At 49.5% G+C, this 112,873-nt stretch overlaps 2 protein-coding genes and 1 long non-coding RNA gene across 17 annotated transcripts in view; 1 reads left to right on the forward strand and 2 right to left on the reverse strand.

Moving 5' to 3' along the window:
* PCARE (photoreceptor cilium actin regulator) overlaps positions 1–3,206 on the forward strand; it is a 9,743-nt gene extending 6,537 nt beyond the window's left edge. The window contains exon 2 of one of the 2 annotated variants that reach the window (XM_078349605.1): positions 2,588–3,206. In XM_078349605.1, the coding sequence (XP_078205731.1) occupies positions 2,588–2,747 (160 nt within the window). In that variant the 3' untranslated portion in view covers positions 2,748–3,206. The remainder of the gene's footprint in view (positions 1–2,587) is intronic. The other variant, XM_035272919.3, reaches the window with a different exon arrangement.
* LOC144579328 (uncharacterized) overlaps positions 1–5,356 on the reverse strand; it is a 7,173-nt gene extending 1,817 nt beyond the window's left edge. The window contains exons 1-2 of the long non-coding RNA XR_013526700.1: positions 5,282–5,356; positions 1–3,856 (exon numbers count right to left, since the gene is read on the reverse strand). The exon at positions 1–3,856 is cut by the window's left edge and continues 1,817 nt beyond it. This is a non-coding gene — a long non-coding RNA (uncharacterized LOC144579328). The remainder of the gene's footprint in view (positions 3,857–5,281) is intronic.
* Positions 5,357–15,849: 10,493 nt separating this feature from the next.
* Positions 15,850–91,469, reverse strand: TOGARAM2 (TOG array regulator of axonemal microtubules 2). Of its 14 annotated transcripts, none has more exons than XR_013526702.1 (21): positions 80,616–80,856; positions 68,042–68,167; positions 64,392–64,502; positions 63,179–63,466; positions 61,902–62,113; positions 60,996–61,177; positions 57,324–57,370; positions 54,684–54,733; positions 51,941–52,091; positions 50,989–51,153; positions 47,172–47,322; positions 46,336–46,441; positions 45,183–45,418; positions 42,228–42,386; positions 37,449–37,566; positions 36,937–37,031; positions 34,839–35,025; positions 33,714–33,930; positions 24,876–24,994; positions 23,307–23,393; positions 15,850–16,329 (listed from the first exon to the last, which is right to left on the reverse strand). XR_013526702.1 is itself a non-coding variant. In XM_035272927.3 (21 exons), the coding sequence occupies exons 2-21, from the start codon at positions 68,067–68,069 to the stop codon at positions 15,995–15,997; spliced, it is 3,093 nt and encodes a 1,030-aa protein (XP_035128818.3). In that variant the 5' UTR covers positions 68,070–68,167; positions 91,405–91,469; the 3' UTR covers positions 15,850–15,994. The 14 variants fall into 14 exon arrangements, 11 of the variants coding, with proteins under 11 accessions (XP_035128818.3, XP_054101062.2, XP_054101061.2 ...); XR_013526701.1 differs by having other exon boundaries at positions 54,684–54,850; XM_035272927.3 differs by lacking the exons at positions 24,876–24,994; positions 80,616–80,856 and adding exons at positions 20,123–20,173; positions 91,405–91,469 and having other exon boundaries at positions 54,684–54,850.
* Positions 91,470–112,873: the final 21,404 nt, after the last annotated feature.

Raw genomic sequence — 112,873 nt, forward strand, 5'->3', positions numbered from 1 at the left:
TCAATAATTGGGGCAGAGGCGGTGGGGAGGAGACAGTGGCTTGAAAGACAAAGGACAGTTAGGCACAGTGGCTCACACCTGTAATCCCAGCACTTTAGGAGGCCAAGGAGGGTTGATTACCTGAGGTCAGGAGTTCAAGAGGAGCCTGGCCAATATGCTGAAACCCCATCTCTACTAAAAATACAAAAATTAGCCTGGCATGGTGGTGCACGCCTATAGTCCCAGCTACTCAGGAGGCTGAGGCACAAGAATCACTTTAACCTGGGAGGTGGTGGTTACAGTGAGCCAAGATTGTACCATTGCACTCCAGCCTGAGTGGGAGAATGAGGCTCCATCTCAAGAAAAAAAAAAAAAAGAAAGAAAGAAAGAGAGGAGAGTTCATAAACAGAGGCTCCCCAAAGTCATGTGGAAGTTTATATAGTAACTCACAACCATTCCCCTGCCTCTTACAACACCACACAGCTCTAAGCCTTTCCACACTGTGAGCATATGATGGGAAAGTGCTCATTCCCCAGCAACCCTGCTTCCAGGCATAAAGCTGGCATCTGGGAGCAGAAACGCACCTGCTGTAAACACACCAAGCCTTTGCCACCCTGTGGATGGCAAGCATTTTGTTCTGCCACCCTGTGGATGGCAAGCATTTTGTTCTGCCACCCTGTGGATGGCAAGCATTTTGTTCTGCCATCCTGTGGATGGCAAGCATTTTGTTCTGCCATCCTGCATCTGGGGAAACAACACCAGGAACTGAGCACATGATTCCCCCCAAGATCATGCAACAAGCCAGTGCCAGAGAGCCAGAGACTGAGAACGGGCTGTTTCCCCAGGCAGGGACATGCACCTGCAGGGACACAAGCCCAGCCACGATGCCTTGCAGCAGAGGCAGGCTGCAGATTGAACCAGCCTGCCCTTCCAGACACCCCATGCCAGGTAGGAGCCCTCTTTGTAGAAAAATGGATGATGTTTCTATCTCCTGATCTCGGGGCCCTGGGAATTGGGAACAGGCCTTGGAGGCTTACTCAGGAAGCTCAATTACTGAGCTAGCAGGGGTGCCAGCCTCTAGGTCTCAGGATGTTGGGGCACTGTGTGCATTGGAGAAGGCTCCAGACTTTCTCCCCTCAATGTGATGCTTTCAGTCCTTGCCTGACCCAGACTGCCCAGGCACATGCACTCTGCCGCCTTTACTCAGCCTCCTGGATTGCACTGCCCAGTGGGCCCTGGGCCCTGAACACCTGTAGGGACCTGTGATGGGGCCCGAGGCCAACTCTGGTGCGACTGCCTCCATGGCACAGTGAGTTGGGTTCCTTCCTGTGTGACAATCAGAGCTGTGTGCTGGTCTTGGCGTCCATCTCACTTAACCTGCAACTCCCACCACCCGCCTCGATTTTGTTCAGATCCAAATGCAAACGTATTCTCCACTGGTTTGGCATCCCACATAAGTCTAACCTCACAGAGCTGAGCACACTGCACCACAAAGCTCACAGATAAGGCAAGAATGTGCGGTCATGGGCAGAGAGAAGGGCCTTCTTGCCTGTGCACGTGGGGAACCACAGTCCTGTCCTGGCCCTGAGGCAACAGATTGAGAGCTCTGACCAAGGCCCCATAGTCTCTGTAGGACAATAGTGTGGTCCCTAGAGCCCCTTCCTAGTGTGACTCCCCATTCATTCAACAATGTGGCACCACAGAATCGCCACCCCTCAATGGAGTACTTACGCTATTAATATAATAGTACGCCAAAGGTCATCCGTGCTTCACCCAGTATTGATACCTATGAATGCCTGATGAGATGGGCACTATTATTACTTCCATTTTATAAGGAAGGAATCTAACACTCAGAGGGATGAACTAACACGCCACAGGGGACACAGCTAGTAAGCCAGAGAGTCAGGACATGAACCCAGGCAGCTAGCCTCTAATCTCCCCCGGGGAGCCTCAGGCTGTCTTGCCAGCAGACGGCCAGGGTGGCTTCCTGGGCTGGTCCTCTGCTAGCCACAGCTTGCTCCCTGCTGGGGGCCACCCCCCATTCTGCACTTCCATGCATGCCAAATTCCATGGAGGCTCCTGTGGGGGTCCCCTCCCCATGCAAAGCCCCCTCTAGCTGTGTCGCTCCGCAGCTGGGAAGCTCTGTTCTAGCCAGATTCGGGGCCTGGGCTGGGTCGAGCTGCTTGCATTTTTCTCCATTCAGGGAGAGGGTGGCAGCTGCGAGAAGCTGTTTTTTTCCTTGTTGTTGTTGTGTCGTCTTTAATTCAACTGGTTAAGCTTAGCCCTTATTAAACAAAGTGCTTTAAAAACAAAACAACACAAAGGCCCAGCTCCCAGAGCTTCTGAGAGAGTGGCTTTGTTCAGAGCAGCAGGATCCAGGGCTTCAGGGGAAAGAACAGGACTCAGCCTGTCACCCCAGCGCCCGCAGCCCCCGCCCTGCAGACACAGCCAAGCAAGCCTGGTACAGACGTCAGAGGCCCTGCTCCAGGGTGAACAGGCCTGTGGGAGAGATCTGGGGAGGGACAGAAAGGGAGAATGGAGGAAGGGGATGGGGTGGGAAAGAGCAGCAGAGGAGGAGTGTCTGACCTGCCCTTGTCCTTTCTCTCAGCAGCAGCAGCAGCAGCAGCAGCAGCAGCAGCAGCGAGGAGAGCCCTAAGAAGGATGCAGAGCCAGGGAGCAGCCCCTGTGCCCCTGAATTACAGGGCAGCGGCAGGCATGCATCTCCCCCAGAGTTCTGTGTGCTGGGCCACGGGCTGCAACCGGGCTGACAAGGGGGCCACACTTATGCCGTCAGCCCAGGCCACGTGTGACAGTCAAGTGTCCAGCCTGACCCAGAGGCATAGCCCCAACAGGAGGAGGTGTCCTGACAGGCTGACAAGGGGGCCACACTCATGCCGTCAGCCCAGAAGGCCAAGTGTGACAGCCAAGTGTCCAGCCTGACCCAGAGGTGGTGGGCAAACCAAACTCCTACTGAGGCGTCCTGGAAAGGCTTGGAAGATCCACTGCCCAGTGGGTCTGCTGAATTTTAAACAGTCACCGGTTTCAGTCCCAGATCCTGCTCTGCCTTGGAGTTCAAAGGTTCACCAGAACTTTAGACCCCACAATGACAGTATTTAATCCTTCAAATGCTGGCCTTAATTTGTTGCATGCTTGATGGGGTTTTACCTGGGTTCGTTCCATGAAATCACTTAAGCCTCACAACAGGGAATAAAGCAGACAGCATTCTCTAGTTTTGTGCATATGAAAACCGAAGGTGTGGAGAGGAGGCCCCTCTCAAGTGTCCTGCTGAAGGTCATAGAGCTAAGAAGAGAATAGAGTGAAATTTTGCACAGATGAGTCTGGTGCTAGAATCTCTCTGCTCTTTTTATTACGTTCCACTGCCCATAGGTAGCGTGTCACTCCACCTGCCTAAAGCAGACGTAGGTGCACAAATGATTGGAAAGCTTCTTTGTTGTAAGGTTAAGCAGTGGCACAGCATTGAAGCCTCCACTGAGAGCTTTGTTTGGACGTTCATGGTTCCCAAAATGAGAAGGCTGAGTGAGCTGGGATTAAAACACACAGCCCCACCCACCCTCTGTCCTCTCCTCCTTCCCAAGCTGAGTTTCAATGTTGTAAACTTAAAGCTGGCAGCTCACAATACCAGCCACACTGACTCTCGGCCTAAGCGCGTTGCAGATGTTCTCACTGCCCGACGTATTACGTGCTTCTCGACTGAGTAGGGTGAACCAAGCCTCCCAAACAGGTACCCCATTCTCCACATGCCTTGCGTGCTGGAGCTCAGAAGACAGCGTAGGTAAGGCATATACACTCACACGCCAATCCCCTCTCGGAGGCTTCTTGGCCAACTGTCTTCCCAGGTCATCTTGCAGAACTTCTGCTGGAGTCAAAATCAAAGTGAAAATAGTTGTTCATGCCAAAAACCTGCTTCTGCCAATGAGCTAGATATTTGCGGCAGATCTTGGAATGTTTCCACTGGAGGCTGTGGTATGCGTTCTATTTAGAAAAGATTTTGCAGTAATTGAGTGATTCAGTGCCCGCTCAGTGGGTTGGCAAAACACAATGATTCTTACCCACCGGGGTACAGCTAAAGGATGATCCTCCAGATCTGCCGCAAAGCTCATTTTTTTAAGTTTGGGGAAATTATAGACCTCAAACCCATTCTTGCTGAAATAGATTGTGGGCTCAAAAACTTGTTAAACTGAGTCCCTAGGGACTACAGCGACCTCCCCCAGAGCGAGGCTATGACTCTGAGTAAATGAATCCCACCTCAACTTGTCCAGTTATTATTCAAAGGCACTCAAAGAACAGCTGATTAAACTACCAAGAGCGGCCACAGCCCATCCTTCTGCTGGAAACGCACATACCCAGCTATCTGCTCACGTGTGTTCCTGTTGCCACCCTCATCTCAGAGCAGTGCTCAGGCAGTGCCCAGGCTGGCCGATGCTAGAGCCAAGCCACACCCACCTCTGGGTGGACACTTGAGAGCTGCCTGGGCTGCAGGCAATGCTGGGAAGTCCAGCCACCCCAGCAGGGCAGGGGCTGAGATAAGCATGTGAGAATGAACCAGGTTCAGGTATCTTGCCCAATAGAGATCTGGGCATTCTCCCTAAATGATTGGGCAGGCCAACCATTGGGTTACCATGGGGTGAGCCTTAGGTTGGCTGGGCACTGAGCTGAGTAAGCAGGAGACACACAATGTGGGCAGCCTTTGAGGTCTAGCTCACAGGTAAGTGGCTTCAGGTGGGACCGCTCAGAAATCAGGCCCTGCCTGGACTAGGATTTAGGGGCAGGATTCCTGGAGCTCCGAGGAAACCAAGCTGTTCCCCAGCTGCAGGAAGACTGGAGTGAGATACAGTGGGTGAACCTGGGGTATCATAAGGCGGTGTAACCACAGGAATCATAAAAATTTTAGTTACTGGAACCAAGATATGAAGTAGAGCGAGACCAGCAGTGAGGGGAAGCAAGGCTGAGTCTCCAGCCCAGGCCTCCTTCTCTAAAGGGCCTCATCTTAGAAGTCCAGGGCTGTGTAGAAAGTGGAAAGGGGGGCCGAGTGCCCCCCGCTGTGGCCATGCAGGCTAGCAGGGAAAGCAGGGAGCCAGGCAGAGGATTCCACCACAGAAGGGGGCAGTGTCATGGAGATGATGCAGGAAGGTCCAGAATGAGTGCTGCTTTCCATGGGCGTGCATGACAGGAAGCTGAGACTGGAAGTTGCCCCTTGCCAGGCTAGGCTGGTAAGCAGCAGTAAGTGCCCCCCTCATGTTGCAGGTGGCAGATGAGGGGTATAGGGCACCTAGGTTCCTACCATCAGCTGTGGAGATGCCCGTGATGCCTCCTTGTCCCTCTGGAAGACCTCCACATTTGCTTGGTGCCAACATGTGCCAGGACAGGGCAAAGTTCCTGCCATATGCCCCCACATGTGATGTCATAAGAGCCCCCAGCTGCCAGGATACCCAGGCAGCAGGGACAGTGAGCTGGTGACACCATTGTGTTGCCCAGTGACCCAAGACTACTGAAATTCCAAGTCAGCTTCCCCCACTTCAGGGAAGACAGGGAGGGGTTACCAAGGGGCTGGGGGCTGGGGGTCAATGAGGTCAAAGGCAAAGCAGTACCAAGCCCAACACAGGAGTAGGTGGGTCAAAGATATGTTTTTGGCTACCATACCAACTACCAGACTTAGCTCAAATTACAGGTGAGTTAGACTTTGTACAAAAGCAATTAAATCCACAACGGAACAGTTTTGTGGCATCTGCTCAGTTTTGCCCCTCCTAGAGACCAAGCCTTCCACAAACTTGAGTCTTCCTTAGAGCACACATTTCTGGTGGCAGAAGGGGGCAAACCCAGCTGCACAGTCTCAGATGGGCTGCTCATGCCCACCCTCTCCCTGCCACCCGAGAATGGTATCCTTGCTAGGCCAAGTCCACTTCCTTTGCCCAAGGGAGAAGGGAGGACAGTTTTTCTTTGTTCTGCCTTTTGTTTTGGGGTTTAAAAAAAAAATTCTTATGAAGCCAGTGGATCCAACTCATTGAAGACCCATGAGTCTGCATTTTTTCTTCATAGAGTTAGAAACCAAGGACTGTCGGGGATACACACAAGGAGGAATCCACCACAGATCAAGCTAAGGGGCACATACCACACCCATCTTTTTCCTCAGCCAGCTCCACTCTGGAGGAGCGCAGCCTTCATCCTCCCGACCATGGAGGCCCCAGAGTTATGGAGAGGGAGGTACTGAGCCCAGCCCTTTACACAACACTTTAGGGACACTGTAAACAGTTCCACTTCAGGGAAAAAAAACACAATTTTCTGCTTCTATCAAAAGGATTCATGGAGAAAAAAAAAAGAAAACATCATATTCTGGCAGAGCAGTGATAGCTTTTTGCAAGTATAACTACAATCTTCAAGATGAAATATAACCTCCCTCCACGGCTGGGGTCTGGGCTGTTGTTTACTCTAAGGAGCATCTATTTTCCTTCTTCATGTCGTATGCCCAGTTCAGAGGCTGAAATAATCCATGTTGATAAGAAAGGCGGGGCAGGCAAACCAAAGAGACTCTTCTTTTTTTGTGAAGGGCCTAGGCTTGACAAGACTTGCCTCATAAATCGTGCAATGTGAATGAAAGGGATTTTGAGAAATATATTCTATTTCTGAAATAAACCCGTGTTTTGCATGTATCAGGGGAGCGGAGTGCAGTGAATTATAAGTGCTGACGTGTTTGTCAATTGATCATCGGCTTGACGGCTTACAGGCTGCTAAAGCACCCACTCTATCTTTCAAAGGAAATCTTTTCAAAGTAATATATTTTTAAGTAGCCCCACATCAAAGATTCAGTGGAACTGCCATAATGTACACATGTTCTGAGCCTGTACTAACAGAACATGTTATACTGCACTATCGTCTACTCCCCGTGCCGACCTGAAGTTTAAACAAAGTTCCATCAATCCAGCCAGACATTTTTATGAAATGTAATTAAAAATGCATCACACAAGAAGAGGAGCAAACAGTTAATCCACTGAGCACTCTAATTCAATTTTATGGAGGACCCTGGACGCCACAGGCTTGACTGCACTCCCGGACTTCAGAAAGTAACTTCAAGAATAGTCTGTGGGGCCCGCATCAGGTGGCTCTAGAATTCCACTGACCTGGTCACCTGCTTCTGAATGCTGTCATTCCAGACTCCCTTAAAGTCTAGCACATGAGGCGGCAATCGGTTTTGGCTGGAGTGATAGCACTGGCACGGCTCAGCTAAGGCCCATAGATAAAGCTGACCGACCTAAATTGGAGGAAGAAGAAAAAGAGGAGGAAGAGAGCAGGACGGGAAAGAAACAAGGACTATAGTAAATGGAACACTCACCCTCGGGAGCCAGAGGATATCACGCTCCTGAGGGTTGGAATTAGAACACCAGAGCCTGAGTCCTGACACCTCCCTTCCCTGGCTCTATGACCTGGCATCTCTGGACCTGTGTCTTCATCTGCAAAGCGGTGATAATAACATCAGCCTACTTATCCCACCATCTGCACAACAGGGGCAAACCTGTCTTTTCTGAGCCATCTTTTTGAGCCATCTCGGGGAACAGAACTCATAATCCTAGCCATTTTGGTCTCTAATGTTCATCTCTGCTGCCTCCGCACTGTAAGATCCCGATTAAGAGAAGAAGCCAATATCATTTCCCCCTCATTCCTGAGCTGCACTTTGATCTTTGGAGAAAGTTAAAAACAGCTGTCAAACTCTGCAAGAACTGACTTCCTTCTTTGAAGGTTTTCATGTCTTTCAAAGTGAAGAGAATAGACTTGACAACATTTGCTTGCAATCGCAAGTACGTATGTCAAATATGCCACATGGAAAAAAACAAATTAAGCTTCTGAATCTCCCGTCTTTCCCACATTGAGTCATGAGGCTGTCAGTCAGGACAGGAGGCCTGCAATTACTCTGAATGCTCCTAAACAGCAGGCTTTGCGCACAGTGTGGGCTGAGGCTCCCGTTAATAATAATTCTACCTTTCTTTGTATGCAACGCTCTACTTTTTCACAATGCGGTTATCTACAATGTTTCATTAAATCTTTGGGAGAAAAAAAGACTCTATGAGATGGACAAAGCAAGTGTCTTTTCAATACCTTTTACACATGAAAAAAAGATCTCACTCCAAAGATACATTGCCAGTGAGGGCAGAGCAGGCCCCTTACCCACCCTGGACAGTCTTCCTCCTGATACTGCTTTCAGCAGGATCTAGATTATTCCAGAGAAGCAGTACTGGAAGGAGACAGTATACCTTTCTATGGAAGAAATTCTCCGTTTTCTCCAACATTTACAAATAGGAAATTATTTTTCTGTTTAAAGATATAGAGTCTCACTCTGTTGCCCAGGCTGGAGTGAAGTGACATGATCATAGCTCACTGTAGCTCATTGCAGCCTCAAACTACTAAGCTCAAGTGATCCTCCCACCTCAGTCTCTGGATTAAGTGGGACTATAGGCATGTACCACCTATGCCCAGCTATGATTTTTTATTTTTTGTAGAGATGGGGTCTTGCTATGTTGCCCAGGCTGGTCTCAAACTCTTAGATTCAAGCAATCCTCCCACCTCAACCTCCCAAAGTGCTGGGATTACAGGTGTGAGCTGCCACACTTAGCCCAGGAAATTATTTTTCATCAACCAAAGTTCAGCTGTAATTCTAGCCATTCCTCAAACTAGCTTGGATGAAAACTCAAAACAAGGTTTCCATTTTTTTTTTTTTTTTTTTGAGACAGAGTGTCGCTCTGTCACCCAGGCTGGAGTGCAATGGCGAATGGCGCGATCTCGGCTCACTGCAACCTCCGCATCCCAGGTTCAAGCAATTCTCCTCCTCAGCCTTCTGAGTAGCTGGGACTACAGGCGCACACCACCATGCCCGGCTAATTTTTGTACTTTTAGTACAGATGGGGTTTCACTATATTGGTCAGGCTGGTCTCGAACTCTTGACCTCAGGTGATTCACCCGCCTCAGCCTCCCAAAGTGCTGGGATTACAGGCGTGAGCCACCCCATCCAGCCAAGAATTTTAAAAAATAATAAATCCCTCTATGAACCTCATCCACTCCCATCCTTTTCCACCTCCACCCCCGACCCATACACACATACACAACTGCTGCTAACATTAAGAAAAAAAAGTCTTTTCCAAAAAATATTTGCTTCTCATTGCCTGAACCCTGAAGTGGGCTTCCAGATGAAAGCTGGCAGGAGCAGACGCGGCCTCATTCTGGAGACAGCTCTTTATTGCCAGTGCCTCACAGCAGTAAAAACTGGTAGATGAGACAGAAAGGAGTATAGACACTGGGAAACAAATTGCCTTCATGAAAATTATTTATCTAGCTATTTTTTTTTCCTCCTTTGGAAGGGGACTGGATTGGCTATGTTTACAAAACCTGGTGACTTTTTTAAACGATTGTTTAGTTAGCAGCTTCTGACATCAGCTGCAAAGGTGCTGTATCACTTTAAGCATGTAAAAATTCTCAAGGAGAACCCAAGGTGATGCTAATAACAGCTGTCAACCCGCAGAGAGGTAATTATACAGATGTGATTAAAACAAAGCAAAGCCTTCAAATGTTATAGCCGGCTTCACTGGACCCCAGGGGACAGGAATGGTGAAACCAGCACACCCCCTGAATAAACCCTAGTAAAGATAAGGACCAAAGAGAAGCCCCCAAGTGGTCCCTGACTCAGAAACACGCACCCACCAGGGAGCACCCGTGCACAGTGATGCTGCCGTGCTGTCTGAGCCCGGCAGGGAGCAAGCAGTTAGGACGCTGCTTCCCAGCCTGCCTGATCTTCAGAATCAGCTACTTGATAATTTGCAGATTTCCAGCCCTTCCCCCCAGAAACAGATCGACAGCCGAGACTAAGAGCCTGCATTTTTAAAGAGCACTTGTTCCTGTCTCTCCCTGTTTCCCCCATAAGCAATTCTTTTCATCAACCACATTTGGTAAAGACTGGTTTAGGGTAAAGACTCCCAAGTGTGGGCTAGCCTGGGAACCTAATAACCACTGAAAGCTTTGAGATTGTGACGGAGGTTCTCAACCTGGAGAGTGAGTGACTGAAGTTCTGAATCAGTAGCTCTGGAGTACAACCCAGGGATCTGTACTTTAACAAGCACTGTGGGTGAGATTGTAACAAGCAGGCTGCCGTCCACACTTGGTGCCTACATTGTCCCCAGGCCAACAGCCTCCAATCAAGGCATACCTGAAGGCTTCCCTATTCCACTATGAAGCTTCAGCATTCCTCTGCTTGCATATGAGTCTTTGCCAAAACTCGGGTCATCATGGCAGGCTCCCTTGCTATAGCAAGCTCTGAATAGATTACACTTTTCTCATGTCTTCATTTGTGTTCACAAATCCTAACCCCACCAGAGGTTCACAGCATATCCTAATGATCACAGCTGACCAAGCAGACCCTCTCTGCCCTGAAGCTTTTGGGGGCAAAACTCTGGGACCAGACTAACTCCAGAAATTCATGGGATTTCAATGGATCCTCTCAAAGGGCTCAAACTGACCCAAGGAAAGGTAAATGTCTCTGAGCCATCAAGCATTCTGGAACAGAAAGTCAGGGGCTTTGGAGTCAAACAGGACTGGACACATACCCAGGTTTCAACCACTTTCTCGCTGTCTTAGGGCCTGACCCTCCGAAGTGTGGCCCCTGCCAGACACAGGATTAACATCACCTGAAAATTGGACAATACAGAATCTCAGGTCCCACCCAAACCTGCCGAAGCAGAATCTGCACTTTACCAAGATTCCCAGGAGATTCCTGTGCACTGACTGAGGCTGTTCATTAAGCATCACTGAGGCCCAGTTTCCTCATCAGGAAATGGGAGAAATAATATCTTCCTCATAAGATGTCAAGAAAAATGGCAGCCCTGGAACACAGCAGACATTGAATGAGAAGTTTGGTTCTTTCTCTCGGCTTCCCTTTCTGGGCCCTGTCTTCCGCCCTCTGTTACAAGGAGAACAGAAGATTTATGGTCATTTCTCCTTTCCTTTTCCTAATGGCAGAACTAAGTTGTAATAAAAGGGAAATGCTTTAGTCAAGAAAGCACTCTGCTCCCCTGTAAATCATCCCCACTCCAGCCTCAAAGGTCAGAGGAGTAAAAGGGAGGGAACAACCACAAGGAGAGAAGAGCTTCTGGGTTTTCTTCTCTGTGTGTATTGCGGGGGGTGGGTGGTTGTCAGAGCACATGGAGAAAGGGGAAGGCAGCTGGAGAAATGACAGATCCCAAACAGAACAGCTCCCAGTTTTCACAGCCTCACGCTAAGTACTTCATATGAATGTTCTCATCTGGGCACGGTGACTCATGCCTATAATCCCAGCACTTTGGGAGGCCGAGGTGGGCAAATCACAAGGTCGAGAGATTGAGACCATCCTGGCCAACATGGCAAAACCCCATTTCTACTAAAAATACAAAAATTAGCCAGGCGTGGTGGTACCTGCCTGTAATCTCAGCTACTCAGGAGGCTGAGGCAGGAGAGTCGCTTGAACTGGGGAGGTAAAGTTTGCAGTGAGCCAAGATCACACCACTGCACTCCAGCCTGGCAAGGGAGTGAGACTCCAACTCAAAAAAGACGAATGTTCTCATTCATCTTCACCACAGCCAGGTGAAAGTGGGTACTGATGTCACCCACATGCAGGATTAATAAGGAAAGTGAAGATCAGAGAGGTTGACAAAGGGTCCCAAGCCCCACGCCAGCAGCCATAGGCCTGACTCCAGGGCATGGACTGAGTTTCTGCCGTTAATCCCAGGACACTCTAGGGCTGTGAGGTAAGCAGAGCTGGCAGGCCAGGAGCCCACAGGGACTAAGCCATGGGCAGTTTCCTTTTTTATCAGATTTTGTATTGTGTTTTTAAAATTTGTCCAGCCATTAGAATCACCTGGAGTTAAAAGCAGACAAATATACATCTACCTAGGCCTGACCTCAGAAAAATTGAATCAAAACCCTGTAGGGCAGGGGGTGGGGGCAGAGCTCAGTATTTTTTAAGTCTTGCCAGATGATTCTGAAGCACAGTGAGAGGGGAGAAACACTCATGATCTCAGAATGTAGGAGATAATAAAGAGAGAAGAAAACAAGAGATTTTGTTTCCAGACCAAGCTGAGGGTCAGGCTGCTATTTCTCGTGGCCCAATAACAAGATGCAGATGAACTGGAGAGGAAGACAGTTAATGTCTGTAACCAGTCACAGGGAGAAGGCCTGGAAAATATCACCAGACCAACTCAAAATTACAGTTTTCCAGAGCTTAGATACCTTCTAAGCTACATGTCCGTGTGTAAGTGTGCCTTCATCCAAAGACATAAGTGATTAACTTCTACTCTATAACTAAGGTCTGAGTCCTGAAGACCTTCCTCTGGAGCCTCAGTAAATTTAGTTAATCTAGATGGGTCCAGGTGCTGGGTTGATTACCCCTATCTTGTCTCCTGCTAAATCATGGAGGGTTGGGGAGTTCCTTCAGACCCCAATAAAACTTGTTTGTGGAGACCTGGGGAGTTTCTTCAGACCCCCAGTAAAACGTGTTTGATCCTAAAAGGATCCCACTAAGAATTCCTTCATTATCTTGTCATGCTTTAAGGCTCAGGAAAGGCCTAGGCAAAATTCTTGGGCTTTTATTACATTTCAGCCTTTGTATAAGGCTACTGGCTCTCTCAGCTTTTATTGTTTAACTTAACCACTCAGTATTGAAACAGTTGTTATGGAGGCCTGCATTAGTGAGACCTGACCTGCCACAATGGACCTAGAGGAAAAGTTTCCTAAAATCTCAAAAAATTCTACTTGTTGTAAAAGGAAGTCCTGGCACTTACAGTTCTCAGACAGGTCTCCAGTCTATGAGTCTCACTCTGAACTGAGTATACCCATTTTTCTAAGAAAGAAAAAGTTCTTAAAATTATTTGTCTGCTGGGTGCAGTGGCTCATGCCTGTAATCCCAACACTTTGGGAGACCAAGGCAGGTGGATCACGAGGTCAAAAGTTTGAGACCAGCCTGGCCGACATAGTGAAACCTTGTCTCTACTAAAAATACAAAAATTAGCCAGGCATGGTGGCACGTGCCTGTAGTTCCAGCTACTCGGGAGGCTGAGTCAGGAGAATCACTTGAACTTGGGAGGCAGAGGTTGTGAGCTGAGATTGTGCCACTTCACTCCAGCCTGGGCAACAGAGCAAGACTCGTGTGTGTGTGTGTGTGTGTGTGTGTGTGTGTGTGTGTGTGTGTTTCTCTTCTCTTTTTCCTATTTCTCCTTGTTCCCCACTTCCTACTTAGCTCTTTAGAAATTCAACTATAAACTTCTAACTCCCCTTCACCAGACACTCCTACAGGGCAAGTTCATCTCACTGTGTGCTTAGAAGCTCCAGAGCAGAACTTGCACCCACTAGGAAACTGTCTAGAGAGACAAGTCAATTAATTAATAACCCAAAGTGTGCCTGCTATGAAACTCTCCCTCACCTGGAGAGCTTCAGCCACCTTCACAACCTCAAGTTTTCCCACAAAGATGCCAGCTCAACCAGCCAGTAGATAAGTCATCAAAGCAAGTATGTGGACGCCCCCACCTGCCCGCTTCCTCTCCTGAAGGACATTCATGCCAGCACACACCCCCTCCAAACACACACTTTAAAAGTGCCCACTTTCTGGTCCATAAACGAAGCAGTACCCCTCAAGGCAACTTCTTCCCCTAAACCAGCTTTGGAATAAAGTCACTTTCCTTACTCCAGACCTCCCATTGGTTCATTGGAGTCTACAAGCGATGAGTGACTGAACCTGCATTTTTGTTACATGAAGAAAGAGACTGAGAGAGAATCTTCCATCATTAGAGGCTGCATTCCCACACCCAAGGGCATCTCATGTAAGTGGCATTCCTGGCCACACGGAGCCAAGCAAAGGATGTGTAGGCTCAGCCCCAGCCCCAGCCCCAGCTCTGAGGACAATCTTCATTTCCCATGACAGGCCTTCCCCTTAGATTCCCACAGGTATTCCCAACAGGCCCAGGGCCAGGTCGCCAACATGCAGTCTTCCCTTTGTTTTAAAAGTAATGACATGGGGAAATCTTTTGAGAAGGAAATTTCCCAAGGTACCCCAGAGCTACACAGGGCGCCCCAGCAGCTTCACACCACAGGTGTGATTAAAACATGAAATAATGAGGGAAAAGAGATCAGTGCAAAGATGTATTCGGCACTTTTCCCGTTTTCAGTCGGTTTTCGAAGACTCCACCCATGAGTGGGAGGGGGACCCATGGGATGAGAAGTTTCCTGTGTGACAACAGGCATGGAAGGCAGGAAGACCGGACAGTGCTGCTGAGCTTCACTTCTGCTTTCAGAATCCCTCCCAGACTCTACATCCCTGGGCTCCTAGGGATCTAAAAAAATCCTGAAATATTCTGATACATTCTAGGATAAAAGCAGAAAATGTGAGTCTCCTCACCAAACCAAAAACATTTGCTCTGATGACAGACAAACATAATTAATTACATTGTGTGACACTTTTAAAACACTGTCAGCCTCTTGGGCGTTTTTGGATGGCTGCCTGTCTCTCAGGCCTTTAACCTGGTTCAGTAGAATCAACAAAGAGCTGGATGGTCCCAGGGAAGCCCCTGCTGGGGTCACAATCAGGTGAGAAGCAGCTCACTGGGCCGGAATTACCCAAAGTGACTCTTAAGCCGCCTATGAAAAGCCCACAGCCCGGGATGACTTGCAGGCCCAACCCCACCCCAGCGCATAAGGAGGGACTGGCCTAGCTACAGCTGCCACAAGGCAAGATGGGAAAGTGGCTTCCTCAGCCCGGCGGGGTCTGGAAATTCATCAGTGAGTAGATTGGGGGCTTTCCAGAGCCAGACTCCCCGGGAGAGGCTCAGAATAGGGATGTGGAACAGATGCTATGCCTAGGGGGCAGGTGACAGTGGAAAGAGGTTCCACTGGGGAAGGTTTGGGGAAGGGGGTGTCTGCCAGAAAACTTGCTGGCCCTCAGGGCTAAGGTCGTCTGGATCTGCCCCAGCATGTGGCTGCAGGGTGGGCTCCCTGTGAGAGCTGGGATGCTGCCCCTTCAGCCTTCGCTTTACCAGCCCTGCCTGCCCGTGCATTTAAGATCGTGGCCTGAGCTCTCTTTATGGTCATACAGTTGTTAACCTGCCACTGGTCCCAGCCAAGGTAGAGCCACCTCTAGTGTGTCCAAATCCTGAGCCCCAGACTTCCCTCTCCAACTGCCAGGACCTCATTTCACTGGCTGCTCCCCTAGGGGGGCCAACACCTTCTCTGCTTGCACAAGTCCTGGCCTGTGCTGTGCCCACACACGTCTCCAGCCTGGTGATGCTGCCCACAATTGCAGCCCATGCAATTTCAGAGACTTGGCAGCAACTGCGTAGCGACAGAGCTTTATACTCTGCATGAATCTCCATCTCTGGTGCTTCAAGGGGAAAATATCATCTAGTCCTCTCCAGGACTAGCCAGAATGCCACCTTCTAGAGAAGGCTTTTAGTGATGCAAATGTCAAATTCCCCTTGTCTTTTGATAAGCTGGGCAGATCCCATCAGACAGCTCCCACAGGACCAACAGACGCGCTGCAGCTTTTGCAGGGGGAAGCACGACATCCCTGAACACATTTGTTACACTCACCTCCAGTCAGTCCCATAACAGATGGACTGGATTCGATGACCAACCCAGGAGCTGCGGGTTTCGGGAGGGCTTGCCCAGCAGCTCACAGAGGGGGAACTATCGTCTCAAACAGGCTGCAACTTACAGGTCCGTGCGACCCTTTTTCTTCTGTCTCAACATTGTCCCAAACTGGTTTTGCTGCTGTCACATTTTGTTTCATTCGTCACAAACCTAGTTACTAAAAAATTCTCTGCAATTAAAAAAGTGCAAGATAATAAAACCTTAGAAAAATAAGTAACTCTTTTATTTCTACTTCAAAATATACCATGTACATCTGGAACTCTAAGGGGTAAAGTAACCAAGAGAATATTCCACCATAAAAATGAAACAAGATAAAAAATAATAATTGCCCATTTCAGATCCATCTTTAATCCAGCTGGAAAGGGTGTGAGCTGCCAGTTGTCTTGCTGTCAGGGGCCACCCCTCTGTCAGTGGCCTTGTGGCTGCCTCCCAAGGACTCTGAGTCTAAGAGGTCCTGGAGCATCTTGAGGACATGCTTTGGCTGGCTGGCGGAGTCCAGCAGGCGGGAGCCCATGTGCTCCTGGAGGCTCCGGGACAGCCGGCACACCACCGCGCGGACGTTCCCGCTGGGCACGGGCAGGATGCTGTTCCAGGGGGTGGTGTTCAGGAAGTGCCAGAGGACGGGAAGGACATGCTGCTCTACAGCCTGAGGCTTCTGGGGGTAAACTGAGGCCACCAGCACTGTCAGGCAGAAAAAGAAAGTCACTTGAGCCAGTCACTCTCTCCCTCTTCCACTTCCCTCTCTTGGGACACCAACTTTGTCCCCCAAACGGCTAGCAGCCCAGCAGACACAGTGCCTAAGGATCATGACACATTTAGAGGCCCATGAAAATGTGTTAGCTTCTTTTAACATTAGTAGAAAATATATCCAACCTGGTTTATATCTATACTTATACCAACCATTCAAAAACTATAATTTTTGAAATTTTTTTATGGAGAAAGGGGCATACAAAGGCAGAGGTATGCAGAGTCTCTGACAATCATAATGGTTCCTCCAGCTCAGGGAACAGGAAAAAGGCAGGCATAGCTGGCTATAATCCTGCCCCCACCAGCTGTGTCAGCCTGAAGAAGCCACCCGACCTTTCTGAGCTTTTTCCAAATCCATAAAGTAAGGGAAAAAATGCTGAACTAAGGCAGGGCACAGTGGCTCACGCCTGTAATCCCAGCACTTTGGGAGGTCAAGGCAGGTGGATCACGAGGTCAGGAGTTCGAGACCAGCCTGACCAACATGGTGAAACCTCGTTTCTACTAAAAATACAAAAAATTAGCTGGGCATGGTGGTGCGTGCCTGTAATCACAGCTACTCAGGAGGCTGAGGCAGGAGAATGGCTTGAACCCAGGAGGCAGAGGTTGCAGTGAGCCGAGATCGTGCCACTGTACTCCAGCCTGGGTGACAGAGTGAGAATTTGTCTCAAAAAAAAAAAAAAAAATGCTTAACTAAGCTCTCAAGATTGTTAGAAATTCAGTAATAAATATACATAAGGTCCCTACCTATAGGCAGGCAGATGACAAACGGTAACTATATTAGTATTGCATTTATCCACATCACCACCTATGGAAGTCCACACAAATACAGAGAAAAACTATGGAGAGGGAAATCGAGACCCTCTCACATGAAGCATGCTGGCAGACAAGACAGCTGGCAGGGAAGACAGCTAGCACAGCCTCCCCTGCACCCGGATGCCAAACCTCAGGACGAGACCAGCTGCAGAGGCACGAACATGCTTGTGAACCACCAAGCTCTGCACAGACCATTCCATTGATGAATCCGTCAAATCTGGTTGCCCAAGGCCCCCAACCCTCTCTAAACCCCAGAGAACCCAGAAGCCAGCTGAATCTGCCAACCAGCCCTCCAACACCAGGGTAAATGCCAGAGCTGTGGCCACATCAAAACCACATCAAGAGCTCTCCTGGGTCCCCAGAGGGCCTGTTCAGGCCTTCAACTGTGGCTGCATTACCTAAATGCATTAGCACTAATGAAGCTGGCTTTGCCTGTCATCCTGCCAAAGGATAATCGCTGGGACAGGCAAACAACACTCATAGCAGTGCTTTATTGATTCTGGGGGCAAAGAAACTAGAAGATTCTGTGGGCCGGGAATTCTGTGGAAAACAGTTTCCATATCCTGGAAACTGCCTGAGCCCAGGACTCAGAGCTTCGTGGTATAACTCCATTTCATGCTCACAGCACCCCCAAGGCAGGATGTCTGTTCACTTTCCAGAGAAGGAAAGCAAGACTCAAATCAAGGCAAAGCACAAAGCAGAGGACGGAGGCCAAATCTACTTGGACTCCAAAGTCCAAGCTCTTTCTATCCCTAACTATCCCCAAATTTCTAGGGATTCCGTATTTCAGAGGCTGATCTGGAGTTTCATTCATTCATTCATTTACTGGGACAGGGTTTTGCTCTGTCACCCAGGCTAGAGTGGAGTGGCACAATCATGGCTCACTGCAATCTTGACCTCCTGGGCTCAAGTAATTCTCCTGCCTCAGCCTCCCCAGTAGTTGGGGACCACAGGCATGTGCCACCATGCTCAGTTAATTTTTTAAAAATTTTTTTGTAAAGATGGGGTCTCATTATGTTACCCAGACTGGTCTTGAACTCCTCAAGCAATCCGCCTGCCTCGGCCTCCCAAGATGCTAGGATTATAGGTGTGAGCTGCCATGTTTTATTTTGAATGAAACTGCAAATTGTCCTTCCTTCATCAGTTCCTCATCATCCAATCCCCAAGGATATCTTCCCCCAAGAGCCCCATGGGTCCCTCTGATTTCAAAGCCAGCCTTGAATAATGAGGAACCAGGAAAGATGACTTGGGCCACCTCTGGTCAGCGTGACACTCTCTCAGTAACATTTCTCAAGGATGTTGTCTTTGAGGCCACACCCTCGGGGCTCTTGCAGGGAACCTCAGAGGTGAAGGTGGTCCTGATAACTGGAAGGGCAGAACTGCACCCTGTGGGTTACCCCAGCATTCCCCAGGAAAGAATCCTGGAGGAAAGGGCTTGGAGGAGCTTTCTAAAGTGAAGTGAAGAGGTAACACTGGTTGAAAGAGTTGAGAGTTCTGTTCCCTGTGCTTGAAACAGGCTGAGTAGGAAGAGAACAGGTGACAGGAAAGCAGTCCCTGTCAGCCCCAGGGTGGGAGATGAGGGGAACTAAAAGGGGTTCAGTGAGAGGGAACCAAAAGAAAATGAATAACCCGCCGGGTGTGGTGGCTCGTGCCTGTAATCCCAGCACTTTGGGATGCCAAGGAGGGCAGATCACAAGGTCAGGAGTTCAAGTCCAGCCTGGCCAACATAGTGAAACCCCATATCTACTTAAAAACACACAAAAAAAAAACTAGCTGGGCATGGTGGCATGTGCCTGTAGTCCCAGCTACTCAGGAGACTGAGGCAGGAGAATTGCTTGAACCCAGGAGGTAGACATTGCAGTGAGCCGAGATGGTGCTACTCTACTCCAGCCTGAACAACAGAGTGAGTCTTTGTCTCAAAAAAGGAAAAAAGAAAAAGAAAAGAAAATGGATGACCCTGACCTACACTGAATAACGATAACTCAGAGGTGTCATGAATCCCCACAAGATCTCACCTGCAAAAATAGGTGAGAACGCAAAGAGATATCTGTATACCCATGTTTATACCAACCCTTTTCACAAGTGCCAAAAGGCAGAAGCAGCCCAGCGTCCACTGAGGAATGGATAAACAAAATGTAGAGTGTACATACAATGGAATGTTATTCAGCCTTCAAAAAGGAAGGGAATTCCGGCCAGGTGCTGTGGTTCACACCTGTAATCCAAGCACTTTGAGAGGCCTAGGCAGGTGAATCACTTGAGATCAGGAGTTCAAGACCAGCCTGGACAACATGGCAAAACCCTCCTGTCTCTACTGAAAATACAAAAACTAGCTGGGCGTTGTGGTGGGCGCCTGTAATCCCAGCTACTCAGGAGCCTGAAGCATGAGAATGATTTGAACCTGGGAGACAGAGGTTGCAGTGAGCTGAGATCTCGTCACTACACTCCAGCCTGGGTGACAGGATGAGAATCTCTTCCCCTAAAAAAAGTTGGGGGGACCAGGCGCAGTGGTTCACACCTGTAATCCCAGCACTTTGGGAGGCCAAAGTGGGTGGATCACTTGAGGTCAGGAGTTCAAGACTAGCCTGGTAAACATGGTGAAACCCCATCTCTAATAAAAATACAAAAAAAAAAAAAATTAGCCAGGCATGATTGCAGGCACCTGTAATCCCAGCAACTCGGGAGGCAGAGGCAGGAGAATACCTTGACCCAGGAGGCAGAGGTCGCAATGAGCCAAGATCATGCCTCTGCACTCTAGCCCGGGCAACTGAGACTCTGTCTCAAAAAAAAAAAAAGTAAGGAAATTCTGACACCTGCTACAACATGGATAATAGATAAATCTTAAGGATATTATGCTGTGTGAATTAATCCAGACACAAAATGACAAAAACTATATAATTCCATTTATATGACATACCGAGATAGCCAAAATCATGGAGACAGAAAGTAGAATGGTGGTTGCCAGGGTCTGGGAAAGGGAGGAATGGGGAGTTAGTGCCTAATGGACATGGTTTCTGTTTTCCAAGATGTGAAGAGTTCTGCAGATGACTGTAAAACTTCACGGACACTTAATACCCACCGAACTGCATTGTACACCTAAAAACGGTTAAGGTGGCAAATTTTATGTTGTACATTTTGACACAATATTTTTAACAGGGGGTGATGTGGTTTGACTGTGTCCCCACCCAAATCTCATCTTGCATTGCAGTTCCCACAATTCCCACGTGTCATGGGAGGGAGCCGGTGGGAAGTAATTGAATCATGGGGGCAGGTCTTTCCAGCATAGTTCTCATAATAGTAAGTCTCATGAGACCTGGTGGTTTTATAAGGTTATAAGGAGGAATTTCCCTGCACAAATTCTGTCTTCCTTGCCACCATGTAAGATGAGTGGCGTGATTGTGAGGCCTCCCCAGCCACATGGAACTGTTCGTCCATTAAACCTCTTTTTCTTTATAAATTCCTCAGTCTCAGGTATGTCTTTATCAGTAGTGTGGGAACAGACTAATACTGCAGGGAAAAGTGAGAACTATCTCAAGAACCAGGCCCAGGCACATACCCTCCACCCCCACACCCACCAAAGGCTGGGGGTCTCCACCTGTCCCCAAAAGAGTCCCCTTCCCCACCCTGCTACGTTTTCTCCACTCCTGCTCCTTGCATTCTCTTCGAGTGAGGTGCGTTTACACCTCAGCCCCCAGGAAGCTCAGTCCATAGGAAGAGTAGCAGTCCCCACCTGAACTCAGTTCCATAGCCAACTCCACCTTCTCCGTTCACATCTTGGCTAATAGAACTCAGACTACTTCAGAGCCATGTGCCCCAGGTGCAAGGATGTGGTAGGCTCCTAGGTGGCAGGGGTCGACTCTGAAGCTGGCAAAGATGGTGAGGCCCTTCTGGGGGCCAGCATGAGGGACTAAACCCCATTAAACTCAAGCTTAGAAGCAGCTGAAGTAATTAGCAGAAGATTTACTCCTATTAAGCTGTGCTATTATTAGATATCGCCTGTGTCAATAAAATTTTTCTTCTCTGTTCCTGGTGGACACGGAGTTAACAGAAGAGCTATGGAGAAGCTCTTGCTTTTGAGGTCTCTTGGAAATAAGAAAAAAATGACAGTAAGTGGATAAGGTGAAGATACTAGCCTACCTCTGGGCCCCATAAATTACCCAGACAAGGACAGGTAAACCTTTCATGCAGAAAATGCTGATTTTGAGCAATAGCAAAGGGTTCCTTGTCTGGTGTCTAGGGCTGTCTTAGTTACATACCCTGTTCTGCCCCAGTGCACCTGCAGCCAGCCCTGCCTCACTCACCCCATTTGCTCCAGGAAGGCCTCACACCTGCCTTCCCGTAAGGTAAGAGGCCACTCCAGGAATGCTACAAGGACAGAACCAGGCAGACGCAAGACCAGGAGCAAGAGATGGGGCAGGGGAAGAGCTAAAAGGGCAGCTGGTGTCAAGGTCCTCTGCCATACTGCAGGCACCAGGCCCCTCCGGGCTAGAAGGGGAGGGCAGCAGACAGACCAGTGATACCATGTGGGACGCAGCCTTGAGAAATATGTGGGGAGAAGGTAACGCCAGAGCCAAGCAGGCATCCCCCAGGTAGAGTAAGAAGAATGGAGAAGGCTTTCCAGGCAGGCAGCCATGTGTGGACAGAGCAAGAGGTTGAGAGACTGGCCACTGCATGGAGGGTGCATGCAGGCACCCAGCAGACAGGGTGTCAGGGGAAGCAGCGCAGCACAGGGTTAGGTGCTTGGCTCTGCAGCCAGCCTCCCAGGACATGTGCTGGATTCATCAAGCGACCTTGTGCATGTTACTTTTCTGAGCTCCATTCTCCTTTCTCCACCAAGTGGAATCTACATCCTGCTGTGGGCTAGTGATGAGGATTCAGCGATCCAGTGCCTAGAGCTGGGGGCAGGAGGAAGGGGGCACAGCCTAGAGCAGCAGTGACAGCTGTGGGCCACTCTAGGGGGCCTAGACACCATCCAGAAGACAGCCCAGGAGCCTCACGAAGATTGAAGCAGGGCTGGTGCATGATCTGTCTGCATTTCAGGGGGACCATCAGGAGTTGAGGGAACAGAGTCTCCCTACCCCCCTCCCTAGATGGGACCTTCCCAAGATAAGGGAGGAGGCTTTGTACAGCAAAAAATGATCATGAAACCAAGCTAAGTAACCTGCCCACGCTCAGGGCTGCTGGTGGCAGATGGGTCTGTGGACCCCAAAGCCTGTGTCCTTTCTGTGTTGCCACCTCAAGGGCCACAAGAACAGATTTCAGCCCTGGAATGAATTCACTTGGACTTTGCCTGTAGACTCAAAGCAGAAACAGGATTGGAGCAACCTTTCGTCAGCTGAAGCTTGAGCAAGGCTGAGCAGATTCAGGCTGAGGCCCCGTCTCCACATAACACAGTCCCAGCACTGGCCAAGGAGTCCTGTGGGGTTGAAACCCAGCCCACACCTGCATGCCAGGCTGCACACACCAAAGTTGCACACGGCAACCTTTTCTAATTCTCTTGATGGTGCTATCAACTGCAAGCCATATGCACCCACCAGGCAGTGTCCATCTGGAAAGGGAGGCTTTTTCTGACTCACACAAAGGTACTCTCTAGGCTAGAAGCATCCGTGTCTACAAGGAGCAAGAAAGGCACCCAGGTTGAGTGTCCCTTATCTAAAATGTTTGGTACCAGCAGTATTTCAGGTAGGTATCTAATTTTGGAATATTTCCATGATACTCATTGGTTCTGCCTCCCTAATCCCAAAATCTGAAATCAGAAATTCCCCAATGTGCATTTTCTTTGAATGTCATGTTGGCGCTCAAAAAGTTTCAGATTTTAGAGCATTTCCAATTTTCCAATTAGGGAGATTCAACCTGTAACAGTTTGTTAAAAACTCTTTTGCTTTTGTACAAACATACCTCATTTTGATCAAAAACAAAGACTGTCTTCTGGCAATGTGGAGATTGTCAGATACAAAAAAAAAAAGCAGATTATCAAAATTTTAAATGATTGATCAGGATTATTTCAGGTCTAAGATAACTGGGTGAATGGTTCAACCACAGGCCAGGAAAGAACAGAAATCAACCAGGAGGCTGGGTGGGGCAGGGCTGGGGGTGCTCACCTGCCAGGCGATCCGTGACATCCAGCACTGCACGGCCACTCAGGAAACGCACCCGCCCAGCAAACGCTGGAAGAAGGCAAATGTTGTCTGAAAGAGAAGGGGGATGTCAGTGGCCATGCCACTGGGGGCTGAGTGATGACAGCATGAGGAGTTCGCAGGGCCACATACCCACAATGCTTGCATGGGGGTGAGGCCTTCAGGGGAGCTGAATTAGTTTTTCCAGGTCACAAAGGGGCCACTTAAAGTGAATGTATGTAGCGTGTTTGGGAAAGAACAAGTGGCCTGAAATAGTTAAAGTGGCTCCCAAACAGGCCTCATTTATTCCCACAGATCTGGTTCATATTGTCTGTGCTTCTCAAAATGCCCATAGTTTTGGGGCAAAACAGAGTAGATATATGGATAGGTACATACATAGATAGATAGATGATTGATAGATAGATGATAAATAGAACATCAATGGATGGATGAATGAATGGATGAATAGATGATGGAGATAAGATGATGGAAGATGGATAGATAGAAGATAGATAATAGAGATGAATGGATGGATATACACATATACTTTTAGGGGAAACTGAGTTACATAGAGGTCAGTAAAGCATTAGGATCAGAATTCAGAAATTATAGCTCTTCTCAAAGCCTGAATTTGTGCTCTAACTACCAAGATGTACCCACAGCCAGTGGTGGTTTATTTCCACACTGAACACATACTGGTATCATCTATGTAATAGGCATGGGGCTAGGAGCCAAGTAAAACACAGTCCTCCCATCCCCCTCAAATGGCTCCTCTGACAAGCAGACAGAGGCTTAGACATGAACCCTGACACAGGATGGGAAGCACTGCGTTCTTGTAACTAATAGCCTGCAGGTCTAAAGCCAGGGTGACCTCTGGTCCCAGTGGGCCTGAGCTCTCCCCACTTCAACACTGTCAGTCCCGAGTCCCAGGAACCCAGGATGCTTGATCATTGTTGGAAATAGATGTCCGGTGCTGCAAAGAAAAATTAGCACTGAGACAAAGGATCTTTCAGTGGTGCAATTTTTTACTTCCTGGACTGCAGGAAGGGTACCCTCAATAACCACTGTGCCACAAGAGTACAATGAACAAAGGAAAACAGATAAATTTATCCCTTACACACTTGGATTGTCCTTACTGCTGTGGCAGATCTCCGTTGGCTGGAGCCAGACCTTACAATCTAAGCCAAAACCCGATTGGCTAATAACTTAAAACTTTTCTAAACAGGTAAAAGCAATGGAGAGCAGGGACATGCCTATGAGTTCATCCAGCAGAGACATCTTAGTGAAAGTATAAGGACATAAAATGTACTACATGCCTATAAGCACAGCATGTCTAACAGCTCCGTAGGATAGGGCTTAACAAAGTTATTAGCATACTTGTGACTTATTCTTTAACAAGAAAGAAAACTGTAAAAAGGAACTTTTCTACTTCCCACAGTCATTCTATGCAGAGGAGAAGCATGGCTCTGTGTGGGAGCCACCAGACTAAGCCCTGGCAGGGTCAGAGGAGGGGGGTTGTGGGTTGAGGAGCACGTATTATCATCAGTGGTTTACCTCACTGCCTGGGCCTGATTTTCTTCATCCTTGTAAACTCCAGGTGATCTGAGCCCCAGACCCAGCATGAATGTACTTGCAAAGATGGCTAAATTTATCGTCTCTATGCCCCAACACGCCTTTCAGGAGGTTTGGAGAAAGAGAGATTTTAAATCCTTTTTAAAAAATTGTCCCAGTGTCCCCGCCCCCAACCCCAATCCCAGCTCCACCAACCATCCAGCCACACCCAGCCGCTAGGCACAGCTCCCTGGCTGCCCAGCCACGCCCACAGGTAAAGCACTGGGGACTGAGCACCTCTCCATTTGTATGTTGTAAGAACTGAAATAGTATTAATGTTTATTACAGAGATGAGCCACTAATGGTGAAATCACAAGCAAATAGGGTAGGGAGTTTCCAGGATAAAGAGGCTCTGGCTCCTTCATATTCCTGAGGTCGACTGCAGCAAGACCCCATATCTACTGAATTTAGAAGCTGCTCATTTCTCCCCATTCTAGCTGACACCTCTGGTTTCTCCAACTATTACACTTGAAGAGCTGCATTTCTCACAAAGAGACACAAGGTGAGAAAAGTGGCCCTGTCCTAGATAGGTGGCTATGCTGACTATACATCCTCATCAGAATCTTCTCCCTGTGGATTGCAGAGGAACCAGCATGCCAAGCTCCCAGCATTTTGCAACCATAGTAGTCACAGCTTAATTCAGTAGGAGGTGGGGCAAGTAACACAATGCACTTTTCAGAGATGTGGCTCTGGGGCCTGCTGCACCTGTCAGGGAGGGGAGGGCAGGTGGCCTGTGTGGTGTTACCACAGCAGCCCCAGCTTGTGTGTCCTGAGTCCCAGGAGCTGACATCTCAAGGACAGACTTCTCTTTGCAGGGGACAGAGTTTTCTGTTTGTTTTTTTTTTGTTTGTTTGTTTTTTGAGACGGAGTTTCGCTCTTGTTACCCAGGCTGGAGTGCAATGGTGCGATCTCAGCTCACCGCAACCTCCACCTCCTGGGTTCAGGCAATTCTCCTGCCTCAGCCTCCTGAGTAGCTGGGATTACAGGCACGCGCCACCATGCCCAGCTAATTTTTTGTATTTTTAGTAGAGACGGGGTTTCACCATGTTGACCAGGATGGTCTTGATCTCTTGACCTCGTGATCCACCCGCCTCAGCCTCCCAAAGTACTGGGATTACAGGCGTGAGCTACCGCATCCAGCTAGAGTTTTTAGAACTCTGCACGAGGAAGTCTTTCCAGTCTGACCCTTCCCAAGTTCCTTCGAGACCTCAGCACAAAGCCCCTGCAGAGGTGAACTCAAAGCTTTGCTTTTCTCATCAGGCACAAGTTTAGCTCAGAGCTCATCCCTGCTTCCCTTACTCTCCTCCTGAGGGATACAGAGGAGAAAAGGTACCCAGTTACACCTCTGCTGTTTGCAGATGCTCCATCCACAAAGCAAGAGGCTTTAAAATAATTTGTCCTGGGAGATAAATGAGATGCCAGCTTCTAGAATATCGCAATTAGCAAGACAAGATCTCAGGGTGCATTGGTAAAGCTGTTAATTGCATAAGAATAGGTTTTTATATGAATGGTACCTGTTTTATTGCTTCTAGGTGTTTCTATTTGTCCCACCCCCATCATCTACCTGGGCTCAGATTTGAAGACAAGGACTTCTTCCTTCTTGGTCATCTCCCACAATACTCAGTCTAGATCATTCTCTAATGTAAGGAACATGGCTGTGCTTTGGTTAAGGATAGGTGGAGATAAACATCCAGAGTGACTCAGCAAGTTTAGAGCGCAGGCATATAATTCCACTTGTTATCACAGCCACGTAGCCGTAACATGGGAAGGCCATGCCTTGGCCCTGAGCCACTATTGTCTGTAAAAGGTATAATTGCCCTGCTGAGACCGTACAGGCTTGTGTGTGCCCAGAGAGTGAAGCTACTGCCCCTGTAAGAGAGAATGACCATCTGACAGATAGACATAGAGCCAGGAAACGGCTGTGCCCAGAGGAAAAAGGTTAAGATGCTGACCCTGAAGACAAGGGAAGACCAGGGCAGCTGCGTGTGGGAGCCGCCAGACTAAGCAGCCAAGACCAAGGAGATGGTGTGAGCAAGCTGCTGCTGAATAAAATCATCTTTCACCAGCCTACGGTTCCCCAAGTGTTCCTTCTGTTCATCCACCCACTCCCTTCATACCTCAGCATGAACTGGAACCTGACCCTGGAGGTTCGTGAACCTGACATCTAGACACAGTTGGGGGTCCCCACTTCTGGCCCCAAACATCCTCCCTCCCCAGAGCCAGAAAGAATTGAACTTGGGGAACACTTAAAAATGCATATCCAGGCCGGGCATGGTGGCACATACCTGTAATCCCAGCATCTTGGGAGGCCGAGGTGGGAGGATCACTTGAGGTCAGGAGTTTGCAACCACCCTGACTAACATGGTGAAACCCCACCTCTACACAAAATACAAAAAAAAAAAAAAAAAATAGCCAGGTGTGGTGGTGCATGCCTGTAATTCAAGCCATATGGGAGGCTGAGACAGGAGAATTGCTTGTACTTGGGGGGCAGAGGTTGCAGTGAGCCGAGATCACGCCATTGCACTCCAGCTTGAGCAACAAGAGGGAAACTTTGTCTCAAAAAAACAAAATGCATATCCAGCAGAGACCTGTGCCCGACCATGCTCCCACGGGGCACAGCACAGGGCAGGTGTTGAATGCATGCTTGTAGCATGCAGGGTAATGTCAAGACAGAACACCGTGTGCCTGAGCTGGTCTATGAGCCCCAGAGCACTATGCCCAGGCAGATGGCCTGTCTTTCCTCTGGCCACATTTAGAGTGAAGGCTTACCTTTCAGGCTACCTGCAGGTTCAGTAAGACACACTGAAGCATAGCAGTTATAAGAGCTCTGAATACAGACTGCCTGGGTTTGAATCCTGGCTCTTTCATGTTTTACTGTGGAACACTGGACAAGCCACTTAGCTGCTCTCTGCCTCAGTTTACCCATCTATAAAATAGGGATGATACTAATAGCTTTCTCATAAAGTTGCTGTAAGGGTTCAGTGAACAAACAATGCTGAGGCTAGTGCCTAGGGCATGTAATTACTATGCAAGTGTCAGCTACATTGTTACTATCCTGCCTTAAAACTCTGAGAGCCCAGCAACCATCATGGTAGACAGACCAATGAAGAGGCTAAAATCTGCTTTTTAAAAGCTGAAAATCTACACTCCACTAGCCTAGCCTAGGGCTTTCCTAGGCTCCTTTTGTGCATCACAAGGAAGCAAAGACTGGCCTTGCAATGGAGAGAAAACAGCCACTAGCCTCAGTCCAGAGAGGCTCTCCTTCCTAGGCTCAGACTCCCCTCTCTACAACGGGGTGGAGGTCTAAAGGGCCTTACACCTGTCCCATTCAGCCAAGCCCTGAGGCCACCAGGTCACATCATCCTCCAGCTACCGGGAAGCCAGATAAGAGCTTTTAAGAAAGTATAGAAAACAAGGACAGTGGCAGCAAGGAAACGAGTCAGACTGGGTCAGACTGGGGTCCCCCAAATAACCACAGTTGGTAAATTGTGACATGCCGGTTTTACCACACTCACTGTGGCTGCCAACACTAAGTATGCTCATCTAAAGAAAAAACTGAGACTGGGCTCACGCCTGTAATCCCAGCACTTTGGGAGGCTGAGGCAGGTAGATCACCTGAGGTCAGGAGTTTGAGACCAGTCTGGTCAACATGGTGAAACCCCATCTCTACTGAAAATACAAAAAAATTGCTGAGTGTGGTGGTGCATGCCTATAATTCCAGCTTCTGGGGAGGCTGAGATAGGAGAATCACTTGAACCTGGAAGGCAGAGGTTGCAGTGAGCTGAGATCACACCATTGCACTCCAGCCTGGGATACAAGAGTGAAACTCCATCTCAAAAAGAAAAAAAAAAGAAAGAAAAAACTGAGACTGATTAATTGCACAGAAACATGCAAGCTATTGTGCAGCCACGTGATGGAGCTATTCAAAGTGACTCAAGGCTGGGCACAGTGGCTCATGCCTGTAATCCCAGCACTTTGGGAGGCTGAGGTGGGCAGGTCACCTGAGGTCAGGAGTTCAAGACAAGCCTGGCCAACATGGTGACCCCCATCTCTACTGAAAGACAAAAATTAGCCAGGTGTGGTGGCACGCACCTGCAATCCCAGCTACTTGGGAGGCTGAGGCAGAAGAATTGCTTGAACCTAGGAGCTGGAGGTTCCAGTGAGCCCCAATTGTGCCACTGTACTCCAGCCTGGGTGACAGAGCCAGACTCCAACTCAAGGGGAAAAAAAGTGACTCAAGAATATAATCTTCTGCAAATGCGTACACTGATTTTTTAAAAGCAGAATGCAAATTCAAATGTATAACATCACAACTGTTGCACTGAGCCCTTATTAGCCCCTATTAACAAGAAGGGTATCAGGTTCAAGAGACCCAGAGCCAACAAATGAGACATGGGATTTTATTAGGGCCTTACCCACAGGGGAGAGAGTCCAGTGACTGCTGGCTAAACGGGAGAACCTCATGGCCCAGCGTGGGAGGGCTGGGCAGGAAAATCGCAATCATTTGCAAACAGCATGCAATTTATACAGTATATTCACCCTCACCTGGCAACCTTCATTTACCCCCAAAACTCAGGGCCTCAACCCCCTGTGTGGCTCATGTTCCAAGGGACAGTCGGGAGCACAGATGTGCCTCATAAACCAGGAATAAATCTCCGAGTTGGCCATTCCCAGGTTCCCTTGCTCAGAACACACGTTCCGGTGTGTCTAACGTTGAAAGTCATTCTAAGGGGATGCTTAAGTTATTGCTATCAGGTGTGTTTGCCCTCCAACACCCATGCACACAGTGCACAGAAAAAAACTCAAAAAATGCCAAATGTTAATCATGGTTTCTTTTAAAAGTTGGGACTATGAGTGAGGGATTTTCTTTCCCTTTCAAATGCTTCGTATTTTCATTTTCTCAATAATAAGTATGATTTCTTTACAGTAGTAGAAGTGAACTTTAGATTTTTTAATTAACTAGAGAGACTGCCTAATGGGAAACTGGGTAGTGTTAAAGGAAAGAAGCAAAATCAAAACTGTATTCACATCATGATTTTTAACCAGGGAAATTTGTATATAGAGATACAAAAATAGAAGATGGAGATCTTTTTAGCAGTTGGTATACTGGAGAAGCATCATGGATGCATTTTTAAATTCCATTAACAATACAATGTTCATAGGATATATAAGGTAATAAATTAAAAGTCAGAGAGCAAAATAGCAAAAGTAGACCTGAAGCCACCCCCATTCCAAGCTTATCTGCTCTCTCCAGTACTGACCAGGGGCTGGACTAAATTACGAGAGTTCCTTTTGGCACTGAGAAGGCTGAATGCTGAGGTCTGACCAGGAGGGGATGAGCTGTCAGCAGCCTGATGTTTTAATTAGTGGTGTTTCCTCTGTAACTAACTCAGTAACAGAGCCCAAAGACAGAGCCAACCAGTCCTACTCAGGAACTTCCTTGATCCCAGAATAATTCCCCTGAAATCAGAAGGTCTTAGTGCTAAGTAGAAAGAATGCCACTTGAGCCTCGATCCCAGAGAGGCCTCAAGGCTGGCAGTGACAGATGGCAGAGGTCAAGGAGCAAGCTGCCAACATGTCTCATTCCTTGTTACTTCCCAAGAAAAGGCATGGACAGAAATCGCCACCTGCTCCGCCAACCAATACTCCATTCAACCCCACCCACCTTGGGGAAAACAAGGGCTCACAAGAGATGATGTTGACTTCTTTATCACTGAATTCTAGAATTAGTGAGTTCTAGCAGGTCCCCTAAGAAGGCCATCCTCCCAACCTGGCTGTGCCATCTGGACTTTATGCCAGAAGACATCTTAGCTTGGCATTATTCTTGCTTGATCCTCTTGACCTCCAGGGCAGCATGAAATAAACAATAATCTGCTGAGCTGTTGCTCTGTTACCTTCCACATTTAAATATTTCACAGCATTAAACAATTCATCTCCAGCCTGGAGCCCAGAATCCCTTACGCAGCATGAAGAAGGCGGGTTGGGGGAACACTCCTCCCATCAAAGAAATTGGATCATATCCAATTCAAGCCACTTCCAGGAGGGGCCTCTGGTGGTAAGGGTCCCCCACGAAACCACTAGAACCACCAGGCTCAGCTTTGGTGATCTGGGAGGACTTTATACCCCTTCTCTTCCATCCAACTTGATGCACTCTCTGCTGCTGCCACTCAATTCCCCCGGGATACAGGGGAAACTTAGCTACTTCCATCTGTAGCCCAGGCTCAGACCATTATAGACAGATAAGAACTATTCCCAGAGATAGAGTCTACCCTAGGTACTCCCTGGCAATGATGAGTTCTCCTTGTGGATGACCTAACTCCCTCCAGTTCTGACCTACGTGGATGTGGAAATCAGCTTGGCACTTCAAAGTTAGGAACACTTTCAAAACCCATTTTACTGGCTGGGCTGAGAGGGTGTGGCTTACAGCAAAGCCACTGGGTCCAGATAGCCCATGCCTCACCTGCTCAAAAATTACTTGGATCTAAAACAGTATATTTGGCCGGGTGTGGTGACTCACACCTGTAATCCCAGCACTTTGAGAGGCCGAGGTGGGTGGATCGCCTGAGGTCCGGAGTTCAAGACCAGCCTGGCCAACATGGTGAAACCCCATCTCTACTAAAAATACAAAAGATTAGCCAGGTGTGGTGGCATGCACCTGTAATCCCAGTTACTCAAGAGGCTGGGGCAGGAGAATCAATTGAATCTGTGAGGTGGAGGTGGCAGTGAGCTGAGACTGTGCCGTTGCACTCCAGCCTGGGAAACAAGAGGGAAATTTCCATCTCAAAAAAACAAAAACACCGGGTGGGGTGGCTCACGCCTGTAATGCCAGCACTTTGGGAGGCCGAGGCGGGTGGATCACGAGGTCAAGAGATCGAGACCATCCTGGTCAACATGGTGAAACCCCGTCTCTACTCAAAATACAAAAAATTAGCTGGGCATGGTGGCACGTGCCTGTAATCCCAACTACTCAGGAGGCTGAGGCAGGAGAATTGCCTGAACCCAGGAGGCGGAGGTTGCGGTGAGCCGAGATCACACCATTGCACTCCAGCCTGGGTAACAAGAGCAAAACTCTGTCTCAAAAAAAAAAAACCAAAAAAATGGTATATTTTACCCTTTGGGCTCCACCAGAGCCTTTTGCCAGGGATTTACTGGACTCCATTCATCCCTTTGAGGCCCACAGCATTCCAATCCAGCCTGATACTGATCTATGGATTAGAGAGGAAGGCAGCAACGCTTCCCGTTGCACCAAAGCCTCTGGCTGATGAACCAAAGAGTACATTGTCAGCCATACCCAAAGAGGTCCTATCCTGGAAGGAAGGACTTGGGCATCTTCCTGGTAGCTACAATCCTGCCATCAGGTGAGTTCAGATCACAAAAGCAGGCCATCCCCAGGCTCTCCTTTCCAGGAGGTCCAGTCTAGTAGGGGTACAGCAGGGCCCCAAATAAGAGGGACCTGAGTCTTGTGACAACATGAGACATTAGATTCTGTTGCCCGAAGCGCCACAGTTCCAACAAGCTCAAGGAGGCTGGCCTGATGGCAACAAGTGGAAACTAAAACACCTGGTTGGGAAAGAGTTAAAAATTTCTCTCCCTAGACAAGGATGCTTATCCTCTTCAAAGAGCTAAAGCCCATTTTGCTTGGTACAGGTTTTCCCAATAAATCCAAGGCCCAGAGTGATTTACCAAGAGCCTTGGTTATTGGCAACAGCAATCTCACTTACCCAGAGCAGTGCTGAGAACAAGCCGTAATTTAGAGCTCGATTTATATTGTTTGTTCTACAGCAACAAACTCAGCAAATCATAAATTCCCTCTGAGATGAAGAGCAGAAATTGACAATATTTATGAACTCAAGAGGCAGAGAGGGACCTGACCAGGCCTTTGATTTGTAACTGAAACTTTTCCGGGAGCCTCCAGCCAAGGACACGGCAGCTGTCCCAGCCCCAGGGAGCTGGGCTCAGGCCAGGAAGCGGGTTGAGGGGCAGCAAGCATGTCAGTAGGTGTGTCCAGCCCCACTAAAGGATGGTCTTTGGATGCTAAAGGCAAGATGTTGCTCTATGCTCATTGGGACTCACAGCAACGAGGCAAACAGGCAGTTTTCAGAGCATGGCTTCCTTGCAATGAAGCAAGGCTTGTTTAGGAAAGCTTGTCCTTCTGCTGGGCTGGACATAAGTCTACTCAGGTGCTACTTTCTCCACACGCCCGAAGTTTGGAATTTGCACTTTGGTCCATGTACTGGGTACACCAAACATCACCTTATATCTTCCATGACAGGAATAAGAAAATATGAGCAGATGCACCAACATTCCCTGTAACGTCCCAGAAGCAAAATGTCATACCAAGAAGCTCTCACCTTCCCTGATGTCTCTTCCATAACTCCTACATTTTTCCTTTCTATCATCTAGCCCCTCCCTCCACTTCCCCTCCATGCCCATCACCACAACCCCCACCCCAAGCTTAAGCCTTCCCAGAACTCCTGACTCACACACTGTGGTGCCTTGTGGCCCTGGGGGGTCATTTCCCTCATGTGTCTATGAGCAGGCGGGACTGGATCATCTCCACGTCACCTCCACTTCCAACCGTCCAGAGGTGTGGGTGGACGTGACATGGGAAAGCCCACTGGCCAAGACCTTTAGAGGCCCTGGGCTCCACCTCTGCCCTACACAGCCTCTAGTGAAACATTTGGCCCGGGAACTAACCAAGGTCATATCCACCTTGCAGATTTTCAAGCAGGAAGGTGGGTATGGTGACCAGAGCCACGCAGGCCCAGGTGGGACACTCACCCAGGCTCTCAACCATTGTATCCAGAACATCCACGGCAGCCGCATAAATCCCTGAGTTCTTGGAGTTGAGGTTGTCTGCAACAGCAATGATGATGGAGAGCAGCATGGGGTGTAGGGTCTCTTTGAGGAGGGGGATCATCTTGGCGAGAGACTCCAGTGCCCACTGGTTCACTTTCTTATTGGAATCCTGAAGCCTTGGGGTGAAAGCATCAAAGACCTATTGAGGAAACAAAGCAAGAGCACATGGGAACCCAGGCTGGCAGGACTCCCACCGTGCAGGCAGCGTGGAGCTCCCCACAGCCCAACTGAGCGCCCTTGGCAGGGACTCCTCCTGCATCCCTGACCTATGCCAGAAAACTCCCAAAAACGAAGAGCTCACCTCCTCAAAAGGGTGGGCACAAGGGGAGGAACTCGCAGGTACTGAGCACGCATCGCATGACAAGTGTCCAGGACATCTTGCTAGTTGCTCTGCACTCTCCTTTTCACTGAATGATCTTAACCCAGGGAACACATGTTATCACCCTCACTTTCCCATAAACAACAGCAACAGCTGGGGCTCCAAGACGCTCAATGATTTGCCTGAGATCACACAGCTAGTAAGAAACTTGGATGGAAACCCAGGTCTGCTGACCCTGAGCCTGTGTCTTTGTTCAGCTATGTAACTGACTGACAGCAGCGTCACTCCACGAAGAAGCAGGCACCCACCGTGGTGTTCAAGCTGTGAAGGGCTTGTACCTACTCCTAACACACGTGTTTCAGCCACCATGGCCCAGTCACCTGTCCAGCCACATGCTCTGCCCCAAACATTACATACCTAGCTCCCCAGAAGCAACCCAAGGCCTCACCCCAGTACCCTCCACCTCTGCCTCCAACCCGCCTCACTGTAAATCTGCTAGAAAGACAAGAGACATCGCTGAGCATTTCCAAGGTGCCAGCAGGAGGCGGTGCCCTCACCCACTCAGCCACTCCCAGGTAGTCACCACGTTACAAAGGCCAACTGCACAGCAAGTGCTCCTTACACCCTGAGGGGTCTGACACAATGTCCAGCCCCATTCAGCGTTGTCCAAATTCAAGTTGCACCCACAGGGGAGAGACAGCTGGGAGGGAGAAGCTGGCAGTGCTCACCTGGACCAGGTGGGCAGCCACAAGCTCCGGCTTGGCCTCGCAGAGCTCCAGAAGCAGCCCCACGCCTTCCATCCGGGACCGGAAGTCCTTGGCCTCCAGCAGCCGCATCAGCTCCCGCAGCTGCTCCACCATCTCCCGGCCTCCCCGCATCGAGAAGCGCAGCCCCACCGGGCCATTGGAGCTGAGCCTAGGTAAGGAGCAGAGTGTCTGACCCCCAGGGAAGGACCCTGAAGAATGAACCCACTTCCGGTCCCATGCCACCTTCTACAGGCAGGTGGGGCAGAGACAAGAGTGCCACCTGCAGCTGAGACCACCCCCAGCTTCCCTTCCACCTACGACTTGTTGCTCAGGGCCCCAAGGGGTTGGGGTCAGGGGTCAGGGGTCAGGGTTCTCTCCCCCCACCATTTTTTTCTCTTCTCAGAAGATATGTAAGCAGTGGGGGAGTCAGAGTGAGGGAGTGGCTAACCATAAAAAAAAATGACAGGTACACATTTTTTTTTTTTTTTTTTTGAGACAGAGTCTCGCTCTTGTTGCCCAGGCTGGAGTGCAATGGCATGATCTCAGCTCACTTCAACCTTGACATCCCGGGTACAAGTGATTCTCCTGCCTTGGCCTCCCAAGTAGCTCAGATTACAGGCAGGTGCCATCACACCCAGCTAATTTTTGTGTGTTTAGTAGAGACAGGGTTTAGACAGAGCCAGCTTGTTGGCCTGGCTGGTATCAAACTTCTGACTGCATGATCCACTCACCTCAGCCTCCCAAAGTGCTGTGATTACAGGCATGAGCCACCACGACTGGCCAACTGGTGCACATTTAATATACGAGTGGAGAAAGACCTTGGAGGTCATCATGGCCAACCTTCTGCCTGGCTCCTGTACCTGAGCTCCGGCTGGCTAGGCTCTGCTCACATGCCCCAGCAACTTGGGAAATTGTAAAAAGCACCATTTTCTTACACTGGGATCACATGCCCATCACAGCCCCGTGGCCTGTTCCAGCCAGCATGAGAGCAGCTCCATACAGAACTGCTGTCTCCCTCCCTCAGCTGCAAGCCTGGGTCATTGAGCTCATGCCCTACACCCAGGTCCCATCCAGCAGGGCCCACTGTCCCTCATTCTGTGATTCACTCCTGCATTCCACACTCATTGTCTACTGAGAGCCAAGAGCTGTGCTGGGCACTGAGAAGTGTGAGATGAGAGCACAGCCTTTGCCTTTAGGAGCACACAGAGCAATGGGAGACTGAGACATCAACTGGGCTGACAGAGGTATAAAGAACAGGGCAGCCTGCCACCCTGAGGACGTGGGGACCAAGTGGTAGAGCTTCCTGGAAAAGGTGACAGGTGAGCTGAATCTTGCAGAACCAACAGGCATGTTCTAGGTGTGGATGACCTAGGATAAGCAAAGGCACAGCAGGGAGAGAGGACATGGAGGGGCCGTGAACAGGAGCTGCTGTCATGTTTTACTTATCCCAGGTGCTGCTCTGGTCTGGCTGAGAGAGGAAGAGTGGGAGAGGGGGCAGGAAGTTACCTTTGAAGAAGTGGGCAGGGGGCTTCCCTGGTGCCCTGCTAAGGAGTTCAGATGGGATCAGCCCAGGACATCGCAGAAAAGCTCAAGTTTGAAGCGCAGGAGTGACCATCGAACTCTGCTTGGTTTCTAACTGCTCCCAGCACCTCCACACCCCCACCTCCCAGCCTCTCATTCCATGCCTTCTCATCTGCCTTCCTTAAGCCTAGGCCTTTGAACTAGTCCCAGGTTGGCCACTCTGGTGGGTAAAGGATCTGCTGGTCTAAGCGAATGAGAAACACTGAGCTCTCCCAGAGAGCCTGACCACGGATACTAAAGTAATCCCACCCACTCAGCTGGGACTGCAGGAACCAACTCCTACTGGCTAATGCTCCCAAGCTCAGGATTTGGTCTTCCTGGGATTTGGGTTGGGGAACACATTCTGCATATTCATCTATTAGCATTGCAGACCCAACTAAGTCTCAGCAGTACCCCAGATCCATGGGTCCACCCCAGAGCCACCCTTGACCATGGGCAAGCAGGATGCTTCTGTCAGAAGTCTTAGATGAGAAGACCAGAGAGACAAGAGCAGCCGTACCCCTCCTCGATGGGCAGCCTATTCTCACACATCACCAGACTCCTTGACACCTTGCGGCCTTTAGCGGAGGGAAGTTCATCATGATCTTCTGTTCCCTTGAAAAATACACACAGAGCATGAGCCAGAAGGAGGGGTCCTCCAGGGAACTGCCAGACATTCTAGTGTAGACATAACAACAGCAATAATCCCCTTCTACCTAGAAGAGCTTCGGAGATCACAGTTGAGCCTTCCAGAGCCCTGAAAGTAGCTGGCGCAGGGATCAAGATCCCCAGTTAACAGATGAAGGTGTGGAGACCCAGGGAGGCTCAAGGAACAAAGGCAGTGTGGGGGCAGAACCAGGTGTGAGCACAGAGGACAGAAATCACATCTATCCCATCTGTCAGGAGCAGCGGATGAAATTAACGCCTCTGAAATCCACTCCCCACTCCCCTGACCCACTCAAAGGCTGCCAGGCTCAGCACTGACACCCCCACCCCCAAAAGGCCATGAGCCACTCATGCCCCACAATTCACCTGCTGTTTAATGGCTGCCATGACCTTTTGCAAGTCGTGAGATGGGAGGGACTGCTTCAGAAATGCGTCAAACTTAGTGTTCGCCATCAAGATATTCACCATCTTCCGGCCATAAAATCTGCCACAGGAGACAGAGCAAGATAAAAAAACAGCCTCCGAAATGCACAATAAATTTACTTTACAGCTTTACATAATCTTCCTAATTAAAGAGAGTTTTTAATACTTTTTCTAATTATAAAAGCAATCCCTACCCAGTTAAAAAATGGATTCATAAAAGAATAAACATCGCCCATAATCCCATTACCAAGAGAAAATCACTAGTAAATTTGTACATATTTTCCTATAGTCTTTTTTCTGTGCATTTACTTTCTAGTTGATATCAGAATGTATATACAAGTTGCATCCAGTTTTTTTCACTTTATCATTCATTAATCATCTTCCCAAGTCCATTAAAACTCTCCGTAAACATCCTTTTTAATGGCTACACAATATGCTATTGAATGGCTATACCTAAATATACTCAACTTTTTTCTAACAGGGAACATTTAGAAGTCCGAGAACGAGTAAAGCAGAACAGTATAGGAGGGCATAATCAATCTACCCGATGAACAGTGGTAGCAGGTGAGGGAATCAAGGAGGGCTTCATAGAAGAGGTGACCTTTGGGTTGGGACTCAACAGATAAGTAGGAGTTCACAAGTTGGGTGGGATCTGGGATACATCAGAGGAAAAGGGTTATTTAGGACTATAACACAGTCTGACGTGTCCGCAGGGGGATATTTTGGAGAATAGTAAGCAGGGGTTGGGCACAGAAAACAGACCAGAGGAGAACACAGGACCCTGTTTAGGGAGACATGAAGGAGCTGGGCTTCAGCTTGCAGGCAACAAGAAGCTGAAGAATGATTCATTTGTACATTAGTCAAAATGTCTCTAGCAGCAGTGCGGAGGATGGCTCGGTGGAGACAAGGCTAGGGGCCAGGAGACTTATTAGGGGGCCACTATAAGGGTCCAAGCGAGAGCTGGTGCAGGCCTGAAATAAGGCAGTACAGTGAGGATGAGAAATCACGGTCAATCCAAGAGCTGCTGAGAAGGTTGAAACCACGGGATTTGGTAGCTGGCAGGAAGTGAAGCAGGAAGCATCTAAAATCATAAATCATATTTCACTCGAACCTAAGACTCCATTCATTGTAAAAGGCACCCTTACTTTATTTTCCACTAAGGAAAATCAGAAAAATTAAAACTGGTGATTTTCACAGCCTCCAACGACACTGCCCACGTGTGAAGGCAATCTTGCTACATGCTATCTCAGAAACAGAAGATAGCATTACTCGTCGGTATTTTTCTTCCTCAGTTCAGGTAAAGTTCCTATTGACTGCTTTGCAAAAAAATGTGGGATTTGGCCTTTCCTTCCACAGTGTTCGCTTCATTGATATCTAATGGATGGTCTCTGCTATGTGGCCATGACTTTTCTCATATACAATGATTCATTTCTATTGCAAGTAATAGTGTAATATTTCTAAGAAACTTTAAAAAGATTAAACTCAATAATTCTCCAGAGAGTATTCAAAAATCACTTCTAAAAATAAAGTTTACAAAGAAAGGCTCATAGTATAGTTCCTACAATGCAAAATTTAATTCAGAAATTAATACTCAGTGACAATGACCAAGTTTGTGAAGGTGTGGATAGTATAAACACATCATAAGCTGGGCACAGTGGTGCACACCTGTTGTCCCAGCTACTTGGGAGGCTGACTCAGGAGGATTACATGAGCCCAGGAGTTCAAGGCTGTGTGCAACGATCACACCTGTGAATAGCTACTGCACTCCAACCTGGGCAACACAGCAAGACCCCATCTCTTAAAAACAACAAAAACACCTATGTCATAATCACCGCCTAGCCCAACTGAAACCCAACAGCAACTGTGAAATGCCTCTCCTTGTAAGATGCATGCCGATTTTAAAGATATTAAAATCAAGGGAGGATGTGTGTCTTGAAATCAATGAAGTATGAGAGTCTCCATTTTGCCTCTCGGGTGGCTTGGTAAATAATGGTCACTTTTAATGATAGAACACAGTCAAAGAAGCAGACTTGGAGGGGAGGCAATGAGTTCATTTAGCGATGCTCAGCACTGGCAATGGCTGTAGGACATTGGATGGTGGGTCCCATGGAGGCTTTAGAAATAGGGGACTGGTGCTCAAAGAAGGGTCTGGACTGGAGGGAAAGACTGGGAAACCTCCAACTTTGCTCTGTGGCAGGCAGGGGCAGAACGGCCACAGAGGGACAAGGAGAATCCCCAGAGTACAGTGTCATGGAAACCGGGAAGGACAGAGTTCCAGGAGAGAAAAGGAAATGTGGTCAACATCACCCAGTGTAAGGGAGAGGTCAGAATGTTGAGGAGCGTCAAATCTGGAGAGATTTTAGACTTGATGTCCATCCCTCCACCAACAATTTAAAACCAACAAACAAACCAAAACCTTTTACTTCTTTTTTTATTTTAATTGCATGGCAGAGTTACACGACACTTTACTACATAGTAGAAGCTACACAAAGAATGGCTGTTTACAGACATTTCATCCTGCTCCTCCAGTCCCCTAAAACTCACTCTTCAAAGAGTTTGCCCCAAGTTTAATGGCAATGTGATTTGTGTTGTTTGTTTGTTTGTTTTTGCTTCTGTTGAGACAGGGTCTCACTCTGTTGCCAGGCTGGAGTGCAGTGGCCCTATTTCAGCTCACTGTAACCTCTGCCTCCTGGCCTCAAGTGATTTTCTTACCTCAGCCTCTCAAGTAGCTGGGACCACAGGCACAGACCACCATGCCCAACTAATATTCCGGTATTTTTTTGTAGAGACAGGATTTTGCTTTGTTGCCCGGGCTGATCTCAAACTCCTGGGCTTAAGAGATCCACCTGCCTTGGCCTCCCAAAGTGCCGGGATTACAGGTGTGAGCCACTGCACCTGGCCAGGTAATGTTTTGTTTTAATTTTTTATATCCATAGGACATTGGGGAACAGGTGGCGGTTGTTTACATGAAAGTTCTTTAGTGCTGATTTGTGAGATTTTGGTGCACCCACCACTCAGGCAGTGTACACTGCAGCCAATCTGCAGTCTTTCATCCCTCACCCCCTTCCCACTAGTTTCCCCTGAGTCCCCAAAGTCCATTATGTCATTCTTAGGCCTTTGCAACCTTATAGCTTAACTCCCACTTATGAGTGACAACATATGATGTTTGGTTTTCCATTCCTGAGTTATTTCACTTAGAGTAATAGTCTCCACTCTTGTCCAGGTTGCTGCAAATGCCATTAATTCATTCCTTTTTATGGCCTAGTAGTATTTCATTTTATATTTATATTTATATATATATATATATACACACACACACACACACACACACACACATTATATTCCATTATGTGTATATATTCATTGTGTGTGTGTGTGTGTGTACCACAGTTTCTTTATCCACTCATTTATTGATGGGCATTTGGGCTGGTTCCACATTTTTGCAGTTGTGAATTGCACTTCTGTAAACATGCATGTGCAAGAATCTTTTTTGTATAATGACTTCTTTTCTTCTGGGTAGATACCCAGTAGTGGGATTGCTGGATCAAATGGTATTTCTACTTTTAGTTCTTTAAGGAATCTCCACACTATTTTCCACAGTGGTTGTACTAGTTTACATTCCCACCAGCAGTGTAAAAGTGTTCCTTTTCACCACATCCCCACCAATGTCTATTATTTCTTGATTTTTTGATTATGGCTATTCTTGCAGGAGTAAGCAAAACCTTCTACCTCTCCACTGATATTCCTCATTTCAGCAAATGGCACTATTATTCGCCATTGTTCAGGGTAACACTTTAAGAGCATCTTCAATTCATCTTTGAAACCCTTACCACCTGCATCCTGTTGGCTCTGCCTTCAAAATACACCCAAATCCACCCCCTACTCTCCAGTCCGAGCCTCCAGCCCCTCTTGCCTGGGCTGTGGGAAAGCCATCATCTGCTGTTCCTCCTGCATCCCTGCCTTTTTCTCTCACTACCAATCCTGCAGCAGCCAGAGAGGTTTGTTTGTTTGTTTTTAAATCATAAAGGCTAGCAAGCATGTAAAGAAACACTCAAACTCATTATGAATAAGCAGGGGGGAAAGGGACTCTAAAACAATGATGAGCTATCATTTTTTACCCCTTAGATAGATTAAAAAATAGAAATCCAGACATTGCCGCACTGAGAGGCTGGGCAGGACAGAGGCGGATGCGGACCTCAGGCAGGGTGGGGCTGCTGGAGCGCACATGTGCGCCTGACCGGTGGTCCTGCCCCTGAGCATGTCAGAGGAGGTGCCATGCAATACTGTTTGCAGCAGGGAAGAACTGGAGGAACAGCAGGCACAACATCCCCAGGAAGTAAGCTCCAAGACAACAGGGGCTTCATTTTTCTTTTTCACTGCTGTATCCATAATAACAAAAAGAGTGATCATCAAACATCTCCAGAAAAAAAGGCCTGAATGGTCTCACAGCAAACAGTGGTGGGGTGAGGTAGAAACAAGAGCAACAGTCTCTGGGTAGAGGGGAAATGGAAGGCGAGAAAGTGAGGACAGGAAGTATGGACCCCTCCCTGAATGGGCTTGGCCTGACGGAAGGGATGGAACAAGAGCTGAAAGGAAAAGACACAGCTTCCATCTACCTGCCTATCCCTCTGCAGGGACCCAGGGAAGCTGAGCTGCGTGCTCCAGGCCTCTCAGGGCCAGCTGATTCCCCTCCCTGCTCCCAGGCCCGTGGCCCTGCCCTACCTGGTGTCCTGGTTGGAGTCCTGGGCCAGCCTCACCAGGTTGTGCACCAGCATGTCTGTGCTGTCTCTGGTGCCTGAGAGAAGCTTCTCAGCGCCGATCTGCTCCAGCACGGCCCAGAGGTGCTCAGCTGTGCATTTCCGGACCAGGGGGTTCCGGTGGCTGAAAGGAAATCATGGCCAGGGGTCAGTCTCAGGATGGTGGTGTGGGAGTCCCCAGACTGCAGACCTGGGTCTACCAGTACAGACCCATGCTTCATGCCAGCCAGGGGCTCCAAAAATACCCGTCCCATGCGAGCTGAGGGAAATCTTTAGGGAAAGAGCACTCACTTTCTACTAATAGGGTGACAGTGACAACGGGAGAGGGAAGGAAAGCCACATGAAGCCACATGACATTCTCCAATACACCGTATGCCACCATTCTTGGGTGCTTCCTGAGCACAGATCCTTCCTTCTGTCTAAATACCCTTCTCCATCTTCCTTCCACTTAGAAAAGCCCTATCTAACCAATGCCTCCTCTTCCTTCCCCAGTCCCACAGGCAGACTTAGATGTCCCAGCCACGAGTAGTGCCGTCTTTGTCCCCCAGGGAAACACTGTTGCACCCTTAGGGCTCCCACCAGACTGCCAGCTCTCTGTAGCCACGGACCAGGTTATCTGTCTCCCTTGACTAGGAAGTAAGCTCCCAAACAGGGGCTTCATTTTTCTTTTTCAGTGCTGAACCCATAATAACAAAAAGAGTGATCATTAAATACCTCCAGAAAAAAAAGGCCTGAATGGTCTTACAGAGAGCGGTGCTGGGGTGAGGTAGAAACAAGAGCAATACTCAATGGGTAGAGCGGAAATGGAAGGTGAGGAGGTGGAGGCCGGGAGTATGGACCCTCAACGGACTTGGCTTGATGGAAGGGGTGGGACAAGAGCTGAAAGAAAAGGACACAGCTTTTTCCCACCTGCCTGTCCCACTGCAGGGTCCCGGGGAAGCTAGGCTGCACTCTCCAGGCCCCTCAGAGCTGGCTGATTGCCTTCTCTGCCCCTAGGCCCCTGACCCTGCCCTACTGGTGTCCTGGTTGGAGTCCTGGGTTCCCCCTCTGTTGCAACCCCACTGCCCCACTGGTGCCTGGCACATCCCTGGAGCTTAGCAGAAACTTATTGCACATTTGCTGAGCTGAACTGAGACAGGAGGGAGAAGAGGGATTACTGGGTGAGATGATGGCCATAACAAGTGGAACCCGAGCTCCATCAGAGAAACCTGTCAGAATGGCACCTCTTTCTTTATTTTATTTATTTATTTATTTATTTATTTATTTATTTATTTATTTATTTTTGGGATGGAGGCTTACTCTGTCACCAGGCTGAAGTGTAGTGGCATGATCTTGGCTCTCTGCAACTTCTACCTCCCAGGTTCAAGTGATTCTCCTGCCTCAGCCTCTGGAGTAGCTGGGACTACAGGTGCCTGCCACCAGGCCTGGCTAATTTTTGTATTTTTAGTAGAGACGAGGTTTCACCATGTTGGCCAGGATGCCCTCGATCTCTTGACCTTGTGATCTGCCCGCCTCGGCCTTCCAAAGTGCTGGGATTACAGGCATGTGACACCACGCCTGGCCCCCTCTTTCAAAGGACCTGTATGTCCCCACTCCATCAGGCAGCCCTGACCCTTTTGTCCGCTAGAGTCCTACCCCAGTGAAGAAACACAGTGAGCACATCGGAGCTCTCCCTACTCAGCGTGGTCTCTGGACCAGCAGCACTTGCGTCTGAACCAGAATCTGCATCTCAGCAAGATCGCAGGGGACTCAGATGCACAAGCCACGACCCCTGGTTCTTGTTGACAGTGAGCTGTTGCCTGTCCCTCCGTGCCAGTACCCGTTATCCTTTATCTCACATCCACCCCATGAGCTACTATTATCATCATCATTTTTCAGGTGAGGAAGCTGAGCCAAAGGGAGGCATCCAGAGAAAAACACAATTAATTTCTCCCAAGTGAATTACAGACACAGGAGGCATTCAATGAATGTCGGGTACAGGCAGGCACTGTTCTAAGTGCACTTTCATGAGTCAGTCCAATTACTTATCATAACAACTTCATGAGGTGGACACCACTATTGTTCCCATTTTACAGATGAGTCAGCTGAGACGCCAAGAAGTGAAGTGACAAGCAGGATGTGAACCCAGGCGAAGTGGCTGGGCAGGATGTTGCCCAGCAGGATCTCAATATGCTATGGTGCAACTACTAAAGATCTCCCAGCTGGTCCAACAGGCCCGGGGACTACTGAGAAACCTCATGCATAGTGTAATGGTCCACTTCTGGGGTGGAGAGGTGTTTTGCTCTGTGGGAGAAGGGGCTTGGGAAATGCTTTTGGTTTTGCTTTTAGTGTGGGTTTTTAATGACAGGAGAAACAAATCAGCAGAAAGGCTCTAACAGGAGCCCAACACCTTCCCCTCTGCAGGAGCAGGCCCAGCGGGGCAAGCTGAAGTATTCGATTCTGCACCTTTCTCTTCTCACTGGCCCACATTTCATCAGAAAGCAACATGGCTCCTGGGGATGGAGGAGCTCCAGGGCCCACCCTCAGGCTGCCTCTGCAGCCCTGTCTACCGGGGTGCTCCCACAGCCACAGTGTGCAATGGCACCCTCCTTTTCCAGCCAGAGCTCCCTGCATTACCCTAGCCTGGCCGATGAAAGGTGGGAGAGAGGCCCAGTGCCTGGCATAGGGAAGCCGGAGTCTTCTTCCTCCCCCAGCTAAATGGGAGGCACCTATTGTGAAGTCTGAGGCGGTCGCCTTCTTCACTCTGAACCTCTGACCTTGGCCTCTAGCATCCCAAGGGACCCCTTGCAGCCTCACTTGCCTGCCTCCCTCCCTCCCTGCACCCTTCCCTCCTCCTGTCACATCCCAGGGCCTCTCCCCTCGACTTACTCTCCCTGACCTCCCCCACCCCTCAGACAACAGGGAGCCTCAGACAACGTACTAGACACCCGCTGAGATGAGGGCCACCAGGGAGCGGGCAGGGGTCACATTCTCCACCATGGCCCCCAGGGACCGGCCAGCTGCTCTCTGGATGAACTCGCTGGTGTTCCCCATCTTCTGCAGCAAGCAGCGGGCGATCTCCTTGGCCTCCTGGTCCATATTCTTCTTCAAGGCCTGGAAGAGGTCTCCCAAGGTGCTGATGGCCAGGCGAGACACCTTGGAGCGCAGGTTGGTGACCTTGGAGAGAGGAGAGTGGCCCTCCAGGGTTCTGGACCCTGACAAGAGCTCTGGGATGCATGGAGAATGGGCCCTGCTCCACCCTCTTCCTCCTCCCCCACCCTTCCCCTGATCTAAGCCTTGCCATGCTGGAAACGAAAACCCTGCAGCTGCTCTGAGCAAAACTGTCCCATTTCATTATCATCTGTTATTAATCTATATTATCATGGCCATCGGAAATGTGTACTGTCTTCAAAGCACTGATTTGATCTTGGCCGCTACCGTGAGAGTAGATGCCATGAGAAGCACAGTAGGCTGACTTGGCTCTAATTAACCTGAGAGAAAGTAACTGTATTTTTTCTGGATGCCTCACTTTGCAAAGAAAACAGAGACCCCAGGCCACATGCAGGAAGGTGGATGCTCCCGACACCGCCCAGGCCCCTGCGTGTCAACAAAACAGCATCCTCGGTATTCATCCCCACCCACCCCCATTGGGGCAGTCCACTCCTGAGAGCGGGACAGCCTCCACATGAGACCAAATACAGCCTCCTGCCTCTCTGGACCCAGCCTAGACCAAGCCCCAGAGCTATGAGCAAAAGGTCTTGGGAAGCACCACAACTGCCCTGGCGCTGGGGATCTGGCCCAGAGCACTCCAGCCCTCGTTAGGCATTTGAGTACAGAGGACCATGCAGGCTGACACATGGACATGTGGGATTCTTGTTGTTTCCATTCCCAAAGATTACAAATAAGGAAACCCTTGGCCTCAGTTTTCCAGTCTGAGAAATGGGTGGCTACCTCCTACCTCGGTGGCTGAAGACTGAGAAATAAGCAGGGATGCCCATGTTCCTGGAGCCACGGCCCCTCTACAGCTGCTAGGGGACTGCATCTAGCAGCCGCGGCAGGGCCAGATGCACAGCACACAAGCTGGGGGGCCTCACCTCCCCAGTCACCGCCAAGCACACGTCGTGCAGCCTCCCGATGAGGACCTCTGAGTGATAGGCTGCCAGGCGCTGGATGCTCACCAGGCCCTTCTCCTTTATCTGCCTGAGAAGCAAGGCCAGGCCCTGTTGCAGGAGGGTGGGGAGGGAGGAGTCCCACCCCTCTGCAGACAAGGGGCCCCACATCACACACCATCATGGCCCACCCTCACAGTGCACAGTAGGGTGCCATTCTATGGCCTCTGACCAGGGTTTCCTGGGTAACACCCTGGCCTGAAATCCTAACCACTCAGTAAAAGCCAGTTTTATGTGGCCTCTGGCCAGCCCTCAGCTCTGACAGTGCTGCATGGAAGCCCACCCCATGACCTGCCTGCGTCCTTGACACAAAGCCAACACCTTCAACAGAAGGCACTTGAACAGGGAGGACTGCAGGCAAGGAGGGCATCACAAATGTTCTGGAGCCCGAGGCATCGCTTTGCTCACGACCATGGTCCTGTATCCCCACAGTGGGAGGAGCACTTGGAGCAGATTCAATTTCAATCAGAGAAATAAAGGGCTTTCTTGAGCCCGTGGTGTGGAATCAAATGTATCCTTGCCATGCGTGACTTTGGCATGCCCCGGAGCCATGCACAGGTGCATGGAGAGGAGTCTCAGGGCACATACATAAAGCCAGGAGCACCACACACTCAGGCACACATGCACGTGCACACACATGCAGTCCTCCCTCCATGGTGCTGGAACCCCAGAGTGGGAGAAGAGGAAAGTTGGGGGCAGAAGCTAGTGCAACAGCCCCGCTTCTGGCCAGACCACAGCACGTGGGGCAGGCATATCCTCACCAGTCACTGCTGTTGAGGCACTGGAGTGCATCCTTCAGCCCCAGCTCTGGGTTTGAGAAAGGCCTCAGCTCCTTAAAGCCTCTAAGATCCATCTCCTCCTCCTCTTCCCATTCAGGAGACCCCAGTGTGAGCACCGCAGGTAATGAGTTAGCTGCATTCACAAGAAAGAAACAGCAGGCTTCATGCAGCAGGACAGGTAAGAGCCCTGAGTGGCCGCTCCTGCCACTGCTCACACGGGAGGCCGTGCCACCGGCCTGAGCCCACCTAACAGGGAGGGTGTACAGGAGGAGGTGGCTGGCGAGGCTGAGAAACCAGCGCCTGGGCTTCCCTGCCTGGGAGCCATAAAGACCTTCTAGCTCTACCTCTGGTTGACTTTTTCCCTTCCTGCCCTTGCCAAAGAGATTCTTATAAACAGACTTGTGATAAGTCAAGTGATGTCATGGGACAAAGCCCCCCAGTCGGGGGGACACCTCCAAACCTGCCTCCTCTGTGGTGAGGTGGGGCCCCCTGAGCCATCAATGAATGACCTCCCTACTCACTTTGGTGGCAGTCTGCCCTCATTCCCAACCAGAGGCCCATGTAAGCAGTGCCTCCTCCTTCCCTGCTGCTATGCAGCCTTTTGTGGGGTTGCCCACGAGCAGAGAAGTGGTCCAAAAGCAGATGGCTGGAGGAAGGCAATGTAGGTAACTGGCACCCACATGGTCCAGATGCAGCCATGCACACAGGGACCCACAGCAAGCAGTCTGTCGTGTTTTCTAGGCTCTCCTTCCCTAGGGACAGATGCTAGAATCATAAACTTCTAGGACAGGAAGGAATCTTACAGGGCCTCTGTCTAACCAAATGCCTTGATCACACAGTTGAGGTCTCAGAGGCCCAGAGAGGGTGGGGGACCCTCCACAGCCCCTCAGCTCCTCCGTCAGCACAGCCAGGACAACATGGTCCCCGTCCCAGTCCAGAGCGCTCACTTCCTGTGAATTTTCTCCCAAGCTTCACCTCCACTCGGATGATTTTCACCACAGTACAACCTGAGGTCCTGGGCAAGTCTGAGTGGAGAGGAAGCCCTTTATGGAAAGCAGAGACACAGCCAGGCGTGGTGGTTCACGCCTGTAATCCCAGCACTTTGGGAGGCCGAGGCGGGTGGATCACCCGAAGTCAGGAGTTCAGGACCAGTCTGCCCAACATGGTGAAACACTGCATCTACTAAAAATACAAAAATTAGCTGGGCATGGTGGTGCATGCCTGTAATCCCAGCTACATGCGAGGCTGAGGCAGGAGAATCGCTTGGCGTCAGGAAACGGAGGTTGCAGTGAGCCAAAATCGTACCACTGCTCTTCAGCCTGGGCAACAGAGTAAGACTCTGTCTCAAAAAAAAAGTGGAGACCCAAAGCTCTCACTCCTGGACTTCCTTCTCAGCACTGCCCTGGGCATGTGGAATGGTCTCTTCGTCGTTCTTTCAGTCACTCTCTGAGGGTCGGGAGGTAACATCCAACCTCCCCATCCTTCCCTGGGCAGCATGGACGAGAATGACATGCTGTCTGTGACGCTCTCTAAAAGAGGCTCAGTTTTCTGGAGGCAGCAATCCATCCTCCTGCCCCCCTGCCCCCTTCCCTGCCTTTACTACACCCTGCAGGGGCATTAGCATCCACTGGATGTAAAAACAAACCCACAAAAGGCACTGGCAGGGGGATTCCAGCCTCCAGTGTCCTGAGGGCTTGTGCTGCCTCCCCATTTGCCCTACCTCTGACAGCTTTCCGGTCCTATTCATATTTACACCTTCTGGTTCAGTCATTTCTACTTTTCACACAGAAAACAAAGGGAACTGGACAGATCCTGAACTGAGCTCACCTAAACCAATCCAGTCTCCCAAGAAAGGCCAGCCCTTCACAGGACTTATGAGGAGAATCAGGAGGACCAGCAGGTTTACAATCCTGAAATACTATCATTTCCAGCCAGACTAAAAACCCAAACTATGAAGCAAGGTAAGGGATTCTTTGTTCACTGTGAGGAGAGAGGAAGATGAGGAGGATTCAAATGCAGCTTCCAGGGAGTAGTAAAAGGAGAATGTTGGCTTTCTTTTTTTTTAACTCCCACAACCTAACCTACTTGAAGATCTTGTTTCTACCCATCCACTCAGCCACCAAACATAAAACAGTTCAAATAAAAAGGGACAACAGGCTGGGTCACTAACCAAAGTGTCAGTCTAGTGATCTTTAGATGGTGGCACTATGGGGCACCGTGACCTTGGGTGGCCTTTGCATCACTAGGTCTAATCCCAGCACTTTGGGAGGCCAAGGTAGGCAAACCACTTGAGGTTGGGAGTTCGAGACAAGCCTGGCCAACATGGTGAAACCCTGTCTCTGCTAAAAATGCAAAAATTAGTCAGGTCATGGTGGCGTGCACCTGTAGTACCAGCTACTCAGGAGGCTGAGGCAGGATCACTTGAACCCAGGAGGCAGAGGTTGCAGTGAGCAGAGATCACACCATTGTACTTCAGCCTGGGCAACAGAGTGAGACTCTGCCTTAAAAAAAATAAAATTTTGGGAGCCGCAGTGGCTCCGGCCAGTTGTCCTGGCGCTTGAGGAGGTGCTTGAGTTCAAGGCCAACCTGAGCAACATAACAAGCTCTCACTGATTAACAAAAAAATAACTAAATAAAATTTTGTTCTCAATATCAGTCATATCATTCAATTACCGCTTTCATGGTTTTCTGCCATATCTCTCCGTAGCCTGTCCTTTTATTTACATTGTATTTTTCTTCATATCACACCACTTTCAAGTCCTAAAGAATTTAATCTTAAAGGGAACTTTCACTACCATAAACTAACATTGTTTCTCATAGAATAAGATAAATATTTACAATGAAAGTAAAACAATGTTAAAAACTCTAGCTAAAAAAATTACAGGCAGCCTCTGATGTCTTTGAGCCTGAAAGAGGATCTCCTTGTTTAAAAGGAGAGGTGCTACCGTGATTGTAAGTTTCCTGAGGCCTCCCAGAAGCGGAAGCCACTATAGTTTCTGCACAGCCTGTGGAACCATGAACCAATTCAACCTCTTTTCTTTATAAAAAATTAAAAATAAGAAAAGAGGTGCTAAAGACTACCACCAAATTCAGACTTTCTACTTGAGGATAGAAAGAGAATTGAAAAGGGAGGCGAGCTGGTGGTACTTATAGCACAGAACTGTGCTCTAGTCAACGATCCCACACTTAAAGAAACTTCGACCAAGCTGTTTTTAAGTTTTTTTCAGTAGCAAAATCTTTCCAAATGAAATGTCACATGAATGCCCAGTATATAAAAGAGTGAAGTAAAACGGAAGCTCCTCTGGTAGAATGGGGACAGAGGAGCTTCCCCCTTGTCCTGGGCACAGTTCCCGAGGTGCCCTGGTAGAAGCTCTGGACCCTCTGATTCCCATCTGCAGCCAGCGCTGCCCAGCCCTGACATTTTACAAAGCAACAGGAAAGAAACCGAGTTCCTCCCCAACCCTCCCATCCTCTTCCTGGTGTTCTCAGTTACTCCCCTCCATGCTGTTTCCTCGTGTCTTTGGCCCTGGTGCGCTGGTCATTCCTCCAGGACATGTCACACAGGCTGGGCACATCACAGCTCCAGGTATGAGATCCCCCAGCCCAGCCCATAGACAATTATGAGTCCCCAACACTGTCTCTCCCTCTGGTAAGGTGACCACCACCCCAGGCTGCCTCCTGGTCTAACATGGACAAGGGGCAGAAGCAAAGCCACCAAGGTCACCTTTACCGTGTCTCAGGGCATCCCAAGGCAGCATGGGCAGAGGGACGCACGAGCCTGCTGGTCAGGCCTGCCCACCTGAGGCATGGCGAGCAAAGCGGGGCTCCTGCTTGCTGACAGGGATGCTGGGCAGGGAGGCCCGGCTGGCCCGCTTCCTCAGGATGACGCTGACATCGTTTCTGCGTGGGCTGCTCAGCCTACTGGGCACAGACAGGGTCCCACTGCCCCGAAGGGGAAGGAGGCCTATGGACACAGAGGAAGTCCGAGAACTGAGCAGGCCTGTTTCCCCCAGCCTCAACATCCTCCTTTGAAAATGGGCCCATGTCTGGGCATGCTGGCTCATACCAGTACCCCCAACATGTTGGGAGGCCAAGGTAGGAGGACGGCTTGAGGCCAGGAGTTCAAGACCGCCTGGGCAACATAGGGAGACCCCCATTCCCTATAGAAAATTTAAAAGAAATTAGCCAGGCACAGTAGTACACATCTATAGTTCCCACTACTTGGGAGGCTGAGGCGAGGGGAACCCTTGAGCCCAAGAGTTTGAGGCTGAGGTGAGTGCATCACTGCCCTTTAGCCTGGGCCACAGAGCGAGGCCCCATCTCTAAATAAATACATAAGTAATGAATAAAAAATTTAAAAAAGAAGGCTGGGCAAGGTGGCTCATGCCTGTAATCCCAGCACTTTGGAAGGCCAAGGCGGGCAGAAAACAAGGTCAAGAGATCGAGACCATCCTGGCCAACATGGTGAAACCCCGTCTCTACTAAAAAAATACAAACATTAGTTGGGCGTGGTGGCATGTGCCTGTAGTCCCAGCTACTTGGGAGGCTGAGGCAGGAGAACTGCTTGAACCTGGGAGGCGGAGGTTGCAGTGAGCCAAGGTCACGCCACTGCACTCCAGCCTGGCACCTGGTAACAGAGCAAGACTCTGTCTCAAAAAAAAAAAAAAAAAAAAATTAAAAAAGAAAATGGTCCCCTCAGCAGGCTATGAGAGCTCCTAACCTGAGTAAAACCCGCACCAGGCACCCAGTACCTTCCTTCATGAAGGCTCTCTGGGAGCCCACACCCTGGGGAGTGAGCTCCCACTCCGTGCTGGGCTCCTCTGGCCTCCAGAACAGCTCCATCTCCTTCATCTGCTTCAGCCGCATCTTCTCCCGGGCAGACTTGGAGATGGTGACTTGGATCTGGCACAAGGTCAAGGTAAACTCTATTAACCTCCATTCATTCAATCATCAACATGCAATCATCGAACATGTGTCTCCTGTGTGCCAACTGCTGTCCTGGAAGTGAACAAAACAGATGATTCCTTGTACCCCAAGAGCTTTGTGATGTGGGGGAGACACAATAAACAGCCCGATTGCTGATATCAGGCAGTACGTGCTGAAGGAAAAGTAAGGAGACAGAGATGACAGTGGCTTTTAGCCTCGAAGGCCCTGAGGGACTCCTGGAGGAGGTGAAGCTTAAGCGGAGACAGAAATGAAGGGAGGAGGTCTGCCCCACAGATTTCTAGGAGAGAAGTGTTGGAAGCAGAGGGAGTGAATGCAGAAGCCCTGAGGCAGGGGTGTGCTTGGCTGGTTGGGGACAGTGTAGGGGACACTGGCTGAGCTCTCTGAGTCAGAGAAGTGACAAGACACAAGAAGGGGCAGGGGGCAGGATCCATAGCACACAGGCCATGAAAGGGACTGGGCTTCTCCTCTGAAGGACACAGGAAGCCGTTTAAGGTTTTGAGCAGAGGAGTGAGCAGAGGAATGACATGATCTGACCTCCGCTGGAAGCGGCTGTGTCTACGTGTTGTTTTTTTATAAACTTTTATTTTGAAATGGTTTAAGATGCAAGAACAACTCGTAAGTTGTCAAAATAGAACCAAGACTTCCTGTGTTCCCTTCACTCTTCCCCAGTGATAATATCTTCCACATCCACAGAATGTTCTAACGTCTGTTTCTCTAAGGCTCATGCAGGCTGCTGCAGGGGAACGGTCTGGAGCTGGCTCACACTGGGAGCAGGAAGAGCGGTTAGGAGGCAGCTGAACATCCAAGCGAGAGGTGGCAGGGCCTGGACAGCCAGGGGGTGGTGGGACGGGCAGATTCCGGACATGCTTCTAAGGTGCAGCTCACTCTCTTCGCTGACATGTGAGGTGCAGGGCAAGAGAGGAAGAGAGGAGCCAAGGACACCTGAGATGGTTGGCCTGAGCCACTGGAAGGCTGGAGTTGAGTGGGTCTCTGGGGAGACAGGAGGTTTTGGGAGGAGAGTGTTCAAGGGTTCAGTTTTAGACACAGTCAGTTGGAAGTATAATTAGGCATTTAAGCAGACGTATTGAGTAGCAGCTAAATATGTGAGTCTGGAGGTCAGGGGAAGGTCTAGGCTGCAAGGGAGATGTGGAGTCCTCAGCATAGAGATTACAGTACTGAATGCCTGGACTGAACGAGGACCTAGCGGGTCAGTTTAAATAGCCAAGAGGCCAGAGGGGGGAGCGCTGGGGGAGTGCCAGCATCCAGAGTTGGGGAGATGAGGAGGAGGCAGCAAAGAAGGGCCGGGAAGGAGCTGCCTTTCACAGAGGCAGGACCAAGAAAGAGCCACCCCTCACCTCCATCCCTGGCTGGAGAATTCAAGGATGAGACATAAGTCATGTCCAAAGCTGTGATGGGGTCAAGGCAGAAGAGGACTGACTGTGGCTGCATTTGGGAAGGTCACTGGTGACCCCGATGTGGGCAGTTTCAGTGGGGGGTTGTGCACTGATGCCTGTCGGGAGTGGATCAGGAGAGAAGAGACGCAGCAATCGTTTTGTTTTGGTTTCTTAAAACGAAAGAGGTCACAGAGAGCTAGCATGCTGACAGCAACGCTCCCGCTTCAAGGAGAATATTGTTGATGCCAGAGAGGGCACAAGTGTTGGAGATGAAGGGTTGGATGGATTGGGCAGAACAGCAGGAGATGCTGATGACCAAGGGGATGCTTGAAATGGAGACCATGGTGGGGGCCACACTTTAGAATGCCAAGGCCTGTGATGTGGCCACGGGTGGGAGGTGGCACACGGAAGTGGGGTGGAGGATAAGCTCATTTTGCTAAACTGAATCATTGTTTTGTTTCATGTTCTGTGGCCCTCTCTAGAGTGGGAGGGCTGTGGTGACGCCTTCACACAGTCACCATGGAATCCCAGTCTCTAACAGACAATATGCCCCAGGAGGCCCTCAGGATATGCTTATGGACCTGGAAGGTTCTGTTTCAAAGAATGAGCACAGGTTCCTCACTACAGTGACCAAGCTTTACTAAATTCATTCCGACCAGGGAAGAAACACACCTCCCAAGGTCACTTGAGAAGTCCAGGGTATTCTCCAGCCCGGGGAGCAGAGCCCTTGGCTGACCAGCCCTGAATCAGCTGCTTCTCAGTTGCTATCTTAGGTGTCAGTTCAAACCACGTGGCCCAGTTCACCTAAGGCCTTCTGCTCTCTCCCCCACATGCGGCTTCCTCCTGAGCCCTGTGCAACCTCCCCATCCTTCCTTCCTGCCTGCCTCCTACCCCTCAGTGACACTCTGGAGTCTTCCCTGCACCTAGTTCCCCACCCCTCTTCTGACCCCCATCCTTTCTCTTCCTTTCTTTAGCCCTCACCCCAACCCCCGTCTGCAGGTTCTGGCCGTTAGTCCTTGGGTGGCTGCCTCGGGCTCTCCTTGCTCTGTTCTGCGGTTGGTCCCACTCTTGAATACTTCAGGCAGTTGCTTGCCTTCAGGCAGCCTGTGGTCCCCTCCAGCCCCCCTTCCTCCTCCTCCTGCTCCCCACATACCTTGCTGCTCATCTCCTTATGGTCCTCTTCTTTCAGTGGAGGCTGGGCTTCTTTGGCATGGCCAAAGGAGAAGGCTGTTAGTGTGGGAGCAGACTGAGAAAAAGGCAAGCCCAGCTTCTCGGCAGCGGCAGGCCTGTTTCTGCTGGGTGAGGCCAAAGGTTTTGGCTCTGAGGGGTTGAGAAAAGGGATGGAGATAAAGACACCCAGGCCCCTCCTGAGTTTGCTGACCCTGTGGCTGGCTCAACTCTGCTGCTAAGCCCCGCACCCTCAATTCTTCCTCAATGGAGCAAGACTCAGGTTAGTTTTACTGTACAGGGCAGCACTTGCAGGCACAGAGCACACTGCCTGCGGACCAGCGTCACTCTTCATTCATTCATTGATTCATTGATTCATTCACTGCACACTTTATTCCAAGATAGGTGCAGAGGTGGGGAGGCTGGGCAGGAAACAGGGCCAGCTGTGTTATCCAGGAGATGTAAGACATTTCCTGAGAATGTAAGTGTAACTGTCCTGGGAGGTATGTACTGCAGGAAAAGAAAAAACAAAATGGGCCCATTGACCCTTTCATGTGACCATGGGCTTGCCTGAAATCATGGCGCAGCATGAAAGGGCAGAGTTGCCAGGGCCAGAGAACTAACACTAGTCCAGTCCCATTTCACAGTCAGGAAAGCTGAGAGCAGGTGTGATGGTTAATAGTAGATATCATCTGGACTGGATGCCTACAGAGCTGGTAAAGTATTGTTTCTGGGTATGTCTGTGAAGATGTTGCCAGAGGAGACTGACATTTGAGTCAGTGGACTGGGAGAGGAGGAACCACCCTCAATGTGGGTGGGGACCGTCCAGTCGGCTGCTGGCTACCATCGCAGCCAGAACAAAGCAGGTGGAAGAAGGTGGGATCACCTTGCTGCCGGTCTGCTGGCTGCCTGCTTTCTCCCCTGCTGGATGCTTCTTTCTACTTCTCCTGCCCTTGAACAGCAGGCTCCAGGTTCTCGGGCCTTTGGACTCTGGGACTTGCACCAGTGGCTTGCCAGGGGCTCTTGACCTTTGGTCACAGACTGAAGGCTGTACTGTTGGCTTCCCTGGTTTGAAGCTTTCGAACTTGGACTGAGCCAGTACCAGCCTCTCTCTTCCCCAGCCTGCAGATGACCTATCGCAGGACTTCACCTTTAATCGTGTGAGCCAATTCTCCCTAATAAACTCCCTAATGGAGACATACAGCCTACTAGTTCTGTCCCCCCCAATATAGCCAGGAACCTTTGTATGCTCTTGGGATGGATAAAATACCCATTCACTTCTACTCAGTGGCATCAAATCTACAGTATTTCTTTGTCATTCATATTTTCCCTCACTCAGCAGAAACAGTGGATTTTAAAGGTATATTCCTCATTATGAAGGCAGGGTCAAAATAGTTCCGTTCATTCATTTTCTGCCACTCACAGGGTTTGGAGCTCACCATCCTTGGGTGAACCTGGAAGTCAGGGATCTGCTGAGATGGGGCCACCACCTGGAAAAGGTGTCTGAGCAGCCTGCCCCTGCCACAGGCCCCTAGTGACCTGGTTTTCAAGCAGCAAGCTGGAGAGCCAGGGGAGGAAGTGGTTACTGACTGGGATCTCCTGGCCCAACTCCCACACCAGCATTCTCTGGGTTAGCTCTTAAGGTCACTCAGGGTGCCAGTGCATTTTGCCACAGACTGCCTGAGCTCACCCTGCTGCAGCCCGGCCCGGGGGCAGGGGAGAAGCAGCTGCCACAGAGGTTTCTGTGCCAGGTCCAGCTTTGTGTCTTGATCCCAGCGCCTCTTGGGCAATAGCCTCCCCACTTTGCCAACTGCCCCACCAGCTGAGCTGATTAGCAAAATGACCTGCCAGGAAGCTGGTCCTGGGGAGGCCACCCCTCCTGCTGGGCAGCAGAGTGGCTGCCTCCAAACTCCTCCCCACCATGGCCTGGGTTTAGGATGTTCTGCTCCCCAACCCTGCAGCAGAGGCTCAGCCTCCATCCACTCGTCCTGCCTCCCCATAGAGTTCAATCAAGGAAGGATCCCTCCTCCCTCTTTAAAGGCCTCCTACTCTGCCCCATCCCCTCTCCTCGCCTCAGTCCTGTGTTGGCCTATTGCCTGACAGCTAGAGCTCCAGGGCCGGCTGGCTGAGGTCTGCAGGCTCTGGTTTACCCTCGCATTCTCTCAGTGAGGAATACTCTCCCTACTTGCTTAACACATCACAAGGGGCAGCTGCTTGATGTGTGAGGACCCCAGCTGCGGAGCGGGAGCCTGACTGCCAGCCTGACTGGGCTTGGCAACCAGGGAGAGCATCCTGCTCACAGAGTCTCCATGTGCCAGCTCGTCTGTCATGCAGGGCCAGCACTGTCTCGCTCATCGAGGCTGCGCTGAGCTGCACAAGCTGGGGTACGTCAACACACCTGACGTACCAGAGCAGGTGCCAATAAATGTCGCTTCTCTTCCACGCCTCGCACGGGCCCACTGCCACCCTCCGGTTAGACTCCAGTGACTTCAGCTTCCTGCTGTGAAATGAGGGGCCCGGACACAAGAGCTCTCAGATCTCCTCTGGCCCCATTCTGTTTCCAGGACCCAGTCCAAGAATACAGAGAGTCAAATAACAAAGGGAGGCGTGCAGGGAAAATACATACCCAGAGATGCAGGGGTCTTCTCCCGAGGCCCACTCTCCCCAGCCAATCTTAAAAGAATGGGGGAGAGAAAAGCATCATGAGGAATGGCCAGCCAGAGACACTGCTGGGGGAGCCCAGGGTGGCTCCAGGATGGGGCAGTGGCCGAAATGGGGGACAGAGGGGAGGGCGCTGTTGTCCCTGCAGAGGCTTTTGGCCCAGGATTCAAGCTGCAGGAGATATAGCTCCCTCCACAAACACAAGGGCAGGCTGACCGCCAAGCCAGGCTCAGCCCTATTTCCTGGCAATGAGCTTATTTCCAGCAAGCTCATTCATTCCCCAAGAGGCTGATGCCCACATGGAAGCTGCTGTCTTAAAGGAAGCCCCTGCCCTCCCACTGTGCTGCTTGGGCCTGTGGGACCTGAGAGCAGCTGCAGCAGACAAGGGTCAACGGCCTCCCAGTTCAGACAGCACTGAGCGCAAGTTCTCCAAGCTGCCCCTAGCCCGTGATAGCTTAGTGACCCCGAAATCGTCCCCTCCTCATGATTGTAATTCCTGTCCCCCCATCTCCCATCCCCCAGGGCCTGCGGGTTTGACCCCCTTTCCTGTGGCAGGAAGTCACCACTGCTTTGTACCAGAAGCTCAATCCCAATCACCCACAGGAAGGAAAGACAGTGGCATCCCTGGCACTGGTTTTAATTGTAATTTCTTAAGTTAGAAGCACCATTTACTTATTCAACAGATATTTTCTAAAGACCTACTATGTGCCAAGACACTGGGAATAGAGCGTCAATAAGACATGACACTCCCTGCCTTCTAGGAGCCCAGGTTCCCATGGAGACCAGCCATGCAGATCCCACATGTCTTTCCCTTCTCAGCTGACATCAGGACCACTGGGGGCTGACGGAGTGACAAGCTACAGCAACAGGACAGGAATGCAACATCCCATGCTCTGGCCTCAGAGAATCACAGTCCTGACTGGGCCAGAGGAGGGGTGGGAGGACAGCCCACCCCAGTGCCTGCCTTGATCCAATAGAACCCTGATCCTAGGGGACTGTGGCAATCAGGGGACCCTGGGTCCCCAGGAGGAGAAGAGCTTTAATCAGGGCCTGGATCAGCCAGGACTCAGCATTATGTCTGGGGCCAGGCCCAGCATCTTGGGTCTGGACCCACAGGGAGGGCTTGTATGGGCTGGAGATAGTAAGTGAATGCCCCAGGGCCCCCCTGACCTGAGGAGCCCACCCACTAGGCCTTTGCCAGTGTAACCCACTACTGCCCAACCACTGCCCAATGGCACTAACAGGATTCATGGTGGGAGGGGAAGAGAAGCAAAAGGTCAAAGTCCCCATGGTTGCCCTTGGCTTCTATGAGCTCATGGAGGTCCCAGGCTGCCTGATGCCAAAAACCCTGATGCCAACCCCTTTCCCAGGCCCGGCCTCATCCTGCTCATGCTTAGGCTTTGCCCCTGGGGCTCTGAGCTGCAGCCTACCACCTCCACCCTCCCGATCCCAGCTCTGAGCAAGGGATTGGCCTCAGAGGACTTGGCTCACTTCTCTCGAGCTGTGAAACTGGAGGAAGCCTCTTGCCCTCCCCTTCTCTAGAGACCCCTCACCAGAAAGGGCTGAGGCCAAGACAGGCCATGCCCATCAGAGCTCCTGCCTTCCTGGATGTGGCAGCCCAGCCCTGCCCTCTGCAAACCTCACAAAAAACCCACCACCACTCAGGCTCCTCCCCAGGCCTCAAGGAGGTGGGTGGGGCAGGGGCAGAAAACCCCTGTTTCCATCAAGAGCCCCTCCCTGCTCCAGGCCAAACATCTAAGCATGTCCAATGGCCTCGGCACTATCCCCAGCACCTGCCGCTTCTCCCCCTCCCCTGTCTCCAGGAAGGATACCAGTATCTATTTAGCAGCTGAAGCCAGGAACCCCAACATGGCCTCAGCTCCTCCATTTTCTGCCCACATCCAGCCTGTGGCTTAGCCCTGCCAGTCATCCTGCCCCGCCCCTACCTCTGCATCCTCACCCCACACTCTTCTTGTCTCTCCCCCACTCAGGCACCCTTTGCCTGATTTCTGCAGCAGCCCCACCTCCATCTACATGGTCCATGCCATTCTGAGGTTGCCAACGTGGCCTTTCTAAGTCAGAGCAGATGCCACTTTCACACCTGAAAGCCTTTGGTGCCACCTCTTCACAGCAGGATGAAGTTCCCTCTTCTCAGTTGGCATATGGGCCCTTCATCCCCACCCCGAGGGCTGTCCCACATAAATGCAGGGGCTTGCTCCTCCTCCTGTCTTTCCCTCTTCCACCTCCATCTCCATCTCCATCTCACCCTTTTCTGAGAAGTCTGCCTGGTGTGATTCAGATCTCTTCTTCCTGGGTCACCAACATGACAGGCAGCCTAAGCCTACGCACCCACCTCTTCGGACTTCACCTTGATGATTTCCTGGGACATATCCCGTGAGCTCCTGGACCACACAGATGGTGGCCTTGTCTTTGTCTTCATAGCGCCTAGCACATAGTAGGTGCTTAACAGCTACTATGTAGGTGAGTACATGGACAGATGGATGAGTAAAATGGTAATAGATCCTCTGTACCCTCCATTGGCTAGAGAACCCCACAGAGTCAACAAAGAGAAATCCATGTCACAGCCAGACAGGAAAGGACAGATATTTATCATGGAACTAATCCATGCCAGGTACCAAGCCTGGCCCCAAGGAAGCCGCAGAGGTTTTTGACATATGGCCCCCTGCCCTGTGGTGCTCCAAGTTAAAGAACAGAATGAGGTTTAAATAAAATAGGCTGGGTTGGGTGCGGTGGCTCACACCTGTAATTCTGGCACTTTGGGAGACTGAGGTGGATAGATCATCTGAGGTCAGAAGTTCAAGACCAGCCTGGCCAACATGGAGAAACCCCATCTCTACTAAAAATACAAAAATTATCAGGGCCTGGTGGTGACAGCCTGTAGTCCCAGCTACTCAGGAGGCTGAGGCAGGAGAATCATTTGCAGAGGTTGCAGTGAGCCAAGATCACGCCACTGCACTCCAGCCTGGGTAACAGAGAGTGAGACTCTGTCTCAAAAAAAAAAAAAAAATAGGCTAGGTGTGGTGGCTCATGCCTATAATCCCAGCACTTTGGGAGGCTGAGGTGGGTGGATCACCTGAGATCAGGAGTTTGAGACCAGCCTGCCCAACATGGTAAAACCCTGTCTCTACTAAGAATACAAAAATTAGCTGGGCATAGTGGCACATGCCTGTAATCCCAGCTACTTGGGAGGCCAAGAATTGCTTGAACCTGGGAGGCGGAGGTTGCAGTGAGCCCAGATCGTGCCACTGCACTCCAGCCTGGGCGACAGAGCAAGACTTTGTCTCAAAAAACATATACATAAAATAAAATAATTAGTGTTCTATTCATTACTCCAGCAACTGCATCCACTAAGGCACTGGGAGAAGACAGAGACTGGAGATATTGTTGGTCACGGCATTGACCCAGTGTGCAGGAGCTTAGAGGCAGAGACGCCCTGGCAACCATGCTGTGGCCTCCCTAGGTCTGTGGCTCATGGGTGGAACACTTGGCCCTTTTCCTGCCTGGTGCCCCAAGAACTCTGCCCCAGGACGGAGGGTTGGCCATGAGGAGCCCCAATGGAACTTAGTGGGACATAGGGAGAGAAGTCAGCAAGGAAGGCTTGACTTAGCACTCCTACCGTGTGCGTGGGGCCCTCTGGCCTGCGAGGTCACCCTGGCCTGGAGGCAATGGGCTGGGAAGGGAGCCAGGCACATGGGAGGGGGTCGTCCTGGCCTTCATGATGGGTAGGATCCTGACGCCCCCCAGGGACTTCCGAATCTTCTCATCATTGCAGTGCAGGTATTTCCCAGAGATCTGCACCTGGGAGCAGAGGCGAGACAGGGGTCTGGGCTATGGAAACATCCCTTGCTGAATGCTCACCTCCCAGGCACCTCACACAGTGTGGTGCCTGCTCTCTCTTTTCAGCCATTCATCCCGGGAACCCCCAGAAGGCTGACTGCTTCCTTACCACTCCCGGTGAGGAGACTGGCAAGCCCTTTTGGGACTATTATTATTTGTTTTTCTGTTCTCATTTCAGAAAAATCCTAGAACATCAGAGCTAGAAGGATCTTCAAACCTCTATTTTCATAGATGTGCAAACTGGGGCCCAAAGAAGCGTGTGACTTGCCCAAGGTCACACAGCCAGTGAGGACCAGAGCAGACACCAAGGCCCGAATCCCTAGCCCAGCATTCTTTGTCATACTCTTGCTTAAAATGGAAAGGGCCAGAAAGCAGGAGGAATCCTGGAACATTTAGACGACAGAAGGCCTAGGGGACCACCAATTCTAGGATAAAGGTCATGCAGCCTCGGCTACCATCCCCCAGACCTCCTAGGCCTGCTATGGCTATTTGCAATGCTGTGGGGAAAGGTGAAATGAGAAACTTGAGCCTCTCCCAGTGCTGCCTCTGTCCTCAATGCAGACCTCGAGACACCTCTAGGGATGCTCAGCGCATGGAGTCAGGGGTTGGTGGAGGCTAGAAAGAAAGGCAGGACAAGGGAGGGCAAGAAGCTGAGGACAGACTCACAGCAGTGGAACTACCTCACCTCCTGAGCACCGGGTCGCAACTTGTAAGGACCCTGAATGCTCCCCAGAGGGTCCAGGCCCTTCTCTTTGGCTCTGCTGGCCTCAGGGGTGGTGGGGATGCTCTGGATGGGAGGCATCGGCCTAGGTAACCTCAGCAGCCTCTGCGAGGTGGCTCGGGGGATGGTGCTCCGCAGGGGAACTCCTTGGGGGCCTCCCCCTGGATCCAGAGAGGCTGTACAGAGAAATCAGTTAGTCCCAGAAGAACAGGGGGCGGAGGGGGAATTCAGACCCCAGTAACAGGGCCTTCTGCCCTGGGATGGCAAGGAGAGAGGGCGGATCTGCCCCCAGCCCCACACCCCCTGGTGGACTGAGCAAGCAGCCGCTTCTGAGTGTCTGTACCATTCCAGAAAGTACCCATTCAAGTTATGTGTTTAGAATTCAGAGGCAGCATGGGAAGGAAGGGAAATAAAGGCAGTGCTGGATCAGGAGGGAGCACAGCAGGTCCTGGCCATAGGGAGAAGCCGTGTGACCTCGGGCCAACCACTGTCTCTCTGACCCCCATGGACGCTTCTGTGAAATGGGGTGAATCAATGAGAGCACTTCTAGAAGGCCAGGATCTCTGGCCCCTGCTGAAAGATGATTCAGGTTTTAAATAGTCACAGAAGTAAAGATACAAATGTAAACCATGAAAAGCGCTGAAGGAAAAAATGATAGGGCATTATTGGAGAGCATCCTAAGGGCAAATTCACATTGGAGAGTCAAGGAGGGCTCTCTGAGGAGGGCTTTGAAGCCAAGAAGGGAGGGTGGGTGGGGATTTTCAGAGTGGGAAATGGAGGAGGGATAGGGGAGGGGCAGCAGCTCTAAACCTCATGCAGGAAAGAGCCCATAATCCCCAAGCTCTGGACAGCAGAGACCAAAGGCAGAGAGTGACACAGTCAGTGGTGACGCCAGGGCCGGAGGGAACATTTGGGGTCTTAGTCCAAGCACATCCAAAATCCACTGGCTGGTTTTGGTGGAAATGAGAACATTTGTTTAGAAGGATCCTTCTGGAGCAAGAGTTGAAGGAGCGAGGGAAGAATGCAGAGGCCAGTCGAGAAGCGCTGCAGGGCCTGGGAGGGAGGCTGTGCTCCAAGGAGGTCACTGAGGCCACAGAGAGGGTACCTGGCAGGTGCCCACTGACCACCCCCAGTGGATCCCAGCATGCCACCTGGATGCCTGCTGACCCTCACAGCCCTGGTGGCCTGGGCCCCCTGACCTGGAAGTAGTGGGTCAGGGGTGGGTAGGGGCCGGTGCTTACCTCGGGAAGACGCTGCCAGGCTCTCTGAGAGCCTCCTTTTCTTAAGCTTGTCCTTAATCTGGGTGGTGTCCCTGGCCACGCTGTTGGCCTCTGACTCCAGAGAAGGGAGGAGCACCAGGGGCTGGGCCCCCAAAGACAACACCCCAACATTCCTGAGGTGACCATTCCTGGCCTGCCAGCCCTTGGAAGCGGCATCCAGCCTGAGGCCACCAAGCTCTGCGTGTCCACTCAGGAGCTGTAATGGTTCCTCATTGTTCAGCAGGGTGCTGGGCTCAGGCTGGAGGGAACCTGAGAGGGACAGAGGTGTGAATGGCCTCGCACGCAATACCCAGGGCACCAGGCACAGCAGGCTTCTTGCCATTGCTTCACTTAAGTGGGCAGACACTTGCCCAGTGAGACCCAGTCAGTGTTTCAGACACGGCTGGGGGTGGGTCATTCATTCGACAGCGTCTCTGAAGCACCTAACCTTCATAAGCCCCATGCCACGAGGTGCTCAGGACAAAAGGGGGAATCAGCCTGCAGTCCTATAGCAGCGCAGATAAGAGGCCGTGAGTACATTGGTCATCTGCCCAGGGACCACCACCCACCAATCTCCAGGGTCCAACAAAGTCATCAGATCCCTGAGCACGGAGCTATGCCAAGCACAGCCTGCAAGGAGGAGCCCAGGCGTCTCAGCAAACCACCCCCACCCCCAGCAGACACACCAGACTGGAGAGAAACAAAACGCTCTGCACATTTAGAGGAGGGAAGAGACTCTAGAAGACCTTCAGGAAGAAGTGCTGTTCACCTGGGCCCTGGGGGAGCCCTGTAGCAGAAAGGGGCAGAGAAGGCATTCAGACAGGTGGGCTCTCAGAAGCTCAGCCACATCCCAGCCCCTCTGGAGATCCAGGCCGCAGATGCTGGACAAGTGGCAGAGATGCTGAGTGGGCATCTTGAGATGGGCCCCCTCCCCATTATCACCCTGGGTACTGAGTGCACGTCCCAGCATGCAAGGGGCCTGCTCCCTATTCTTGGGGGTTCCCCTCTACACACCTCCAACCTCTGAAGCACGGGGTTCAAAGAACTTGCCTAAAATCAACAGGCATTTTCAGCAGGAGCCACAGGAAAAATGACACCTGCTGGTAGCTTGAGAACCCAGCCGGCATCTGCCACACTCATTCCCACTCCAGGATGTGGCCAGGGGCCCTGACCAGACCGGGTCTTCCCATCTCACCTTCTCCATGAGGCAGACTGGAGTTGATGCTTCCAGGCGGGAGCACCCGGGGCCCAGCACCGGTCCGAGGGATGGTCCCGCAGTACACAGCCACCGCGGGCGGGACCTTGGCTGGAGACAGAAGCACAGGAGAGCACCACCTTGGTCCTCCGAGGCCAAGACTGGGAGCAAACCAAGAACACCCAGGCCATACCCCGGGGCACTCCATCCCCACAGTGTCCCTGCCCAAAATACCAAGGCATGTGGGGGCCCCGCCCCCAACACCAGAGCTTGACCGGGCCAGGCAGGGTGCCTGAGATCTCCACCAAACCCCTCCAACCCTGCCTGGTGCAGCCTCGCAGCCTGGCTGCCTCCTTCCTCTTTGCACCCTGGCTTTGCTCCAAACCCCCCTCTGTGCCTTTTTATGTCCTTCATGGGCTCCCTGTTTCCATCACCCAACATCACTGACCCCTGGAGTGCCCAACCCTGCCTCTGTCCACTAGCTGCTCTCCCCGGGACTACTTCCTCACTGCCACCCCCTGCAGATAACACCCTACCCTATAGCTCCTGCCCTGACCAATCCCACCCGTTGTAGAGCAGATCATCTGATTACCTTGCCAACTCCCTCTTGGAAGTCCCCAGGCACCTCATCAGCATGTTCTACACTGTTCTTCCCTCTTCTCTCTCCTAACGCCCCTCAGTTCAACAAAAGGCACCCTCTGTCCCTAACACAGGGATTTATGAATGCTTTCTCTGTGTAGGGAGACAGTAGTGGGCAAGGCTGACTCAGTCCTCAGCGAGATTTGAAGTCTGGCAGGGAAGACTTCAAGTCTTCTCATGAAGACGATAATTAACAAGGAATGACAGTGTAGGACCGGGGAGCCCTGGTCAGAGATGGGGACAGAAAAAGCTTTCCAGAGGGAGGGACCACTGAGCTGAGACCATACAGGAAGCAGGAGTCAGGAAAGAGGAGGGTAAGCTCAGCTAAGGTGTGCATTCCTTTAAGAAGCCTTCCCTCAGGAGATCGAGACTATCCTGGCTAACACAGTGAAACCCCATCTCTACTAAAAAAACACAAAAAATTAGCCGGGTATGGTGGCACATGCCTGTAGTCCCAGCTACTTGGGAGGCTGAGGCAGGAGAATCACTTGAATCCAGGAGGCAGAGGTTGCAATGAGCTGAGATCGCACCATTGCACTCCAGTCTAGGTGACAGAACAAGACTCTGTCTCAAAAAAAAAAAAGAGAGAGAGAAGCCTTCCCATCTTTTGCCAGTTTTTAAAGCAAATTCTCCATTTTTTGTTGCTGAGTTGTTTGAGTTCCTTATATATTTTGGTTATTAATCCTTTGTCGGATGGATAGTTTGTGAATATTTTCTCGCATTCTTTATTGACTGTTTCCTTGGCTGTACAGAAGCTTTTAAGCTTGATGGCATCCCATTTGTCTATTTTTGCTTTTGTTGCCTGTGCTTTTGAGGTCACTGCTGGGTAAATATCCAACAGAAAGAAGAACAGTACATTGAAGAGCTAGCTGCACTCTCGCGTTTATTGTGGCATTATTCACAATAGCCAAGATAGGGAATCAACCTAAGTGTCCATCAATGGATGAATGGAGAAAGAAAATGTGGCACATATACACAATGGGACACTATTTGGCCATAAAAAAAGAACAAAATCCTGTCACTTGGAGCAATATAGATGGAACTAAAGGTCATTATCTTTTATTTATTTATTTATTTTTGAGATGGAATCTCACTCTGTTACCCAGGCTGGAATGCAGTGGAGCGATCTCAGCTTACTGCAACCTCCACCTCCTGGGTTCAAGCAAGTCTCCTGCCTCAGCTCCCCATAGTGGGGATTATAGGCACACACCACCACACCCAGCTAATTTTTTGTATTTTTGTAGAGACAGGGTTTCACCATTTGCCCAGGATGGTCTCGAACTCCCAAGCTCAGGCAATCTGCCCTCCTCTGCCTCCCAAAGTGCTAGGATTACAGATTTGAGCCACCACGCCTAGCCTGGTGGTCTTAAGTGAAGTAAACCAGGCACAGACAGACAATTACTACTTGTTTTCACTCATATATGGGAAAAGTCGATCTCACAGAGGCAGAGAAGAAAATGGTGGTTACTAGATGCTGGGAAGAGAAGGGGGTGGGATGAAGAGAGGTTGGTCAATGGGTACAAAAATCCAGTGAGGTAGAAGGAATACGACCTATTGTATGATAGTGTGGTAGGGTGACTAGAGCTCACTAATGTATCATTCAAAATAGCTGGAATTGGAATGTTCCCAACAGGAAGAAATGGCCAGTGGTTGAGGTGATGGGAATCCCAATCACCTTAACTTGATCACTACGCATTGAATGCCTGTATCCAAACATCACATGTGCACCCAGAAAATATGTACGACTATTATGTGTCAATTTTTTTAAGAGAGAGAAGCCCTCCCTCTCCTATGTCCCCACAGCCCCAGGCACACCTCCATGCTACTCTCTCTTCCCCATGCCTCTCTCTGGTCCTGCCCTATAGCTCCCCTAGGGGCAGGCACTGTGTCTTATTCATCTCTGCAGTACTGTACCTGCCGCTAAGCAGGAACTTAACAAATGTGGGTCCCACACCCTCCTGGCTCAGCCTTGCCCGAGCACACCTCAGGATCATCCATGGGGCCCTAATCCACCACCTGGAGAAGCCCCCACGCAGGTGGAAACCCAGCCCATCCACCCGAGGCTGAAAGATTCCTAGTCTGGGACTCGGGAACCTGGGTTCCCACTTTTTGCCACCCGTGTGACCTTGAGGAAATAAGCGAACTTCTCTGAATCTCACTCAGTTCCCACATCAGTAAAGCAAAGGAGTTGACAGCACTAAAGGTTCATAATTCATCTTTATCCTATTTCCAGATGTGGAGATTCTTCTTTCTAAGATTTCAGCACCTCCCACTTCCCCACTGGAATCTACATTCAGGTGGGATCTGGTTTAGCACTAAAGTGAGCAGGTGTTTTCTGATTCATATATCGAAGCCCCCAGGAGTTCTGCCGTGTGCATCATGAGCTGTCCCCTTAACCGCTGCTCTGGCCATCATGCTTCTCTGCCTTCCTTCCAATGGCCATCTGGCCCCTGCTCTGGTCCCTGAAGGATGAAACAGCTCCACACCTTGCCAGCCCCCATTTCATCTGGGACTGGACCAATCCCCTCACTTTCCAGAGGAAACCGGGGCTCACTAGCCAGCTCCCAAAAGCAGAGCCAGGCCTCGAGGCCCGTCTCCTGATGCTAAGTGGCCATGCACTGCTCCCACTCCCCAACCCGGCTGGCTAAGGAAATGGTGCCATCCACCCTCCCCAAAGCTCCAGCCCATATCCGCTGCTTATCCACATACCCTTGACCACAGAACAGAATTGTTCCCTCAAGGAACCAGCCACCCTGATGCAGAGTGGAGGCAAAGCTCAGGCCAAGGTCCTAGAACATTCCAAGCCCCTCCCTAGGCCAGGGAGCCACCCAGACAGCCAGCTGGGCACAGGATGTGGAAGCTGACCAGGGCTGGAAAGGCATGGCTACCTGGCTACACCTCCCAGCAGCCCTTCGTCCTCACATCTCCCCTCTTCTGGCCCCTGGGAGTGTCCAAGGCAGATCCCCTAGCCCGGAAAACACCAGCAGCAGGCCTCCCACGGTGCCCCTTACCTTCGGGGGCATCATCACGGGTGCCCATGCCCTGGGTAGAGATGGTGCCTGCAAGGTTGCCTAGAGGCAGCACTATTCCTGAGCACTGAGTACAGCCCTTGGGGGTCTGGAGAGCACCATCCAGAACTAAGGGTGGGAGGAGAAAGGAGAAGTCGGTAAAAGCAAATTAACACTTTTAAACTATTTCCCAGAAAGCCTGTCAGGAGCCAAAGCATTATTGTCATGAAAAAATCGGCCGCTGAACTGAAGAAGGATACCGTTTTTCTGACATTGGATTCACAGATACTTCAGTTCCCAAGAGCAAGGCCGCGTGGCTTTGGGAAGAGTTCATTATGTAGAGTTTCAACGAAACCCATCAACCTGCCGTCCCTCGTCACTGGGACATAGACATCTTTAGGGTCATGGGGAAAGGTGATTTTTTTCAAAGTGGTGTCTGACACTTTGTTTCTCCATAGTTTCTATTTGCTTTAGATGCCCCTCAGTCCACCAGCTGCCCTGAAAGCCCACGGCGATGCTGGCCTTTCTGCCCACTCATCACGCAGTTGTTGGTGGGGCCTCCAGGACACCAGCTCTCCAGTGTTTCTCAGAATTCATGGCCACGACCTCTGAGATGTTCTTGGCACTCATTCTCAGCCGACTGAACAAGCCACACCTGTGACCCCCTCAGCCACTGCACTGCCCACGCCTGGATCCCTCCAGCCCTCCCTTCAGCCTCTGGGGTCAGCCCTCAGCTCTTGCCTTTGACCTAACTTCATTTTCTTCCCCTGTGACTCTGTGGCTTCATAAAATTCTATGAATCCTTTGCTGAGATCATGGTGACCCGTTTCCTTTGCCAGTTAACAGAAGTGCCTCCAAAGCTGATCTGTGGTAAAACCAGGGTGAAGCCCACAGCTCCCAATTTCTACCCCGGAGAGGAGCTCCCGACCACAAAGCATCTGGGGACAGGGCAGGAACCTATGCCAACTCCCTTTTCTGAGCAACAAATCCCAACTCAGGAACTGAGAAACCTGCCTTCCACCTGGAAGCCAGCCAGCCACTACCCCACCCAGGCCCCAGAAGGCAGAGCAGCTCCTAGCAACTCTCGACCCAAACACAGGCTGCAGCCCAGCCCAGCGCCCACCCCAGCACCCACCCCAGGACACAGCTCAGTGCACAGCCCAGCACCTACCCCAGCACCCAGCCCAGCACCCAGCCTAGCACACACCCCAGCGCCCAGGCCAGCACCCACCCCGGCACCCAGCCTGGCACACAGCCCAGCACCCACCCCAGCACACAGCCCAGCACACACCCCAGCACCCAGCACAGCACCCAGCCTAGCACACACCCCAGTGCCCAGGCCGGCACCCACCCTGGCACACAGCCTGGCACACAGCCCAGCAGCCACCCCAGCACCCAGCCTGGCACCCATCCCAGCACCCAGGCCAATGCCCAGCCCAGCACCCACCCCAGCATCCAGGCCAGCGCCCAGCCCAGCACACACTCCAGGACCCAGCCCAGCACACACCCCAGCACACACCCCAGCACCCACTCCAGCACACAGCCCAGCACACAGCCCAGCACCCACTCCAGCACACAGCCCAGCACCCAACCCAGCATGGCCCCAGCCTCCTTTCATGCTCAGAACCTCAAGACATGAGTTCCCTGTCTGAGGAGAATTTTCCCCACAACCAGGGAGAGGGGAACTCTCTAAAGCTCTCTATTTAACATCTGCTGGGATGAGGATGTGGTCACACGGTGATGAAAAGCAGTCATGAACCCCTGTAAGACATGGCACCTCTCCCAGGCAAGGCGAGGAAAGATTCTATTCCACAGGTACCATGGAATAGAACACCTCAAACTTCACCCCCTGAGCTAGGGAAAAGGCTCAAGAGACCAGGCAACTGGTTTCCAGACAACACCCAGAAGGAATGTGCCGGGCTGGCACAGACTTTCCATGGCTGAATGACAGCAAACGAGCTGGGGTCCTGGGGTCTGGGGGCTGTGAGAGCAGCAAGTCCTACCTGTTCCCCGTACCCCTAACCAGAGGATACACTTTCTATAAAAATTATATGCACAAGAGCAATATTTAGCTAAAGCCCTTGTTCTCCTTGGCTACAGATTAGAATAGCCTGGGAATCAACTAAAATTACAGATTTCCAGTCCCCACCTCCAGCCCCTACTGAATTAAGTCTAGGAAATAGACCAAGGGGATTTTTTTTTTCTTTAACTTCTGATTTTTTTTTTTTTTAATGGAATCTCACTGTCATCCAGGCTGGAGTGCAGTGGTGTGATCTCGGCTCACTGCAACCTCCGTCTCCCAGGTTTAAGTCATTCTCCTGCCTCAGCCTCCTAAGTAGCTGGGATTACAGGCATGTATCACCATGCCCAGCTAATTTTTGTGTTTTTAGCAGAGACGGGGTTTCACCATGTTGGCCAGGCTGGTCTCAAACTTCTGACCTCAAGTGATCTGCCCACTGCAGCCTCCCAATGTGCCGGAATTACAGGGGTTAAGCCACCATGCCTAGCCTTAACTTCTGATTTTGATGTTCAAACAGGATTGAAAACCACTGGCCAGTAGTTCCGATTCACTTTATAATAAGACCTCAGCCCTATTTCTTACCCTAGGCTGTCAGAGTGGTCATTGCTGCCTCAGTTTCCCCAAAGCGATCACTCTCTTGGAGGCTAAAGACTTGAGCTGCCTGAGGGTACAGGATGCTTAAGTTTCAATAGCCACCCCTACTGCAATGGGCCTTCTGAACAAGACAGTTCTCCCACCGTGGTCTCCTCAGTGGTCAGAGGTCAACAGGCCAAGGCAGTCCAGCTTCCCCCCATCCCCAGATATCAGCAGCATGGCAAGGAAACCTGGAGCCAGTCCACAGCTTGCCAAGGCATCCCCTCCAGCAGAGCCCCTTTGAGACCCTCTCAGGGTCTACACCTTCGACCCTTCAGATCCCAGGGTCTACAGTACAGACTCCTAGGTGCCTGCCCAAGAGGAGGGGCCAAAGCTGCTAACGGACAAACAGTCTGACTTATGTGGGTACAGTGAGAGGCGCCACCCCAGGAAATCACTTTGGCCCAGGGGCCTATGGGAACTGAGTGATCCATATCAAAACTATAAAAGTCAGAATCAGGAAGTCCAGCACAAGTGTGGACAGAGCACAGACACCAATGAGCACCTGATCCCCATGGCACAATTCGCCGAGGCCCCATCACACTGCTCTGGATGCTAAGGTGTTCCTCTACCGTTAGAGCAGCCAGGCCTGACCCACAGGGCTAAATGAGCCAGTGGATTCTGGCGACATCTTGTCCTCACCTCCTGATGCTCTGAATTGCTCCACCTGGCTGGCTCCTCCCCTCTCAGCCTGCATTTCCCGGCCCAGGGAATGGAGTGGCCCAAGATAAGTGACCATTGTCCCCTCCTTCCATTACCACTATGGCTACAGAGGTTCCATAGTGACCACACCACAGGAATGAAGAAAGGTGACAGCGGGGACTCAAGTTTCAAGTGGAAAGTGAACGAAAGCTAACTAAGTCTGGCACGGTAAAGATGGTCAGCCCCAAGCACAAAATCCCAACTGCCTGGGGCCTCGCACAGTCCACAGGGAGCACCCAGCTCCACGTCCACCCTGCTCCCAAGGAGCTGAGCAGAGACTCATCCCACCCACCACAGCCCTGGGGCTGCCACTCCCCCAGCTTCTCTTGCTGCCATGATACCACCCGTCTGCTTTAAGGGACCTCCAAGAGGTCTCCAGCCAGAATTCTCATCTCCTCAGACAGAGCTGGTGGGAATACACAAAGGTGACAGAGAAAGAAAGGAGGAGTGAGACAGGCTGAGGGGAAAGGTGGCAGCATTTCCAAACCCTCATTCTGGAAGTAAATCATGGTCCCCACTGACATACTCTTGGAAGAGAGGCCTCAGATCCAGGCCCGCCTCCCATCTCACACCCCACAAGCCAGTATGCACCCAAGTGGCCAACTCAGAACTCCTAGAATGCTGGCTGTGGGCTCAGATACAGCGGGGCTGGAATCCTGCACCGGACCCTCTTGCATAAACTTGGGAAGCTGATTTAATTCCTCTGAGCTTCAGTTTCTTCATCAGGAAAAAACATACCAAGAAGGAGTTTCATTGGGAAAAAATGAAGTAATGTTAGCAATAATAGTCCTATTGCTGGCATATGGTAATTGCTCCATAATCTCAGTGTGAATCTTCCTTCTCCTTTCCTGGGGAAAAGCAACACCCCTGCCCCCCCCACACACACACACACATACACACACACACTCACATGTCCATACACTCACACTGTCTTTAATGTCATGACAGGCCAGCACTCCATTCCTGTAAGACAGACCCAGGTGACACAGACACCTCTCATGGGGAGGAAACAGATGTGCCTATAGAATAAGGGGCTCAAACTAGATGTTGCCTTTGACCTCCAGCTCCCACCCATGAGCCCACACTCCTAAGCAAATCTGTAATGCCAGGCAGAGAGGGTAGACGGTCACTGTCATGCCAGGCAGGATGAAGTAACCCTCCCGCAGAGACGGCCACTTCGGGAAACCCTCCATACTGTCCGGCCAGGGCACCCGGAGATGGTCCATGGAAAAGCAGCATCCATGCTGGGCCTGGGAGTGAGATCTAAACGGGTAGGAAATGGGATGTAAATGGGTAGGAGTAGGAGAGGCATTCCAGGCTGAGGAAAGGCATGGAGGAAACGCACCTGTGAGTCTGGGGTCTGGCGAGAGGACCCAGGCCTGGGAAGCAGGATGAGGGCCATCGGGGGACACCCAGAATGCTCTGTCAGAGAGTCGGGGCTCGCTCAGCAGCCCAGGGAAATTCCAAAGACTGTTCAAGGAGAGGAACGGCATTTTCTGATCTGCAGTTTCATACAGACCCCGGGAGTGGGACTTTAGAGGAACTTCCTAAGGGAGGAGAGCCTCTGACAGAATTAAAGGACTGAAACGTAGCGATGTTAGCCCAGCCTCTGCACGAGGCACCCAAAATTAGTAACTTAACCATTATCTGACACTGATTACATGGTTTAGATCGGACGGAACATGCCTTCCTGTATCCTGTGCTGCCTCCCTGAGGATAAGGAACAGCTACCGGCCTCCACTCACCACCACTCACACACATCTCACCCTCTGCCCACCTCTGCTCCCCCATGGGAGGCAGCCCATTCCGTAGACCTCCAGGGAGGACTCCAGATGTTGTCAGGTGACCAACTTATGAGGCTCTGACCTCCAGAGTTCGGGCCATCACTGAGAATCTGAGATTCACTCACTCATTCAAACACGTCATTGGCACTAGGATATGAAGGGGAGTAAGACTAAAATCCAGCATCTGCAAGCTGTGTGACTGAAGGCACATTGCTAAACTTCTCTGAGCCCCAGCTCTTTTAACTGCAAAATGGAAATCATGCTGTAATCTCGGCACTTTGGGAGGCCAAGGGTGACAGATTGCTTAAGTTTGAGACCAGCCTGAGCAACATAGTAAAACCTCATCTCTACAAAAATACAAAAATTAGTCAGGCGTGGTGGCATGTGTCTGTAGTCCAGGTTACTTGGGGGGCTGAGGCCAGAGGATCACTTTAGCACAGGAGTTTGAGGCTGCAGTGAGCCGAGATTGTGCCACTGCACTCCAGTCTGGGTGACAGAGTGAGACCCTATCAAAAAAACAAAACAAAACAGGATAATGCCTATCTCACTTCAATATTGCATTTAATAAAATATGAAAAGCAGGCCCAGCACGGTGGTTCATGCCTATAACCCCAGCACTTTGGGAGGCCGAGGCAGGCAGGTCACTTAAGGTCAGGAGTTCAAGACCAGCCTGGTCAATATGGTGAAACCCCATCTCTACTAAAAAATACAAAAATTAGCTGGGCGTGGTGCCACATGTCTATAATCCTAGCTACTCAGGAGGCTGAGGGAGGAGAATGTCTTGAACCTGGGAGGTGGACGTTGCAGTGAGCCAAGAGACTACACCACTGCACTCTAGCCTGGGCAACAGAGCTAGACTCCATCTCAAAAAGATAAATAAATAAAAATACCTGGCCACAAGGGAGTGCCCAGAGCTAAGGAACGGCCCAGGAACAGCAGCACTGAGCAGAGATGGGCAGAGGAGAGGCCTAAGGGAGTCTGAGCAAGGACAGCCAGGGAGGCCAGGGGAGCTGGCGCCAGGAGAGCCAGATGAGCAGAGAGTGCTTAGAAGTGTCAGCTCAGGCCAGGCGTGGTGGCTCAAGCCTGTAATCCCAGCACTGTGGGAGGCAAAGGCGGGCGAATCACCTGAGGTCAGGAGTTCAAGACCAGCCTGGCCAACATGGTGAAACCCTGTCTTTAAAAAAAAAGAAAAGAAGAAGTGTCAGCTCAGCCAATTGGATGTGACCATTAGGGAATCGTCGGGAGCTTAGTGAGAGCAATGTCTGTGCCTGTGGGACTGTGGGGGTGTCGCAGAAAATGGCTGTGGTCTGAGGCATGGGTGGAAGGTGAAATAGAGACGGTGGATCCAAACAACGCTGGAGAAATGGGATGAGAAAGGCAGGGACTGGGGAGTCGCTGGAGGACAACGAGGGTGGATGAAGTTGTGCTGTTTATTTGTTTGTTGTCTGTATTTTTCAGGGTAGGAGATTCTAGAACATGTTCACAAGAGGAGGAGAAACAGCCAGAAGGAAAAGGCTGAAGACAAGAGGGAGGGAGGGAGGGGAGCTGATGGAGCAGGAGCCCAGCGTTCACAGCCAAGGGAGAAGCGCACAGGCTGGGCCAGATGGGAGCACCAGTCCTTGGGTACTGGAGGAAGAGTGAAGAGTCCTCTGGAGGGTGAGGTCAGGAAAAGAGAAAGGACACATAGAATGCCCTTGATATTGTAGGTGAAGAGGGAGGAGAGACTGCTGCGCCTGAGAGCTGGACTCAGGGGAGTGTGAAGTTCTGAGCCGCCGCGGGGGCACATCCCGCCTGCAGAAGAACCAAACCATTCCTTTCTTTTCCTGTTCCAGAAACCTCTATCTTTATTAGGAGGGCTTTCTACAGGCAGCACCCACCCTCGTGATTTCAGTTGCCATCTGATGACTGGAACTTCCAAGTGGAGCCCAGACCTCCCTCTCTGGAGCCACAGACAAGCTGCAGGGAGCTTTGGATGGCTCCACCTGCACATCCATCTTTATTAGGTTGGGGCAGGGCTGGTTTCCACAATGACCCTCAACTCGGCCACTCCTAGAGCTGGCGGTCCCAAGAGCCACTTCACCCCCAGCTGGGATACTGATGTCCATACCCACCAGACCCCCTGTGGGGGCATCCAAGGTCCTCCCCCTACTACTCAAGCCCCTGACTCCAGCTGTGACTGGCATGTGGGGGCCAGCAGGAAGGCTGTTCCCAGATGAGAACCCCCCCACCACAGCTGGGCGCCTTCACCAGCTCCGGGGCCACCACTGCTGCAGACGGCGTCTCCTCCACTATTCCTAACACTCCTGCGACCACTCTGTTCTCAGACACTATGAGGTGCAGCCAGCCAGCAATTCCACAGAACACAGACAAAGGGACAAACAGCTCCAGGCTCACGGCAATAACAGAGTAGCTGCAGTGTGACTGAATGAACGAATTCAAAACTAAAACATATCTTCTAGACAGTCTTGTTGAGAAGAAACTCAGTGAAAGAATGAACATTTCTTAGTTCCATCTTGCTACGTACCCAGGCAATGTACTACATGCTTCCAAATATGTCATTGAGTTTTGGAAATAGAGAAAGTACATCTTTTCATCCTCATTTTATAGATAAGATGACTGAGGCTCAGAGAGGTTAAGTAACTAGGCTGAGGCCACAGAGCTAAGTGGCTAGTGGTTTCTGCTCATGGAGGGGTAGAAGGTAGTATTTCAGGGCATGCATTCGGGAGTCAACAGACTTGGGTTCAGTTCCACCACCTACTAGCTGTGTGACCTCAAACACATGATCAGAGTTCTCTGAGTCTCCATTTAACGTCTCCATTTAAATGCAAAATGGAAGAATATTATCTCCAAGGTTATTGAGAATATTCCAAAACATATGAGAAACATTTAATAGACTGATTAAGCCCAAGGGCTTAATCCACAGTGACTATTAATAGTATTGGCTGTTTAGTAACTGTTTTGCTGTGTTCAGATGTTCAGGGAGAGGGGAAATGTCCGTTTTGAAAGTCTTTGGAGCCGGTGCGGTAGCTCACGGCTATAATCCCAGCACTTTGGGAGGCCAAGGCAGGCAGCTCACCTGAGGCTGGGAGTTCAAGACTAGCATGACCAACATGGAGAAACCACATCTCTACTAAAAATACAAAATTAGCCGGGCATGGTGATACATGCCTGTTATCCCAGCTACTCAGGAAGCTGAGGCAGGAGAATCACGAACCTGCGGAAGGAGATTGCAGTGAGCTGAGATCTCACCATTGCACTCCAGCCTGGGGAACAAGACCAAAACTCCATTCCAAAAAAAAAAAAAGTCTTTGGAGCAAGAAGCTACAGAGGCCTGGCTGAGGCTGGACAGCAACAGAGAGGTGCCACCTTGTGCAGTGGGCAGTCCTTCCATTTCCTGAGCTGTCAAAGGTGAGCAGGAAGCAGTGGGCAGGCTGGGGCAGGACACTCAGAACAGGGGTCAAGCACTGCCTTGCTGAGAAGAACCTTTCTTAATGGAACAGTCTGTTCAGGAGGCAGTGCACACCTGCATCTGATGACCTCCCAGGACAGGGCAGAGGAAGTGGTGAGAAACTCAAAGGAGCACTCCCAAACTTTTTGTGCCCAATACAGCTGAGGAAATGTGGCCATCCATCCGTAATAGCAGCTCAGTGGGGTGTCTTGGTTTGGGGTGGGTGGGCCACAGCATTTGAAACAGCCCCTCCCAACCCCAGGAAATTCTGATGTGACAATTAATGGTCTAAACGATATGGGAAAGCCTAGGGTGAGAAAAAGTTTTATTTAAGCTGCTTTCGAAAAAATTAGATAGGTGACAAGCAGGACTGCCATGTTTAACTGTCTAGGTTGGGCACTGCACAAGGGCATCCTAATTAAGGAGACATCTCCAGCTTCCCATCAGGGCCTTCCCAAAATGTCACCTTGCCATGGCCGTGCCTCGTCAGAGAAAGTGCAGTGTGTTTCCGAGGACTAAGGTTTTTGGAGGGGTTGGATGCTACTGTATCAATCCTGCCTGAAATCACACAGCCATTGGCTGGGGCTTGGGAGTCTTCTGCCCGCCCTGAGATTTCCACCATTGAGGTAAGAGTTATCCTAGCACTTGGTCATAGTCCTGGAGTCTTGAATGAATAATGGCTTGGTCCACTGCCCCAGGAATGCCTCCTGCAGGGTTTGGCTGATCAGTTGAGGATTCCTGCCCAGTAACTGGAGCTTGAATCTTTAAACTATAGACTGTGAATACACACATGTACTTGGAGGGTCAGAAGGGACTAGGAAACAAGAAAGCATCATGTCCAAAGTCTCAGCAAAGATGTGTTGACATGGCTCTAGCATCTGAATGTCTGTCACATCCCAGGAAACGACGCTTGGCAAAGACCTCCCTGCAAGAAGCCCAGAAGACTTCAGACCCCAGCCCTGTCCCTTCCCAATGGCCCACGAGAAAGTCGACTTTCCTTGAGCAGGAGCTAGCATGTTGCATGTGCCTCTCCAGGGCATACACTGGGTTTTGCCTGGGAAACGTAAATGCCTTCTGTGGAGGGACTTTTTTTTCTGTCTTTGTTTTATTAAAGAAAAATCCAAGACCCAGGAACGGATGTGAGTTGGGCCAAGAACCAGAGGTTTTAAAACACAAAATGGGAAACTCAGACTTCCAGGCAGTGGCTCTGGAGCCTGGCTCTGTAATTCAAACACCAAGAAGTATGTGGAAGAGTGATTGGTCCTCCAAGAAGAAGAATGGAGGAGAGACATGGAGGAGTAGGGAAGGCAGAGAGAAAAATGGAGCTCAAAAGCCTGAGCATCATGAGGGGCTGAGATCACTGAGAGCAGAGGAAGGGAGGCACCCAACAGGGAAGGAAAGGGGAGAGGAAGAAGATCTGGGGCAGAGGCCCACCCTCCTGGTAATCAAGAAAATGCAAATGAAATGCTACCACTGTCTCACAAAGATGGGCAAAAATTGAGATGGGTATCAATGCCAAGTGCTGGTGAGAGCACAGAGCAATGGGAGCACTCATGACAGCTGGCAGGTATGGTGCAAATGGGCACAACCCCTTGAGAAGGCAGTCTGGCTTTACCTGATAAAGCTAAAGATACACAAACCTAATGTTCAGCAATTCCGCTCCTAGGAACCCACCCTTGAGAAAATCTTGCACAAGTGATCCAGGAAAGCAGTTCAAGAGTGTCCAGAGCAGCTCCATGGATAATGACCAAAATCACGAAAATATCTAAATGTCTAACAGGAGAATGAAGGAATAAATCGTGGTGCGCCCACAATATGGGATATTACAGGGCAATGAAACCAACAACCACCCCACTCAACACAATGGACGATGCCACAATGTAATGTTTAATGAAAGAAGTGAGACCCAAAAGACTACACAGAGTATGACCCTACTTCAGGCCAGGCTCAGCCAGGTCTCGAACTCCTGGCTCAGGGGATCCTCCTGCCTTGGCCTCCCAAAGTGCTGGAATTACAGGTGTGAGCCACCACGCCTGGCCCATGCATGCATTTCTAAACACTCAATGTAATTTTGTCTTCCTTTGAATTTTATAGAAGTAGGGTCATACTCTGTGTAGTCTTTTGTAATTCCAGCACTTTGGGAGGTCAAGGCAGGGGGATCTCGAGGTCTGGAGTTCAAGATCAGCCTGGCCAAGATGGTGAAACACCATCTCTACTAAAAAGACAAAAATTAGTCAGAAGTGGTGGTGGACACCTGTAATCCCAGCTACTCGGTAGGCTGAGGCAGAGAATTGCTTAAACCCAGGAGGCAGAGGTTGCAGTGAGCCAAGATCACACCACTGCACTCCAGCCTGGGTAAGAGAGTGAGACTCCGTCTAAAAAAACTAAATAAATAACGGTTAGCTGGGCATGGTGGTGTGCACCTGTAGACCCAGCTACTTGGGAAGCTGAAGTAGGAGGAATACTTGAGCCTAGAAAACAGAGGTTGCAGTGAGCCGAGATCATGTCACCGCACTCCCACCCGGGGGACGGGGTGAAACCCTGTCTCAAAAAATGAAGGGAAATTAAATTAAAATAGAAATGCAGACATAGATGGAAAACTTGATAGAAAAGCCAGGAACAATTCGGAGCATGATTAAGCCTAAGGGGAAGGGAGGCAGCTGTGATGAGGACAGGGCTGTGGGGGTGGGTTCTGGGAAGCAGCCAGTGTGACTATTTCTTGACCTGGGCAGTAACTACATGGACATTCACCTTATAATTATCCCTCACACTGTGCATGCATTTTCTGCATTCTTCTGTCTGCAATAATAAACTTCCAGTGTCCGTGCTGGTGAGCAGAGTCTGGTGCGTCAGAGCAGGCTGCGGGGTCAGCAGAGGAGATGCTGCCCCCAGAGCAGATCTCTCCAGAGCTCAGGTGAACTTCTCTCCATCCCTTGCCCCCAACTATGTTCCCTCTTTCTTCAAATCTGCTAGTCTCTGGCTCCATGGGCTGAAACTGAGTCAGTCCTGGGAGCCAGCCAGCCTGTGGCTAGAAGGTGGCAGGGCCATCTCCTGCAGGTCATTGGTACGAAGGGCAAGGAACTGCCCCGTTCAGGATAGAGGCGATTATGGGCCCCTCACACCACTACCCGGGGCCAGGGACCAATGCCCTGCAGCCGGCCTCAGTGATGCTCCAACAGAGCAGGGGCCCCATCCCTACCCTCCCCACACTCCTGAGGACATGCAGCCTCTGAGGTCCTCCGCCAGCACCGGCCCTTGCCCTGGAGAAGTGACTAGAAAACCTTAGTTTCAGGACACTGAAATGTGCTCCAGAAATAAACACCCCAATCTCCACCGTGACAACCGCATCAACAGCGGTAACTTCTCTTCCGCACATGAGCTAACGCGCTGCTGCCCTCCTGACTGTCCCCAGGCTCACACGCAGCACCAAGAGAGGCTTTGTTTAAACCCCTCCTCACACATGAGAGACCTGAGGCTCACCGAGGCAAAAAGCCAAAGTCCACACAGCCAGAAAGAGGGGTGTTAGAATGCAAACTCAGAGCAGAGTCCCTCCAAGGCCTGTGTTTTCGTGGGGTGCCCCAGCACCCCCAAGCACGGTGCCGTCCCCATAGCATGCCCCCACCCTTTCCGGCACTATCGCCCGCAGCACCCCAGGGAGCCGTTGCCCTGTGAGGGTTCTGCACTCAGAGGTCATGACTCAGGGAAGGGCCAACCCAGGCCAGCCCCTCCTTCCTTGGCTCCCAGCGCTCAGAGAGCAGTGAGTCCCACCTCCTCCCTTAGAGCCGCCACATGAAGGCCCAGAGCAGGTCAGGGACCTCCCCACCCTCACACAGCCTCCATGTCACGGCAGGATGCCTTTTCTTTCACTGTACCTTTGTACTTGCTCCAGTTCGAGTCCTTGTCCCTCCCTCCAAGGACTTCAGAGGTCTTGACCCGCCCTCCCTTTTGCCTCCCCGAAACAGGTGGCTCAGTGGACCTATCACCTCTCACCTCTCTGTCCAGAGGCCAGACCCCTGTCACTGGAGGAATCCAGGGTCCTTAGTCTCTGTAGAGACGTTGATGCTCATGGGCCCAGCGAGGCAAGGATGGGGCCACCCCAGGCCTGGCCCACCCTGGTTCCCCCAAGCCACGAAGTCCTAGGCCACAGCCTCCTGTCCGGGCAGGTGCTGGGCGGCCATGAGCTCCGCTGCTGGCGTGCTCCAGCTCTCAGCAAAGCTCTCCTTGAATAAACAAGGCTGCATAGCAACCACTCTCTGAAGGAGCGCAGAGCTCCCTGCGTGGGGGAGAGACAGAGCCAGGAGACTTTTCCCCTTGGTCTCATTGCCTCTGTGGCTCACTCAGGCACAGGCACTCCCAAGTGGCCGATCTGTCCTCTGGGGTCATGGACACCACAGAAAGAGAGCATACTGGGGCCCCCTGCCTGGTGGCCGCAGCCAGGAAGTGCAGAGCAGGCTTGGCGCAGGCATGTTGTTGGCGGTGGAACCCCTGGTTTTGCTTACGTGGCCTCTGGGCTCAATCTGCTTCTGCTTACTAGCTCTTCTAGAGACAGAAGGGCAGAGGGAGCATCCAGGCCTTGGCAGCAGGCAGAGCTGGGTTTGAATCCTGATCCTGCTACTTCCAGCTCTGTGCCCTCTGATCAGAACTTTACCTTTCTTGACCTCAGTTTCCTCATCTATAAAATGGGTACAGCAATAGTACTGACTTGATAGGGTTTCAAAGGTGCCTGTAACAGCTGTAGTTTTGTCTAGCACTTGGTAGGCTCTCCATCACTTCCCCAGAAATCCTTGCAGAGCAGGAAGCCTGTGGCCTTCCTCCCAAGCAGATTTCTCCCCCTTCACTTTTGGGAAATGGGATCCTAGCAGCTCATGTGTGCTTCCTCACTGAGCCCAGGCTCCTGGGCAGAAATCCCAGGCTGGCATCCTCTCCCTGGAATGACAGCCAGTCCCACTCCTCACACTACCTCCTTCTAGCCCTCACCATCTGGGGGGCACAGAGCGGGAGCCAAGGACTCCATTTGTATGCAGGCTTGCAAACAGCCACTTGCCCAAAGACTCTGTGAATTTTCCCAGGCAGCTCCTCCCCATATTCCATATAGAGGAATCGGCAGGTGTGTGGCACACGCAGGGCGGGCTGGTGGGAGGCTAGCTATACCTCCATGAGGCCCGCTGAAATGCCTGCACACAGGTAGCTCCTTCCTGGGACTCTCTCCTCTTCCCTGAGATGGCCAGTAGGGAGCAAGGAAGGAGCAAGGAGGGCAAGTCAACTGTGACTGAGAACAAGGTCCCCCTGGGGCAGGTGCTGGCCCCGAGCCAGAGGTCAGTGGAACTCCTGAACTCCCTGCAGCAGAGCCGCACTTCTTCCAAACCAGGAATGGTGTCTGCATGGATTCCCCCGGGAGACAGGGATGCAGGTGCCCAAGAGGTTACAGGTGGGGAAGAGAGGCCTGGCAAGGTAAGCCCTGGCCCCAAGCCACACAGCTTGTGAGTGACAGCAAGTCACTATGGGAACCCAGGGTGGGGACGTGACAAGGTAGGTTTTCATATCCCTCAGCTCTGCGGGGGAGACAGTGTGTACGCAGCTCCCCCAAAAGCCATCCTCACATTGCAGCTTGAGTCAGAGCTTCTAGAACACAGATCCAATGGCTGTGCCCTGCTGGACGCCCCTCATGGCTCCTGCTGTCCTTGGAGTAAGGGCCAGACTCAGCACCATGGCCGCCAAGACCCTCCAATCAGGCCCCTCCAATCAGGCCCCACTGAATCCTCCTTCGGCTCCCAGGCTCTTCAAACTGCCTCCACTGGATGGCCAAGCAATGCGCGTTCCCATAATGGGGCGGCCATGCTCTGTGCCAAGTGCTAGGGACACAGGAGGCAGCACAGCCTGCCCTCGGGAGCTGAGTGATGGAAAGGGGCCCCAGCAGGTAACGCCCTGCTCATTTCTGTGTTGCCTGCCATAAGGGAGCACGGGCAGGCTGCATCGATAGCAATAACAGCTGTATTGATAGCACAGCCCTTAAGAACCAGGGCTCTGGCTGGGCATGGTGGCTCACGCCTGTAATCCCAGCACTTTAGGAGGCTGAGGCAGGCAGATCACAAGGTCATGAGATTAAGACCAGCCTGGACAACATAGTGAAACCTTCTCTCTACTAAAAATACAAAAATTAGCTGGGTATGGTGGCACGCACCTATAGTCCCAGCTACTCAGGAGGCTGAGGCAGGAGAATTGTTTGAATCCAGGAGACAGAGATTGCAGTGACCTAAGATCATGCCACTGCCCTCCAGCCTGGGCAACAGATCAAGACTACATCTCAAAAAAAAAAAAAAGAACCAGAGCTCCGTCCGAAGCCCCTGGATTCCTGACTGGATTCTGATCCCAGCAATGACATCTCAGGCAAGAAACAAATTCTCTGTCTTGGTTCTCCCTCCCTGGGGTGGCTCCCGTCACCCTCAGTGTGCCCCCCCAGGCATAGAGCACAGACTCACCCTCACTGTGACCGTGGACAGAGAGTGAAACCCAGGGGCAGTGAGGTGTGACATCCACATGAAACCCTCAAGGCAAGGAGTAGGTGAGGAGCATGTGTGGAAACCACTGAGGCAAACTCAACCTGAGTCCCAGGCCTCAGGGGGAGCCAGGAGCTGCCCAGAAGAATGGGGGTGCTCCAGGTGGGGAGGAGAGCCAGGCTGCCACCTAGAAGCTCTCTGGAACTCCACTGAAGAGATCTCAGAAAGAGACATGAATCCCAGGACTCAGTCATTTGTTGTGACTTCTTTTCTCATTCTAAAAAAATATTTTCAGCTGGGCACAGTGGCTCACGCCTGTAATCCCAACACTTTGGGAGGCTGAGGCAGGCTGAACACTTGAGGTCAGGAGTTCGAGACCAACCTGGCCAACATGGTGAAATCCCATCTCTACTAAAAATATAAATGTTAGCCAGGTATGGTGGTGTGCACCTATAATCCCAGGTACCCAGGAGGCTGAGGCAGGAGGATCACTGGAGTCCAGGAGGCAGATGATGCAGTGAGCCAAGATCATACCACTGCACTCCAGCCTGGGCAACAGAGCAAGACTCCATCTAAAAAAAAATACATATATATATATCTTCATCTATATATTCATACTTAATTTTGTTTTCTTTCTTATGTATTATATATATTTATAAGGAATACATATTTAATATATAAAAAATCCCCTTTATATATATAGAAAATATATATGTCTATAATAAATATGTATATTACGTAAATATGTACTTTTATATATTAAGTATTATTTCTTATATAATATAGTATATATTAAAAGTATATATTTGATATATATATTTTAAGAATGAAAACAAAATTAATATATTCATACTTAATTCTGTTTTCTTTCTTAAAGAAGCCCCCAAATTGTTTGAGCCTCGACCTCGCAAAGCCTAGATCGACCCCTGGAGGAAGGGCAGCCAGACCCTTGGAAGGAGGTCAACAGCTAGGAAGGAAGCCAGGTGTCGCCTTTCTCTTCCAGTGCCCAGTGCTCCCAGTGGTCTCCCCGACTCTCCTGGGTGTGCTCACACTGGCCTGGCCCGCCCCAGAACCGATGAACAAACACTTGATGTGGATGAATTAAACCGACTCATGATACAGACTCACAGGCTGGGAGGAGGGCTCTTGAAAGAATCCAGTAAGGAGCCTCGTCCACATCCACAGGGGATCGCCCCCACCAACCCCGGAAAGCCGCTCCAGATTTCAGAGACCAATATTCTATAACTTTCCGTGCTGATGAATTTGGTTAGTGGAAGACTACTAAATTCTGGTCCTGTTCCTCAGTAAATAATGTCACCAAGAGTCCTCTTGGCCCTTGTTGATTTGTAAGTGAACAAACCTGTTTCTATGTCTAGCACCATGAAGGACTAGGTATCCTAATCGCATCTCCCTTTGCAAATGACCTGGACAGCCTGTGTCCGGATAGTCTCCTGATCACAGAGCTGGGCTATTAGCGGGGACTTCACTGAGGGGTCTTCTCCTCCCCCTGCTCTGGGATGCAGCTGTCATGCTCCTCCTCTCTCCCAGCCTTTGCTCATGCTGTTCCCTCCACCCCAAAAGCCTTTCCCATATCCCTTCTGACCCCTTACTTACACCTATCTCTGGCTTATGGTGGCTCACTCCCGTAATCCCAGCACTTTAGGAGGCCAACGTGGGCGGATTACCTGAGGTCATGAGTTCAAGACCAGCCTGGCCAACACAGTGAAACCCCATCTCTACCAAAAATACAAAAATTAGCTGGGCATGATGGTGCATGGCTAGAATCTCAGCTACTCATGAGGCTGAGGCAAGAGAATCGCTTAAGCCCAGAAGGCAGAGGTTGCAATGAGTCGAGATTATGCCACTGCACTCCAGCCTGGGTGATAAAGAGAATTCATCTCTTTTTTCTTTTTTTTTTATTTTGAGACAGAGTCTTGCTCTGTCACCCAGGCTGGAGTGCAGTGGCACAGTCTTGGCTCACCACAACTTCCACCTCCCAGGTTCAAGTGATTCTCCTGCCTCAGCCTCCCAAGTAGCTGGGACTACAGGCACATGCCATTAAGCCTGGCTAATTTTTTGTATTTTTAGTAGAGATGCGTTTCACCGTGTTAGCCAGGATGGTCTCAAGCTCCTGACCTTGTGATCTGCCCACGTCAGCCTCCCAGAGTGCTGGCATTACAGGCATGAGCCACCACACCCGGCCTGAGACTTCATCTCAAAACAAAAACAACCAAAGACAAAATCCTTATACCTATCTCCCTTAGCCAACTCCCACCAGCTTTAGGGGAGCCCTTGCTAACTCTCTAGGACTAAAAGAGGTGCCTCTCCTCTGCCTTTCTAGAGCCAGCACTTCCCCTTCACAGCACTGCTCATCCGCTGACTGTAACTGCTTGCCCTGTCCCAGCCCACCAGCCAGACACACAGACCTGGACTGTGAGCTCCCTGGGGGCAGGATTCTTGCCTTATGTCTCTAGCACCAGCCAGGGCCCATAATAGACATTCAACAAAGGTGTTGAGAGAGCGACACCGACCTGCCTCCACGTGGGAGAGGAGATGGTGAGTGGCATAAGAAACCCTCCCCTGCAACGTTCACCATTTTTCCCAGGACCAGACCTGAGATCCAAGCTGCAAACCAGAGTCTGAGTCCCATGCATTGTATGGCAGGGAACAGGTAGGGGGAGTTCTTACCTAATGTGCTGGTGTTGCCCCGTTATAATCCAGGATCATCCCAGGCCCAGCTGGAGGTCAGATCCCAGGGAGCATGTGGTACGAGGGCCCCTGGTAGGGATCCTAGGAGGTGGAATGCTCAGGCACCACTCCGTCTCTGCCTCTGGGGCCCACCCCTCAGGATAAGGTGTCCCCAGGCTAAGGATGGTTGGCATATGGCATGGCCAAGGCTTCCAGGCAAGGGGAGAGAGAGTTGGTTCCAGTCCTGACTTTGTCACCATTACTGTGTGCCCTCCAATAAGTCCCTGCCCTCCTTGGGCTTCCAAACTGTCATTTGTGATCAGACACTGGGTGACCTCCTGGTCCCTTGGAGCCCTGATGCCCTGTGTCCTGGGCCCTGGCCCCGGGCTGAGGAGAAGGGATGGAAACGCTCCTCCCTTCACAGGCCACGCACCCCCAGGCAGCAAAGCAGACAATGGAGGCAAGCTGACACTGCCTCCAGACTGACTCTGCACTGACTCATCTCCCAAAATACCGCTGCCCCACCCCCTCCAAGACCAGCCCCAGCCCAGAGAGCCTGGAAAGCCCTGTTGGTACCACAGTCTGGGTGGGGGTGCTCAGACCCTGCCAAGGACACAGAACAGGCCCCTCCCAACCAGCACCTGCTGCTGGGCTGGTGTGTTCCCTGAGAAGTTCCTGGGAAACTCTAGAATAATATATGCAACCTAAGCACAGGATCAGAGACAGGACCCGGTCATGCCCCTCTTCTCACAGAGGATTGAGTCACATGGGAATTCAGTGGTGTGACAGGTGGTGACAAGGCTTTCTGGTTATGCTGCTTTTGGCCCCGGCTGCCCTACAGGGCTTCTCCCAAGAGAAGCCAACCCCTTGCCTCACATGGGGTGTGCCTCTCCCTCCTTTCTCCCCTTTCCAGAAAAGGTCATGTCAGAGAAGAGCAGCTCACTGCCCCACAGCCACAGGAAAGCTGGAGAGATGGAGGACCAGGGGAGGGGAGGAGTTAACAGGTGAATAAATAACTCTGGAAGCTAACAGCAAAACAGAATTTGATATATTTTTATAAGAACATGCAAAGAAATAAGAAATATGAAAATGTGCCAGGTGTGGTTGCTCACTTTGGGAGGAAGAGGCAGGTGGATCACTTGAGGTCAGAAGTTCCAGACCAGCTTGGCTACCACGGTGAAACCCCATTTCTACTAAAAATACAAAAAGTTAGCTAGGGGTGGTGCCAGGCTCCTGTAGTCCCAGCTACTCCAGAGGCTGATGCAGAAGAATCACTCGAACCTGGGAGGCGGAGGTTTCAGTGAGCTGAGATCATACCATTGCACTCTAGCCTGGGCAACAAGAGCGAAACTCTGTCTCAAAAAAAAAAAAAAAAAAAAAAAAATACATAATCTGCACATTCTGCACATGTACCCCAGAACTTAAAGTATAATAAAAAATATATATGTAATCTGTCACAGGAGTAGAGGGGAAAAAGAAAAAAATTTAAGAAAGAAAAATACAGCATAAATAACTCAGTATGAATATGACTATAATAGAGGGGAAAAAAATCAGTGAATTTTAACATAAAACCATAGAAATTACTCAATAGCAACAACAGAAAAAATACTCTGAAAAGAAATGAACATGGCAGGCCGCAGTGACTCACGCCTGTAATCCCAACAGTTTGGGAGGCCAAGGTGGGTGGATCACTTGAGGTCAGAAATTCAAGACCAGACTGGCCAACATAGTAAAAGCCTGTCTTTACTTAAAAAAAAAAAATTAGCCAGGCATAAGTGGTGCATGTCTATAATCCCAGCTACTCAAGAGACTGAGGCAGGAGAATCCCTTGAACCAAGGAGGCGGAGGCTGCAGTGAGCTGAGATCAAACCTCTGCACTCTGGCCTGGGTGACAGAGCAAGATCCTGTTCCAAAAAATAAACAAAATAAATAATAAATGAGCAGAGCCCCAGGGACCTGTGGGTCTACAACAGGGTATCTAACATTTGTACGACTGGAGTTCAAGGAGAGGAAAAAGGATGTGGGTCTGAAAAAGAATTCCAAGAAATAATGGCTGAAAACTCTCCAAATTTGAAAAAAAAAGATACTAATTTACAGATTCAAGAAGCTGAACAAACCCCAAATAGGATGAACCCAAAGAAATCTACATCAAGACTCATCATTAAGAGGCCAAGGCAGGTAGATCACTTGAGGTGAGGAGTTCAAGACCAGCCTGGCCAACATGGTGAAACCCTGTCTCTACTGAAAGTACAAAAATTAGCTGGGTGTGGTGGCACACACCTGTAATCCCAGCTACTCTGGAGGCTAAGGCAGGAGAATCGCTTCAACCCAGGAGGCAGAGGTTGCAGTGAGCCAGGATTGTGCCTCTGCACTCCAGCCTGGGTGACAAGAGAAAGACTCTAAGAAAAAAAAAAATATATATATATATACATATATATATACACACACACATATAATAATCAAAGTTCAGAAAACTGAAGGCAAAGAGAACGTCTTGAAAGCAGCTAGAGATAAACATCCCATTGTCTATAGAGAAACATAATACAAGTGAGAACGGATTTCTCATCAGAAGGCATGGACAACCTAGAGAATGGCAGATTTTTCCAATACTGAAAGAAAAAAAATCTATTAACCCAGGATTCTACATTTTTCAAAAACAAAGATGTAATCAGGACATTGTTAGGTAAAGAAAACTAAGAGAATTTGTCACCATCAGATCCACCCAAAAGGAATGGCTAAGGGCAGGCTAGTCGTAGTGGCTCATTCCTGTAATCCTAGCACTTTGGGAGGCTGAGGCAGGATGATAACTTGATGCCAGGAGTTTGAGACCAGCCTGGGCAACATAGCAAGACTCTGGTCTCTTAAAAAAAATTTTTTTTTTAATTAGCTGGATGTGGTGATGCACACTGTTGGTCCCAGCTACTTGGGAGGCTGAGGTAGGAGGACTGCTTGAGCCCAGGAGTTTGAGGCTGCAATGAGCCATGATCATACCACTGTACTCCGGCCTAGCTAACAAAGTGAGACTGTGACAAAGAAAGAAAGAAGAGAGAGAGAAAGAGAATGAGAGAGGGGAGGGGAGGGGAGGGGAGGGGAGGGGAGGGGAGGGGAGGGGAGGGGAGGGGAGGGGAGGGGAGGGGAGGGGAGGGGAGGGGAGGGGAGGGGAGGGGAGGGGAGGGGAGAGGAGAGGAGAGGAGAGGAGAGGAGAGGAGAGGAGAGGAGAGGAGAGGAGAGGAGAGGAGAGGAGAGGAGAGGAGAGGAGAGGAGAGGAGAGACAGACACTAAGGAAAGTACTTCAAACAGAAAGGAAGTTCTTCCTTGGCTATCCAAGGAAGAAGGCAAGCAGGTGAGGACAGGCATCTGGATCAGAGCCTGGGGGAGCTGTTGCTCCAAGCACAGAAGGAAAATGCCAAGTCTGTGTTGAAATCTGTTCTCATCACCCTGTGGGAGGGATGTCAGCCAATCACAGCCCATACAGAGGAAAGAGGGCATGATGGGGCAGGACTCTCGACCACATCATGTGAGCAACAGTGAAGCTATAAAGAGGACTCAGAGGCAAACGCGAGGGCTCCATTCCAACAGTGGTGGGACAACCAGCCACACGGGATTGAACTTGGCCCTGTGGCTTGCATACTAATTAACAGGAGTGTAGGAGGACAGACTTCTTAACAAGTGGCTCTAACAAAAGGCTTTCCAGTCACAGACGTTTTGAAAAAGCCAGACAGCAGCAACCTTCCAGGACATTTCATAGAGAGCAGGCTCTTTCCACCCCAACCTCCCAGCCCTGCCAAGAACCTTTCTAGCTCAGGGACCCCGGAATATGGAGTACATGTAAGACACAGTCCCCTGCCTGCCAGGTGGCGCCTATGTTCTCTCCCAGCTCTAGTCTGGAATCATGCCTTTGGCCAGACCTCCCTCAGGGCCAGTGGGACTCTCCATCCTAGCCATTCTCCAAGTGTGTTTTGTGGAACAAATGAAGACTGTGGAAAGAAATATGGAGAGGTTCTATGGTAGGGGAAGTTTGGGAAACGGGCTTCAGTAATGCTGAGGCTGGGTCTGAAGGTGGCGAGTTCTCTGTTATAACAGTCAGTGACACATAAACTCCTTGTTCCACTCTTTCCCCTCTTCTCACCACTGCACTTGACTAGTCTAAATAAATAATGCTGGCTGGGCGCAGTGGCTCACGCCTGTAATCCCAGCACTTGGGGAGGCCGAGGCAGGCAGATGGCCTGAGCTCAGGAGTCTGGTGACAAAAGAACAAAATCACTCTAGGCAACATGGTGAAACCCCATCTCTACTAAAATACAAAAAAAGTAGCTGGGCATGGGGGCATGTACCTGTAATCCCAGTTACTCAGGAGGTTGTGGCAGGAGAATCACTTGAGCCTGGGAGGCGGAGGTAGCAGTGAACTGAGGTCATGCCACTGCACTCCAGTTTGGGCAATGGAGTGAGACTTCGTCTCAAGAAATAAAATATAAATAAATAATACTGAGCTCATTTCTTACCTATCCCTCATCTCAGGGCCTTTAATATACACTGTGTATTACAATGTTCCAATAAAAGGTAGAATATGAAGCAATTTCCAAATCTATATGACCATGTAAACCTGTTTGTTCATAAAATCTCTCTTAAGATCGGAGTTTTCAAGAACACACATTACAGAACTCTGCAAAACGCTGCTCTAATCTGTTTCAAAGTTTCCAAAGCAACTAGCCCAGAACTTGAGCACAGTCGAATAACACATTTATCATTCAATTTAAATATTGTACTTCTCAGAACCATCAAGAAAAGTCAGATCTCAAGAAAGGTGTCCAAGCTAGGCAAGGTGGATCTCTCCCCGCAGCTGGCACAGGATCATCCTCATTAGTGCCCTTCAGAAAAGTTGTCAGAAGCAAAAAGGAAGAAAAAGTCGGGAAATAATACCTCAGAGAAGACACAAAACCAGCCTCATGGTCAGAAGTGAGAGAACGTGTCTTCCCACCTCAAGAAACCTGATTGAGGATCCCCCACACCCCATCAGTCCTTTCTCTAGAAACTATACACTACCAGCTGAGTATGGTGACCCATACCTGTAATGCCAGCACTTTGGGAGGCTGAGGCAGGAGGATCTCTTGAGCCTGGGAGTCCCAGAACAGTCTGGGCAACATAGGGAGACCCCATCTCTATAAAAAATTTAAAAATTATGGAGCTGGGCACAGTGGCTCATGCCTGTAATCCCAGCACTTTGAGAGGCCGAGGTGGGTGAGTCACGAGGTCAGGAGTTCGAGACCAGCCTAGCCAATATGGTGAAACCTCGTCTCTACTAAACAAAACTTTAAAAAATAAATTAAAAAAAAATTAGTCAGGCATAGTGGCGCACACCTGTAGACCCAGCTACTTGGGAAGCTGAGTTGGGAGGATTGCTTGAGCCTGGGAGGTCAAGGCTGCAGTGAGCTCTGATCACACCACTGCATTCCAGCTAGGCAACAGAGTGAGATACTGTCACATAAAAAATTAAAGAAACTATAAACTCCCACCAAACACAGGCCTTTTTAGCAATTTCAACCCCCCTCTGGAATATAATTGACAAAAACTTTCCAGAGATTCCCACTCCGTACCTGAGGAGTCAGACTTCACGGGAGCTTTCAAAAGCAAGAAGTGCAGTCCCAGCTCTGCAGCCTTCAGGCCTGCTGGCACAAGCTGTCAGCTAGGGCTCCCAGGGAGGGAGAGGAGGGTGAGAGAGGACATACACTTCCTCCTCAAGGAGATGAGCCAGGGCTGGCCAGAGTGAGAGCCAGGCCTGAAGGTCTCTGGGCACTGGCTCTGTTTGATGTGAATGGAAGAAAAGATTCCTGTTTCTCACGGTTCCCCTGGGTGACAGTTACCATGGCTATAAATCAATTTTTGGTGTCCGTCAGTAGCAAATTGAATAGAAAGAGTCCACTCTCTCAGAGCCACAGTCAGACAGAGCCACACATGAGGAGGGAGGTTGACAGCAAGCTCAGGGTCAGCCAATCGACGCAGGTGGGTGCGTGGCTCCTGTGAGCCCCCCCCACTCCCCCCACCCCGGGCTTCTAATAGGGTGCACATGCAGCCCCATGGCACTCACCACCAGGGAGAAGCAGCTTGACACAGCTGGATAGTGATTAACTCCCTTTCCCCACATTAGTAGGCAGGATACCCATGCTCTGAAAGACATTCCCTAGAATGCCCTAAGGAAATGTTTAAAAACAAGCCCCAGAGAGTGAGCCAGGATCCTAATGGTTCATTTAACCATCCGAGGTACCACTTACTATTTGCCAGTCTAAGCACTTTACATATTAGCTCATTGTCTTCAAAACAACCCTTTGGGTAGGTACTATTATTATCCCCACTTTACAGATGAGGAAACTGAGGCTCAGAGAGGCCACTCAACTAGCAGTGGTCACAAAAGGATTAAAACCCAGTTTATCTAATTCTGTAGCAGCTCTACTCTCTTGTCAAAACTGCTGGGATCCAGACGCAGCTCTGTCCCTGGGGCCTCATGCAAATCATTAAACTTCTCTGAACCCCATTTTCTCATCTCAAAAATGAGCGGAAAAAATTGTTCTCCTGCCTATGTCCTGTGACTTTTGTAAGAATTACATAGAAGACAACCCAAATTTAAGGAAGCGAAGAGAAAAGAAAAGAAATTAACAATCATGAGGCATCTACTGTGTGTCAGGGCAGTTACACTGTTACTTATAGGAGTTATCTCTCATTCCAAAGTGGCTTTCTGAAACTTCTCTCTCATTCCAAGGCCAAAGGCCTGGTCAGAGACCTTGTCTTCAGGAAGCTGGAGTCTAGATCCCAGCAGAGGTCTGTCTGGGGCCAAAACTTTTGTTTGGGCATTTTTGTTTTTCTTCTTGTACACCAAGATGTCATGGGTACAAAAGTTAATGACTCACTGGCGTGAATGACCCAAGTCCCATTGGGCCTCTGTCTTCTGGCATCCTCATTTGCCCTGCCAGCGTAGCTTCCAACTTCTGCATTTGAGAAAGGTGCCCACCCAGGACCAAACCTGCTGCCTCCGACTTCACTGTAGCACTCACAACTGCTGTGCCACCTTCTGCCAGGCAATGCCCTTGACCTCTCAGAGGTCTCACATTTCAATGAGGCTAAAAGCAGAGCTGAAAATCTCCATGGCAAATTTCAATCCCCCAGAGAGAGCCAGCAGTGCAAATCTTGCAATTCTCCTGAAGCCCAGCTAGCATTCTCCTGAAACCTCTCTGCACAGCCGATCACAGCACTCCATCCTAAAACACATGTGGCCCTTTGTCCTTCTCTCTGTGAATAATGGATGGGATATTCTTCTGGGGAAACCGAAGAGCAAGAACCCTGCCTTTCTCTCGGGCTGATCTTCCCAGGACTCACTGACTGCCTGCACCAATGGCCTCTTTCATCCTAGATGCAGAGAGAGCCAGCTTCCGAAATATTAACCACGATCACAGCAGAGGCAATGGCTCTTTAAAGACCTTTTAAAGGTAACACAGGGGAGTGCTTCACCCAAACTACGTTCAGTTCAGCATGCACATTTTTCTTTTTAAGACAGAGTCTTACTCTGTCGCCCTGGCTGGAGTGCAGTGACGTGACCTCCAATCACTACAACCTCCACCTCCTGGGCTCAGTGGTCCTCCCACCTCAGCCTCCTGAGCAGCTGGGGCCACAGGCATGCGCCACCACGCTCAGCTATTATTTTTTGTATTTTCAGTAGAGACGAGGTTTTGCCGTGTTGCCCAGGCTGGTCTCAATCTCCAGGACTCAAGCAATCCACCCATCTCAGCCTCCCAAAGTCATGCACGATTTTCCTAGGGTGCATATGGGTGGGAGGAAAAGGACAAAGGTATAAAGGACCAAGATGGCCTCATTGCAACCAACAGACACACTGAGGAAATGGGCAAACTCTGCTCGGGGGAGGGAGGAAGGGCAGGGAATGAGGGAGAGAGGGAGGGAGGAGGGGAGAGAGAGAATATGAGAGCAGAACATACCCACGAGTCTAGAAACCAAGGCGGCCAAATGTAGAATTTGCTGTGTTATAAAAATAATAATAATAATTTAACTATTAAAAAGAGAGGACCTAGCTGGAAAAGAGATGAAGATAATGGGAATAAATGGAAGAAGGTGTGGTTTTATATCTATTGCTCTATTGACTCTACTTAGGCTAGTTTTGTAACATTGCTGATATTTTTTACTGAACACCTGCAGGTGCTTGTCCCCAGACACATTAAAGACCATTTTACTCGCCCACCATGGGAATCCCAACACTTTGAGAGGCGGAGGTGGGCAGATCACCTGAAGTCAGGTGTTTGAGACCAGCCTGGTCAACATGGCAAAACCCCATCTCTACTAAAAACAAAAATTAGCCGGATGTGGTGGCATGCTCCTGTAACTCCAGCTACTCGGGAGGCTCAGATAGGAGGATCGCTTGAACCCAGGAGGAGGAGGTTGCAGTGGCAGTGAGCCAAGATCGTGCCATTGCACCACTCCAGCCTGGGCAACACAGCAAGACTCCATCTCAAAATAAAAGACCATCTTATTTCATCTTCATGTCCACCCTTTGCATTGCTCTTAACTTCGCTTTGTAGATGAGGAAATTGACACTCGTGGAAGGTAAGCAGCTTGCCAAAGGTCACAGAGTAAGTGCTGGAGGCTGGCTCCTCACCACACTCGCCAGTGCTTTTTCACTGCTGAATTTCCTTATAGGAAAAGACATGCTAGGTCAGCCCACGGCCACCTCAGCGAGGGCCAGTGGAGGGCATTTCACGATAAGAGCTCCAGAGCTTTAATTTCTACATTTTTTTAGCAGAGCAGCCTGTTTGATTTTTTTGTTGCTGTTCTGTTTTCTGAGACAGGATCCTGCTCTGTCGCCCTGGCTGGAGTGCAGTGGTGCGATCACAGCTCACTACGGCCTCAAGTGCCTGGGCTCAAGGGTTTCTCCTACCTCATCTTCCCAAGCAGCTGGGACCACAGGTGCACTCCACCACGCCTGGCTCATTTTATTACTATTTGTAGAGACAAGGTTCCACTGTTACCCAGGCTGGTCTCAAACTCCTGGGCTCCAGAAATCCCCCCACTGTGAATAGGAGGAGGTCTTGATGTGTGTGTGATGGAGTGTATGTTGTTTGCTGAGAGATGAGGAACACTGAGTCACCACCAGGCAGGAAACTGCTAGAATAAGTGAGCAGTATGTACCAGTCACGCACTAATTAAACCAGCTCCCAAAACACAGGATATTTGAGCCTGTCCCCATTGCTGACTCGCAGAGTGTTTTTTGCTTATTTCTGTCTTAGCAGTGAACAGGCACTGTCTGCCTGTTTAGTCTATCTTTATTCTATGAAGAAACACTGAGCACCTGCTTATTAAAAATAATCACTTGCTCACAAAGAATCAATACGTGGGTCAGAGTCTGCTCTGGGCTGACAGCTGGGAAGTGCCGGCGGACCCCGACGGCCCCACTCTGATCCCATTTCTGCACTCTATCTTTGTCTCTGTTTCTTAATTCCTTCAGTGCTGTCTGGGTTGGGGTCTCTATGACCAAGCTGGTCTCGGCACGCTTTGGCCTCCCAAAGTGTAGGGTTTTTTTAATTGTTAAAAGATCCAAATTCATAAACAGTCTAAACTTTGGCAAATATCTCGAAATCTGATCATCTATTTTGGAAACATTATCTGTTTTTGCCCATTCACTTGAACAATGCATTTGTAGAGCACCTTGGGAACATACAAATATAATGTAAAAGCTGCTACTTTCCTTTTTTTTTAATGAAATAAAATTCTTCCTCTTGAAACCTTTTATATTTGCAGACTTACAGACTTTTAAAAATAAAACAAATATGGCTTCTTATGCATATGAAATTTCTCAAGTCTAGAGTTTTACAAACATCTTTGAAATGTAGTAGGGTTCCATGTGAAACCCGTGAGCTGTCATAATACACATGAAAAATGGGTGCCATTTCTCCCGTGCTCGTGGGGAGTAGGCAGCCATTATAAACCTTCATGTGGTGGGGATGACATGGTCTTATTTTTATATTTATAGATACATATGCACATTAAAAAGTCTGGAAGGATATATGCTAAAACATTAATTTTGGCTACTTCAGGATGCAGGGGATTGTGAGTAATTCTTGCTGCAATTGTTATTTCAAGGCTTTCTACTGTAAACATGGATTATTTATATACATTCTTAAATTATTACAATAATTTGGCTGAGTGTGATGGCTCATGCCTATAATCCCAGCACTTTGGGAGGTCGAGTTGAGCAGATCACAAGGTCAGGAGATCGAGACCATCCTGGCCAACATGGTGAAACCCCATCTCTACTAAAAAATACAAAAATTGCTGGGCGCGGTGGCTCATGCCTGTAATCCCAGCACTTTGGGAGGCCGAGGCAGGTGGATCATGAGGTCAAAAGATCAAGACCATCCTGGTCAACATGGTGAAACCCCATCTCTACTAAAAATACAAAAAATTAGCTGGGCATGGTGGCTGTAATCCCAGCTACTCAGGAGGCTGAGGCAGGAGAATTGCCTGAACCCAGGAGGCGGAGGTTGCGGTGAGCTGAGATCATGCCATTGCATTCCAGCCTGGGTAACAAGAGCGAAACTCCGTCTTAAAAAAAAATTCCAAAAATTAGCTGGATGTGGTGGTGCACACCTAGAGTCCCAGCTACTAGGGAGGCTGAGGCAGGAGAATCACTTGAACCTGGGAGGTGGAGGTTGCACTGAGCCGAGATCACACCACTGCACTCTAGCCTGGCGACAGAGAGAGACTCCATTTCCAAAACAAATTATTACAATAAAGACTATGTGGCCACATAAACAAGATAGTCTAATAACCAAGTAATCAAAAGTTGGTTATGTGAGCTCACACTTGTAATCCCAGCACTTTGGGAGGCTGAGGTGGTCAGATCACCTGAGGTCAGGAGTTTGAGTCCAGCCTGGCCAACATGGTGAAACCCCATCTCTACTAAAGATACAAAAATTAGCAGGGTGTGATGTCACACACCTGTAATCCCAGCTACTCAGGAGGCTGGGACAGGAGAATCGCTTGAACCCAGGAGGCAGAGGTTGCAGTGAGCTGAGATGTTGCCACTGCACTCCAGCCTGGGTGACAGAGGGAGACTTTGTCTCAAAAAGAAAAGTTAAGTGAGCCGTCTGTTTCTGACATCATAGAATAACATGGACCAGAATACCCTCGCAGAATAAGCAGTGAGAAAACTGGATAAAGTGTGAAACAGTTATTTTCAGACACTGGACGACAGGCAGCCCTGTGATTCCTGAGAGAAGGGGACAGAGGAAGTGAGGCCTCCAGGAATCAGGCTTTCAGTGTGGAGGCACATTCTAGACCATGAAGCAGGGAAGGGGCATCCTCATCTAGTGGCATTGAGGAGACAGAGATCGAAAGCTGAAGCAGCTGGAAGTCACATGGCAGAGTTCTTAGAGAAGAGAGATGTCGGCAGAAAGCCATCTCCGAAAGAATACCAAAACTCTGCGTTTGAGTAGGGAGTCCACGTGAGTCTTTACTCCACAGTAAGATATGCACAAGATGGCACCATTCCAGGCAAAGAGCCGCTGAGAAACAGTGAGCCAAAGGGGTCCCAGAGCTTACACAGCATCTGAGTTCCAGCTGCTCAGAAAGAGGGGTCCCTGCTGATAGCTCAGGGCCTTCACCAGGGAGCAGGAAAGGCCATGCATATTGCAAAGCACATGATAAACCCCAGATCCATCACTGAAATGGCAAAAAGAAGAAGCAGGGTTAACAAGCCAATAGTGGAGTGCAGTGAAATTTGAAAATGATTCAATCCAAAAGTCATGAGAAGAAGGAGGAAAGGGGCAACACAAACAGATGAGACGAACAGAAAAGAAACAGCAAAGTGGCACACTTATTCCCAGTCAAACTGGCAACTAAAGACGTGTAAGTAGTCTAAACATTCCAATTAAAAGGAAGAGTTCACCTGGATAAAAAAGCAAAACCCTGCCAGTAAGAACAGCAATTATTAAAAAGTCAAGATACGACAGATGCTGGTGAGGTTGTGGAGAAATAGGAACGCTTTTACACTGTTGGTGGGAGTGTAAATTAGTTCAACCATTGTGGATGATGGTGTGGTGATTCCTCAAACATCTAGAACCAGAAATACTATTTGACCCAGCAATCCCATTGCTGGGTATTACCCAAAGGAATAGAAATCATTCTATTATAAAAATATATACATGTGTATGTTCATTGCAGCACCATTCACAATAGCAAAGACATGGAATCAACCCAAATGCCCATCCATGACAGACTGGATAAAGAAAATGTGGCACATATATGCCATGGAATACTATGCAGCCATAAAAAGGAATGAGATCATGTCTCTTGCAGGGACATGAATGAAGCTGGAAGCCATTATCCTCAGCAAACCAACACAGGAACAGAAACCAAATACCTCATATTCTCACTGACAAGTGGGAGGTGAACAATGAGAACACATGAACACAGGGAAGGGGCCTGTTTGAGGGATAGAGTAGGGGGAGGGAGAGCATTAGAAGAAGTAGCTAATGTATTCTGGGCTTAATACCTAGGTGATGGGTTGATAGGTACAGCAAACCACCATTGCACACGTTTACATATGTAACAAACATGCACATCCTGCACATGTACCCTGCAGGGTACAAAACTATTTTATTTTAATTTTAAAAATTAAAATTAAAAAAAGCAAGATCCAATTAGGTGTTGTTTACGAGAAAAATACTTTGAAATTTAAAACACAGATAAACAGGGGGGAAGAAAAGAGATACATCATACAAATCATAAGCCACTTGGAAAACCCAGAGTGGCTACAGTAGACAAAGTAGACATTAGAATAAGAAATGTCACCTGGTATAAAGATGGACATTTCAAAACATCAGAAAGTTCAATTCATCAAGAAGATGTGACACTCTTTTTTTTTTTTTGAGACGTAGTTTTGCTCTTGTTACCCAGGCTGGAGTGCAATGGCGTGATCTCAGCTCACCGCAACCTCCGCCTCCTGGGTTCAGGCAATTCTCCTGCATCAGCCTCCTGAGTAGCTGGGACTAGAGGCACGTGTCACCATGCCCAGCTAATTTTTTGTATTTTTAGTAGAGACGGGGTTTCACCATGTTGACCAGGATGGTCTCGATCTCTTGACCTCGTGATCCACCCGCCTCGGCCTCCCAAAGTGCTGGGATTACAGACTTGAGCCACTGCGCCCGGCCAGATGTGACAATCTTAAATGTGATTACACCCAATAACAAAGCACAATATACACGCAGCAAGAACTGGCAGAACTGAGGGAAAAGCAGATGATGTCCATTGATATTTGAATACTTCAATAGACCTATTTCAATAATCGATGGGATAAGTAGACACAAAAAGTAGAAAACCTGCATGACACTATCAAGCAATTTGTTCAATTGATTACAGGTCATTCCACCCAACAATAGCAGATACACGTTCTTTTCTTTTTAGGCAGAGTTTTTGCTCTGTTGCCAGGCTGAAGTGCTATGGTGTGATCTCTGCTCACTGCAACTTCTGCCTCCCGGGTTCAAGCAATTTTTCTGCCTCAGCCTCCAAGCATATGTATACAAAACCCACCACCATGCCTGACTAATTTTTGTATTTTTAGTAAAAACAAGGTTTCACCCATGTTGGCCAGGCTGGTCTCAAACTCTTGACCTCAGCTGCTCTGCTTACCTCTGCCTCCCAACATGCTGGGATTACAGGCAAAACCACCACATTCGACCAGATACACATTCTTTTAAAGTGCATAAGAAACATTCATCAGCTAGGTGCACTGCATGCCCGGCCTGTAATTTCAGCAGTTTGGGAAGCCAATGCAGGAGAACAGGAGGATCACTTGAGGCCAGGAGTTCAAGACCAGGCAACATAGCAAGACCTCATCTCTACAAAAACACATTAAAAGTTAGCAAGCTGTGGTGGCATATGCCTATAGTCCTAGCTACTTGGGGAGCTGAGGCAGGAGGATCACTTGAGGCCAGGAGATAGAGGTTGCAGTGAGCTATGACGGTACCACTGCACTCTAGCCTGGGCAACGGAGTGAGACCTTGTCTCTAAAACAAAAGAAAAAAAAAAGAAACATTTGCCAAGATAGATCATACCCTGAGTCATAAAACAAATCTCAATAAAGGATTAAATCCTACAAAATATGTTCTCTTACCATAGCAAAATTAATCAGAAATGTCAAAAAGATCTTTGGAAAATGCTCATATATTTGGAAATTCAAAACGACATTTCTAAATAATCGACGAGTCAAAGGAGAAAAACAAGAGAAAGAAAACATTAGACAATACTAAGAACTGAATTCTTAAAACGAAAACACCACAGGCTGGACGAGGTGGCTCATGCCTGTAACCCCAGCATTTTCAGAGGCCGAGATGAGAAGATCACTTGAGCCCAGGTGTTCAAGACCAGCCTGGGCAACATAGGGAGACCCCATCTCTACAAAAAAAAAAAAAAAAAAAATTAAAAATTAGCCAGGTGTGATGGTTTGCACCTATAGTCCCAGCTATTCAGGAGGCTGAGGTGGGAGGATCACTTGAGTCCAGGAGGTCAGGGCTGTGGAGAGCTGCCTGGGCAATGGAGTGAGACACTGGAGACAGGAAGTGAAGGGGAGGGAAGGGGAGCAGAGGGGAGGGGAGGGGAGTCTAAATGTAAATTCATGAAAATGACATAAAATTACAAATTGTGTCACTCGGCCACACTGTCTGCATTGTAGTTGCTCACTGGCCACCTGTGGTTAATGACTTCCATTTTGGAATGCACCGAGAACGTTTCTGTCATCACAGAAAGTTGTACTGGGTAGTGCCAAGGTACAAATTCCAGATTATAGAAAACTACAGAGGGGACGGAAATGAGTTAGACTTACTTAGGGAATGATCTAATCCAGCATGTGGCTCATTTCTCAAGAAAACTGGCCTGACCTCCTCAGGGTGTCAATGTTCCAGAAAAAAACTGAGGGGGCAGGAGGAACAGTAACTAAAGGAGACTTGATAACCAAATCCAGTGAGTAAGTGTTGGCTGAATCCTGATTTGAAAAGAAGCTGAATATGAACTGGGCATGGGATGATGTTAGAGAATTACTGTTGGGGGTTTTCGGGGCTATAATCATGGCATCGTAGTTATACAGGAGCCAGAACTTTCAGGCACATCACCCTGCAGTAGTAGTTAAGAGTGAAGTGTTGGCCAGGTGCAGTGGCTCATGCCTGTAATCCCAGCACTTTTGGGAGGCTGAGGCTGGCAGATCACTTGAGGTCAGGAGTTCAAGACCAGCTGGGCCAACATGGTGAAACCCCTTCTCTACTAAAAATACAAAAATTAGCAGGGAGGGTGGGTGGGGGAGGGGGGGGTGGGTGCGCACCTGTTGTCCCAGCTACTTGGGAGGCTGAGACAGAAGAATCTCTTGAATCCGGAAGGCAGAGGTTGCAGTGAGCTGAGATCACACCACTGCGCTCCAGCCTGGGCGACAGAGCGTGACTCCATCTCAAAAACAAAAAAGGGGAGGGGGGGCAAAGTGTTATGATGCCTCCAGTTTACTTCCTAGTAGATCAACAAAAACAAATTCATGCACACAAATATAGATGAAGCAAAATACAGTCATGGACTACATAACGATGTGTTGGTCAGTGTTGGGCCACATATACAACAGTGGTCCCATAAGATTATCATACCATATTACTGTGCTTTTTCTATGTTTAGATTCAAACATGTCTCTGTGTTCCAACTGCCTGTAGCACTCAGTACAGGAACATGGTGTCCAGGTTTGTAGCCTAAAAACAATATAGCCCACATGTGTAGTAGGCTGTGCCATCTAGGTTGATGTCAGTACACTCGATGATGTTCTCACAATGACACCATTTCACCCAATGACATCTTTCAGAACACATCCCCGTGGATAGGGTTGCATGAATTTATCAACCGTGTTTTGCTTTAAGTGGTGTGTATATAGATCATTATACAATTCTTTTAACTTTTCTATATATTTGAAATTTTCCTAAGTTGAGAAAAGTGAAAACCCATATTCTTCTCTCTCTCCCCCACTATCATTGACATATGTAAACTCCTGGTTTTCGTGGACAAAGTCTAGGGGGAAATTGATGCAGTTGCTATATGATGTGGTTAATTTCTTTCGTATTTTTGGCTTATTATTATTTCACTTTTTAAGGACATAAGACAGGGAAACGTCAATTCAAGCTTCCAATGCTCAGCAACTGTGTCAGACTAAAGAGCTGCTGCAGCTTCTCTTGCCAGCTGGGCACTTTATCGGGTTAGCATCTGTGGGGGGGGGGGGGGCGGGGAGGGGGAGTGTGGTCAGGTCCAGGGAGGGTACCGCCAGGCCAGGGAAAATGGCGGTGCAGCCACCACCTGGAGACTCGATCTCCTGCCACCAGGATTCCCTCTAGGTTCCTCTCATAATGCCTGATGCTGGGCTACAGTCATTCAGGCTCCGCTTCAGGATCTGGACACTGGAAAAGAGCTGGAAGCACTTTGGAGATTCTCTCAGCCAATCCCAGAGGGCTGGCCTGCAGAGAGCTCACACCCTGACCCTCCCTGTTAGACAGGAGCAAGGCTTGGATAAAAAGAAATTTGCACAAAGCAAGGCTGGCACCTAGTGGTTGCTTTATATATTGACATTTGTATTATACTTCTAATCGGGGAAAGTAATCAGCACAATCCGGTCAGGCCTGGAAAGGATGAGAAAAGATACAATTGTAGCACCCTGGTCCGGCTTCCACTAAATTCACCAAATCCAAGCAACAGCAAAAAGCCAATACACACGTGTACACTCTAAAATGCAAAAACAGAAGAACATCAGTGTCATGGCGCACACCTGCAATCCCAGCAGTTTGGGAGGCCGAGGAGGGAAGACTGCTTGAGCCCAGGAGTTCAAAATCTGGGCAATATAGTGAGACCTGTCTCTACGAAGAATTTAAAAACTAGCCAGGCATGGGGGTGCATGCCTGTAGTCCCAGCTACTCGGGAGGCTGAAGCAGGAGGATCGCTTGAGCCCAGGAGTCTGAGGCTGCAGTGAGCCATGATCATGCCACTGCATTCCGCCCTGGAGAACAGAACGAGACCCTGTCTCAAAAGAAAAGGCAAAAAACAAAACAAACAAAACAAAACAAAATGCATAGTGAGGGAGAAAGGAACATTGAAAGACATCTGAAAAGAATCTGCCACAGGCTCTCCATGAAAACTCATTTTGGTTCCTTTACACTAGATAATGTCTGACACCTGATTTCCAACCGAATCAAGGCGCTCAGTTCTAAAGTGCTCAAGTTGCAAGCTTCTAGACCAGACCTGTTTGTCTTGCACTTTCATCACTCTTGCTTTCTAAAAGGCTCTCCCTCAAACCCTAAACTCGTTTAGATCCTTGGTTCTTAATAGATCAATTTCTTTTTTTCTTTTCTTTTTTTTCCACTCTGTCACCCAGGATAGAGTGCAATGGTGCAATCTCAGCTCACTGCAGCCTCCACTTCTCCCATTCAAGAGATTCTTCTGCCTCAGCCTCCCAGGTAGCTGGGATTACAGGCACCCACCACTGCACTCAGCTAATTTTTGTCATTTTAGTAGAGACAGGGTTTTACCATGTTAGTCAGGCTGGTCTGGAACTCCTGATCTCAGGTCATCTGCATGCCTCAGCCTCCCGAAGTGCTGGGATTACAGGTGTGAGTCACTGAGCTCCACCCTCACATTCTAATTAGTTGCTCAACTGTGTCTCCCTGCTCATCCCTATGCCATAGTCCCACTCCTAGGGACATTCAACACCGTGTCAAATGCAGGGACTGAGCACCCAGCTGTAAGAGAACAGTGGCACAAAAAAAAACACACAAAAACCCTCTCCCATTGAAGATACCCTCCCTACCCTTGTAAACACCCTGCTTCTTCCCTATCTTATGAAACTGAAGCTCAAAATAAACACACAAAATCATTCATTCATGAGGTAACAGTGTGGTAAGTACCATGTGTACAAACCTTATCAACGTTGTCTAAACTGGGATGTTCAGATATATACACTCCTAAAGGAGCAATGAGATCATTTCTTCCAATGTCATGACTCCAGCCAGAGACAGAAGCACCAGTTTCCCAATTTTAAAAAATCATCATTGTATTACTATCATAAAAGAAATGTAAATTTTAATGTTATAATATTCCATGATAAAATAAATTGTTGGCCAGGCACAGGGGCTCACATCTGTAATCGCAGCACTTTAGGAGGCTGAGGCAGGTGTATCACCTGAGGTCAGGAATTCAAGACCAGCCTGGTCAACATGGTGAAACCCCGTCTCTACTAAAAATACAGAATTAGCCAGGCATAGTGGTACATGCCTGTAATCCCAGCTACTCGGGAGGCTGAGCCAGAAGAATCGCTTGAACCTGGGAGGCAGAAGTTGCAGTGAGCTGAGATCGCACCACTGCACTCCAGCCTGGGTGACAAGAGTAAAACTCCATCTCAAAAAAAAAAAAAGAAAGAAAGAAAAAAGAAATCAATTGTAAATTAACCTATTGGCCTATCACAAGCCAATCAAAATTCCCATAGGATTTATTTTTAACTTGGGTAAAATGTGTGAAGGCTCATCTATAAATTCTTTCAGCCAAACTGAGAGGCAATTTGACAGAACCTACTGAAATTTAAGGTACATGTAGCCCATGACCAGAATTCCACCTGTCCCTACCCACCCTAGAAAGATGCCGACACAGGTGCCCAGAAGGCAGGAACAAAGTCGCCACAACTTCACTTTCCTGAGAAACTGGAAGCACCCCAAGCGTCTGTTGATCAGGGAATGGTTCAACAGCCCACACTCCTGCAGTAGTTCTCAGAAGCACGGCCATAAGACAGCAGCAGCAGCAGCAGCAGCACCTGGGATGCATTCTTTGGCCCCCTTCCTGTTGAATGAGAAACTCCAGGGTAGGGCAAAGCAGTCTGTGTTTTAATCAGCCCGCCTGCTGATCCTGCTGCGGGATGTTGTCCCATGCCAGTAATTTGGAAAGTCCTCCAAAATATATTGGGTTTAAGAAATAAAAGCAAGCTCAAGTTTCAGAACGCTACATACAGTATACCATTTATGGGGGGAAAAGAAATCACTTACTTTCTGAGAGTGCATCTGTATATATACAGATTCACAAAAAAGATTTGCAGTCCAAAACTCTAAAGTAACAGCAGTAGCCTCTGCATATAATCACTAAGCTGGAAGAAGAGCCCAGGTGATGGGCAAACTTACTCCAGCCTTAGGTGTTGTGTTTGCATTTTTTTTTACAAGAATGTATTTCTGGCCAGGCGTGGTGGCTCACACCTATAATCCCAGCAATTTGAGAGGTCGAGGCGGGCAGATCACCTGAGGTTGGGAGTTCGAGACCAGCCTGACCAACATGGAGAAACCCCGTCTCTACTAAAAATACAAAATTAGCAGACGTGGTGGTGCATGCCTGTAATCCCAGCTACTCGGGAGGCTGAGGCAGAATTGCTTGAATCCGGGAGGTGGAGGTTGCAATGAGCCAAGACCACGCCATTACACTCCAGCCTGGGTGAGAGAGTGAAACAATGTTTCAAAAAATATATAATGTATTTCTATATAACTTGTCTAATTAATATGTATTTTTAAATAAGCTTCCTAGAATAGTCAGTCATGGAGCAGGAAAGTAGAATGGTGGTTGCCGGGGCTGGAGGGAGAGTTATCATTTAATGGATATGGAGTTTCAGTGTGGGAGGATGAGAAAGTTCTGGAGATGATTGTGGCAATATGCAACGTAAATGTATTCACTGCCACTGAACTGTGTACTTTTTTAAAGGGTTAAAATGGGGCTGGGCGCGGTGGCTCAAACCTGTAATCCCAGCGCTTTGGAAGGCCGAGGCGGGTGGATCACGAGGTCAAGAGATCGAGACCATCCTGGTCAACATGGTGAAACCCCATCTCTACTAAAAATACAAAAAAATTAGCTGGGCATGGTGGTGCGTGCCTGTAATCCCAGCTACTCAGGAGGCTGAGGCAGGAGAATTGCCTGATCGCAGGAGGCGGAGGTTGCGGTGAGCCGAGATCGCGCCATTGCACTCCAGCCTGGGTAACAAGAACGAAACTGCGTCTCAAAAAAAAACAAAGGGTTAAAATGGTAGATTTTATATTTTACAACTTTAAGTGTGTTTTTTAAATGTTAACAGCTATCTGTGAGGCAGACGCCAGCTCGGTTCCCAATGCACCAGACTTCTGCCATGAAGACTGCCCTCCTCACAAGGCTCCTGAAAGTCAACAGTGCGGTGCGAACCCAGCCCAGGCAGGGGTGACTGGACTAGGATGGACACTTAAAATGCAGCCAATCAGATGTCTCCCCCAGGAACTGGGAATGTGGACTGGCTCAGGGTCCAGCAGGAAACACTTTTAAGGAGAGGTAAGAGATTTTTATAAAGGGACTACAGTACTTTAAAGGGTGTGAGTGGAGTTAAGGGAGCCTACAGGGCAGGGTGGGGGAAGGGTGAGGCATTCTGGGACATGCAGAAAGGGACCAACAGAAGGTAATTGTCACTAGACTTCCAGCCCGAGTGAAGGGCACAGGCAGAGGACGAGGGCAGCCCCCACCAAACCACAGCCTGGCAAGAGCTCAGCAAGGGGATGTGGACTCTGACCACATGGCCTCCAACCCTCCAATCTCAGCAAGGGAGTTGAGCTGACGCCATCAGTGGAATTCAGCCTCAAGGGCACAGAGCAGATGGAGAAAGGTGGGGCGGTGGGGGGAAAGGGGTGGATCTAAAGGAGCAGAGAATACCCAGCTCTCCTAAGAACTGGAAAGTGGCTGGATGATAACATCATAACCTCAGGAGCAGTCAGGCAACCAAATGACAGCATGAACTCTAAGGCAGCAATTAAGAGACCACACAGCACTTTGGAAGCCAAGGTGAACAGATCATGAAGACTGCCCTCCTCACAGAGGCCAGCCTGGCCAACATAGCGAAACCCCATCTCTACTAAAAATGCAAAAAATTAGCGGGGCATGGTGGTGGGCACCTGTAATCACAACTACTCAGGAGGCTGAAGTAGGAGAATCGCTTGAACCCAGGAGGTGAAGGCTGCAGTGAGCCGAGATTGTGCCATTACACTCCAGCCCAGGAAACAGTTCGAAACACCATCTCAAAAAAAAAAAAAAAAAAAGCCTGCCTGCCTCCTGTACTCCCTCCCTGCAGCCAAGCTGTCTCTGTGTACCTTTACAATTCACTGAAATTGTAATTACACTTGTTTTGCTTAAACTGCCTTAATTTTTGTTTCTTACAACCAAATAATCTTTACTTAGCAAAGTGGGAGAATTAAAAGGCGTAAGAGATTCGGGAAAATATTTCAAAGAGGTATAAAGACACCAACAATAAAAAGAAATTATAAAGCCCCAAAGTTAAAAATAATGTACTATCAAAAGAGAGCAATGGCAAGGAATGGACAGTGCTGAAACAGACTAGGACCTACCATGATAAAGCAAGCACACGTGTATAGGATGGGAAGAGTATTCCACAGTGTGCAGAAAACGGGCTGTGTGTGTGTGGGAATCCCAAGTGAGAGCCTCATCTCACAGCCACACTGAAAAAAACTCCATATAGGTCAGAAAGGCAGCTTCCAACTGTCCTAGCACAAGAACACATTTTACATTGCATGCCCCTAAAACAAGTTACTCTTAAGCAAATGCAATGCACTGGTATGTTCTATCTTAATTACATCTTCTTCTTTAAAAAGTGGTGGCTGCAACCCAATTTAATGATCTCACACTGCACTGAAAAGTCACAATTTACTGAACTGTAAACAATATAAATACATATACAGAGAGAGATAACGAGAGAGACGAACAAAATGCAAGAAATACCTGCCTACTTTCAGAAAAGGAAAGTTTTTTTAAGTTTAAAAATAAATGTTAAAGAAAACTAGTATCGGCTGGCTGAAGTGACTCACACTTGTAATACCAGCACTTTGGGAGGCCAGGGTGGGAGGATCACTTGAGGTCAGATCAAGACCAGCCTGACCAATAAGTGAAACCCCAACTCTACTAAAAATACAAAAATCAGCCAGGCGTGGTGGCAAGCATCTATAATCCCAGCTACTCGGGAAACTGAGGCAGAATTGCTCAAACCTGGGAGGCAGAAGCTGCAATGAACCGCAATTGCCCCACTGCACTCCTGCCTGGGTGACAGAGTGAGATTCTGTCTCAAAAAAAGGAAATTAGAAAGAAAGGAAAGGAAAGGAAGGGAAGGAAGGAAGGAAAAGAAGAAGAGAGGAGGAGAGGAAGAGAGAGAAAGAGAGGGAGAGAGAGAGAGAGAGAAATAATCAAAAAAATGAAAAAGGCAAACCATGAAAAATATTTGTGGCACATGATTGGAAAGGAATGATTCTCTTTTATAAAAATACTTTATAGGTAAATAGAACAATGCCTTTTTAAGCATGGACAAGGATCTAAACCTATAATATAATAAAGAAATACAAATGGCAATTAACATTTTAAAAAGTAGTTAAACTGAGAGTCATGATGAAATGGAAATAAAAACACTGCTTATGGAGCCCAAAATTGATAGAACCTTTCTGGAAAGGGATTTTGGTATATTTCTTAAGTCTCAAGGGAGTATGTATGTTATTTTTCTCAGTAACGCTACTCCTAGAAACTTGTCATAAGGATACGTTTTAAGAAAAATATAAAATGTGTCCAAGAATGTTCCCTCTAGCATTACTTACAACAAATTAAAACGTGAGAACAGTTAAAAAGTATAACATGAGTGGAACAGTGAGAACTGCAAACATTATTTCAAAGGATAATGGACAAAGGATATTGTGTAAAAGATAAAATATATATTGATTCCAATTTCCTAAGAAAAACGTGTATTCATGCAGAGAAAAAATGGAGACACACCCAAACATTATAGTTATGTTACATGATTTTATTTTCCTTCTTTATATCTTTTAGTATTTTCCAAAATTTCCTCTATGAATGTGTCGTTGGCTTTTAAAACGACACATTTTTTTAAATCTTATTTTAAAAAAAGATTTTATGAAGTTCCCTTTTTCACCTTTGGAAAGGGGAACTATGTCCACCCATAAGGCTGTGTCTGCATTTCTTGATAACGCCAAAGACAAAAAGAAATTACCATTAGAACTAACTCCCCCACCCCATCTTCCCTTCCCATACTGGGAAAACATCTAACAATTAACCGCTCTAGAAGCAATCCCTTAGCCAGGCGCTGAACTCTGATGTCCAACGTGTACCCTCAGGTCTGCTCTGTGTGGTTCTTGCAGCATCCATAAGACAGGTGGCACTGCTGTTCCTCTCCTGTCACACTCCAGAAAAAGGAAGAGTTCTCACTGCCACATCGTGCTGTGGACCCAGAACTAGCACTCAGCTTCTGGACCGCAAGGTAATCTCTTCTCACAACAGACTGACTTGCATTCCTGTCTGCCCTTTTTTATTTGAGACAGAGTCGCATTCTGTTGCCAGGTTGGAGTACATTGGCGCAATCTCAGCTCACTGCAACTTCAGCCTCCCAGGTTCAAGCGATTCTCCTGCCTCAACCTGAGTAGCTAAGATTACAGGCGCACACCACCACACTCGACTAATTTTTGTATTTTTAGTAGAGATGGCCTCGAACTCCTGACCTCGTGATCCGCCCACCTCAGCCTCTCAAAGTGCTGGGATGACAGGTGCAAGCCACTGTACCCACCCAACCCTCCTTTTATTTCTTGTGTCTCATCAAACCACAAAAGTCACCAACTGAGAGACTCTGCCAGTTGCACAACAATGTGACTATACTTCATGACACAGAACTGTACATCTAAAACTGATTAACATGGTAAATGTTATCTACATTTTGCCACAAAAAAAGGGGAGAGGACTTTGTCAAGGTTGAGTCATTAATTAACAAGGTGGAAGTCTGGCTGAATCTATCCAGTTTGATTTTTAGGTGTAACCACATTGCTGTGGTACCCATGCTCACCAGCAAGCGATCCCCGGATTAGGAAAAAGCACCCTAATCAGCAATCCTCAGTGGCTGCTTGAGGAGACTCAAAACATCCCAATTCCAGCCAGTCAGCTGTTTGTTCACAATTCCTGGTAACCGAAGGAGGGTGGTCAGCATGAAGGAAGAGGATCTAGCACAACACGTAACAAAGCCAAGAACTCCAACCCCGTCGGTGCAGACAGGCCGGGCTTCGTCCACACCACCAGCTGCGAAAGACACCCAGTTCATTTCTCTTACTCCAATTCCACCCACACTCTGATCCAAACACAATCTTCCAATTAAGAAACCGGTTTATTATGTGACTCTCCTGAGTACAAAGGATCTCCACCCAAAGGGAACATCCTGCTCCACTGAGAGGAATGTTACTTGTCCCAAATAAATACAACATGCAAACTGTTTCTCTTGGAAGCCTGGTTACTGATTCGACTGTGAAATTGCAACGGCTCCAGAGACAAGAACAAAAGTTTCAGTTTCTGAACCTGCAAAGCTTTAGTTCAGCTTTGGACCATCACGACCACACAGGACCCACTAAGGGAGCTGCCAAGTCCTCTCTCCCGCTTCAGTGCTGCTTCCAGTCTCTCTGTTGAACTTTCTGGACAGCTCTAGGTGGAGGCAGAATCTCTTACAAATTAAACTACAACAGGGCCATGGGCAACCCAGGGCAAAATGTTTTCATTACCTAGTTTTTATTTCCCTCTAAAAACCCTTTCTAACTTTAGCACCCCAATGGCGTATTTCCTCTCCCTGTGAGCCATCATTACCTAGGATATGCCAGGCCATTTTTAATGTGGTAATTTCCAACCTTTGGATTTTTCATACAACATCCAAGCAAACTTCATTTTGCACTACTTTCTTTTTTTTTTTTTTCTGAGACGGAGTTTCGCTCTTGTTACCCAGGCTGGAGTGCAATGGCGCAATCTCAGCTCACCACAACCTCTGCCTCCCGGGTTCAGGCAATTCTCTTGCCTCAGCCTCCCGAGTAGCTGGGATTACAGGCACGCGCCACTGTGCCCAGCTAATTTTTTGTATTTTTAGTAGAGACGGGGTTTCACCATGTTGACCAGGATGGTCTCAATCTCTTAACCTCGTGATCCACCCGCCTCCGCCTCCCAAAGTGCTGGGATTACAGGCTTGAGCCACCGCGCCCGGCCTGCACTACTTTCTACACAATGACTTATAATTGTTCTGAGACCACAGGCATGTGCCATCACGCCTATTTATTTCTCAGAAATATTTTTATATTAAAAATTACCTACACATGGCTAGGTGCAGTGGCTCGCACTTGTAACTGCAGTACTTTGGGAGGCTGAGGTGGTGAATCACGAGGTCAGGAGTTTGAAACCATCCTGGCCAACATGATGAAACCCCGTCTCTACTAAAAATATAAAAATTAGCTGGATGGTACCACAGGGCTATAGTCGCAGCTACTTAGGAGGCTGAGGTAGGAGAATCCCTTGAACCCGGGAGGTGGAGGTTGCAGTGAGCTTAGATAGCACCACTGCACTCGTCTGGCGACAGAGCAAGATTCTGCCTCAAAAAAAAAAAAAAATTACCCACACATGTATGAACACAAGTTATAGTACAGATGAGTACAGACAACCCAGTTTCCTCACATCGAGTCAGTCAGCGCCATGTGAAGCAGCACTACCCATCCCATGCTTTTCCACACCGGGCTTCCTCAGTCTGAATGACGCCTGCTAATCCAGTTACACTGCTGCTGCTTCTCATTCTGCCACCGCTTTGTGGTCCACCGCACAATTCTGTCAGCATAAGGACAGTGCTGAGGTGCCACAAAAGTCAAAGACTACTACACTAGATTAAAAGAAAATCTAATTTTATGCCTGAGTTATCTTCAAAGACATGATCACAAATGGTCAGAGGAGGAGCATCGTAAAAGCCACTGCTGCCTGGGTGGGTTCACTAGTAATCATATCAATCACAGGCGAAAGAAACTACAACTAAGGGACGGCAAGAATTCAGATCTGGCCAGGCGTGGTGACTTGCCCATAAGCCACCACTCCAAGCCAGCACTTTGGAAGGCCAAGGCAGGAGGATCACTTGAGCCTAAGAGTTTAAGACCAGCAACATGGCAAAACCCAATCTCTACAAAATAAGTATCAAAATTAGCTGGACATGGTAGTGTGCACCTCTAGTTCCAGCTACTCAAGAAGATGAGAGGTGGAAGAATCGCATGATCACGCCAATGCACTCCAGCCTGGGTGAGAACAAGACCCTGTCTCCACCAAAAAAAAAAAAAAAGAGAGAGAGAGAGAGATAATTCAAATTTGAAGATAACAGAACAAATATCAGTTCCTCCTACCTCACTGTCACTCTTTCTTGGGATCTTTGGGGTCCCCACTCCTGCCCAGGGCTAGGCCTGAGGGCTCTATTCAGACCACACCCTTGGGTCTTTGACAGTTTTCATGTCACCCACGCCAACACCAAATTACTACCTCCATCCCAACCTCTCCCCCAAGTTACGTGGGTGGGTATCTGCATGCCTAATAGACATCTAGAACTCAACATGTCCAGAACTCAGTTCCTGATCTCCCCTCACAAACCCACTCCACCCACAGCAGCATCCAGGTCCTAGCAAAGAGCACCTATGAATCAGACCTGCCTTCTCACTTTCTTGTACATCTCGTAAGAAATCCCATCAGCTCTAACTTCCAAGTATCACAAGCCATTCAATCCTTTCCAACTCCAATTAATACCACGGTGGCCCAAGTCACCATCACCTCCTCCCTGGATCACTCTAAAAGCACCCCACCTGTTTCTGCCTTTCAAGAAACTGTCCTTCAGTGCTTTCTCAACGCAGCATTGAGGATGATACTGGATTCTTAACGCAGAAGGCAAGACCATGTCACTGCCCAAACTGTCAGTCAGCGTAAGACAGTTCCTACAAAACGGCCTCAAGGCCCTACACAACCTGACTGCTGGCTACCTTCTGATTTAATCTTTCTCAATATGCATCACACGGACTGTGTCTGTTTCTTTCACACCTCAGGCACATGACGATCTTAGACTCAAGCTTATTTCTCTTCCCCAGATACCTACTTCACTCTTACCTCCTCCCA

Source organism: Callithrix jacchus, chromosome 14 (genome assembly GCF_049354715.1).
Source record: "Callithrix jacchus isolate 240 chromosome 14, calJac240_pri, whole genome shotgun sequence".
Lineage (NCBI taxonomy): Eukaryota > Metazoa > Chordata > Mammalia > Primates > Cebidae > Callithrix > Callithrix jacchus.

Excerpts from the sequence above, each read along its gene's own strand:
- TOGARAM2 (XM_035272927.3), bottom strand. The coding sequence starts at position 68,069 with ATGGGCACCCGTGATGATGCCCCCGAAG. Across the intron at positions 62,114-63,178 it reads CCTGGCAGCGTCTTCCCGAG|CCTCTCTGGATCCAGGGGGA; the intron begins GTAAGCACCGGC and ends TTCTCTGTACAG. Across the intron at positions 46,442-47,171 it reads TGCCTCAACAGCAGTGACTG|GCAGATAAAGGAGAAGGGCC; the intron begins GTGAGGATATGC and ends CTTGCTTCTCAG.